This window comes from Desmodus rotundus, chromosome 1, assembly GCF_022682495.2.
Source record: "Desmodus rotundus isolate HL8 chromosome 1, HLdesRot8A.1, whole genome shotgun sequence".
NCBI lineage: Eukaryota > Metazoa > Chordata > Mammalia > Chiroptera > Phyllostomidae > Desmodus > Desmodus rotundus.
The window spans coordinates 53568760-53702312 of NC_071387.1; the positions used below are offsets into that span (position 1 = coordinate 53568760).

Here is a 133553-nt window from a genome sequence, read left to right on the forward strand (position 1 = left end):
GTATCATGTTGTCTGCAAATAACAAGAGTTCTACTTCTTCCTTTCCAATTTGGATGCTTTTCATTTATTCTTCTTGTCTGATTGCTGTGGCTGGAACTTCCAGTACTTTGTTGAATTAAGAGTGGTGAAAGTGGACCTCCCTGTTTTCTTCCTGATCTTAAGGGAAACACTTTTAGTTTCTCCCCATTGAGTATAATGTTAACTGTGGTTTGTTATACATGCCACGGCCATTCTTGGCATCCCCTATGAGTGATAGCATCTCATCATTGCAGACCATAAAGATAATGAGCTTCAAGACTATCATAATACAAGATGCTGGAGCTCAAGATCAACAACTGTCTTCAACAGTTAAGGGAACAATCAGTATGGAAAGTCTGAAAATGATCTGAAGGCCTGCCTCACAATCACCAAATCTGGGCATATTGTGGGTGAAGTACTTAAGAATTAATGGAAGATAAATTTATTGTTAAAGCTACAATTGGACCTATCTTATCAGTTTCCTATCTTATCTTGTCAGTTTCAAAAAAGTAAGCTGAATCCAGGAACAAGAGTTGTTTTGGATATGATTACAATGATATTTGCTAAGATCCACTAGCTTACAGCATATCTAATGAAGACATCAGATCTGATGAAGGGAATAATTTTTTCTAAGATTGGGGTTATCAGAACAGATCAGAGAATTAAGAGAGGAACTAGAACTACCTCTTACAAACCTAGAATTACTCCAGGTTAGTAATAAAACCTCTAAAAGGTTGTTTATTGTATGGACCACCTGTTATAGGAAAACCACTAATAACAAGAGCTATTGTTAGTCAGCTGGACTGATATCTCTTAAACATTTTATCAAGTTCTATTGTAGACAAGTGCATTGGTAAAAACACTTACTTGATTAGAGAAATGTTTAATTATAAAGGGATCATTTGCCATGCATCTTTTTTATGAATAAATAGATGCCATTGATTTGTACTTTTCTGAAAGTACTTCAGCTGATAGATTCAGAGGACTTTTTTGAAACTTTATTTTATTGTTTATGCCATAGTTGTCCCACTCCTCCCCCACCCCCGCCTTCTCCCACCTACCCAGTCCCCGCCATCCTTCAGGCAATCCCCACACCATTGTCCATATCCATGGGTCATGCATATATGTTCTTTGGCTACTCTATTCCCTATGTTGTACTTTACATCTCCATGACTGTTCTGTAACTACCAATTTGTACTTCTTAATCCCTTCACCCTTTTAGTCCATCCCCCAATGCCCCTCCCATCTAGCAACCATCAAAACATTCTCTACATCTATGATGCTGTTTCTATTCTGCTTTATTTTGTTTTTTAGAATAAATTGTTGATAGATATATATTTACTGCCATTTTATTGTTCATATTTTTGTATTTCTCCTCCTTCTTCTTAAACAAGACCCTTTAACATCTCGTATAATACTGGTTTGGTGGTGATGAACTCCTGTAGCTTTTTCTTGTCTGGGAAGCTCTTTATTTGTCCTTTGATTCTAAGTTATAGGCTTGCTGAGTAGAGCAATCTTGATTGTAGATCCCTGCTTTTCATTACTTTGAATATTTCTTGTCAATCTCTTCTAGCATGCAAAGTTCTTTTGAGAAATCAGCCGACAGTCTTACAGGAGCTCCCTGTAGGTAACTAACAGCTTTCTCTTGCTGCTTTTAAGATTCTGTTTTTGTCTTTAACCTTTGACTTTTAATTATGATGTGTCTTGGAGTGGGCATCTTTGGATGCATCTTGTTTGGGACTCTCTGAGGTTCCTGGACTTGTATGTCTATTTCCTTCATCAAGTTAGGGAAGTTTACTTTCATTATTTTTTCAACTAGGTTTCCAATTTCTTGCTTGCTCTCTTCTTCTTCCAGCACCCACATGATGCAAATGTTGGTACTCTTGAAGTTGTCTCAGAGGGTCCTTACACTATCCTCATCTTTTTTTGTATTCTTTTTTATTCTTGCTGTTCTGATTTGTTGTTTTTTGCTTCCTTATATTCCAAATCACTGATTTGATTCTCAGCTTCATCCACTCTACTATTATTCCCTGTAAATTGTTCTTTATTTCAGTTAGTGTATCCTTCACTTCTGATTGGATTTTTTTAATGCTGTTGAGGTCCTCACTAAGTTCCTTGAGCATGTTTTGATCTCTGCATCTATTTGATTGCTTATTTCCATTTTGTTTAGTTCTTTTTTCTGAAGTTTTGTTCAGTTCTTTTATTTGATCCATATTTCTTTGTCTCCTCACTTTGGCAGCCTCCCTGTGTTTGTTTCTATAGTTTAGGTAGTGCTGCAATGTGTCCCAGGCTTAGTAGAGTATCCCAATGTAATAAGTGTCTTGAAAAGTCCAGTGGCACAGCCTCCCCTATTACCCAAGCTGAGTACTCAAGGTATGCCTACCATGGAGGGTATGTATACCCACCTGTCATAGTTGAGCCTTGATTACTGTTGGTATGTCCAAGGTCAGCCACTGACTGAGTTCTGTCTGGGGTCACACAGCGTAAGCCAGAGAGTGATCTGTAGATGGCTACTACTTGTGCTGGGCTTGGAGGTGCCCAGGCAAAGCCAAGCTGTGAATAAAGACAAGCTGCTACTAGTGCTGGGCCTGTGCAACTTAGCAAGAGGTATGGTGCTCAGTGAAGCCAGATGCTTGTTTTTTAAGAGAACTTGGGAAAATCTGAAGCATGGGCCAAGACAAGCCATTTGTATGGAAAAGCCACTGGAAACAGCTTGGGTCAGCCCAAAAGTTGTGTGGGCAGGGCCTCAAGGAGTCATCAGGGTAGGGCAAACAGTGTGAGCCAGGTGTATGAATTCTCAGATATGGCACTTGCCTGCTGACTCTGTGGCTCTGTGGATAATGGACTCAGTAAAGGAATAGTGGCCTCTGCTAGCATCTCTGTCTGGGAGAAAGCTGCTCACTCAGCTCTCTCCCTGTCGCCATGGACATCAGTTCCTCCCCATATGTCTCTGATGCCTTTCATCTGCCGCCCTAGTGGTGGAGCTCAGAGGGAGTGAGTCCAAGTATGTCTGAATGTGGGCACTTTAAGAGGAACTTCCTGAGACTCCAGCAGTTTCTGTCTTCCACAGCCTTAACCCCAGATAGTTTTTACAGCCAGAAGTTATGGGGACTTATCTTCCTGGCACTGGAACTCTAGGCTGTGGAGCCTAGTGTGGGCTCCTAGTGTTAGCACCCCCTGCTCCTGAGATATCCCTCCTGATTGTCATCTGCCACACATGGGTGTGTGCCATTCTGCGTCTCTGTCCCTCCTACCAGTCTCGATGTGGTTTCTTCTTTAATTCCATGGTTGATTTCTTCTTTCATTCCATGGTTGTAGGACTTCCATTCACCTCAGTTTCTGATGGTTCTGAATGATGGTTGTGCTATAGTTTACTTGTAACTTTGATGTGGTTGTGTGAGGAGGCAACCTATGTTTACCTATGCTGCCATCTTGACTAGAAGTCCAGAGGACTTTAATGGAGTTACTAAATCAAATGGATGATATAATATTATGCAGAGTTAAACTTATAGCTACAAATGAGTACAGCAAATTCTGTTTTACTATCTCCAGGTAAAATATAAAAATATATGTAGATTTATTTATGTGCAAGATTAGATATATAGAAAATCCATGGAGATACCACTATATAGTATGATAAAATAGATTATTAGAAGCAATTATGATGTTTCCAGATAGCTTTAATGGAGCAGAACTGAGAAATGTTTGCACTGTAGAAGGCATACAAGTATTTACAATTCATGCAGGTTTGAGTTTGTAGTGTAGAAAGACTTCATGAGCAATCAGAACTGATTGATTTTAAGAAGCTAGGGTCTAAATTGGACTACACATTTTTGATGGCTATAGAACATAGACAATGTAAAAATCAGTTAAAGAAATTGTACAGAATGGCAATAATCTGATTAAAAGCATATGAATAAAAAGATTATTATTTAAAACAAAATAATAAAAATGTATTGTGATTTATACTAGATGTGGAATAGAATATATAACATAAATAGCAAAAAAGACAAGAGGGAGAATTGAAGTATACTGTTGAAGAGGTTTTAAAATGCATGTGAAGAGATATGGGGTTGGCCAAAAAGTTCATCCATTTCCCCCCCATAAGATGGTTCTAGTAGCATTTAGTTGTCTTTCACTTCATCTGAAACAATTTTGTTAGATCGTATTGTGGCAGCTGTCATATCAACATGCATTTAAAAAAGAACTTAAGAAAACTGGTGAATTTTTGTGTAGCCATTTAAATATTAAAGATGGAAGAAAATAAGCAACATTTTTGGCATATTATGCTTTATTATTTCAAGAAAGGTAAAAACGCAACTGCATTGCAAAAACAAAACAAAACAAAAAACGCTTTGTGCAGTGTATGGAGAAGGTGTTGTTACTGATGGAATGTGTCAAAAGTGATTCACGAAGTTTCATGCTGGAGATTTCTCACTGAACGTTGCTCCATGGCCAGGTAGACCATTTGAAGTTGATAGCGATAAAATTGAGACAATAATTGAGAACAATCAACATTCTACTGTGCAAGAGATAGCCAACATACTCAAAATACCAAATCACGCATTGAAAATCATTTGCACCAGCTTGGTTATGTTAATGGTTTTGATATTTGGGTCCCACATAAGTGAAAAAAACCTTCTTGACTGTATTTCCACATGTGATATTCTACTTAAATGTAAGAAAACCTTCTGTTTTTAAAACAAATTGTGACGGGCAATGAAAAGTGGATACTTTACAATGATGTGGTACAGTAAGGATCATGGGGCAAGTGAAATGAACCACCACCAACCACACCAATCGCTGGTCTTCATCCAAAGAAGGTGATGTTGTGTATATGGTAGGATTGAAAGGGAGTCCTCTATTATGAGCTCCTTCTGGAAAATCAAATGATTAATTCCAACAAGTACTTCTCCCAAGGAGATCAACTGAAAGCAACACTCGATGAAAAGCATCTGGAATTAGTTGACAGAAAACACATAATCTTCTATCAGGACAACACAAGACCACATGTTTCTTTGATGACCAGACAAAAGCTGTTACAGCTTGGCTGGGACATTCTGATTCATCCACAGTAATCACCAGACATTCATTACACCTTTGGATTTCCATTTATTTTGGTCTTTACAAAATTCTCCTAATGGAAAATAATTTCAATTCCCTGGAAGACTACAAAAGGCACCTGGAACTATTTGCTCAAAAAGATAAAAAGTTTTGGGAAGAATGAATTATGAAGTTGCCTGAAAGATGCCAGAAGGTAGTGGGACAAAACAGTGACTTCGTTGTTCAATAAAGTTATTGGTGAAAATGAAAATTTGTCTTTTATTTTTTACTCAAAAACCGAATGAACTGCAAACAAGCAATCATTTGGTGTTTCCATTTAAGATGAAACCTCATTTACCATCCTTGCCCTACATCAATTCAAAACTACTTTCTGAATCATTGTCTGGGGCTTTATCATTCAAGCCCACCCAAGAAAACAGAAACCAAGACAGAATACAGTGTCACATTAATTATATCAGCACATTCCAAGCAAACACAGAATATATTGGAGAAAGATTTCATAATCAAAAGAGTTGAATTAAACTCATTTTAAGTCCTCAATGGAAACTGAAAAAAGGTCTGACCAGTTACTGAGTTTTATAATAAAACTCAAGGAATTAAAAGTATACCTACCATTACAAGAGTGGTAGTTGGTTAGTTATTTTTAAGTTGGTGGTACAGATGTATTGGCATACTGGAGTGAGCCTAATAGTCATGAGCATCAATCTGGATATTATACATATGGAATGCAGAAGACTCCATAATCCATTTAAATATAGCTTAAGAGAATTTCAACCAAAATGACAGGATGAACAGGTAATTCTTAGATGTCTATGTGGATCTTGCCATCTCTAGTAACATCTTCAAATATAAAAATTATGAAAAATAGGGGTCAACAAAGAAAATACTGAGATTCCTTTTATCAGCATAAAGTATTGTCAAGTGCTTGCAAATACATTCAGGTGTTCACAGCAGAGAACCTACAAAGACAATTACCAAAACTGAATAAATAAATAGTAAAATAAACATATTACGCTTTTATTAACTTAGTATAATTCCTATGATGGTTAGTATATTTCAGTCACAATTGATGCTCCTTCTTTCTTTAAGTTTTTATAATCGACATATGGAAGGCATGCAATAATGAGTTCTTCTTTTGTACATCCTTTAAGACAACACTTTTCTGAGTATCCTCTGCGTATTCTTTGGAGATGATTCCCCCTAATCAATTTCCTTAAAGTTTTAATTTTGTTTGTGTTTTTCTTCTGATATTCTATAATCTCATGAACATATGAATCAATATCTTGTGATGAGGCAAATTTTCTTGTCTTGTTAGGTAGCAAGTAGGCCTTTTTATTTTGATACTCAGAAGGCGACTGCATCTCCACATTGTTTATTGATTCTTCCTGAGAGGCAGAAGTAGAGACTGTTGAGAGATGAGAAAAAATTCTACTTTATTAAAATCTCCCTTTAGCTGAAAATTTAATCATAATACTGGAATACTAAAGTCAGTTAATTATTCAAAAGCAACATATATTTTTAACTAAAATGCTTGTAGGCAGTGTTTTCCTATAAAAAGACTTAGAAACCTTTGCACATTTTTATGCAAAAAGCATTTTTGAGATATTATTCACATTCCATAAAGTTCAGCATTTCAAAGTATACAATTCAGTGATTTTTAAAGTATATTCACAAGATTATGCGACGAACACTACTATGCAATTCCAGAACATTCCTATCACCCCCAAAAGAAACTCCATACCTATCAGTGGTCTCTCCCTTTTCCCTCATCCTTCAGCTCCTGAAAACCACTAATCTACTTTGTATTTCTATGGATTTTCCTATTATGAAAATGAAATCATACTATATATGGCCTTTTGTGTCAGATTTCTTTCACTGAGCATAATATTTTCAAACTTTGTCTACATTGTAGCATGTATACATACTGCATAATTTACTTATGTTTATTATCTATCCTGCAGGCTTCATGAGGACAGGAGCCTTTACCGCCTCCTGAGTGAGCCATTCACTTTTATATCCCTAATGCCAAGAAAAATACCTAGTACATAATAGGCACTCAAATTTTGTTAAATTAATATATAGAGACGGGTCTTACTAGGCCCAGTTGTAAAAATGTTATCTAAACAAACAAAAACCAAGAATAGATGAATGAAAACCAAAAACAGGGGAATATGGCCAATCTAACTGGAACAGGTGTTATAAATTAAGAAAAGCTGGTGAGGAAACATTGATGGTTTCACCTGGCACTGAGAGGTGGGAAGCACTATATTCAGCCAGAATTTAGAAATAGGGTGTCAGCTTCATGAAGCCACATTTTGGGGTAGGTCTTGGAGACATGGACCATACCTTCAGGGTACACAATTTCAGATTTAATATATGTATGAGTAGCTCTGAAAAAAAAAAGCATTTTTGAATATCAGTGTGCCAAACTATATTTTCCTGTGTCTGATGTAAATAGATTATCAGGAAACTAAAACGCTAGATGATTTCACTTACATGTGGAATCTAGAAAACAAAATAAAGAAGCAGAAGAGAAGCAGACTCATGGAACATTTGGACAGTTGCCAGATGGGAGAAGGGTGGGGGGCTGGGTGAAAAAGGTGACGGGATTAAGAAGTATCAATTGGTTGCTACAAAACAGTCATAGGGATATAAAGTACAGCATAGGGAATATAATCAATAATACTGTAATAATTATATGTTACAGATGGGTACTAGATTTATTGAGGTGATCACTTCATAAGTTATATAATGTATGATCATGGGGTTGTACTGCGGAAACTAATATTGTGTACCAACTGTAATTTTAAAATAAAGAAATTGTTAATAACTGACTTGATCTAACACAGAAATGTATCCTGCTGGTACAAGCTAAATAAAAGTTAACCAACTTTGCCTCTACATTTGTATGTAAAAGAAATGTCACAATTATATATTCTATATTGAAATCTTTATTGGAAACACATACCTATCTCTCTCTACAACTTCTAATTCTTCCCTGGAAACTAACAAATCAGATTAAATGTTATCTTCCCTTATAGATTAAACATTAAAAAAATTTTAATGCAAATTCATATTGCCAACCTACATCTATTATTTCCTTCTTCCATATAGTTTAAAACTATGGCTTTATTGCCACATGATATTTCCACTTCAGCAAAATGTCCTAATCATAGTCCCCACAGTAACATGTTGATGGGTAAGACATTTCTGAAATATTGTCAGATATATTTTTATTTCCCATAAATCTTGTTTGATTGCAGCTCTCTCCTCATCGAATTAATTACACAGTCCCCCAGGGAAGTATGAATGACATCTGAAACAAAGGGGTCATTAATCAGCTCTGAGTTTTAAAGTGTTAACTTTTTTTTAATTAAGGAAATAGTCTCCATAGCAGGCTTTGACAAGAAAAGGACCTAAGCATGTCCTAGGGTGATGATTAAAAACAACAACAACAATATTCTTCCTAAAGACTGCTTAAATTCAATATATATTAGGCGCATACGATATGCTAGGCCCCCTGCTAGGTATTTCAGATAAAAACACGCATAAGGTAGTCGCTATACTACGGTATGGTATATAGGAGGCTGTAGTTATGTGAATGAAGCTTCTGTAGTTAGTTGCACAGACCTAGTGCCTAGAAGAACCCTGAATTTTGTCTAATGCTCTATTGTTGCAGTTTTGAAATTCTCAATAATTTTATCTTTGAACTTCTAAGTGAAATCTGAAAGCACAATGGACTGTGTATGAGCAGAAGAGATTCGCACAAGAAAGAGGGGAAACAAGCTTTATAGTTCAATAACCTTAACGGCTCTTTTCTGCTTTTCGAACAAGGGGCCCTGCATTTTCACCTGGCACGCGCCTGGGCCAGTTGTGTAGCCCGTCCCGACGACAGTGGAATCGAACCGCCGTCCTGAAGGAACGAGCTACGGAAGGTCAACGCCGACCTCGCGGGGAAAAAGATACTGACGTTGGCCTTTGAAGGACGAGATGAAGTTGCCAAGTTCGAGGGTACTGAAGGGAGGGAAAGCTAGGGAAGGGGCAGGACGCTCACATAAATGTGTAGACTTACATATGTACGTTTATTTCCTCTAAGTTAAAAAAAAAGTTTCTGAGAGGTTTCGTATACCCATAATATACTAGCTCATAATTTTTAAAAAAATGTCCTGTGTACTACGCACAAATTCCATTTCTTGGGGAGGCTCACCATCTGGCAGAGCAGATTCCGGGGTGGGAAATGTAGAGATAAACACGCCTTTGGTTTAGATTTTTACCTGCGTTTGTGCCTCTCCCCCAGACCGGGGAAGTGGTTTGGGAGCTTTTCCACCGGCCGGGGACGAGGCTTTCAGCCTTCTTCGAAGCCTGGGGAATCAGCTGTGTTTTTAAAGGGGCATTCTCCTCCAAGTGGCCCCAGTCGGCATCCCCACAGAGTTTTACGATCCTTTCCAGCAGGTGCCTGCCGCACAGCTTCTTGGCTCTGCTCCGGTAGCTTTGCTCTTGGGAGAAGCGAAGCGGAAGGAGCCAGAGCCACAGCAGACCCAAGCAGAGGAGCCGCGGCATCCCGGAGCCCCCAAGCCCGGCCTGCCGCGCCCGCCAACGGCCTGCCGCGCCCGCGCCCGCGCCCGCGCCCGCGCCCGCGCCCGCGCCCGCGCCCGCGCCCGCGCCCGCGCCCGCGCCCGCGCCCGCGCCCGCGCCCGCGCCCGCGCCCGCGCCCGCGCCCGCGCCCGCGCCCGCGCCCGCGCCCGCAGAGGTCTTCTGAGCGCGTGCGGACCTCGTGAGACCTCCAAGACCCGTTGATGCGAGGTGGTGGCCGGGCCTGGGCTCCCGCGCTCGCCCGGGCCCTCAGGCGGTCGTAAGTAGCTTGATTGCTTTCATTTTTCTTGCCGTCCTCACTCGGGAGATTGATCAAATGAAACATGGGGCCCTAGTTAACCGAAAAAACCGTAAAAAATATTGCTCGAAGAGGACCCTTTTTTGCTTTGTTATCAGTGGGCGTCACTGCCTCAGAGAAACCTCTCATTTTCTTCTTGGTGTTTATCTCAGTAGGTAGGTTTGTTCACATTTGTGTGGTTGCTCGATAACTTCGTCCCCTAAATCCTCAAGCTTCACGAAGGCGGTGCCTGTGCCTGCTCTCGCTTCCCCGCGTCCCTCAGGGCCTGACGCGGAGTTGGCAATGAAATATGTTGAAACACAGGTGTGCTAGAGTGTGTGCGTGTGTATTTAAAGTCAGATTCACAGTTCAGAAACTTTCTACCAGTTCCGCAGGGAGAAAGGGGCCTATGGTACCTGGGGGTGACAGTCTGGTTCTTTCCATTACAGATTATAAAGGATTGCCTATTGCCAAATTGTAGCTAGCTTGTGACAGGGACCCATAGAGGATTTGCCCTCTAAGAATAACAAAATTTTGCTAAATTAGGAGGGAAGGGACAGGGAAGTGCAGCGCAATCCCTGAAGACCGCGGTGTCACTTTAAATAATCTTACTAGTGTGTTGGCTACGAAGGGGATACTACCAGCCGCAAGGGGGCAGCCAGGGGCTGTCTCAAGGGAATAGACTTCAGGATTCCATATGATAATCTCCATTTCTTCTTTTTTTTTTTTCTGCCCCCTGGCTCTGTGTCTTTTCCTCCACTTGCTGTCCCCCCAGCTTTGCCCTGCTTCCCAGTGGCCTCCACGACCGCTGTTAAATTAACTGGCTGTCAGATTTTTTTTCAAGGTTGATGTGATTTTATTAGCACAATTTCATTGCTTTCCTTGAAAAACAACTAATGTCCAAACTACAGTAGGCCACGAGTGCTAGTCAGAACTTTATCAGTGAAACCCTGTGAGAAAGGAAAATGTTTGTTATACTGAGTTTAAAAAAAAAACCCTCAAGCAATATGTGTTAATAACTAGCAAATTTGATTTATACTCTCATCCTCTTTGCATTTTCTATACCCTTGCCCTTTGTATTTCTTCATACCATTCATTACAAACTGACATACTATGTATTTTACTTCTCTATGTGTTTACTATTTGCCTACTGCTACCAGAACGTGAGCTCCATGTGGGCAGTGACTTTATTATGTTTATTTCGGTATTGCCGGTCTTGAGCAGAGCCTGGCACGTAGTTGGTTCTCAGTAATAATTTAATGTTAATAATTATAATTAACAATATTAATAACAAACAATAAGTAAAATATTAATATAAACAATCATATAATACTTGGTGAATGAATGAAAGAATAAATTAAGAAGCTTCCTAAGAATTGACTATGTAACTCTTTATACCTTATTTTATACTTGTCATAATTATAGTTCTTTGTTGTACTATGGTGAATTTTGAAAATATTGTGTAATCATCTCTTCTGTATTTGTGTAAGCGCATTAAAGAGTGGAACAATTTTTAAATTATTTATTTATTTATTTTAAAATATATTTTATTGATTGTATTATTACAGTTGTCCCATGTTCCCCCCATTATTTCCCTCCTCCATGCACAACCCCTCCCACCCACATTCCCCCCCTTTAGTTCATGTGTTTGGCTCCTACATTTCCTATCCTATTCTTAACTCCCCTTTTCTACCTGTCATTTATGCTTCTTATTCTCTGTACTTTTTCCCCCTCTCTCCCCCTCCCAATCTCCCACTGATAACCCTCCATATGATCTCCATTTCTGTGATTCTGGTCCTGTTCTAGTTGTTTGCTTGTTTGTTGTAGTTTTTGTTTTAGGTTTGATTGTTGATAGTTGTGAGTTTGTTGTCATTTTACTATTCGTATTTTTGATCATCTTTTTCTTAGATAAGTCCCTTTAACATTTCTTATGATAAGGGCTTGGTGATGATGAACTCCTTTAACTTGACCTTATCTGGGGAGCACTTTATCTGTCCTTCCATTCTAAATGAGAGCTTTGCTGGGCAGAGTAATCTTGGAGGTAGGTCCTTGCCTTTCATGACTTTGAATACTTCTTTCCAGCCCCCTCTTGCCTGCAAGGTTTCTTTTGAGAAGTCAGCTGACAGTTTTATGGGAACCCCTTTGTAGGTAACTGTGTCCTTTTCTCTTGTTGCTTTTAAGATTCTCTCCTTATTTTTAATTTTGGGTAACTTAATTATGATGTGTCTTGAGGTGTTCCTCCTTGGGTCCAACTTCTTTGGGACTCTCTGAGCTTCCTGGACTTGCATGTCTATTTACTTTGCCAGACTGGGGAAGTTTTCCTTCATTATTTTTTTCAAATAAGTTTTCACTTTCTTGCGCTTCCTCTTCTCTTTCTGGTACCACTATGATGTGGATGTTGGAACATTTAAAGTTGTCCCAGAGGTTCCTAAGCCTCTCCTCATTTTTTGAATTCTTGTTTCTTCATTCCGTTCCAGTTGGATGTTTATTTCTTCTTCCTTCTGGTCCAAATAGTTGATTTGAGTCCCAGCTTCATTCCCTTCACTGTTGGTTCCCTGTATATTTTTCTTTATTTCAATTTGTATAGCCTTCCGTTCTTCCTTTATTTTGTGGCCATACTCAGTCATTTCTGTGAGCACCCTGATTACCAGTGTTTTGAACTCTGCATCTGATAAGTTGGCCATCTCCTTGTCGCTTAGTTCTTTTTCTAAAGTTTTCATCTGTTCTTTCATTTGGACCATATATCTTTGTCTCGTCACACCTGTTACATTGTAAGGGGTGGAGCCTTAGGTATTTGCCAGGGCAGGGCAACCTATGTCACTGTGTTATGGTGCTATATGTGGGAGAGGGATCTGAGAGGGAACAATGCCACTTGCTTGGCTCTTGTCCAGCTTTCAGTCACTTCCCCCACTACCCACAAGTGAATTGTGCCCGTTCCGGTGCTAATTCTTGGGTGAGTGGGCTTGTGTACATTCTAGGTCCCTGTGGGTCTCTCCAATGAATTCTCCTGTGAGACTGGGAGTTTCTCCCACCGCTGCTACCCCCACAGATTTTTACAGCCAGAGGTTTTGAGGCTTTCTTTTCCTGTGCTGGAACCCATGGTGTTTCTCGCTTCCCAGTTGTTCCTCCCAGTTTATCTGCACGCAAATGTGGGACTGCCTGGTCTGCCAGCTGCTGCCTTGCTCTGCGTCCTTTCTGCCCTGGCAGCCCATCTCTGTCCTTCCTATCAGTCTGGTTGAATGTTTCTTCTTTAATTTCTTGGTTGTCAGACTTCCATACAGTTCAATTTTTTTGAAATTCTGGTTGCTTTTTGTTTTTAAATTGGTTGTTATCCTTCTTTTGGTTGTGCGAGGAAGTGAAGCATATCTACCTGTGCCTCCATCTTGGCTGGAAGCCTCTACTATCCCATGGTTTAATCCTTAAAATTTTTAGCTTAGCAGTGTTAATTGTGTGTAGAATTAATTATAATAACTAATAATTGCTTGGTTATAATACAGGTAATGTTTCCTTTAATTACTTTTTTGCTTTCTGTTCAATTATTTGTCTGTCTTCCCCTCTATAATGGCGTTTTTGTAACACTTTATTCTTGGTGTTTACAACAAGTATGTATTCTTGAATACATACAAATAATATGTATTCAAAGACATATTTTTTATTTTCTTTAAAAAATTGTTTTATTTACTGCTTACACTCAATATTTGTTTATATTATTTCAGGTATACAACATAGTGGTTAGACAATCATATACTTTACAAAGTGAGTCCCCAAATGTTTCAAGTACCTGCCTGGCAACATACTTATTACAATATTTATTACAATATTATTGACTGTATTCCCTATAATGAACTTTTATATCCTGATGACTATTTTGTGACTACCAATTTGTATTCCTTTTTTTAAAGATTTTATTTATTTATTTTTAGAGAGAGGAGAAGGGAAGGAGAAACAGAGGGAGAGAAACATCAATGTGTGGTTGCCTCTCATATGCCCACTACTGGGGACCTGGCCTGCAACCCAGGCATGTGCCCTAGACTGGGAATCAAACCGGCCGCGCTTTGGTTCACAGGCCTGCGCTCAATCCACTGAGCTACGCCAGCCAGGGCCCAATTTGTATTTCTTAATTCCTTCACCTTTTTCACCCAGCCTCCCAACTCCCTGCCCCTGTGGCAACTGTCAGTCTGATCTCTGTATCTATGAGTCTGTTTCTGTTTTGTTTGTTCATTTTTTTTCTCCTTATATTCCACATAGAAATAAAATCATACAGTATTTATCTGTCTCTGTCTGATTTATCTCAGCACCATACTCTCCAGGTCAATCCATGCTTTTGCAAATGGTAAGATCTCATTCTTTTTATGGCCAAGTAATATTCCATTGTTTGTATGTACCACTGCTTTTTTATATACTCATCTATCTACTGGCACTTGGTTGCTTCCATATCTTGGCAATTGTAAATAACACTGTAGTGACCATAGAGGTGTACATATTCTTTCAAATTTGTATTTTGCGTTTCTTCAGATCATATGAGGTTTGTTGAGAAAAAGTCCAGCCATTGTTAATATAATGAGAACAGTTTATGTGACATCATAACCTGGCATCCAAGGAGAGTGGACTGGGATGTACATATGTGAACAATGATGGCTTCACTGTACTAGTCAGTGGGGGCAGTAGACACTGTTGAGTGAGCATAAGTACTGTGTGGTCATGGCATTCAAAATGTCTGAGTGAGGAGAGCAGCAAATCTGCATGAAATTTTACATTAAGCTTGAACATTCCTTTTGCAGAAACTGTTCGAATGATTCAGAAGGCCACAGCTATGGACAACTGGTGATTGGCAGCTTTATCACAACAGTGCTCTGGCTCATGCATCATGTCTCATGCAGAGTTTTCTGGCAAAACATCAAGTCACCCAAGTGATTCAGTCCCCTTGCAGCCCAGATTTGGCACCTTGCAACTTATGCCTTTTCCCAAAACTAAAATCCCTTTTGAAAGGGAAGAGATTTCAGACTGTTGATGAGACTCAGGAAAATATGACTGGGCAGCTGATGATGAGAACTGTGTGAGGTATCAAGGTGCCTACTTTGAAGGGGACTGAGGTATCATTGTCCTATGTTCAGTATTTCTTGTCTTCTTCAATAAATGTCTATTTTCCATAGTACATGGACGGACCTCATATATACCCAGAAGTGGAATCACTGGGTCAGAGGCAGTTCCATTTTTAATTTTGAGGAACCACCATACTGTTTTCCATAGCAGCTGCACCAAATTGCATTTCCACCAACAATGCACTAGGGTTCCCTTTTCTCCACATCCTCATCAACACTTGTTGAACACTTATTGATGATAACCATTCTGAGAAGTGTAAAGTGGTATCTCATTGTGGTTTAGATTTGCATTTCTCTGATATAAAAGGTTCAGCACCTTTTTATATGTCTATTGGCCATCTGTAGATCCTCTTTGGAGAAATGTCTATTGCTTCTCTGCCCATTTTTAAATTGGATTATTTGTTTTCTTGGTGTTAAATTGTTTGAGTTCTTTATAAATTTTGGATATTAATCCCTTAATGGATGTGTCATTGGCAAACATGTTCTCCCATTCAGTAGGTTGTCTTTTTATTTTGTTGATGGTTTCTTTTGCTGTGCAAAAAGATTTTAGTTTGATGTAGTCCTGTGTGTTTATTTATTTTGTTTCCCTTGCCTGAGGAGCTAATATCAAAAAAATATTCCTAAGATAAATGTTAGAGATTTTACTGGTTATGCTTTCTTCTAGGAGTTTTATGGTTTCAGGTCTTACATTTAAGTCTTTAATCCATTTTGAGTTTACTCTTGTGTGTGGTATAAGAAGGTGGTCTATTTTTACCTTTTGTACATATCTGTCCAATTTTTCCAGCACCATTTATTGAATAGATTGTCTTTACCCTATTGTATGTTCTTGCTTCCTTTGTCAGATATAAAGATGGTTAGTTACCTACAGGAAGCTCCCTGAAGACTGTCAGCTTATTTCTCAAAAGAAACTTTGCAGGCCAGAAGGGACTGGCAAGAAATATTCAAAGTGATGAAAAGCAAGGCCCTATAGCCAAGATTACTCTACCCAGCAAAACTATTATTTTAGAATCAAAGGACATATTGTATAAAGAGATTCCCAGAGAAGAAAAAGCTAAAGGAGTTTGTCACCATCAAACCAGTATTACATGAAATGTTAAAGGGTCTTCTTTAAAAAGAAAAGGAAAACAAGATAAAAATATGAAATGACAATAAACACATACATATCAGCAACTGAATGTAAAAAACAAATTAAACAAGGAGAACAGAAACAGACTCATTGATTCAAAGAACATTTGTATGGTTGCCAGATGGAAAGAGGGTTGGGGAGATGGGTGAACAGGTGAAGGGATTAGGAAGTACAAATTTGTAGTTACAGAATAGTCATGGGTATGTAAAGTACAGCATAGGGTATATACCTAGTAATATTCTAATAATTATGTGTGGTGTCAGATGGGTCCTAGAGTTAGTGGGATGATCACTTAGTAAGTTACATAATGTCAAATCACTGAGCTGTACACATGAAAGTAAGTTAATATTGCATGCCAACTGTAATTGAAAAATAAAAAAGAATTTAAAGTATAAAAAGTAGCTACATGTAATATTTGTTTAAAAAAATGCAACAAGGGGCTCTGGGTCAAGATGGTGACATGGCTCGCCTCCTCACACAACCACATTGCTATTACAGCTAAAATATAGAATATAACCATCATCCAGGAGTGTCAGAAATCAAGTCAAATGGAAGTCTGACAATTACAGAACTGAAGAAACCACATCCATCCAGACTGGTAGGAGAGGCACAGATGTGGAATTGGCTAACCCCACTAACCCCACACCCATGTGGATAAAAATTTGTGAGGGATATCTCAGGAGCAAGGAGTCCCAGACCCACACCAGGCCCCCCAGCCCAGCATTCCATTCCCAGGAAGGTAAACCCCAACAATTTCTGGCTGTGAAAACCAGCAGGGGTTGGGTTGGTGGAGGAGGATTGTGGAGCTATAAGCAGTTCCTCTTGAGAAACCCACACACGGACTCACCTACTCAGACTCACTCCCTCTGAGCTCCACCACCATGGTGGCAACTTGAAGGGTACCAGTAGTATACAGGGAGAGACTGAAGGGTCTGGCATTGGAGTGAGCAGAGGCTGTTGTCCCTTTGCTGAGCCCTCCCCCCCAGAGAACTAGTAGGCTGGTGCCATATTTGAGACTCCATCAACCTGGCTATCCCACCCAACTTATGGGCCCACCAGAGCTGCTTTTCCATAAGAATGGCTGGTCTTTGTTCCTAAATCTTATTAGACAAGCAACAGCTGGCTTCAATGAACCCTAGCAGCAGCCAGATTAGAGTCACAGCTTGGCTTCACCTGGGAATCTGCAAGACTAGCACAAGCAGTAGCCATCTCATATTGCTTTACAGCTCAAGCAGAGTGCTCTGGGCAAAACACAGGTAGGAGCTGACCTTGGTCTGCACCACCTGGGAAACACCAGGGTCAACACACCCAGTGGACAGCTACAGACCACATCAGAGCACCACTACCCTGCCCCCACACAGCTGATCCTCCACAGAGAGTGGTCACAGCTAGTCCTTGCAGCTGACTGGCTTGCATAATCCCTCCCTTGATTTTCCAACAGCAACCAAGTCTCAACTACAAGAGGAGGGTGTACTCAGCCCACACAAAGGGCACAACTCGAGTACCCAGTTTGGTTCATAGGGGAGGCTGTGCCACTGGACCCTACAGGACACCTACTACATTAGGTCATACTACCAAGACAGGGAGTCATAGCAGGCTCTACCTAATACAGAGAAACAAACACATGGAGGCTGCCAAAAGGAGGAGACAAAGAAACATGGCCCTAATGAAAGAACAGATCAACACTCCAGAAAAAGAGTTAGAGAAAATGGAGATAAACAATCTATTAGGTGCAGAGTTCAAAACACTGTTTATAAGGATGCTCAAGGAACTTAGTGAGGACCTCAGCAGCATAAAAAAGACCCAGTCAGAAACGAAGGATACACTAATTGAAATAGAGAACAATTTACAGGGAAACAACAGTAGAATGGATGAAGCCGAGAATCAAATAGATGATTTGGAACATAAGGAAGCAAAAAACAACCAATCAGAATAACAAGAGGAAAAAAGAATTCCACCCCCCCCCCCAAAAAAAATGAGGGTAGTATAAACAGCCTCTGAGATAACTTTAAGAGGTCCAATATTTGCCTCATAGGGGTACCAGAAGGAGAAGAGAAAGAGCAAGAAATTGAAAATCTATTTGAAAAAATAGTGAAAGAAAACTTCCCTAATTTGGTGAAGGAAATAGACAGGCAAGTCCAGGAAGCACAGAGTCCCAATTATGATGAATGCAAAGAGGCCCACTCCAAGGCACATCATTATTAAAAGACCAAATGTTAAAGATAAAATGAGACTCTTAAAAGCAAGAGAAAAGAAGTTAGTTACTGGAAGGTTGCCACATGGGAGGGGGGCAGGGAGAATGGATGAAGAGGTGAAGGGATTAAGAAATACAAATAGGTAGTTAAAGCATAGCCATTGGGATGTAGAGTGCAGTATAGGAAATGGAATAGCCAAAGAATTTATATGCATGACCCATGGACATGACCAATGGTGAGGGGATTGCCTGAGGGAGTGGGGGGTGCTGGGTGGAGAGGGGCAAAGGGGAAAAATCAGGACAACTGTAATAGCATAATCAATAAAATTAATTTGAAAAGAAAAAAATGAAAAAAATAAGTGAAAATATTAATATTAAAAAAGAAAACTATGGGACCTGGGGACTTTGAAATAATTAGTTTGTGTCTGGAGCTTAAACTCTTAACCTATTTGGTATAACCATAATTTGTCAAAAAAGATTAAAATGGTACATGATATCATAAGATCAAAGTAAATCTTTTGAGACTAAAACCCTAAATTACAGGAAATAATAATTTAGAAGAAAAATAAAGCGCACAAAAACAAATAAACAAAAAACAGTTAAGGTAACTGCCTCAGAATGTTTCTGTTGGTAGTAAAGACCTGTAGAGACCCAGTTAAATAAGACTAGCTAGCTATACAAACTTGCAGAAATCATATGCCGCAGTTTGCTTATGTGTGTCATGAATGTAAGAACATGTGGCCTAAGTTAAAGGTAGATAATAATAGTATCTTCTGATAAAGCTATTGAAGGATTAAATGATATAATACATTAAATGAGATGATACATGAGATAATAAATGTGAAAATACAGTACCTGACGTGCAATACTCAAAAACTTTAGCAGTTATAATTATTGCCACCTATATTTTGTTGGAATGTGAGAATCAAATGAGATAATAGGTAGAATGTTATTGAAAATAAGTGTTGTATTCTTTTATATATCAGATACCAGACTTAATTTGGCAAGAGTTTAGAATGTGCATTTAAAATTATTTTTTATCTTTTTATTTTTATTACATAAAGGATAGTTTGCAGTCAATATAGTCATGGTCTGGTCCTAAAATAAGAGGTTTTTCATTAATTCATTGGAGAAAAAGTCTTTCGCATTTAGCAGATATAAATGAAGTAAGTGAAATATCTTTAAGCACAAGAAGCATACACATTCTAATTGTGTTGAAAACATAATGGAGTAAAAACACTACTGGGAATCAAACTGGCAACCTTTCACTTTGTGGGATGATGTCCAACCAACTGAACCACACTGGTCAGGGCACTACTTGTTAAATGTTGAAATGAGCTATGGAGAATTTAAGTAAAATTATTCATAGAAGGGGGTCTGGTGTGGGTTGCAGTAGTTTTAGAAGGCTTTGTCTAGTACAATGATTTTCAACTGGTGTGCCACAAGAATTTTAAAAACAATGCAATACCTGACTATTTAGCCAGGGGCATGGAACTCTTTTCCCTTCGACTGTCAAATAAAAATGACAGCAATTGCTGCCCACTGTGAATGAATCAAAATTATACTTATTTTTGTGAGATCTGCAACAGATATATTTTTTGGTGTGATGCAGAATTTTGTAATTAGTTTATGTGGGCAATGAGATGAAAAAGGTTGAAAATCACTGGTTTGGGAGACGGAACTTAATTGGGCTTTGATGGACAGGGAGGTAGAAGAGAGGGCTGACATTCCAGGAAGAAGAAAAGATAGAAGATGACAGGCACAAAGGTATGCAAGGAAGTGACCAAGGCATATTCTAGGTAAAAGAACCCAGATAATAGTTGTGTTAGGAATTAGTGTAAAATGAAGTATGACTAGAGAATAAAGGGGGCTTTAAAATTTAGACTGACTTTGAGTTTTATCCTTTTTATCTTATGAAAAGTAGGAGATTATAAAATAATTTGTGCATAAGATACAGACAAGATGAAATTAAAGCTTAAGGTAAACAATTTGACTATAATGTTTACTAAAGAGGAAGGAGAAGAATTGAAAGTGGAGAAACTAAGTAGAAGTCCACATTATTGATAGGATGGAAGAAATGGGAATAAACAAAAAGGACTGGTAAAAAGTGATTTTTAAAGGAAGCATCATAGGATTTGGTGACTGACTGCAAATAAACTGGAGGTGGGAGAGCTAGAGGAATTTAAAAGACCAGAGCCTTAAATTGTAGACACTGAAAATGCTGATGACATTGAGGGAAGTCACGAGGATAATTTAATCCCACAGTAAAGCTTTAGACGTGATGAATTTCAGATTACTGTAAAACAATCAAGAGGAATTGTCTAATAAAGCAAATGGACATATGGGTCTGAAAGCATGCTGAGATAACCCACTGGGAGATCCAGATTTGGAAGTCAACAGTGAAGAGTTGTGAGATAAAGCAATAAAATTAAACTCTTTGACTGATGGATAGCGTACCCTGTTTTAAGACAGAAACAAGAGGGAATTTCATGTGTGAAGAAGTGAGAAAAGAGTTAAGGAAAGAGAAAAGGAAATGAGTTAGAAAAGAATGTAAATAGAATGATGTCATTTCAGATATGCAAAAAGGGAAGAGAATTTTAAAAAGAGGGTCATCAACAGAGTCAAATATCAAAAAGTAGTAAAAGAGAAGTAAGTTACGATCAAATTTTGGGATTGGAATACAGTGTAGAATTTAACAGGTAGGGAACAGTTCGTAGTAGGTTCCAAAATGAATGTGAGGTAAAGAACTAGGAGCAGTTCTATTGATTTGACAGAGAAGGAGTTGATATAAAGACAGTTTTCATTGTTTACTAAAAATATTAGAAATAGAGAAAGATTCCCATACAGAAGGAGAGGTTGATAATGTGCAAGGTCAGAGTATGTAGCAAGATAATTAAGATAGTTTTATTCCCTGTGTGTTTCCATTTGTCCTCCCCTCCTACCTTCCCAAAAATTCAAATTAAATATCCAGAGTCATAGTATTTCCCTACCGGATGTACTTTTGTAGGGCAGAAAGCAGAAGCTTCTTAAAGTTTCTCCTCCCATAACCTGTAAATATGTGTCAGCCACAAATTATGCACGTGTTCCCAGTGGACAAGAGAAGCATATATATATAAATAAAGCATATATATATATAAAAATATATAAATATATATATTTTATATATATATAAAATATATAAATATTTTCTTTATGCTAGACAGAGGTTGAAGGCCTTGAGTACTAAAATAACAGGTTACTGATGTGTAGTGCTAAGTGGCAGTGCTCTGGAGAGGCAGACGTCAGAAGGGATGACTGTGTGGTACACTTAGGGAAATAAGAGCCTGAGCAGAAAAACAAGCATACTTTTCAAAGTTCTCCTGACCACAGCAAGACAGGCAAGCACCTAAACTAAGGGGACGATGCAGGCTGGGGTAGCAGGTGTCATGGTGGGAGTCAATGAAAACTATGGGTCAGGGGGACCTAATGCTTTGGTGAATTGGGGTATCAAACATAGGTTAAGGTAGCCCCGTTAGAATAATATCTGATGCTAAATTCCCAAATAGGTGACAGAACTTGAATTTATATCAATTTGTTAAAAATGAAGAAGTTGGGGCAACTTCTGGCCAATATGGAGGCACATGTAGATACACTTTGCATCCTCACACAACCAAAAGGACAACAACCAATTTAAAAACAAAAACAACCAAAACTACCAGAAAAGTGAACTGTATGGAAGTCCAACAACCAAGGAGTTAAAGAAGAAACATTCATTCAGACTGGTAGGAGGGGAAGAGACAGGCACAGTGGATGGAGAGGACATGTGGCAAGACAGTGGCTGGCAGACCAGGCAGTGCCACATTCACATGCAGATAAACCGGGAGAAACAACTGGGGAGTGAGACAGACCACACAACCCAGGGCTCCAGTGTGGGAAAAGAAAGCCTCAAAACTTCTGGCTGTAAAAATCTGTAGGGGTTGCAGTGCTGGGAGAAACTCCCAGTCTCACAGGAGAGTCCGTCAGAGGGACCCACAGGGTTCTAGAACGTACACAAACCCACCCACCTGGGAATCAGCCCCAGAAGAGTGCAGTTCACCTTTGGGTAGCAGGGAAAGTGACTGAAAGCTGGACAAGAGCCAAGCAAGTGGCATTGTTCCCTCTCAAACCCCTCTCCCACATACAGCACCACAACACAGTGACATAGGTTGCCCTGCCCTGGCAAATACCTAAGGCTCCACCCCTTACAATGTAACAGGTGTGACGAGACAAAGATATATGGTCCAAATGAAAGAACAGATGAAAACTTTAGAAAAAGAACTAAGCGACAAGGAGATGGCCAACTTATCAGATGCAGAGTTCAAAACACTGGTAATCAGGGTGCCCACAGAAATGACTGAGTATGGCCACAAAATAAAGGAAGAACGGAAGGCTATACAAATTGAAATAAAGAAAAATATACAGGGAACCAACAATGAAGGGAACGAAGCTGGGACTCAACTATTTGGACGAAATAACATCTAACTGGAACAGAATGAAGAAACAAGAATTCAAAAAATGAGGAGAGGCTTAGGAACCTCTGGGACAACTTTAAATGTTCCAACATCCACATCATGGGAGTGCTGGAAGAAAAGAGGAAGCGCAAGAAAGTGAAAACTTATTTGAAAAAAATAATGAAGGAAAACTTGCCCAATCTGGCAAAGTAAATAGACATGCAAGTCCAGGAAGCTCAGAGAGTCCCAAAGAAGTTGGACTCAAGGAGGAACATACTAAGGCACATTATCATTAAGTTATCCAAAATTAAAGATAGGAGAGAATCTTAAAAGCAGCAAGAGAAAAGGAGAGAGTTACCTACAAAGGAGTTCCTATTGGGCTGTCAGATGATTTCTTAAAAGAAACCTGACAGGCAAGAAGGGGCTGGAAAGAAGTTTCAAGTCATGAAAGGCAAGGACCTACCTCCAAGATTACTCTACCCAGCAAAGCTCTCATTTAGAATGGAAGGACAGAAAAAGTGCTCCCCAGATAAGGTCAAGTTAAAGGAGTTCATCATCACCAAGCCCTTATCATAAGAAATGTTAAAGGGACTTATCTGAGAAAAAGAAGAAGATCAAAACTATGAGCAGTAAAATGACAATAAACTCACGTATCAACAACTGAACCAAAAAAACCAAAAACAAACAAGCAAACAACTAGAACAGGACCAGAATCACAGAAATGGAGGTCACATGTAGGGTTATCAGCAGGGAGGAGGTAGGCGGAGAATGGAGGAAAAGTTACAGGGAATAAGAAGCATAATTGGTAGCTACAAAATTGACAAGAATCGTATATAGGAAATGGATAAGCCAAAGAACTTATATGTACAATCCATGGACATGAACCAAGGTGGGGGAATGCTGGTGGGAGGGAGGTACAGGGCGGAGGGGAATAAAGGGGAGAACTAAATGGGACAACTATAATAGCATAATCAATAAAATATATGTATAAAAAAGAAAAAAGTTATTTAGCAAGTCCCATGAGAGGGCTTCATCAGAGATTTTTCTATTAATTCATTTTGTTCATTTCAATGGGCTATATTTTACTGTTTCTTTTATGCTTCCTGTCTTCTTGTTAAAAATGAGGCATTGGAAAAAAGAGCAATCTATCCTATTTTTTAAATTATATTTTATTCACTATGCTGTGAAAGTTGTCCTGACTTTTCCCCCTTTGCCCCACACCCACCCAGCACCTCCCACTCCCTCAGGCAATCCTCCCACAATTGTAAATGTCCATGGGTTATACATATAAATTGTTTGGCTAATCTGTTTCCTACAGTGGACTCAACATCCCGATGGTTACTCTGTAACTACCCATTTGTATTTCTTAAGCCCCTCACCTCTTCACCCATTCCCCCACATTCCCCGTCCTATCTGAAAACCATCAAAATGCTCTTTGTATCCATGATTCTGTCTCCGTTTTTCTTATTTGCTTAGTTTGTTTTTTGAGATTCAATTGTTGATAGACTGGTATTTTTTTTGCCATTTTATCGTTCATGGTTTTGATATTTTTCTTCAGTCTTAACATTTCATATAGTAATAGTTTGGTGATGATGAACTCCTTTAGCTTTTTCTTCTCTGGGAAGCTCTTTATCTGCCTTTCCATTCTAAATGATAGCTTTGCTGGGTAGAGCAATCTTGGATGTAGGTCCCTGCTTTTCATGACTTTGAATATTTCTTGCCAGTCTCTTCTAGCCTGCAAAGTTTCTTTTGAGAAATCAGCTGACAGTATTATAGGAACTCCCCTGTAGGTAACTAACATTTCTCTTGATGCTTTTAAGGTTCTCTCTTTACCTTTAACCTTTGGCATTTTAATTATGATGTATCTTGGGGTGGGCCTCTTTGCATCCATCTTGCTTGGGATTCTCTGTGCTTCCTGGACTTGCATGTCTATTTCCTTCACCAAATTAGGGAAGTTTTCCTTCGTTATTTTTTCAGATCGATTTCCAATTTCTTGCTCTTCTCCCCTGGCACCCCTATAATGTGAATGTTGGTCCTCTTGAAGTTGTCACAGAGGCTCCTTATACTCTCCTCATTTTTTTGGATTCCTTTTTCTTCTTCTTGTTCTGATTGGTTGTTTTTTACTTCCATATGTTACGAATCATTGATTTGATTCTTGGCTTCAACCACCCTACTGTTGTTTCACTGTAAATTGTTCTTTATTTCAATCAGTGAATTCTTTGTTTCTGGCTGGATCTTTTTTATGCTGCTGAGGTCCTCACTAAGTTCCTTGTGCATCCTTATAAGCAGTGTTTTGTACTTTGCCTCTGATAGATGGCTTATCTCCATTTCATTTAGCTTTTTCTGGAGTTTTGTTCTGTTCTTTCATTAGGGCCATATTTCTTTGTCCCCTCCTTTTGGCAGCTTCCCTGTGTTTGTTTCTATGTATTAGGTAAGCTGCTTTGACTCTGTGTCTTGGTAGTGTTGCCTAATGTAGTAAGTGTCCTGGAGGGTCCAGTGGCACAGCTTCCCTTATACCCTAGCTGGGTACTTGAGGTGCACCCTTCATGTGGGCTGAGTACACCCTCCTCTTGCAGTTGAGACTTGGTTGCTGTTGGAAGATCAATGGGAGGGGTTACGCAGGCCAGTCATCTGCAAGAATTGGCTGCTCCCCCTTACCACCAACTTCTGCTCTCCATGGAGGATCAGCTGTGCAGGGGCAGGGTGGTGGTGCTCTGGGTGGTCTGAAGCTGTGCACTGGGTGTAGTGGCCATCGTGTTTCTCAGGTGGTGCAGGCCAAGGTCATTCTCCACCTGTGTTTTGCCTGGGGCCACCCTGCTTGAGCTATAAAGCAATCTGAGATGCTCTACTTGGGCTGGTCATGGAGATTCCCAGGTGAAGTCAAGCTGTGAATCTAGGCTGTTACGGCTAGTGCTGGGCCTGGGGCTCACTAAGGCCAGCTGTTGCTTATTTGATAGGATTTAGGAAGTTGTAAATCATGAGCCAAGACCAGCCATTCATATGGAAATACAGCTTGGGTGGGCTTCTAGGTTGGGTGGGACAGAGTCTTTGGGAATCTCCAAGGTGGATCAAATAGTGTTAACCAGGTTGATGGAGTCTCAGATATGGCACCAGCTTGCTGGCTTTGTTGGGGGATGGTTTAGAAAAGGGAATATGGTATCTGATGTCAAACACTTCAGTTTTCCTTGTATATCACTGATGCCTTTCAATCTGCTATTCTAGCTGGAGCTCAGAGGGACTGAGCCTGAGTAGGTGAGTCTGTGTGTGGGTTCTTTATGAGGAACTGCTTGGAGTTCCAGAAGTTTCTTCCACAGACTCAATTCCCACTGGTTTTTGCAGCCAGAAGTTATGGGGACTTATCTTCCTGGTACTGGAACCCTGGACTGGGGATCCTGGTGTGGGTCTGGGATTCCTCTCTCCTGAGATATCCTCCCAAATTTTTAGCCACCACACGTGGGTGAGGGACCAGCCTGTTCTGAGTCTGCATCCCTCCTACTAGTCTGGATGGATGTGGTTTCTTTAGTTCCATAGTTCTCAGACTTCCGTTCAACTTGATTTCTAATGTGGTGAGTGATAGCTATTCTATATTTTAATTGTAATATTGATGTGGTTGTGGAAGAGGTAAACCATGTCTACTTATGCTACCATCTTGACTGGAAGTCTCCCTATCCTATTTTTTGAAGATTGTTTCTCTATTATTGAAGTGTTTTTTATAAAGCTAGTATTGCTCTGAGCCTAGTGATCAGCCCAATGTGAAAGGTTAAAGCCTTCTGAGGTCTTATCTTTGTATATGTGTGTCTTTTTTAGTTCCCCGTATATATATAGTTCTTTGGGCCTTAATTTCCCACAGAAATTTGCCCCAGCAATAGATGGTCTATTATACGAGTATGTCTATATCTACAATATCTGCCCAAGCATCTGTAGGTATGTAATTTTGTCATCTTCCTGCAGATTTCATGAATAGTGCTCACCTCTTTTCCCATCTGAAATCCGTACTAGGGGAAATAGAAGCTAGTCCTTCAGGTAGCCTTTAGCTTTACGAAATAATTTGAAAATAAATTTTGCTCCCCGTGCTCCATTTGAAAGAGGGAACTGGTGACAGGGATGTTGGCACTTCCAGACCAAGAGCATTGTTGCACCTCCAAGGTTGTGTGGAAAGGGCAGTAAAAACACGGCAAAACTGTTTTACCCTCTTGAAATGGCTTCTTGACTATGTATTCACTTAGTTGCTGTAAGCCTTTGGCTGTTTTGATATTTCTCTAAAAGTTTAGCAGTTTCTGTTTTTGTAACACTAAAGCAGATTTATTGAAAAAATTTTAAAAACTTGTCTAGCTCTATACCATACTCTCAATTAATTGACACAAGTCTCTGGAGTGCCATTTTAGTTCCAGAATACTAAAACTTCAGCAGATAGGTATGTATGAAACGTATAGTTTTAATGAAGGTAAACCTCAAAAAAAGGAGTTCTAATGGAAATAGCAAGACAGGGGATAATCCGCTCCTCCCCCCAGACAGGTGAGTGTTTGAAGGTATACAATATCTTTGAGTAAAGGGAGCTGGAAATGCCTTGGGACAATACTCCCATTTGAGTACCTTGCTGACATAAATCCTGTTATTCCATTTACTCAATTCAGACTTGACCTCCCCTTAACGTGAGCAAAAGTGTTATAAAAATCATATAGTTAGGAAATAGGAAATTAAAAAATCTTTGGGTTTATAATACCTACTCCTGATACAGAATGACAAGATTAAGGAAAGTGTCATATCAAAACAGGGTTACTCTGTGAGCTGAAACCTTATATTTAGACAGCTTTAATCTGGCTTGATTCTTTTTTTTCTTTTTATTGAATTTATTGGGGTGACATTAATTAATAAAATTACAGGTTTCAGGTGGACAATTCTATAATCCCTCATCTGTATATTGTACTGTGTGTTCACCACCTCAAGTCTCTTCCTGTCATCAATTATTCCCCGAAACACTTTTCTACTTGCTCTCAACACCCCCTTTCCCTCTGGTAACCACCATACTATTGTCTGTGTCTAAGAGCTTTTTTATTTAGTCCCTTTGCCTTTTTCACCCAGCCCCTCAAGTCCCCTCCCTGCTGACAGTTGTCAGTCTGTTCTCTATCTGTAAGTCTGTTTCTATTTTGTTAGGGTTTTTTGTTGTTGTTGTTCATTAGATCCCACATATAATTGAAATCATATGTTACTTGTCTTTCTCTGACTGGCTAATTTCACTTACTATGATAATTTCCAGGTCCATCCATGATGTCACAAAGGGTAAGATTTCCTTCTGTTTTTTATGTCTGAGGAGTATTCCACTGTGTATATGTACCACAGCATTTTTATCTACTCATCTAGTGATAGACACTTGGGCTGCTTCAAAATCTTGGCTACTGTAAATGATATTGCAATGAACATAGGGGTGCATATATTCTTCTGAAGTAGTATTTAGGATTTCTTCAGATATATTCCCAGGAATTGAATCACTGGGTCATAAGGCAGTTCTATTTTTAATTTTTTGAGGAAACTCGATACTGCTTTCCACAGTGGCGGCAGCAATCTGCATTCTCACCAACAGTTCAAAAGTGTTCCCTTTTCTCCACATCCTCACCAACACTTGTTTGTTGATTTCTGACAGGTGTGAGTTGATATCTCATTGTGGCTTTAATTTGCATTTCTCTGACAATTAATGACATTGAACACTTTTTCGAATCTATTAGCTATCTGTATATCCTTTGGAGACATACAGATAGTGTCTATTCAGATCATTTACCCCCTTTTTAATTGGATTGTTTGGTGTTTTTGGTGTTGAGTTATATGTTTTGGACATTAACCCTTTATTGGATGTATCATAGGAAAATATGTTCTTCCATTCAGTGGGTTTTCTTTTCATTTTTTTTGATGGTTTCCTTTCTTGTGCAAAAACTTTTTAGTCTAATGTAGTCCCATTTGTTTATTTATTTATTTTTTTGTTTTCCTTGCCTGAGAAGATATATCAGAAATAATGTTAGTAAAATTTCAGACATTTATCTTACAATGTTTTCTTGTATCACTTTTATTCTTTCAGGTATTACATTTAAATCTTTAATCCATTTTGAATTTATCCTTGTGTATGGTGAAAGGAGGTGGTGTAGTTCATTTTTTTGCACATATCTGTCCAATTTTTCCAACATCATTTATTGAATAGACTATCTTTATTTCATTGTATGTTTTTGCCTCCTTTTTCAAATATTAATTGACTATAAAGGTGTGGGCTTATTTCTGGGCTTTCAATTCTGTTCATTGATCTATATGTCTGTTTTTATACCAGTACCATGCTGTTTTGATTACTATGACCTTGTAGTATAGTTTGATATCAGGGAGCTAGATTGATATCTCCAACTTTGTTCTTCTTCCTCCAGATTGCTGAGGCTATTCAGGATATTTTGTGGTTTCATATGAATTTTTGGGAGATTTGTTCTAGTTCTAAGAAATACACCATTGGAATCTTGATAAGAATTGCACTGCATCTGTAGTTTGCTTTGGGTCGTATGGACATTTTAACGATGTTAATTCTTCCTATCCATGAACATAGTATATGCTTCCACTTATTTGTATGTGCTTCAATTTCTTTATTCAGTGTCTTACAGGTTTTTGAGTATAGGCCTTTTAACTTCCTTGGTTAAATTTATTCCTAAGTAGTTTATTTTATTTATTTTTTTAATGTAATTGTAAATGGGGTTGTTTTCTTAGTTTTTCTGACAGTACATTATTGGTGTATAAAAATGCAACTGATTTCTGGATATTTATTTTGTATACTGCTACTTTACTGAATTTATTTATCAGTTCTAGTAGTCTTTTGGTAGAATCTTTAGGGTTCTCTCTATATAGTATCATGTCATCACAAATGTCAGTTTTACTTCTTCCTTTTCAGTTTGGATGCCTTTTATTTTTTTCTGCTTGTCTGATTTCTATGGGTAAGACTCCCAGTACTGTATTGAATAAGAGTGGTAAAAGCTGATATTCCTGTTTGTTTCCAATCTTAAGGAAAACATTTGTTGTTTTTGCCCATTGAGTATGATCTTCACGTGGGTGTCTCATATATGATCTTTATTACATTGAGGTGTGCTCCATGTATTCCCACTCTGCTGAGAGTTTTTATCATAAATGGGTGCTGGATCTTATCAAATGCTTTTTGTGCGTTTATTGATATGATCATGTGGTTTTTATCCTTCATTTTGTTTATGTGGCTTATCACATTTATTGATTTGCAGATACTGCATCAACCATTCATTCCTAGAATAAATCCCACTTTATAATGGTGTATGATCTTTTTGATTTATTGCTGGATCCAGTTTGCTAATATTTTGTTGAGGATGTTTACATTTATAGTTTTCATGAATATTGACCTATCATTTTCTTTCTTTGTAGTGTCCTTATCTGGTTTTAGAATTTGAATAATTTGGCCTTGTAAAAAGAGCTTGGAAGTTTTCCCTTTTCTTGAATATTTTGATATAGTGTGAGAAGGATGTGTTAGTTCTTCTTTGAATGTTAGGCATTATGTACACTGAATTATTTTTAATTTTAATTTTTCATATAAAGTAATTTGTTTAATATCAAGTAGTGAAAGAACATTTGGATATTAGATCTAGAGAAAAATGTGGGTGACATCATAACTTATCAAATACAGATTTCAAAAGTAGGTATCCCTTCTTACTAATGCAAGACATAGAGTTTTACTGTTTAGTTAAAAAAACATTTTAAGTTGAGTTATTGTGTGTGTTTGAAATTATAAAGATTTTTATTGCCATTTTAAGTTATCAGCATTAAAAATAAATTAATATAATTATCTTATTAATAAAAAAGACAGAAATGCTTTTTAGCATTAAAGTATTTAGCAGAAACTACAATAATGCTAGGAATACCTTCTTACAAAATTAAAAAGCCAAACACTAATAATGATTTCTCATATTCTAATAATCAGTGGGGTGACAGAGGCATCTGTGAATGTGCCATTGAAAATATATGTGAACATTAGATGAAATACACAATTAGCTTCATCTCAGCAGAATCGGGCCACCTCTTTCTTGGTACAGCCTACAGAACAACACTTGGTAGATAATAGGTAAGGGGCATGTCTCTTTTTTAGGAAATGTTTAACTAAGGGTACATTTTTTAATTCTGAAAGACTTTTGTCTCCTGCTCCAATATTATGGAATCTATTTTCCTTGAGTTCTTCAAAGATAAGATTTGTATCCTCTGATGCATCTTGTTGTAGTATCTCCTTCAATGGATGTCTCTCATCCAGTGTTCTCTTCAGTTTCTGTGGCAAAGTAGGAATGAATTCCATTATCATGTTTAAGTTTTCTGCATTTTTGGTAGTGGAAGATGTCATGATTTCTAAGTTAAAAAGAGAGGGGGAGAGGAAAATATTAATGTCAATGAACATCAGGAAAACTATAAAATTTTGCACAGACATGAAAGCATTGCCTCAATAAAATTAAATATCAAAATAAGCAGCAAGTATCCTTATATCTAAACAATTTAGTTTATTATATTTGGGCAGCTTAAAGTTCTACAACATGACTAATGTTGTAGTGCTTCATTCCACTTGGACCGTTTGTTTCCTCACCTTATGTCCCCTTTAATGCTTTCATCAAAGCCCTTTGACTCTACCTGACATACTTGAAGTCATCTTGTTTGTCAAAAACACTCAGTTTGACCACATGTTAATTCTTATCTGAGTAATTTTCTTCCATTGCTAAGTAAGCTCTGAGTCATGATAAAACCCCTGAAGAGTATATTCATTATTTTAAACTATCAAATGTTCCATGGTGGAAAATTACTGCTTCAAGATACAGTTAAAAAGGCAGAATTTTCAACTGCTCTAAATCTTAGGTAGGCGATACCACTCTTTGACTTCCTCATACGTCTACTATTTAACAATTTCCTTTCCACAGACTAGTTAGTCCAAATTGTAGCTGGGCCCCTTGTGATTTTAATGCCCCTAGTATTTTTGGCAGCTGAAATTAAATAATTTAATTCTTAATCGGGACTTTGTTCACACGTTAACCACTTTTCCTGCTCAATTCCTTTTGCTTTCATGAATAGACTCATAAGTTGCTGATGTACTATCTCTTTGTCAAGCATGAGACAGCTGCAGGGTCACTAGGAGAATTTACAAGTTTGTTTTGCCAGAGGAAAATGTCTTCAAGGTAGCTGTGACCAGCTGCTGATGCCCAGGAGTCTGATATGGAAAAGCATCATCTGTGACTAAAGAAACACAAACTTCTCTCTCAGTTCCCTGGAATTCTTCCTCCCCTACTCCCTAGCTACATAAAAACTCCCTACTTTTGCTTTTAGAGAGAGATGGATTTGAGAGATCTTGATGAGATCTCTCCCATCCTCTCATGTCAGCCAATCAAATAAACCTTTCTGTCTCCAAAAACCAGTGCCTCAATCTCTTGGCCTACTAGCACATTAATACACAAACCTGAATTTTGGGAGGTGATTCTGCAACTAAATCAGTAGTTTAGCTGTGTTTCTCTGAAGGGCAAACTTCCTTTGACCAAGAGTCCTTTTCATTTTCTCCTGAAGGGAACTAGGCCCTTTTCTTTCTCTCTAATCCCTGCTCTTACAAATGCACTTCAAGACACAGTTCAAAGCTGTGGGAAGCTAGGCTCTCCCCTTTGATGAAGTTTACCAAAAAAAATTAAATTAAAACAAAAGAGGAGGTTTTCGATGGCATGGGCCATGGCCCAGCTTTTTATTTTCACAAAGGAAGAGAGTCGTTAAATCCAAAACCCTCCATGTCTACCACTCTGGGACCCTATGGGAGGTCTCCTGAGTTCTGCCCCAGACACACTTGATAATCAGCTCTTACCTCACTTCCCCCTGTCCTCTCAAGATGCCCTGGCCACTTGCTCCAGCCACCAGCTCTCCCACTGTCCAGCCCACAAACCTTGACTCTGGGGTCTGGTCCCAGTTCTCCCCGCCCCTTATGGGTCTTTGGGCAGCATTATCTCTTCTGTGGCTTCTTCTTTCTCCCCACCGAGTAACCCTGGCAGCCAGGAGGTGAAGGGTACCAAATGAGGTCTCAGATGAGACTGTTCCCACAGCTTTCCCTTGCTCTGGTGAGATCCCCAGTGAGACCCTTACAAGAAAAACAAGTTATATGGGAATATCCAAACTTTTAGGCACCAGCAGCTCTCACCTGCAGATGGTTCAGATCTTGTCTTACGCTGCTTCCTCATATCCTCTGCCCAGACGTGAGTGCCGCAGACATGGATGAAGAAACGGACTAATTCGCGGTTGCACTTAATAAAAATTTCCACTTCCTGGCCTTGGATCTCTCTGGGAAGTTGACTCAGTAGAAGCCAAGTTCCTAGCAGGTGGAACAAGAACAGACGCAGCAACCTGGTCCCACTCTCTCCTGCTCTAGGCATTTTAGTCTTTGTTTAGAGATTGCAGCTGCTGCTGTCTATCGGCCTCTGCCTGTGTGCCAGTCCTAGACTTCAGGCTGCTTTCCCTTGGTTGCACTAGGCTTTTATATAGCCCTTGGGCTACCACTTAGACCTTGAGTCAATGGTCCAAGCTCCACCCTTTCCCCACCCACCTCCTTTCAATCCCCCTCCCCCCCCCACCACACCTCTCTCCCTCAGCTCTAATTTATTCTTCCAGCCTTTCCTCCATTTTCCCATCTTTCTGTCCTTGGCTCTCTTATAGCTGTATTTTTTCTCTTATTCTCAAGCCATCTTGTATACTTACGGAAAGTTAGTCAATATTTGAAGTCTTCCCTTTATTATAAAGCTAGGCTGGCCATTACACTAAAATTTCTCAACAAAAATAAAATAGAAATCATTCATATTCTCACAACCTAGAATTTTCCAGCATGAACATGTGATGCTAAATCTAAATAAGATTATAGTTAGATTAATTAGTATAGTATGTGGTATATCAATCCATAAAAATGTAATGAATGTAATGATAAATTGTTGACAAGAGAGGGAAAACTGATGAATTTTTATCTAAATTATAGTAGAAACATTAAAATTCTCAATGCATCACTTTAGGTTTTTATAATATCTTAAGTTTGCCATGTACTTTCTCCACTGATTTTCCTTTGGTTCCTCTGGGAAGTAGTTTGATTGTAACCAGTTTCTTAAGTAGTTTTAATTTGAGATTGTATTCTTTATCTAGAGAATGGAGAACACACGTACACACACACAAACAAACCAGAAAAGGAAAAAAAGCGATGGAATAGCACAATTCCAGGAAGAATATTTTGGTAGAACATTACAGCACAAAAATCATGGTGATTTTTCTTTTTTTACTGTGTTCTATGTTTGCTGTATTTAGTGAGGTGATTTTTTTTCAATGGTACAAGCCTTTTTATTTTATTTGGTTAGAAACATTCTCTGGATAACATATTAGATAAAATAGGGTTTGGTAGGAAAAACCAAGAGTTGGATATAGAATAGTCAGTAAACATATGGCCTGGAAATCATGTGTAGCTCTTAAACCAGCTTCAAAATACATGTTTCTTTCCAGGAATAGCAAAAATGTAACCAAAGATTTTCTTTTTAAATATACACATTGCTATGTAAAATAATTATATATATGCAATTGGAATCTTTCTTTTGTCCACAAAATGTTTTGTCAACATTGAATTGTGTAATCTCCCTTGGTACACTCTGGAAAGTACAGAATTACAAAGATTACATAGGTCTTCTAAAGAATGTGGAATCAGTATAATATGGGAATATTAAATTATATATTGCTTCAAAAAAGTACAGTAAGAAAGATATCAGTAATTTTCACACAACCTTATCTTTAGAGATTTTAAAAAGTAAGGATCTTTTCAAGATTTCAGGAAGGACTTCTAGAGTAATAAAAAAAGCAGTGGGCTTGGTAGGCAAAAAAAAAAAATCAAAAATAGAGTAAGTTAACAAGAAGCAAGGAATTATGTATCTTATGGTGATAGTATGCGAAAATATTACATGCACTGGCATATTTCTCTTGTGCTATGCCCAGTATGTGTGATCGTAGTGGTGAAGGCAGCAGGAAAGCTAGACCAGACAAACCTTACACCATCTGCTCCATAGTCACCCCACCCCCAGTCTGTATGATTTAGGAACCTGCTAGTAGAGATATGTGTGATAGAAAGTTATAGCCAGTTGAGAAATATGTTTGATATGACTTCCCTATCCATTCAGCTTATTCCCAGTGATCTCTTTCCCCAACTTAATTCCAATGAATTGAGCTCTAGAGATATTTATGCTGGAAATCCAGGAGCACAAAGTACTCTGCCATTCTCTGATTATCAGGATAGGTCAGAGAGGATGAGGAGCAAGAATTTGGTGAAAGACTTTGGGAATAATTTCTTTGAATTTGTTACTTATACAATCCTGAAAAATTGTTAAAATTAAAATTCCTAACTATACCAGTCTTTAGCATAAATGGGTTATGTAATACCCTAAATGTTTTATAAAGAATTGATGTTGGTAATATAAGGATATGTTATTAATATGGCAAAAATAAATTTGTATTATGAAAGGGAAATATATTTTGTAACTTGTCTAAGGTTTTAGCCAATGAAAAAAAATTAAATTTATTTATCTGAATACCATATTTTCCTGCTTTCAGATTTTCTTGTCTACAGGCCCAGATACCTCACATTCTTGGTTTTCCAGGATAGCCCCAATTTCAGTTTTACTCTTTTCAGTAAATATCATTTGTTTCATGCATAACTAAATGTTAGTTGAATTTCTACCTTTTTGTATGTGTGAAGTGTCACCCTAATGAACAAATCAAGTACGGCCCCTTATCACGTCACTTACTCCAGTTTTAGTTCTCAAGAATGTTCATTGTGTTCATGGAAAAAATGCAATAAAGATTATTTAAAAGAGAAAATTAATAGTCATTTTTTGAGAAATAAGGTATACAGTCAACTGCTTAACAGAGAAGGGTTGGCCATCAGCTATCAGTTTCTCCTTTGTAAAATAGAACTCATTAATTTATAGGGTAGAGTGAAAATAGCAGTAGATAAGGAATATGCTTTGGAGGATGTCAATGAATATAGAACAATAATATTTGGAAATATCTAGTGCATATTATCTGCTGAATACTTTATCTGCATTATCTCATTTTCATCCCTCTCAGCAGTGCTCTGAACTGAGTAATGTTAGTGTCACCAAGCTACAAGTGAGGTGATGGAGGAGTGAAGATTCAGTCACGTGTTCGGGTCTGGTAAGTGGTGAAGTGAGGGTTCAAATTGAGATTGTTTCTGCAGAGCCTGGGCCCTTAGCACTTGGGTATCAAACATAGTTTGCTGAGAAATTTTACAAACACGATTTCATTCTGCCCACACAATAATCAGGTTACACAGGTATTTACCCCATTTTACAGGTAATACTCAGAAGTACTTGGTCCAAAGTCACACAATTAATAAGAGTCGGTGGTGGACTCAAGCAAAGACTTCAGATATCAAGTTAAGTGCCTTTTTTAGCACATAGCAGTTTCCTGTCCCCTTAGTGTCTACTTAGCAATCAACACAGGCATGACATTACTGACCTGATTTTGAAAATTAATCATAATTCGGATTTTTATAATTAACGTACACGCATATATAACACACACCTTTATTCTTTGAGGATGAATGGCACATTTTGTGACCCTTTAATGCACTTAAAGCAAATCAACAAGAGGTGGGGGAAGGAGGTGAGACTGGCTGGGGTGGGGTGGAGGGATGGGGAGAAAATGCAGATAATTGTAACTGAATAAAAATAAAAATAAATAAAAAATAAAATTTAAAAAATCAACAAGTTTAAAATACCAGTTCTAAAAACCTGCCCTAATTAAGATCCCTGTGGAGAGACATAGGCTTTTCCTGCCTGCCTTTTGAAAACTTACGGCTTGAGAAATAAGTTAATAAAAAGAATAAAACATAAAGAAAAATACTATATTGTTATGTTTAAACCATAAGAGGAATAATATTTTAATTTAGTATGACAAAAAGCCTATCAAATTTTGGTACTTGAGCATACAAGACATGAACATTGGCAAAACAATTGAAAAGTGGAATTTTGAGGTTAATATTTTTCATACAACTCCAAACTAATTAAGTAAATGAGAAACTGGAGCCCTAATAAAATAGTTTTAAAACAAAAGGATTTATTTTAGAAAGTATTGACAGTTTTTAGTTTGACAGATAAACTTTCTGCAATGTATTTTAAAACTCCAATACCTTTTTATTGTTCAGTGTTTCCTGCCAGTCACCTTTTAATATGGTTACTTAAAAGCAGGTGAAATAGAAAGTCTTAAAGAGTCTTAATATAACTTAGAGAGTAAATAATAGTGGAAATATTGCCATGTAAACTGAGTACCTATTTTTTAAATTTTTAAATGTCTTTATTTTTGACTTTCCAAATATTTTGGTTAAATAAATATTTCTTGCAAATGTGTGTTCAGAATCCTTGCCTAGATACATAACTTTCTTTGCAATTGATTAGGCAAATTAAGCTGAGTACTTTTTAAATCAGCATTTTATGTTGCCAGCATCACAAACAATCTTTCAAAAATCATGTGTTAATTTTGTGTAGCTGGGAAGCTAAAAAGTAGTGGTGATTCATCACTCTTAGGGAAAAAAATACATTTCCAAAAAAGATAGAACAAAGTCTAAATTATTCAACTATACACTCAAAACAGTGGTGTCCAACTAGGGATGGTTTGGAGATATCTTTGGTTGTCCAGCCTGTATAGAAGGGGTTCTAACTATTGGCATCTAGTGGGTGGAGCACAGGAATGCTAGTAAACATTGTACTGTGTAATGCACAGGACAGCCCCCACCACAAAGGATTATCTGGTCCCAAATGTGCCAACGTTGAGAAACCCTGGATTAAAGCAATAGAATAGTTTTATTTACACTATTAAAATTATGCACTATTAGAATTATTCAAGTGGTTACACATACCTAAATGATAATGCATTTAATGAATAAATTTTTGAGGCTAATGGTCTGGCATATTGAGTATAACAGTGCATTTAGGTAGGTTCCAAAATATATTACTTTAAGGCTGGTATCTAGACTCAAGCTCTTAATTAATTGGCAGAGTATAAGATATTTAAATATTTCAAAAGTCAATACACTTCTTAAAAGTGCCTGCATCCCATACAGAAACTAGGCAATGGCTCAGGACTCAATCCTCTTCTGCTGAGGAGGTGGTCCCTTGGTTACCAGGGTCTTTTCTTTTTATAAAAACTATATTTTAAAAAATTTTTCAATTACAGTTGACATCTAATATATTAGTTTCAGGTGTACAACATAGTGACTAGACATTTATTTAACTTACGATTCTCCCTGGCAAGTCGGGTACCCACTTGACACCATACATAGTTGTTAGAATATATTTTTTACCAGAAAATAAACATCTCCTTTATTAATATAATAGCAACAGAAAGGGTTTCCATTTTCTCAGAAGAACAATAACATGAACCAGCACTACCCGGTGTTATCAAGATTAAATGCCCACATTTATTATTCTGCGAGCTCCCTACCACACTGCTGTTTCATCAGAGACAACTGCCATCAGAGCTGCTGTGTGAACACAGGCACCTTCATAGTCAACTCCTCAAGAACACTGAAATGATACTATTTCTGTTTTAGAAGCTCTTGGTGTAGAGAGAACTTATCAGTGTGGAAAACAGAGTCTTGCTTCTTGAATCCAAGAAAAACCATGAACTAATCTATCATTTTTTTCTGATACGGTCTGCCACAATACTCTCTGAAGAATCCTTTTCCATTCCAACCACCTTATCAGGGTGAGAGGAGAGGAAAGGCTGGGAAGGTGCCAGCGTACTGAGAGGCGATTCAGGTGATGTTCTGCGCTTCATTCCCTTTCTGTTGGCAGTAGTAGGAGTCTTTTCTGGCAGGGCAGCAGCTGGATGAGGGGAGGAAGAGGCCACCCACCAATCGCCTCTTCTTAAAGCCATATTTTTTGCATTCGTAGAAGAGATCTGTCTTAGAGCTCCCGAATTGTCAATCTTTGGGCAACCATCTCTATCCTTCTCCTGGATGGTGCACTTCTTACAATAATAAGTACCGGAGACTCCAGGACCTCCACAGATCACACAGTGTCCGATAGGAGCCATAGTTACACTCATCATGTAGGCGCACCAGGGTGCAGGGAAGCACTTAGGAGTCACAGGTCACACACTTACCATCACATTTTTCACACAGTTTTCTGATGGCAACACCAGCCTGTTTGTGGCAAAAGATCAAGTCCAAGTGATGTTTAGCCATAGCTTGCACTCAAGGAGGTCACCCTATTAGAATATTATTGACTATATTCCCTATGATGTACTTTACATCCTCGTGACTGTTTTTATAACTGGAAATTTGTATATCCTAATCCTTTCCCCTTTTCACCCATGCTTCACCTTCCCTCCTGTCTGGCAATCATCAAAATGCTCATGGTATCTATGATTTGTTTCTGTTCTGTTTATTCATTTTTTTTTATTCCACATATACATGAAATCATATGGTACTTGTCTTTCTCTGTCTGACTTACTTCACTTAGCATAATATTCTCTAGGTCCATCTACATTGTCACAAATGGCAAGATTTCATTCTTTTCAATTGTTGATTAATATTTCATTGTATAAATATACCACATCTCTATCCATTCGTCTTTTGATTGGAACATTTAATCCATTTACATTTAAAGTAATTGTTGATAGGTATGTAGTAACTGCCATCTTATTACTTATATTTTTTTTATCTTTTTTCTTCTTCTTAAAGAAGTCCCTTTAATATTTCTTGTAATATTGGCTTAGTGGTCATGAACTCCTTTAGCTTTTTCTGGTCTGGAAATTTCTTTATCTCTCCTTTGATTCTAAATGATAGCCTTGCTGGGTAATCTCAGTTGTAGGTCCTTGCTTTTCATCACTTTGAATATTTCTTGCCAATCCCTTCTGCCCTGCAAAGTTTTGTTGAGAAATCAGCTGACAGTCTATGGGACCTCCCTTGTACATAACTTACTGCTTTTTTCTTGCTTCTTTAAGATTGTCTTTGTCTTTAATCTTTGGCATTTTAACTATGATGTGTCTTTAATTATGATGTGGGCCTCTTTGGGTTCACCATGTTTAGCACTTTCTGTGTTTCCTGGAATTATATGTCTATTTACTTTGCCAGGTTAGGGAAGTTTTCCATCACTATTTCTTCAAATAGGTTTTCAATTCCTTACTTTCTCTCTTCTCCTTCTGGTATCCCTATGACGCAGGTATTGTGCTTGATGTTGTCTGGAAGTCCTGTAAACTATCCTCTTAAAAATGTTTTGCCTTTTTCGTTGTTCTGATTGTGTTTTCTGATACCTTGTCTTCTAAATCACTGTTTTGACTGTTGGCTTCATCAGTCAAGAGAGTGTAGACCTACCATTAATTCCCTTTGATGTATTCTTCATTAAAGTTACTGTATACTTCATTTCAGACTGGTTCTTTTTTATGGTTTCTATCTCTTTGTTAAAGTTTTAACTGAGTTCATCTGCTCTTCCCCTAAGTTTAATGAGCATCCTTGTAACCAGTGTTTTGAACTCTGCATCTGGTAGATTGCTTGTCTCCATTTTGTTCAGTTCTTTTTCTTGAGTTTTGTTCTGTTTTTTCATTTGGGACATGGTTCTTTGTCTCCTCATTTTCGCTGCCTCTCTGTGTTTGTTTCTATGTATTAGGTGCATCTGCTACATCTCCTGGTCTTGTCAGAGTGCCCTTGTGTAGTAGGTATCATGTGGGGCCCAGTGCTGCAGACTTCATGATCGCATTTGCTGGGTGCCCAGGGCTTGTATGGGTTGTGTGTGCCCTCCTATTGTAGTTGAGCCCTTCATGAAGACGACTCTTCTTTGGCTCTCTTACTGTATAGGCTTTTCTCACCACTTCCCCACCCACCCTCCTCTGCCTCCAGCCAGTCCAGGCTTCCTGGTGTACCTGCAGCCCAGGTACTGCTCAAATCGTCATGAACTCCAAGACTGACCCAAAGTTACTAGTAGAAAAATCAGTAGATATGCTAAATAGTGAGCCCTGAATATTAGAAACTACTTTCTGCAAATTGGACAGTTGGTAGTATGCAGGGTATAATCTGAAATCTCCTGTGGGCATCCATAAGGCCAAACCTAACAGAGCATTTCCAACCCTCTTGCAGAACAGACACACTCCAAGGCCAAGCGTCACCGCAACACCTGAGTGTCAGGGATTATTTAATAATATTTTCCTAGCAAGAGTTTGTTCCTTTCCCAGAAATGTGGAGCAGACAAACTATCTAGGTTCTGGCTAGTGTCTCAAAAATATCACATTTGAACATGCATATATTAAAATTGTTGAAGTCTATAAAATATAGTATTAAGTTCAGATTGCTCATATTCTGATTACATTGATTATAGATTATTTTTGCAATTTGAGTCTGCTCCCTCCCTATTCTCTTCAAATCCCACCTTTTGAGCATTTTCTAAGGCTCTGAAATTGAGCATATAGTTTTTAAAAATTATCTTTGATTTTCACTTTGTCACTTTCCTTTCAGAGTCAGGAATTATGTTACATTGGAAAGAATCCTTCCAGGGGTACCAAACACCAAGGTTTTAGTATACAAACTACCATTGCCAGATGTGGAACTTTAGGTAAATTACTATGAGTCACCATTTTCTCAACTGTAAAATGGGGCTTAGACTAGATTACTTCTAAGGGTCTTCCTTCCTTCTTTAACATCTTAACAATATAGTTTTCAGTATTTGTCATTAAAACTGTTTTGAGTAGATTTGGAGCAATGTTATAATCTTTTATAAAGTGGTTTAAGTACTGTACTATCATGGACCCTTCAAAGTTACTCCCAAACAAACTGAGTTAGGTGGTTTGTAGTTTTAGTCCCTGTAGAATAGAGTGCAGCCTGCTTGGTGCTACACCCAAGGAGCTGAGCTGTGCCTCCATGCTTATTTCTTAACAAGTCCCCCGGGTAAGGAACTCCTTGCCCCAGCCAAACCTAATAACCAGTAGCAAATCCCTGGACTTGGCATGCATGGTCCTGCCTTTAATCATTCTCCTTCTGCCAAGAAGCACTTCACCTCCTTGTCTTGATGGAGAATTTCAACACATCCTTCAAGACCTGGCCCAAGGTTCTCTTCAACTATAATTTTATCAAAGCCATATGTTAACATGTCATCAGTTGCTTGAGGGTACCAGCCATGTATTCGTGCTGTTTCTTCCCTTAAGTTTTCATTTCCTACTATTCTCCATGGCCTTCTTTCTATTTTTTGGCATATCTCAGAGCTCCTTTCCTCTGGCTCTTCCTTTTGCCTAGAGATCACTTCCCTGTCCCCATACCTTCTCTTCACAGCAATGGCTCAATTATCATTCAGTTCAAATGTCACCTCTTCAGAGAAGCAGTTCTTGCTGTGCCAGATCTAAAGTAGTCACCCTTACCAACATCCTTCCAATCATTCTTTCATCATTCTGTTTCTTCTCTACTGAAGCATTTGTCACCATCAGAAATGATCTTGTTTATTTCCATGTTTGTTCCTCTCCCCAGTTAGTCCCTCACTAGAACACATTCCTCTGACTGGGATGTAGTGACCTTGTCTATGTATTCACTCATGTAGCCAGCCCTAGTGCCTACAATACTGCCAGACTATAGTAAGTATCAATAAATATCTTCGGAATTAATGTATTATATGTAGTGTTTACAACTATAGTAATGGGTATAAATAGAATTACTTTATGAGCATAGGTTTCCTGGTGAGTGGAAATAAAATGATGGGCACCATAATCAACTCCCCCTTGCTTCCCTCCTATCTAGCTACTGTGCCCTGAGTCATTATTTGAATGTTTTTGCCTTTTGTCTTTCACATCTGGCTTTCCATGTCAAGAATGCATTAAGGCCTAACTTTTTTAAGGCTTTTCAGAGCATAGACACTGGAGCCAAACTCTACAGGGTCAGGTCCCAGTTCTGTTTACCTTGGGCAAGTAATTTAACCAACTTCTCTGTGCCTCAGATTCCAGATCCATAAAATGATTCCTACCTGATGGGATGGATTGTTGGCATGGTTAAAAGGACATGTGCGAAACACTCAGAACAATATAGTTAGCACAATATATATGTTAGTCACTAATGTTGTTTCTATCATGTGGAGATAGGACACAATTGACAAATCCAAATAAAAGACAAATGTGATGGGAAAAGTATGTGAGATATAAAAATGAGAGCATCATCTGCTTTTGGGAGTTGAGAACAATATATAATTTATTAGTTTTACATTTAGATACTTATACGTATATATGAAATCTGAAAATTATTTAGAGTACCTCCTTTTTTGTTGAATGTTACAAAATTTTAAAATAGCTTCACAAAATTGATCTTGCATTTTAATGTTTTAGAATAAAATCCATTGTATAAAAATCTTGAGCATTTAAAAAATTTTGAAAACCATGATTCAAGTCAACAATTTTGTGTTTTGAGATTAGGTGGGTAAACATGGTATTATTTATCTATGAAGAATTTACTTTGTTCCCTTCTGGCTTTTTCAAGGCTTTCAAAAGTAATCATTCCTTTTGGCAGCTGCAATGTATTCTTTTCTGTTTCCAGTATGTTCTCGGCTTCACCTTAAATAAAATACAGATATATGCAAGGTGACAAAGGGGTATCAGCATTTTGTGAGAAGACCCTACTTGCTATGTTCCAGTGACAAGCTCTAACACTGTATGGAGGGATGCCCTCAAGTCTTACAGTTAAGTATCTCACCCATTGTCCTCAGAAGTGGCCTCCCAAAGGAAATACAGTGATGAATTCCAAAGACTCACAGAGAGATAAATCATATGCCAGGGATGTTTTTGATATGAGACAACATTTTTTAAATATAGAAGAGAAAGCATACTAAGTAATTTTTTCCCTGGAAGGAAAGTCAGGGTGCTAAGTGTTAGGTGTTTTGGAAGGGGTTTGAGGTAGTCCCCTTCCTATTGCCTCTTAATATATTATTGTAAGTGGCTTGAGAGAAAATAAAATTTACTAAAAATTCTAAATTTTTAGGAAGGCTAATCTTTAGCCAGAAACCACTTGTAAATACCCAAAATAATATTAAATGTTCTTTAGTCTGTATACATACATTCACACACATCCTCACATTTTTATAAACAATTCCTCTTTCAGATAACAGTAATTTATTGGGCCTATTGACATTTGCTAGCTTATAATGTTGAAGACTAATTAGCAAAGTCAATAAAAAATTATAATACACATTGTCATTCTATAAACTTTGGAATGAAGGCAATTTTTTTTTTAAGTTCTCTTCTTTTAGCACACAATTAATTTATACTCCAAATCCAACAGGGCAGACTACAGTTTTCAAATTATAACAGCATTTCAACTATCTGCAAACATTTTTTTCCTCAGGCTTAAATAGTAAGTAAAGATCTTTGTAACTTGTATATAATTGGGCAGGCCATTGATGACTGACTAGATGTTTCCATGTGAGAATCTCTTGCATATGGCAAATCTCAGTATGTGTTTATAGGATGGCTGATGTTAAATTCGGTCAAACAGGGACTGTATATCTTCAAGTCATCACTAGTTAATGGGGCTAAATGTGATAACCTGAAGTTCCTAATATGGTAAGTTTCCTGGTGGATTCTGAAGATGATTTCTTTTTATAAAAAATTCCCACAACATTCCTTGCAAGTTTAAAATTTTATATTCTGTAGAATCTGATGGACCTGTAATAAAATTACTTCCAAAATATATAATCAAAAATTCCCATAAAATAAACTTGCTTTCTGTTAGTGGTATGTTCAAAGGAATACTGTGTAGTAGAGTTGACATATCTTAGTATCACATAATTTTTATGAGGCTCTGAGAATTCTAATGTCCATAAAAACAGTAGGACATAGTTGAACTCAGACTGATGAGTCCTGAAGCAGAAGAGTATGTGAAACTGAGCTGGTTATTGAAATGAGTTTTAACATTGGTAAATCAGTTGTGTACGGTTAATTTCCATCCTCAGATGGCATTGTACTCTAAAGTTAATTTGTAGATCAGTGTTTTAGTACTTAGAATACATTTTCCCATAGTATTAATGCTATAAATCAATTTCTGGGCCATCAACAAAAACTACTTTGTCCACAATATAGATGAACTATGATACTAATAACGCCTGATCACAAAGGACACTTTAACATACTATCTATGTGGGAACATATTTCCATTTTCAAATGGGAATTTTTAAGAACATATAATTCCTCCATTTCCCTAGGCCCAGGAATGAGATGTTCTGCTCCCTGCTCCCAGCCCTGTACCTCCTCCTTTTCCATAACAAACCAGTCCCCACAGAGCTTCAAGGGCAGGCCCATAGCCCAGGAGAGGGCAGGATGGCAACAATGAAGGCTTGGGAAAGCACTGTTTCCAACGCGCTCTGGGTTAAAGGCTTGAAAAGTGGGGACACAAGGATCCTCATGTGAGTGTAGCTCCCAGAGAAGTGGTAGGAATTTGAAAGACATGAATATCTTAAATAATGAGAAACTATCTTCCTGGGACAGGAAAGGCTTCTGTGGCAGCAGGGCCATTTGCTAGGGCAGTAAGAGCCAGGGCTCTGTGAGAGCAGCACAGTGCTGGTGAATAACAACCAGCTCTTTTGGGGGGGGGGGAGTAAGTTTATTGTGAATATGAGTTTATTATAAATGTTACTTATATTAACTACATGTAGCATACAATTTATAAATAATAAAATTACAATACATTATATCAGAAATTCCAAATAGCGAATTGACTCTCACAGAATGTTTTGGGTTTTTTATTAGATTTTACTTATTTATTTTTAGAGAGAGGGAAAAGGAGGGAGAAAGAGAGGGAGAGAAACATCGATCAGTTGCCTGTCACACCCCCCCAAATGGGGGCCTGGCCCACAGTCCGGGCATGTGCCCTGACTGGGAATGGAAGCAGTGACCTTTTGGTCTGCAGGCTGGTGCTCAATTGAGAGCCACCCAGCCAGGGCTCACAGAAGGTTTTCATTGATGAACTCTTGTAGTTATAGCTAAGCTATAGTAGCAGTTAATGAATGAGTATAGTACAACAAAAGTGAAACAATGACATGTTGGAACTTTATATTTGAGAATGATGTGAACAATTTTGCTGAATCAGATATCAGTTATTAAGTATTGGGAGAATATTTCCTCATTTTTTATGCTATTCACAATGTAATGGCTATGGACACAACACACTTTTTAAGTATAATTTGCATTATTAACATATCCTTCATCACTCTCTTAAGTCTACACCACATGCTGGCAAACTTTCTTAAAGGACCAGACAGTAAATATCTCAGGCTTGTGAGGCCTTTCGTCTCTGTTGCAATGACTCAACTCTATCATGGTAATGGGAAAGCTGCCAAAAACAATTCAGAAATGAATAGGCATGTCTGTCTTCCAATAAAACTTTATTTTCAAAAACAAATAGCCAGCCCACAGTCCATATTTTGCCAACTCCTGATCTAAACAATCAACAAAAAAATAAGTCAAGGCTTGATTTGGCATTTGCAGATTTCCATAGTGTAAATACTCCCATCATGCTCAACTTCAGGGTACCAATGGGATGTCACTGAAGTTGGAGTTGTACTTGTATTTACTGTATTTGTATATGGTATCTTCATTTCGACCATACAGATACAATAGATATTAATAACTTAAGAGTACAGACATATAACCTAAAAGTGCAAATCATAATATACTAATTAGAAACTGATCAATTCTGAGTACTTTTTACCATGGTTTTTAATATAATTTAGTGTTTATTTTTTGTAATTTATTTCACTGTAAGTTTATATTATTTAATTTTTAACAACTAGGGAGATTTTCTTCAGAATCTTCCAAAGTTAAGGGATCATAAGGAGGGGATCCTTTAAACAAATAATGAATCAGAAATAGAGAGTCTGGTTTATCAAAGACTTACCTTTCATTCTTTGTAGAAGGGTTCCATAGCCCAAGTCATACTGGTAGGTAAAGACAAAGCCTAATGGAATGATAGGAAGAGGAAGGCTGGCTTCTTTCTTTTTATTGCTCTGGTTCAAGAACAAAAAAGAATAAATATCAAAAAGTGACTTGTAAGTACATATCTCTATACTTGAAAAAAAATTTACCTGCTGTTTGAAAGAATGTCCTTCATTTCAAAAGTTACTTAATTCATTTGTGTCTTCTTTGAAAATAGGATTTCCTTACCCACAACCCCTTACCAGCTTCTGCAGTTCTCCAGGGCAAGCAGGGTCTATGACTTGCTGATCTTTATTTGATGTTGTGGCTCAGATCACTCATTTTATTAATGGTTAAGTATTGATAATCTACCCTTTAGGGATTGTGGAGATTAATTTGTAGAAGCCCCCTTCTATCTCAATGTCAAGTTCTCTAACTTATAAAATGGAGAAAAGGAGAAAGGAAACATAATAAACTAAAGGCAAAATTAACTATTGCTGCCCTGTTTTTACAGAATTACCTCTGAGGATAAGCTATACTTTGTTTACATACACACTTTTTGGACTGAAGTCCTGTCTTGGACAACTTAGTATCGTAATGACAAAGACAAAATAAATAATTTAAGAAATTTTTAAAGTAAATAACAAACATACCCAGCTGTTAAAGAGATGGCTGCAATACCAAAAAATGTTCCAAAGTATTTGAGAAATTCCCGAGACCAAGCAATCTGCATGGCCATTTGTCTTTCTCTCATTTCATTCTGCATAATTAGCTGCCTTTCCAGCTGAGGCCAAAACAAAAGAAAAAGTGTGGTTACTCATCTTTTGAATCTGAGCAGAGTCAATAGTCTGTTTTTCCAGTGGATTTTCATTCTTCAATTGCTTTGATTCATTTTTTTTTTAATTCTCAATAGACTTTTACTGAAGTCCCTGTGGACAGCTGTCCCCAGCTGTTAACTTTGGCAGTGAAATCTTCCTGGAATATATACAGAATAGATATGATATTCTTTTTCTGTGTCCAGAGGTATTGCACGCATGTGGTTCTGAAGCTTTCATCCAAACCTAATATATATGTTCAGCTTATTATATCACATGTGAGGAAAAATCTCTGTGCCTTTAAATGCAGACACATCTTACTGGCCTTTATTACAACTTGCACTGAAATAATTTTATCTTCCAAATCCATCCAACTCCAAATTGAAATTCATTTGGATTATCAGGTCCATATCACACCGTGATATAATGGTAGATGGTTATTATTTTGAGACATCAATAGAGATTTTTATTTGCTGCAATTTTCTTGTTGCCTCAGTCCTTCACCACTTAAGTCAGTGCCTTTCACTGCCTTGGAGCAGAAAGCAGATGCAGCTCAGAACACAGGAGACTCAATTTCTGAATGGATTTTTAGAAAACACAAGAGAAGCAACAATCTGAAAACCTAACCCCATTATTTTGAGAGAGTCAGATTCTTGAGAGAGAAAAGTTGCAATTTTCCATTCTAAAATCTTGGTAGAGTGTATTATTAGCAAAGCATAGAGGATAGCAAGCCCAGAATTCATGATGTAAACCACAAGGTGAGGAGAAATAACTAAAAATGTGATTCAGTTTCCCTTCCCTGCCTTCTTTCTACTGTGGGAAAGAACTGGGAGAGGAGAATGAGATTTTCAATATAAAGGTAGGGCTGGGCTCCTTGCCCCTCTTGGGGGTTGAAGCCCCAGGGAAGTAATAGATTTAGGGTTTGGGGACCCCCAGTTTGAGAGCCTCAAATATTTGTTTGTCCCATCAACACACATGTAGATTTATCTTAATCTCCAGGTATCATTTCTTCTTATTCAGGTTCAAGAACCATCTGTTCTTTTTCATTATCATCAAATGTACCATTCCTAGTTAATTTCATCATAGGCAAACATTGCACTAGAAATAAACAGGTTCTTTAGGGATTAAGATTTGATCTTTCTCACCAAAATAAAACTCTAGTGGAATGTGTTGATCTTTCCTAGATTCTTATGGCTGCCAGCAATCCTTGGAACTCCTCGGCTTGTGACGCATCACTTTAATCTCTGCCTTTATTTTCACGCAACCTTCTTCTCTGTCTTCTCATGGTCTTCTCTGTATGAATTCTAACTATTTTAATAGGCATTTGTCTAGAAGCTATGATATAATGCCACCTTCATAATAAGATATAGCAAATCAAAGTTGCTTGATTGGTTATCTATGATTTAATTAAAGAGTGATTATATATAGGGTGGGGCAAAAAATAAGTTTATGGTTGTTCATATGGAAAATAATACAACTAATAAACAATAACATAAAAGTTAACTGTTTCATGTACGCATAACTGTAAAACTACTTCTGCCCAACCTTGTATATACCCTCCTTCTAGGAAAGATTGGTTTGAACATAAGGAAACATCCTTCATGAAGACCCAGAGTCGTCATTAGCTCTCCTGTGCTGTAATGCAGTGGTGCTGGCCGAGTCCACCAGATGGCCCGGGTCTCTGTGTCCTTTTTCTTTCTCCTCCATCAAGGAGCTGTTTCTCACTCTTAGCAATAAATCCTTTTCTCCTGGCTTCCATTTCTCCTCTCTGTCCCTCTCTTTCTCAATCATTTGTTGCTTTTAATTGTCTAGGGGTAGTGAAAGAACAAAACTTTTTAGAACTGTTTATAAAATAAAAGTACCTAAGTTCCTAATGAGCACTTGAAAGCCAAGGGCTTCCTATGAGTATGGTGCATGCATTTTAGAATATGGTCTTATTATAATTATTTGGCTCTTTTGTCTTTAAGTATTTCTTTTTGCTCCCTCAGAATGTTTCAGATAAGAGGTTGTCAGTTATATGACTTTGGTCTAATGAGGTGTCGTGATAGTCAAAATAAAATGGAGAGTAATATTGTTCATACTATTTATAATCATAGCCATAAAATTATAAAGTAGTTATTTTCAAAATACAAGTCAAACAAAAGAGAAGTCAAACAAAATAAAACAAAAAGACAAAACTAAACCCAACTGACTATAACAATGACCATCTAGAATATCCTTCTAGTTTCCCTTCTATCTTCTTAATGAGTTGTGCTTTTCTGATCCTACATTTCTATATCTTCATGCGATCCTGACAACTAAAGGTTTTTATTCAATAAAAAGTACTTCTGTACTTTCGTGTGGTTTTGTTATACTCAGTAATGTTCTAAATATAAAATAATTCCTCAAAAATGCTTCAAAAGATGGAGAAATCCTAAGCAAGAAACAAGTAAGGGGGACTAAAGGTCGTGCTAAGCAAAGGCCTTTCCACCTGGTTGACAGGATTTTTTAAAAATTTGCTTGACAAACTGATTCTAAAATTCCTTTGGAGGAGAAAATATGCTACAACCTGGATGAACCTCAAAAATAATATGGTAAGTAAAAGAAACCAGACACAAAAGACTACATATGGTATGACTCCATTTATGTGAAATGTCCAAAAAAGGCAAATCTATAGACACAGAAAGTAGATTAGTGATTTTCTGGGTCTAGGGTTAGGTTCAGAGATATACTGTAAATCAGCACAAGGGAATTTTGGCAGATGATGGAAATGTTCTAAAACTGGATTATGGTGATGGTTGCAAAACTCTATAAATGTGCTAAGAGTCATTGAATTATACTCCTACAATGGATGGATTTTATACTGTGTAAATTACAACTCAACAAAGGTGTTTAAAAAAAATAGAAGTGGGACATGGTACCCTTCCAGTGTCAGTCGTGATAGGTAAGTAACAGCATGTACTTATTCTAAAGCATTAGTTGCCTGACCATACAATTATTCCAGGTCTTTCATGTTCTACTCTCAATAACTGTTCAAAAACATCTGGACCACTAGGGTAAGAAATAATTTTACACAAATGCAAAGACTTTATAAATAATTTTATAATAAAACATTCTATCTTTATCAAAGAGGGAAGGAAAAAGTTTTTTAGTATTATATATATATTCCTTTCATAAATTAATTCTGTTAAGCTTCACATTCCATATTTTTTCTATTCTCATACTAAAGTTACACTACCAGAATTTTCCTTGCAGTGGCAGGAGGTAGGGAAGATAGTGTTTTTTCTCTGTAAATGTTCCTATTTTCTCTTCAAGCTTTTCTATCTCTAATGTTGATATCACCCTCCATGGGCATTAGAACTTACTTGCTCTAAAGAGGTACAGTTTACAGCACAGCAAATTTTTGGTCAAGAGGGTGGGTTGAACTGATCTGTTTTCCTTTAAAATACTGTTCAAATGTCATTCCATCATCACTTTTGCCAGGTATTTTGGGAGTTCTGCTTGGATGGTTATTAATCTGGAGATTCTTTTATTCCGAAGAAAATACATTTATATAGTATCTAAAATCAGAATCTAGTTAACATCAGAAACTTAATCTAGTGATATAATTGTTAATAGGAAGAATTCCTAGGGCAGGTCATCTCTAATTTAATTAATTTTAGCCAGGCCTTGAAATTAGAAATTTATTATTTAAACCTGATTTCAATATAAAACCAAAAGTAGATGATAGAAAGAATTCATTATTTAGTTATCCATTTCTGGGAAATAATATTGATACTTCCAATTTTCATGTTCACATGTGATTTCAAAAATAAAATATCATCTTTTTAAATGGATTCCAGCACTCCCGTGATTACAAATATAAAGCCTTCCAAACAATTTTCGGCTCCGTTTGCTATTTCTTTGGAGCCCAGAGCTTTGAGACCTTCTTGATTTAAGTAAATTTGATAAGCTTGATAATTAGTGCATCTCTTTTCAGAACCTTTAGGACTTACAAATTTTTTTTTTGCTGGAGAACTTTTGGTTTTGTTAGGAGTTTTTGTCTCAATTCAATGGCATTTTCTTTTCTTTTTGAGGCCATAGGCTCTGTTTCTTTAGAACTCTCTTCTTTTTTTTTTTTTTAAAGCACTAGCTTGGAACTAGCTTTAGAAGTTTCTCCTATTTTGTGAGCCAATGATGGGATTGTTGCTGAGATTCTTTTCAACTTTTTTACATTTTATTATTTATTTTATTTTATTTTATTTTATTTTATTTATTGTTATTCGGTTACAATTGTCTGCATTTTCTCCCCTTCCCTCCACCCCATCCCAGCCAATCCCACTTCCCTCCCCCACCTCTACCCTCCCCCTTGATTTTGTCCTTGTGTCCTTTATAGTAGCTCCTGTAAACCCCTCTCCCCACTATCCCCTCCCCACTCCCCTCTGGCTATTGTTATATTGTTCTTAATGTCAATGTCTCTGGTTATATTTTGTTTGCTTTTTTTCTTTTGTTGATTATGTTCCAGTTAAAGGTGAGATCATATGGTATTTGTCCCTCACCACCTGGCTTATTTCACTTAGCATAATGCTCTCCAGTTCCATCTATGCTGTCACAAAGGGTATAAGCTCCTTCTTTCTCTCTGCTGTGTAGAATTCCATGAACTTTTTTACATTTAGTTTGCTTCTTAGGACTGCAGTTCTTTCTTTCATCCAGAAATTGTTCTATGTTTACTTTATGAGGATATTTATGTTTTTCTGCTTTACTTAAATTGGCTTGGACAGATGAAAACACTTCTCTCTTTTGGGTCTTTTCAAGCCTATTTGTTCTTAGGTTCTTCATCCAACATGGCTAACTAACTCTGGCAAACTCTTCATCTTCATGCAGTTGTCTCTCCAGCTCTGCATCTTCATCAAGTTGCTATTGCTTGGTGATGGCTTCATCATTTAATCTGGAATCATTTGCATTTTGCAAAAGCTCTTTAGTCATTTTGCCGCCACCTTATCTGATCTTTGGACACTTCCATTTCCAAAATAATCAAGCACTGATGTGGGGTTGAGTTTTATTGGTGATAAAGGCTTAGTCTTAGTGTTTTCTTCATTGTTTTTCATATTTGATGCTCCAAAATGATTATTTGTAGATCCTCCATTGTCTTTTGATTTAGAGGCTGCCTTAATGTATATAAAGTCATCTTTTTCCTCTACTTCTGAAGTGTATATAATTCTAAGGTAGGATCTTACCATAGAATTTTACCAGGTTTAGGAGACAGTGACAATTTTTCTGGTTGCTTTTTGCATTTTTTACTTTCACTGTCTCCTCTGATTCTGAATCTGAATCATAGATGATCCTCTTTTTCTTGTTCAGTTGCTTCTGCATATTTACTCATTTACAAGAACTATTTACCTGACTTCCTTTATTCTTTTCTTTGCTTTTAAAGTTTCTTCAGCAGACTTTGTTTATTCATTCTTCTTTATTGTTTCATCTGCAGGTTTCTTTCCACTTGGTATAACCCCAAAGAATTTCTGAATATCCCTTAGTTAGTATGTCTGGACTCTAGCGTTTCTTGAGGGCCCAGGAGAGTCGATGTCAAAGACTGTGCCCTGCACTGCTCGCTGGAGACAACTCCAGTGGCTCAAGTGACTTTCAGGCTACCCACTTCCAAGCTGCTTCCTGTGAGGCCTCCTGGGAATGATCATGATTCTTATTCTGAAAGTTGTAAATTTTGAAGTGATTCATGCTTCATAGTAAGCATAAAGGCATAAATAAGAATATTCTTCTACTAAAGCAAAATTGAAAAAAAAATAGTTTTAAGCAAAAGTTTAAAATTTAATTCCACTCTTATTTTCTCTGTTGAGTAAACTTCTACCACAGAAGCAAATATTTTAGTGCTAAGTATGTAGGCAAGGGCTTCAAAACAAAACTTCAGGTTCCTATTAGTGGCAACAGGTGAACCAACCTATTAGGAAATGAGCTCATGTACTTTCTTCCAGAAGAGATGAAGTAACCCATCTTGCAATTTGCTCCATCTTGCACATGGCTTTCTCCTCACTTTATTCAGGCCTCTGCTTATATATGTCTTCTTCAGAGACAGTATCCAGCCTCAGTGTTCATCATACTGCTGATCTCAACCTAACATACTTCCTGTGTTGTGTGTCATCTCCATTAAAATATCCACTCTATACGAGCAGTGACTTAGTTCAATTTCATATCTGTATCACCTAGATGTTCAGTAAATATTTGTTAAATAATGAATAAATGAATAAAAAAGGGAAAGAATGATGTAATTCTTTTTTAGGGAGGCTTTCAGGGATTTGTTTAAACAAGTGCACAGTGTCTGAGAGAGGAGGAAATGCAGTAGCTGAAGGCAATTGTCCAAGATGCTGCCCTGGGGTTCACTGAATTAAGGGTGCAAAAAGACACAGGGAGTATTGGCTGGCTCTGGTGTCAGCTGTACTCAGCATAACCCTTTAGGTTTGTGAACTTCTTCCCCATCTCTAAGCCTAGTTGTGAGGAGCCCCGATAACTTCTTTCTCATCTAATTTCTTTATATTTAAATGGCAGAACTCTGAGCATAGAATTTGAAAGGTGGTACAGTTGAGATCTGGGCAAATAAGAACTTTATAGCAAAGTTGCCAAAATTTGAATGGATGAATTAAAACAGAGCTTAGAACACATTTTCTAAAGGCAAGGGAGCTTAGGATATCCAGTGAATGGGGGGCGACAGTAAATAAGGTACCATCCAGTGTGAGGTTGTCTTTGTGACTGTGGATGAGGTGACAGGGCAGCAGTTGCATTCTCATCTCCTCCCCAAAAGGGGCAGCAGCAGGGGAAGGCTATCCTGCAGAAATGTTCTGCTGCTCAGATTTAGGAAGAATGAGAAGACTACTGCCCTGTCAAAGAACTTCAGCTTGTGAGGGAATCGCCCTCCTCCAGAAGTAACAGGCTCTCAATCACAGAAGAGATGGACATAGCAAACTGTCTAAAAGGACTATGTCAATGATCCAAGGGGAAAATAATTCTGTTAAGTCATGGAAGTGGTACAAAGCATGCACTGGAAGAAGGAAAACTGAGAGAAGTGAGCAATGATCTTCCTTCTTTATAATATTAATTCCCCTGTGATGAAGTCCACAAGACAACAATTTGATTTTGAAGCGATTACTACTTAGATGCTTTAACTTTTCAATTTGGTAAAGCTATGAACATGTTGGCATTTTTTCCCACTGCTCTCCACCCCACAATAGAAAGTGAAGGTCATAAAGCAAGTAGATGTGTCCTTGGGATCCTCTCACTGGAAAGGTCCACATCTGAAGTTCCTCACTTTACATCACATATATTAGGCAGAATTATGTCACACTTAAACATACATAGTTATTTAAACATATGAGAGAGAGAGATCACATATGAGCACACCAAATCATGTTATGGTGTTCAATGGCAGTAGTTTTTTGTTAAAAGAAATACATAACGTGGAAGACCCACTGCCGTTCACATTTTACCATACTGAATGTTACTCATTCTTCCCTTTCTTTATTGTAACAGACAGATTTTTCTTCATAGTTGTGTGCTTTGGGTTTCTAGTTCTTAAAAATCACAGTTCTTGAAATTCTAACTGAGGTATTTATTAAAGGGGCATAACAACAAAGTATTACTTAGAAGAGAATTAATTTTAACAGTATTTTAAAAAATATTCTAACCAGCCCTGGCTGGTGTGGCTCAGTGGACTGAGCACCAGCCTGTGAACCAAATGGTCATCAGTTCGATTCCCAGTCAGGGCACATGCCTGGGTTGCGGGCCAGGCCCCCAGTAAGGGGTGCGTGAGAGGCAACCACACATTGATGTTTCTCTCTCTTTCTCCCTCCCTTCCCCTCTCTAAAAATAAATTAAATTTAAAAAAAATTCTAACTTAATAGAATTTCCTTTGCTTCAACTTCCCAAAGTCTTTATGCAAATATTTAATTACTAAAAATATGAAGAAAATATTCAATTAAAAGTTAAATTCCTTATCACCTCTTATAGTATTGATTTTTATGATAATATGTGCAAAAAATAAAAAGCTAACCTTTTCCCAAAAGCCTGTGGGTAGATTAGCACTTGCTAATGTTAAGGTACTGTGTCTACAGCTATAGCTTTCACTGTGCTTTTGCTTGTTTGTACATATTATAAAGATATGTATATAATTGCAGGAAAATTTCTCAAGAGAGGAAAATCACCTCTCTTATAATCACCCATTCCAATATAATATCTTAAACTCTGAAGTCTTCGTGTTCAAACTTTCCTCAAAACAAATATTGCCTCAAATTAATATTTATCTTTTTGGGTACACAATAGAAAACAAATGTTTTATACTGTGTAATGTGGCATCCAAGCCATGTATGAGAATTTAAAAATCAAGTAAATGTAACAAAACATCATCAAAAACATATATAACTTCAAAGCCTAAGTTATGTAATTATGTTATTACCATAATGAATCCAAAATTTAATGGCTCACTTATTTCTTCTAATTTATCATTGCTAAATGTATTGTACTTGAACCAAACCTAGCTATGAATTTAAAATTAACATCAATAATTTAGCAAATTCAAAGAGAACACAAATTTTTTTTTTACTGAAAATGATCCAACCATTTCTTCTTCCAGAAAAAGCTCTATGTGAAAAATGTGAATCATTTCAGAACATATAAATATTATAAAACTACTCAACTGTATCTTTTGATCTTTAGGCTCTGGGGCTGACAGGCTAATTGGACCACTGGTTCCATTACCAGGATGGATTAAGTACTAAACATCCTGCAAGGAAGAGGGAAAGGGAACCTGAAAAGCGAATGCCTGGCCACAGAATTGAAGATATAGTCATGGGGAAAGATAAAAAATTATAAAAAATGAAAAATGGAGAATGAAATTAGAGATGAAAGAAAGAATGAAGTAGTAACTATAAGTAAGTAAAAGGGAGGAAAGTAGATAAATGGGAAAGGGAACACTTATTGAGCATTTCTTCTGCCATACAAGCTAGTACTTGAGTATCCTCCTCACCTTAGCAATGAAGTTGAGGCTCAGAGAGCCTATGTCATTTATGCAAGGTCACACAACCAGTAAGTTATGGAGCCAGGGTTGGCCCCAGGTGTCTGTGACTCCAGTGCCTGTGACCTTCTCACTGCACACAGGGAGAGTGAAACCATAGTCCTTAGCAGACATGTCCTGGCTGTAAATCCAGCAGGCATCAGTCTGGGGCCCAGTTTTCCCTTCTAAATTTCCCACTGTGCTGCCTCAACCTGCCTGAAAGTTCTTTTTTTTTTTTTAAAAAATAGTTTATTTATTTTTAGAGAGAGGGGAAGGAAGGGAGAAAAAGAGAAACATCAATTGGTTGCCTCTTGCATGCACCCCAACCGGGGACCAATCCACAACCCAGGCATGTGCCCTGCCCAGGAATCAAACTGGTGACCTTTCACTTTGCAGAACAATGCCCCACCAACTAAGCCACACCATTCAGGGCTCAACCGTCCTGGAAGTTCTGCTATTCTTTTTCTTTCTACTCTTTAGTCTCTCAAGTTTCAGTGTAAGAATGCCTCTCTATCACATGCACTGCTAATATACTCCATTGCCAGATAGGCGAGGAATTCAACTGCAAGAATATTTTCATAATCATTTATAGGAAAATTTAACTTAAAAATTTCCTTTTTCCATGCACAAAAAAGCCTTTGGTTTGTCTGTAACTCATTTATTAACTCCTGGAAGACGTTAATAAATGTCTTATTAACATTTAATAGGAAGAAAAGAGACTTAAACAAATGGAAAAACATCCCCAGTTCTTTGACAGGATGACTCAACAGTTCTTCCTAAATAAGTTTATAAATGCATGCAATTCCAATTAAAAAATCAACAAACTATGTTATAGAATTGGATGAATTGAACTCAAGTTTCTGTGAAAAAGCAAACATGTAATAAACACTGAAAAGATAAACTGCAATTGTATATACTAGCTTAACTATGCATCAAAACATACTAAAAAGCATCTATGGTTATAATAGTGTGGTACTGGTATATGAAGAGACAAATTGGCCAGTTGAATAGCATGTTCAGACCCAACTACATATGTATAACCTTAATAAAGGTGACACCTCAAATCAGTGGAAGAAAAGGTGGACTTTTTAATAAATGTAGGCACTATGAGGTAGCCATTTGGGAAAAGATAAAATTAGATCCATATATCTCACACCATATATGAGAACAAACTCCAAATGGGTTAGAGATCTAAATGTAAATAAATAAAGCTATAAGAGTATCATAGGGAGACATGGTGATTACCTCTTTAACTTTGGTATAGGAAAAAACTTTCTAAATAAACACTCAAAATGCAGAGTCAACAAAATAAACGATTGTTAATTTGAACACATAAAAATTTTTTTTGCATGCTAAAAACCCCACCATAAACAAAGTCAAACACACATGACAATCTGGGAGAAATGATGGCCATATATTCCACAGACAAGGTCAATATCTCTAATATATGAAGAACTCTTAAAAATTGAGGGACGGGGGACAAAAAAAAACAATGAACAGACAATTCACAAAAACAAGAGATATAAAAGGCCCTCAAACATGAGAAAATGTTCAAGTTTACTCATAATTAAGTAAATGCATATTAAAACAAGACTAAGAGCATTTTCCTGCCTGTCACATTGGCAAAAATTAGAGAGCAAGACCACAGACTGATGGTGAGACTTTTGGAAGACAGCACTCTCATATCAGTACAACTTGGAAGGAAATGTGGCATCTGCCTTTTACCCAACAATCCCATTTCTAGAAGTCTACCTGGAAGATATACCTCCAATTGTACAAAAATGTGAAAGCACAAGGCTATTTATCATGGCACTTTTTTAATAGTAAACATTGAAATAATAAGTACCTGTGGTAGGCAGAATAATGCCCCCCCACCGAGTACGTCTGTGTCATGCACCTGTGGATATATTACCTTGCACAGCAAAAGGGACTTAGCAGATGTGATTGACTAAAGGACTTTGAAATAGGGAGATTATCTAGGATTATCCAGATAGACCCAATGTAATCACAAGGTTCCTTACAAGTGAAAGATGGAGGCAGAAGAATCTGAGTTAGAGAGACAAGAAGATGTTACACTGCTGGCTTAGAGAAGGAGGAAGGGAACATGAGCCAAGGAATTCAGGGGGCCTCTAAAAAAGGCTTCTCACTATCTGAGAAAGAAGTTGCAAATGAAGAAAGGGGAAGGGCTGGAAGGAAATATTATACTAGACTGGAATCAGAGCTATCAGTATGAACTCATGGGTTAGCCTACAGGTTGGGTCAAAAGTAGGTTTACAGTTGTGAGTATGCAAGCCACAGAGTTTATTCTTGTGTTATTTATTAATTATTATATTGTTTTTGATTAGCAACTGTAAACCTACTTTTGACCCCACCTTGTATATACAGGTAAACACAGAAACAGGTATGAATACGTGAATAGCATGGTTGGTGTATACACATGTCCTTGCTGAGGGGATCTAGGAACAATGAACAGAGAAATGAGCAAATCTAGAGCCCAGATACTGATTTCTAAATGCCATTTTCTAGTAGAAGGAATCAGAACCCCTTGAGTAAGTGGTTAATTCCAGGCCTGGGACAGGGCAAATATATGTGAATATCTTAGGAAACAGAAAACAAGCAAGTATTCAATAAAAGATGGGGTTTGTCAAAAGGACATAGGAGCCAACTGGAAGGAGGTCCCAATCGTCAAAATAATTTAAGCCATAAAATAAATGATGGTGGTACTACACTATAACCATAGACTATAATGTCCCTGACACCATATTTATATAACTAATCAAATAAATATATGGAGAAAATGCAGCTTTCCAATGAACAAATATAAATTAAATGAAGGAGATTAAAAAATCACAATTAGGCAAACACCACAGTAATAATTGTTGCATGTAAGACCCCACCAATGGATGCCAAAATGAGTGGGCAAAAGATTGAGGAGAAGCAAGATATTACCAGTCTCAAAGTACCCAAAGATATTTACCAGTTAGAAAAGAAAAAAGAAAAAAGCAGTAACTTCACAGCAGAGGAAACTGGTGGACACCACCTTAACCAAAAGAACAAGATTAACATTCCCAGAAATACCTCATGCGACATAACATGAGGTGTCCTTTGATATGATGCAATGACAAAGACACAATAGCATTCTGTGGCTTAAGAACGATATGCTTAAAAAAAATAAAAGCCCAAATCAAAAACCACAGTCTCAATCTAATGAGAAAACATTGGAAAAACCCAAAATGAGAGAACTTCTAAGTAACTGACCAGTACTTATCAAAAGTACTTATGGTGAAAGCCAAGGAAAGAATGAGGAACATCAGAGACTGGAGGAAGCTAATGAGACACAACAATTAGGTGCGATATAAGATCTTGGACTGGGTCCTGGAACATAAAAGGGACAGTATGAGAACAACTCGTGAAGTTCCAGAAAGCTCAGGGATTTAGTCAGTAGTAGTACACCGACGCTAAGTTCCTGGTTTTGATCACTGTAAATTGTTCGCATCCTTTACACAAGGCTGTTACACATAAACATTCTGTACTAGTTTGCAACTTTTCTGCAAATCTAAAATTATTTCAACTAAACATTTCTTAAAATGTGGATTCATTATTACTGTGCATTTAGTAAACTTATTCAAGAATGAAGACACTTGGGATTTCCCCCCTCATGTTAAATATCGGGGATGTTTGTAGAGGCTACTCTTTCTCTCCCTGCTGCCCTACATTCTTCATGGTTAGGGAGGAAAATAAAATAGAAACAAGACCCACATGAGAAATCTAAAGACTTTAACAGCAACCTTCTGAAATCCTTCTAGGAAAAATGTGGGGTATGTGATTATATGTACATGTTAGGAAGACTTCCAGAGAAAAAAGAAAAAATTGTTAAAGCTATAGGACAATTTCTTAATTAATAGTGTTGTGCCCCAACTCTATATACACTAGACACTCAGTAAATGCTTTACTGAGTTAAAAAATAAGGTACCCCTCTTGCTCAGGCAACGATGAACTGAATATGAACTAAAAGTCACTCTGTTCAGATTTCTGAAAATACAGTTACAGTCGAGGGAAGAAAAGAAAAAGAAAATCGTTCTGCCAGTCTATACCTGGATTCATTGGTCTCATTAGAGTTTGTGGACAAGCCTGACACCAGTGTGTGCTCCTTGGAGAACAGAGTGTAGACAGGGCCCTGGACCCACGGTGGGCAAGGAGGGTTGGGAGGGGAGGATCGACTTGGGGGCTTGACCTTTCTTTGTCATTTGCTTACCTTTGTAGAAGTAAGTGCCTGTGGTACCACCAACCTTTCTTAATTATTTCACTTACATTTCCTACTGTGCCTGAACCTAGAGCGTACATAGAGAATTAAGTCTGAAGAGTTTTGTTATTAACTCCTCAAAGTGTTTCCAGACATGTTAATACTTTGCCCCCCCTTTAAAGAAACTTGCTGAACATTTTTAGCAGCCTCGGTAAAAACCAAGTGACTCATTACATTCTATGCAAGTAGACCCAGTCCTTCATGGTGCAGTTAAATTAACTTATTTCCAACTGTTCCAGCTCTGGTACAGAGAAAGATACCAGCAGGCTGGTACCATTTTGAACATTTCCGTGGTTCCTCAATAAGTTAACATAAAATTATTATATGATCGTGCAATGCCACTCCTCGGTATATACTCAAAAGAACTGAAAAGCAAGTGTTCAAACAAAAATCAGTACGAAATTTTCCATGGCAGCACTATTCTGAATATCCAAAAGGTACAAAGAACCTTAATTTCTGCAAACCAATGAATGGGTAAATAAAAGGTGTTATATCCACACAATGTAATGTTATTTAGCCATAAATAGGAATAAAATACTGAGACGTGCTACAATATAGATGGATCTGGGAAAGATTATGCCATGTGAAGGAAGTCAGACACAAAAGACCTCATGTTGTATGAATCCATGTGTGTGAAATGTCCAGAACAGGCAAATCCACAGAAGCAGAAAGCAGATTAGTGACTGCCAGTTCCTGGGGGAAGAGGGAGGATGGGAGGTGACTGTTTAATGGGTACGGAGTTTCCTCTTGGGCTGATGATATTGTTAATGGAATTTAATAGTGGAGATGGTTGCACAACAGTGTAAATATAATAAATGTCACTGAATTGTACACTTTAAAATGGTGAATTTTACATTATATGGATTTTACCAAAACAAAAAACAATTGAACCTCAGGAGAATGATTACAGGTGCGGGACAGGCGGAGGCTACCAGCAGGCAGGGGGACGGGGAAGACGACTGTGAATGCAAGCACAAGAGCTAGGTCATTGTAGCCTGCCTTGTTGCCCCCACTGTGGGTGAACTTGGGTTGGTCACTCTACCTCCTTTATTCAAGGCACTTCCTGGGTAGGTCCCCTGACACTTCTGGTTCTTGAACCAGCTCTGGGTTGCTTGTCCTGCTTCCTGCAGATACAGACTTGCCTGCTCTCCTCTCCTCTTCACTGCCTACTCGGATTTTTGGGTTCCCTTTCACCACCAGACTGTCTATAAAGCCAACGCTGTACTTTCTTGCTTTATTTCTTCTATTTACCCTTTTTATTCAGGTGTAAATATTGAGGAAAAGAGCCCAAGGTCACAGTAGGCTAAAGATTAGTACACATGGTGTTCAGTTGGGATTTTTAAAAATCTCCCCTTTGAAGAACTTGAAAGACGTGTTGTCTGTCTTCCATGGGCTCTGGGACATGAGGTCAATTCCAGCCCCGCTTTAGCTGTTTGGGTTCATTCAACACGTGGGAGGGACCCGCAGATAGCTACAGGGGTATTGTGAGGATATAATTCTTCAGTGTAGTGATGGGTTCACTGTTGTCCATTTTATTATGCTTCAAAAGTTATAACTGTAGTCTCTTATATGTGTCAAATAATTCATGATACTTTCTTTCAAAAGGAAGAGTAGCTTAAACCCTAAGAATGAGGCTAGAAGTTTACTTCCCTTAGATGGGGAACATTCAAGGACAAACCCGATCTTCCCTAATGGCTGCAGATGAGTAAGCGTCTCTCTAGGCTTTCCCAGTGAGGTTCACAACTCAAGTAGCTTTAGGGTTGGAAAGCTGCTCCAACCATGTTGATCTGTATTCTCTTTGTCTCCTTCCTTGAAATCAGAGAATTCATCTTAGCCAGCACACATGTTGAGAGAATCAGTCGGCATGGACGCTGAGCATTCCTGTACTTCCTGCTGGATGGGCCAAGGAGCAGGCCCCGACTGCTCTTCACCTGGGCCGTTTCTCAGCGTTGTGTTTGCAGTGAGCCACCCCGGGGGTGAAGTAACCTCTCTTACCAAAGGGCAGCCTTGCTGACCACTCAGCTCGCTGTTCCTCAGTTAAGTCACAAACCTGCTGCATCCGCCTCAGCGCCCAACCAGGCCTACCCGTGTGCCCTCCGCGGACTTCGGGCACATAGAAAACATCTCATGCTCATCACAGCCTGCTTGTGCTGCTTGTTGCCGAGAGCAACACATCTTCTGCCTGCATCCCAGAAACAGTAATGGGCTCATTTGTTAACTTGCCAGTAGGGTGAAATCCCAGACCCTTCCCAGCGCCTGCCTGTTGTGGTGACAAAGCTCAGATGCTGATAGGAACATGGCACCGACAGAGAAAGGACAAGAGCCCTCACTGGAGGGTTACTGGACTTAAGAAGACTCCCTGTGAGCAGGCAGAAAAGGCTCTCACCTAGGTGGGGGTGAGGGTGAGAGCATGCTCTCTCCTGTGGGTGGGGGAGAGAGGAATGTGACCAGGACAATGCAGCATCAACTCCACCCCTCAGCCCAAAGGTATGCAGAGTGGCTGTGGCTGATGGGTCGAGGGGTCTCTGAAGCTGAAATAGTGGTGTCAGCATCGAGGTCACAGAACTTCGGGCAGACTGAAGACATTACAAATTTGTTTGTTGAGCCTGGTGGTGGGAGGCCCATGAAACAGAGAGTAAATTCAAAGGCTAGCTGACTGGCACCAAGCTGTCTCTCCCAACTTCAGCTGCTTTAGTGAAGAACACTGAATGTTCTGGGGGACTTCAGGGAGGGGAGAAGAGGACTCAATGTTTAAGTCTCTTGGATGTAGGTACCCAAGTCTATTTATTCCCATGCAGGTGGAGGGTGAGCTAAGCCCTAGGTTGGCCCAGATTGCTGAGGATATAGGTCTGGATGAGAAAGGGGCCGCTGACTAGACCTTACAAGCTCCGGGGAGGCCTGCATAGCGGCCTCACCAACCCAGGGACTGGAAATAACCACACAGGTCGGACTGAACATACAAATTCCTAACTAAAAGCAGGCCATGGTGGTAGTCACGTCCTAGGCCAGTATCTTCCTTGACAAAGGTCAGTCTTTGCTTTAATTGAGCCTGTCTGTTGTCTTTTTGCATCTAAGATAACATACCTTTGAATATTCAGAGTAATAGTCTTTTCCAGATCCCTCAGGGTAGTGCCCTGCAGCACAGCAGGAGACCAGAGAACCCTTCATTGTCACGTGTTCCCTGCCTCCCATCTCTATGTGTTGTAAATGTCAATTATTAACTACCCTATACCCACCAGTGTAAAAGAAGTATGTGTGGCTGCATTTTTCTTTTTATCCAGTGCCCCAGAGTTTCTCACTTTGCTTTCTCCTGCTGTCCTAATCAATTAACAGTGGATTTCATGTAACACTCCTATGCCTCCTCCTTTTATTCTAATGTAGAAAATAAGCTGCAAAACTGCCATTCTCCATAGCCTTTTCTCAATCCTTTGAGATTTTCCTTCCTGGCAATTGTCCTCATTTTGGCTCAAATAAACTAAAAAAAAAATCTGTACAGGTTTGGACAGGTTTATGACAACAGGGCAGATCGATGGCACTAGTAGAGGCTACAAGAATAATTTCCCTGAACCGCAGTGTTTTCAGAGGCCAGGGGTACACACAGGAGGTAGGAGACCCAATGCTGGAATCCGAAGTCAAAGGGCAAAGGCTTCCTAGCCACTTTGCACACCCAGTTTCCCCAGCTTGGTAGGACATACAGCATAATTACCTCAAACTGCTAAGATAACCCCTGAATTATCTTTGTTAAGCTCTTTGGTGTGTGTTCCCAGAGGGGGAAAAAAGCACTAGAATTCAACTGATAGGCTTTGAACAAAGTTTGCAGTGAGGAAGGGAAATTAAGTGACTTTGAGTTGCTTCAGAATCCTGCAGTTGTTTCCTCCATTATGTAAATGTATAATGAAATTGAGGTGTTAATTGTTTATGTTACAAATATTCATACTGATGAGACAACACCCATTCAATGATTCCCTGCCCCTTCCAGTTTGTCTAACAGAAACAATACAGAATTCCAGAGAGAAAAACAGAAATCACAGCTGATCTCCAGAGAGGTCCCAGTACTGCAGTGTCACCTGCTGGACACAGGCACCAAGTACATCCTGTATTAGTTTCTAGGGCCATCATAACTGAGTGGCTTAAGCAACAGATGTTTTTGTCTTAGTTCTGGAGTTTTGGAAGTCTAAATTAAGGTGTCAGCGGGGTTGGTTCCTTGCGAGGGCTGTGAGGGTATGATCTGATTAGACCTCTCCTTGGTTTGTAAATGGCCAGCTTCATATTTACATAGTATTGTCCCTGTATCCCTGTCCCAGTGTCCAAATTTCCCCTTTTTATAAGGATGCCAGTCATATTGGATTAGGGCCCACCCTAATGACCTCATTTTAATATGGTTACCTCCGTGAAGACTCCATCTCGAAATAAGGTCACATTCTGAAGCAGTAGGAGTTAGGACTTTAACATATGATAATTTGAGGGAGGGTCACAATTCAACCTGTAATATACTCTTTTCACTAATAAGGCAGCTGTTGGCCTACTACAGAGCTCTTGTTAAAAATGAATACCTGACCCATGGAGGTCTTGTGACTCTGAGGCCTGACATCTTCATTTTGGGGTAGGCTAACTAGGACAGGACAACTACAAGAAAAGGGCCCATTTGCTGGCAAGTTAAAATGTATTTGTGCGCATGGCTGACCTGGCTTACTGTCATCTCGATTTTGCATAAAGTAGTAGCTACCCGTTTGGGAAACACTTTATCCCTTTCTGCCATCTGAAGCAAAGCTACTGGCTCAATAGGGTTGTTGGATTCACAGAGATTCTCCTAAATGCCTGGGCCTGTTTTACCTTTGATTCAGCTAAGGTGAAAACTGATGTTGCTGATAGTGCTTCTGCCAGGTTGACCTCAGTACCAGCTATGATGGTCACTGGGATCAGTGGACAGCAGCCAAGGTTGTTCTCAAAGCTCTGGTTAGTCGGGCCAAAGGGCAGGTTATCTGGAGGGGTATCTGCCATGGGCCCTTAATGTCCCAGCTCTTGCTCGCAGGCCAAGAATGCAAGGCCCAGACTGTTCTTTGTTGAGGCCATTTCTGTAGGCTGTGTTTGTGTAGTAAGCAACCTTAAGAAATAAGGTAACCCCCCACCCCCAACTCCACCAGCTCAACACTCACTATAAAAGTAGTAGATTCCTTAAGCCCAGTATTCCTCAAATGTGCCACCAACCCACTGAATGCACAGCACCCATTAAAGCCTACCTTTGTCACCTCTGTAAAACTTAGGGGGGATGGGGAATTGATGCCAACCCCATGCTCATGCTGCTTGCTGTGTTATGAGTAATAAAGTTCTCTGTTTCTGACGTAGGTGTCTCCTGTATCCCACCAGTATCCATGAAATAGTGACAGTCTAATTCGTTAGCTTGCAAGCAGGGTAAAATCCCAGATCCTTCACAGAACCCGACTTCATGGAGACTAATAAATGTAAGAGTAAAAGCCCTATAGTTTCCAAACGTCTTGCACAAGGAGTCTCCGAGTGTGTGACATTCATGGCTGGTTCGTATGCCTAACATTTGGTCTTCCTTAGGTCACTCTGCTCTGTTACATTAATTCAGCTGCCCATTCTTTCAATTACTCCATCTCCCCCAAAGATGACATTATCCTGCACAAGACAATCGTATCACTCATTACTAGCAATAATCACAAGAGCAACAACAAATAAAGACTGAGAGACATTGTTCTCAAGACTTGAGGCATTGTTCTATATGCTTTCTATACACTGCCATTTTACTCCTCCAAAAACCCTAATAAAGGGGATAATGTCACCTCCAGCTTACATAGTACGAGACTGAGGCACAAGTCATAAATCAGACTCTTAGCCACCCAAGCAGAGTGCAGGCCGGACTCCCCACGGGAGAACCTGTCCGTGAGTGTGGATCCCACCCGCCCCGGCAAGCTCCGCCTGGAGTGGAACACTGCCTGGGCCCCCCTTCTCAGCCCTGGAAACGTAGTTCTTCCCTGGTCACTCTGCCTTTGCGGGGGTGGGAGACCTGCCAGGGAGTGTGGTCCACCAGAAAACCCGCAGTCCTGCTGGGGGCAGGGAGAGGGTCCACTTCCACAGACACCACCCCAGGGACCCTGTGAACCTGGGCTGACATCTCAAAAGTGAGGCACATTGCCCAGAGGGAGGCTTGTGGTGGGGGGGCCTGGGTGCCCATTCTGGGCCGCGCGTCTTGGCCCGAAAGCAGCCCGCCACGGCTCGGAGAAAAGCCATCTCCTTGGGGCCTCCCCATGTTCTTCGAAGCGGAAATGGGAACCCCTTTACGGATGGAAGAAAAGCGGGATCTTCACAGTGGTGGGGACGGACTGAGGGGTCTGCGGGTTTGCCTCCACGTAGGCCAGTGGCTCGCACACTGGGCCCAGGTGTTTAAAGCCCATGGAGGCAGAGGGCCGCTTCTCGCATGATGCAAGTGTCCTGCGGGGTTGAAGGGACGGCGTGGGCACTCCCCGAGCAACCCAGGGCACCTGGCCTTTAAAGAGTTCCCTGCAAAATCCCACGCCCAGGCCCCCATACCCAAGTCTGTCCTTCGCACAGTGTCTGTGCTAGGCTGGGAGTGCTGATGGGCAGTGTTGCCTAGGGGAAATCGCGCGGTCATCTGAGTGGCAGGGAGGTCTTCTGTTTCCACGGCCAGGTGCCCTGGGAACCTGTGAAACTGCTGTGACCCCTCAAGGGTGGGTCAGGAGACACCTCTAGTGTGGGTCCCGTGACCCGAGGGAGACTTGTGGTAGGGAGCCTGAGTGCGCATGCACGGCCCACATATAGGCCAGAAAGGAGCCAGCCGCGGCTCGGAGAAAAGCCATCTCCTGGGGGCCTCCCCGTGTTCTTCCACTCCTGAAGCGTGACCCCTTTACGGATGGAAGAAAAGGGGGATCTTCGCAGTGGTGGGGTCGGGCCGGAGGGGTCTGTTGGTTTGCCTCCACGTAGCCCAGTTGCTGGCACACCGGGCCCAGGTGTCCCAGCCCCATGGGGCTAGAGGGCCGCTTATGGCAGGAATCAGGTCTCCTGCGGGGGTCAAGGGACGGCTTGGACACTCACTGGGCGAGAGAGGACGCCTGACCCTCAGACAGCACCCTGGAAAAACCACGCCCAGGCCCCCGGTCCCCAAGTCTATCCTGCGCACACTGTCTCTGAGGAGCTGAGCTGCTGGGAAGTGTGGCCCATGTGAAGTCGCGCTGTCCTCTGGGTGGCAGGGTGGGCTTCCCTTTCCCAGACAGGTGCCTAGGGACCCTGTGCAAATGGTCTGACAGCTCCAGGGTGGTTCACGAGACCCGAGGGAGGCTTGTGGTGGGGTAGCCTGAGTGCGGAAGCATGGCCCAGGACTAGGCCCGAAACCAGCCAGCTGCGGCTCGGAGAAAAGCCATCTCCTGGGGGCCTCCCCATGGTCCTCCACTCTCCAAGGAGGACCCCTTTACGGATGGAAGAAAAGGGGGATCTTCGCAGTGGTGGGTTCGGGCCAGAGGGGTCTGCGGGTTTGCCTACACGTACGCCAGGTGCTCGCACAACGGGCCCAGGTGTTTGAGCCCCGTGGAGGCAGAGGGCTGCTTATTGCTGGATGATAGTGTCCTGCAGGGTTAAGGGACGGCGTGGGCACTCCCAGGGCGACAGAGGGCACCTGGCCTTTAGAGAGATCCCTGGAAAATTCCCCGCCCAGGCCCCTGGTCCACAAGTCTATCCTGCGTACAGTGTCTGTGCGAGGCTGGGAGTGCTTCTGGGCAGTGTTCCCGGGCGGAAATCGCGTGGTCCTCTAGGTGGCAGGGAGGGCTCCTGTGTCCACGGACAGGTGCCCAGGGACCCTGTGGAATTGCTGTGACCTCTAAAGGGTGGGTCAGGTGAGACGAGGGAGGCGTGTGCTAGAGAGCCTTAGTGCGCATGCGCGGCCCACGTACAGGCCCGAAACAAGGCAGCTGCGGCTCGGAGAAAAGCCATGTCCAGGGGGCCTCCCCATGTTCCTCCACTCTCCAAGGAGGACCCCTTTATGGATGGAAGAAAAGGGGGATCTTCGCAGTGGTGGGTTCGGGCCACAGGGGTCTGCGGGTTTGCCTCCACGTGCGCCAGTTGCCAGCACACCGGGTCCAGGTGTTTGAGCCCCGTGGAGGCAGAGGGCTGCTTATTGCTGGATGCAAGTGTCCTGCGGGGTCAAGTAACGGCATGGACACTCCCCGGGCCACACAGGGCACCGGGCCCTTAGAGAGTTCCATGGGAAATCCCCCGCCCATGCCCCCGGTACCCAAGTCTGTCCTTAGCACACTGTCTGTGCGGGGCTGAAGGTGCTGCTAGGCAGTGTGGCCTAGGGGAAATGGCGCGGTCCTCTGAGTGGCAGGGAGGGCTTCTGGTTCCACGGACAGGTGTGCAGGGACCCTCTGAAACTGCAGTGACCTCTAAAGGGTGGGTCTGGTGAGCCGAGGGAGGCATGTGCTTGGGAGCCTGAGTGCGCATGCGCGGCCCAGGTGTTGGCCCGAAACCAGGCAGACTCGGCTTGGAGAAAAGCCATCTCCTGGGGGCCTCCCCGTGTTCTTCCACTCCTGAAGCGTGACCCCTTTACGGATGGAAGAAAAGGGGGATCTTCGCAGTGGTGGGGTCGGGCCTGAGGTGTCTGTTTGTTTGCCTCCATGTAGGCCAGTTGCTGGCACACCGGGCCCAGGTGTCCCTGCCCCATGTGGCTAGAGGGCCGCTTATGGCAGGAATCAGGTCTCCTGCGGGGGTCAAGGGACGGCTTGGACACTCACCGGGCCAGAGAGGACGCCTGGTCATCAGACAGCCCCCTGGAAAATCCCCCGCCCAGGCCCCCGTTCCCCAAGTCTTTCCTGCGCACACTGTGTCTGAGGAGCTGGGAGAGCTGCTGGGAAGTGTGGCCCATGGGAAATCGCGCGGTCCTCTGGGTGGCGGGGTGGGCTTCCGTTTCCAGACAGGTGCCTAGGGACCCTGTGCAAATGGTCTGACAGCTCAAGGGTGGGTCAGGTGAGCCGAGGGAGGCGTGTGCTTGGGAGCCTGAGTGCGCATGCGCGGCTCACGAATAGGCCCGAAAGGAGCCAGCCGCGGCTCGGAGAAAAGCCATCTCCTGGGGGCCTCCCCATGTTCCTCCACTCCCCAAGGAGGACCCCTTTACGGATGGAAGAAAAGGGGGATCTTCGCAGTGGTGGGTTCGGGCCAGAGGGGTCGGCGGGTTTGCCTCCACGTACGCCAGGTGCCCGCACACCGGGCCCAGGTGTTTGAGCCCCGTGGAGGCAGAGGGCTGCTTATTGCTGGATGCAAGTGTCCTGCGGGGTCAAGGAAGGGCATGGGCACTCCCGGGCGACACAGGGCACCGGGCCCTTAGAGAGTTCCATGGAAAATCCCCCGCCCAGGCCCCCGGTATCCAAGTCTGTCCTTAGCACACTGTCTGTGCGGGGCTGAGAGTGCTGCTGGGCAGTGTGGCCTAGGGGAAATGGCGCGGTGCTCTGAGTGGCAGGGAGGGCTTCTGTTTCCACGGACAGGTGCGCAGGGACCCTCTGAAACTGCTGTGACCTCTCAAGGGCGGGTCACCTGACCCCTCCAGAATGGGACAGGTGACCTCCCAAGGGTGGGTCTCGAGACCCCTCAAGGGTGGGGCACGTGACCCCGCAAGGGTGGGTCTCAAGACCCCTCAAGGGTGGGGCACGTGACCCCGCAAGGGTGGGTCTCGAGACCCATCAAGGGTGGGGCACGTGACCCTCAAGGGTGGGTCACGAGACACCTCAGGGGTGGGTCACGTGACCCCTCAGGGGTGGGTCACGAGGCCCCTCAGGGGTGGGTCACGTGACCACTCAGGGGTGGGTCACGAGACCCCTCAGGGGTGGGTCACGTGACCCCTCAGGGGTGGGTCACGAGACCCCTCAGGGGTGGGTCACGTGACCCCTCAGGTGTGGGTCACGAGACCACTCAGGGGTGGGTCGAGGGACACCTCAGGGGTGGGTCACGTGACCCCTAAAGGGTGGGTCAGGACACACCTCTAGTGTGGGTCCCGTTACCCGAGGGAGGCTTGTGGTGGGGAGCCTGAGTGCGCATGCGCGGCCCACATATAGGCCCGAAAGGAGCTAGCCGCGGCTCGGAGAAAAGCCATCTCCTGGGGGTCTCCCCATGTTCCTCCAGTCCCCAAGGAGCACCCCTTTACGGATGGAAGAAATGGGGGATCTTCGCAGTGGTGGGTTCGGGCCAGAGGGGTCGGCGGGTTTGCCTGCACGTACGCCAGGTGCTTGCACAACGGGCCCAGGTGTTTGAGCCCCGTGGAGGCACAGGGCTGCTTATTGCTGGATGATAGTGTCCTGCAGGGTTAAGGGACGGCGTGGGCACTCCCAGGGCGACAGAGGGCACCTGGCCTTTAGAGAATTCCCTGGAAAATTCCCCGCCCAGGCCCCTGGTCCACAAGTCTATCCTGCGCACAGTGTCTGTGCCAGGCTGGGAGTGCTTCTGGGCAGTGTTCCCCAGCGGAAATCGCGTGGTCCTCTAGGTGGCAGGGAGGGCTCCTGTGTCCACGGACAGGTGCCCAGGGACCGTGTGGAACTGCTGTGACCTCTAAAGGGTGGGTCTGGTGAGCCGAGGGAGGCGTGTGCTTGGGAGCCTGAGTGCGCATGCGCGGCCCAGGTGTTGGCCCGAAACCAGGCAGACTCGGCTCGGAGAAAAGCCATCTCCTGGGGGCCTCCCCATGTTCCTCCACTCCCCAAGAAGGACCCCTTTACGGATGGAAGAAAAGGGGGATCTTCGCAGTGGTGGGTTCGGGCCAGAGGGGTCCGCGGGTTTGCCTCCACGTACGCCAGGTGCCCGCACACCGGGCCCAGGTGTTTGAGCCCCGTGGAGGCAGAGGGCTGCTTATTGCTGGATGCAAGTGTCCTGCGGGGTCAAGGAAGGGCATGGGCACTCCCGGGCGACACAGGGCACCGGGCCCTGAGAGAGTTCCATGGAAAATCCCCCGCCCAGGCCCCCGGTATCCAAGTCTGTCCTTAGCACACCGTCTGTGCGGGGCTGAGAGTGCTGCTGGGCAGTGTGGCCTAGGGGAAATGGCGCGGTGCTCTGAGTGGCAGGGAGGGCTTCTGTTTCCACGGACAGGTGCGCAGGGACCCTCTGAAACTGCTGTGACCTCTCAAGGGCGGGTCACCTGACCCCTCCAGGGTGGGACAGGTGACCTCCCAAGGGTGGGTCTCGAGACCCCTCAAGGGTGGGGCACGTGACCCCGCAAGGGTGGGTGTCGAGACCCCTCAAGGGTGGGGCACGTGACCCTCAAGGGTGGGTCACGAGACCCCTCAGGGGTGGGTCACGTGACCCCTCAGGGTTGGGTCACGTGACCCGTCAGGGGTGGGTCACGAGACCCCTCAGGGGTGGGTCACGTGACCCCTCAGGGGTGGGTCACGAGACCCCTCAGGGGTGGGTCACGTGACCCCTCAGGGGTGCGTCACGTGACCCCTCAGGGGTGGGTCACGTGACCCCTCAGGTGTGGGTCACGAGACTCCTCAGGGGTGGGTCACGTGACCCCTCAGGTGTGGGTCACGAGACCACTCAGGGGTGGGTCGCGTGACCCCTCAAGGGTGGGTCAGGAGACACCTCTAGTGTGGGTCCCGTGACCCGAGGGAGACTTGTGGTAGGGAGCCTGAGTGCGCATGCACGGCCCACATATAGGCCAGAAAGGAGCCAGCCGCGGCTCGGAGAAAAGCCATCTCCTGGGGGCCTCCCCGTGTTCTTCAACTCCTGAAGCGTGACCCCTTTACGGATGGAAGAAAAGGGGGATCTTCGCAGTGGTGGGGTCGGGCCTGAGGTGTCTGTTTGTTTGCCTCCATGTAGGCCAGTTGCTGGCACACCGGGCCCAGGTGTCCCTGCCCCATGTGGCTAGAGGGCCGCTTATGGCAGGAATCAGGTCTCCTGCGGGGGTCAAGGGACGGCTTGGACACTCACCGGGCGAGAGAGGACGCCTGGTCATCAGACAGCCCCCTGGAAAATCCCCCGCCCAGGCCCCCGTTCCCCAAGTCTTTCCTGCGCACACTGTGTCTGAGGAGCTGGGAGAGCTGCTGGGAAGTGTGGCCCATGGGAAATCGCGCGGTCCTCTGGGTGGCGGGGTGGGCTTCCGTTTCCAGACAGGTGCCTAGGGACCCTGTGCAAATGGTCTGACAGCTCAAGGGTGGGTCAGGTGAGCCGAGGGAGGCGTGTGCTTGGGAGCCTGAGTGCGCATGCGCGGCCCACGAATAGGCCCGAAAGGAGCCAGCCGCGGCTCGGAGAAAAGCCATCTCCTGGGGGTCTCCCCATGTTCCTCCAGTCCCCAAGGAGCACCCCTTTACGGATGGAAGAAATGGGGGATCTTCGCAGTGGTGGGTTCGGGCCAGAGGGGTCGGCGGGTTTGCCTGCACGTACGCCAGGTGCTCGCACAACGGGCCCAGGTGTTTGAGCCCCGTGGAGGCAGAGGGCTGCTTATTGCTGGATGCAAGTGTCCTGCGGGGTCAAGGAAGGGCATGGGCACTCCCGGGCGACACAGGGCACCGGGCCCTGAGAGAGTTCCATGGAAAATCCCCCGCCCAGGCCCCCGGTATCCAAGTCTGTCCTTAGCACACTGTCTGTGCGGGGCTGAGAGTGCTGCTGGGCAGTGTGGCCTAGGGGAAATGGCGCGGTGCTCTGAGTGGCAGGGAGGGGTTCTGTTTCCACGGACAGGTGCGCAGGGACCCTCTGAAACTGCTGTGACCTCTCAAGGGCGGGTCACCTGACCCCTCCAGGGTGGGACAGGTGACCTCCCAAGGGTGGGTCTCGAGACCCCTCAAGGGTGGGTCTCGAGACCCCTCAAGGGTGGGGCACGTGACCCTCCAGGGTGGGCCACGAGACCCCTCAGGGGTGGGTCACGTGACCCCTCAGGGTTGGGTCACGTGACCCGTCAGGGGTGGGTCACGAGACCCCTCAGGGGTGGGTCACGTGACCCCTCAGGGGTGGGTCACGTGACCCCTCAGGGGTGCGTCACGTGACCCCCCAGGGGTGCGTCACGTGACCCCTCAGGGGTGGGTCACATGACCCCTCAGGGGTGGGTCACGAGACCCCTCAGGGGTGGGTCACGTGACCCCTCAGGGGTGCGTCACGTGACCCCTCAGGGGTGCGTCACGTGACCCCTCAGGGGTGGGTCACGTGACCCCTCAGGGGTGGGTCACGAGACTCCTCAGGGGTGGGTCGCGTGACCCCTCAGGTGTGGGTCACGAGACCACTCAGGGGTGGGTCGCGTGACCCCTCAAGGGTGGGTCAGGAGACACCTCTAGTGTGGGTCCCGTGACCCGAGGGAGGCTTGTGGTAGGGAGCCTGAGTGCGCATGCACGGCCCACATATAGGCCAGAAAGGAGCCAGCCGCGGCTCGGAGAAAAGCCATCTCCTGGGGGCCTCCCCGTGTTCTTCCACTCCTGAAGCGTGACCCCTTTACGGATGGAAGAAAAGGGGGATCTTCGCAGTGGTGGGGTCGGGCCTGAGGTGTCTGTTTGTTTGCCTCCATGTAGGCCAGTTGCTGGCACACCGGGCCCAGGTGTCCCTGCCCCATGTGGCTAGAGGGCCGCTTATGGCAGGAATCAGGTCTCCTGCGGGGGTCAAGGGACGGCTTGGACACTCACCGGGCGAGAGAGGACGCCTGGTCATCAGACAGCCCCCTGGAAAATCCCCCGCCCAGGCCCCCGTTCCCCAAGTCTTTCCTGCGCACACTGTGTCTGAGGAGCTGGGAGAGCTGCTGGGAAGTGTGGCCCATGGGAAATCGCGCGGTCCTCTGGGTGGCGGGGTGGGCTTCCGTTTCCAGACAGGTGCCTAGGGACCCTGTGCAAATGGTCTGACAGCTCAAGGGTGGGTCAGGTGAGCCGAGGGAGGCGTGTGCTTGGGAGCCTGAGTGCGCATGCGCGGCCCACGAATAGGCCCGAAAGGAGCCAGCCGCGGCTCGGAGAAAAGCCATCTCCTGGGGGTCTCCCCATGTTCCTCCAGTCCCCAAGGAGCACCCCTTTACGGATGGAAGAAATGGGGGATCTTCGCAGTGGTGGGTTCGGGCCAGAGGGGTCGGCGGGTTTGCCTGCACGTACGCCAGGTGCTCGCACAACGGGCCCAGGTGTTTGAGCCCCGTGGAGGCAGAGGGCTGCTTATTGCTGGATGATAGTGTCCTGCAGGGTTAAGGGACGGCGTGGGCACTCCCAGGGCGACAGAGGGCACCTGGCCTTTAGAGAATTCCCTGGAAAATTCCCCGCCCAGGCCCCTGGTCCACAAGTCTATCCTGCGCACAGTGTCTGTGCCAGGCTGGGAGTGCTTCTGGGCAGTGTTCCCCAGCGGAAATCGCGTGGTCCTCTAGGTGGCAGGGAGGGCTCCTGTGTCCACGGACAGGTGCCCAGGGACCGTGTGGAACTGCTGTGACCTCTAAAGGGTGGGTCTGGTGAGCCGAGGGAGGCGTGTGCTTGGGAGCCTGAGTGCGCATGCGCGGCCCAGGTGTTGGCCCGAAACCAGGCAGACTCGGCTCGGAGAAAAGCCATCTCCTGGGGGCCTCCCCATGTTCCTCCACTCCCCAAGGAGGACCCCTTTACGGATGGAAGAAAAGGGGGATCTTCGCAGTGGTGGGTTCGGGCCAGAGGGGTCGGCGGGTTTGCCTCCACGTACGCCAGGTGCCCGCACACCGGGCCCAGGTGTTTGAGCCCCGTGGAGGCAGAGGGCTGCTTATTGCTGGATGCAAGTGTCCTGCGGGGTCAAGGAAGGGCATGAGCACTCCCGGGCGACACAGGGCACCGGGCCCTGAGAGAGTTCCATGGAAAATCCCCCGCCCAGGCCCCCGGTATCCAAGTCTGTCCTTAGCACACCGTCTGTGCGGGGCTGAGAGTGCTGCTGGGCAGTGTGGCCTAGGGGAAATGGCGCGGTGCTCTGAGTGGCAGGGAGGGCTTCTGTTTCCACGGACAGGTGCGCAGGGAACCTCTGAAACTGCTGTGACCTCTCAAGGGCGGGTCACCTGACCCCTCCAGGGTGGGACAGGTGACCTCCCAAGGGTGGGTCTCGAGACCCCTCAAGGGAGGGGCACGTGACCCCGCAAGGGTGGGTCTCGAGACCCCTCAGGGGTGGGGCACGTGACCCTCAAGGGTGGGTCACGAGACCCCTCAGGGGTGGGTCACGAGACCCCTCCGGGGTGGGTCACGTGACCCCTCAGGGGTGCGTCACGTGACCCCTCTGCGGTGGGTCACAAGACCCCTCAGTGGTGGGTCACATGACCCCTCAGGGGTGGGTTACGTGACCCCTCAGGGGTGAATCACGTGACCCCTCAGGTGTGGGTCACGGGACCCCTCCGGGGTGGGTCACGTGACCCCTCAGGGGTGCGTCACGTTACCCCTCTGCCGTGGGTCACAAGACCCCTCAGGGGTGGGTCACATGACCCCTCAGGGGTGGGTCACGTGACCCCTTAGGGGTGGGTTACGTGACCCCTCAGGGGTGAGTCACGTGACCCCTCAGGGGTGCGTCACGTTACCCCTCTGCGGTGGGTCACAAGACCCCTCAGGGGTGGGTCACATGACCCCTCAGGGGTGGGTCACATGACCCCTCAGGGGTGGGTTACGTGACCCCTCAGGGGTGAGTCACGTGACCCCTCAGGTGTGGGTCACGGGACCCCTCCGGGGTGAGTCACGTGACCCCTCAGGGGTGGGTCACGTGACCCCTCAGGGGTGGGTCACGTGACCCCTCAGGGGTGCGTCACGTGACCCCTCAGTGGTGGGTCACGTGACCCCTCAGGGGTGGGTCACGAGACTCCTCAGGGGTGGGTCACGTGACCCCTCAGGTGTGGGTCACGAGACCACTCAGGGGTGGGTCGCGTGACCCCTCAAGGGTGGGTCAGGAGACACCTCTAGTGTGGGTCCCGTGACCCGAGGGAGGCTTGTGGTAGGGAGCCTGAGTGCGCATGCACGGCCCACATATAGGCCAGAAAGGAGCCAGCCGCGGCTCGGAGAAAAGCCATCTCCTGGGGGCCTCCCCGTGTTCTTCCACTCCTGAAGCGTGACCCCTTTACGGATGGAAGAAAAGGGGGATCTTCGCAGTGGTGGGGTCGGGCCTGAGGTGTCTGTTTGTTTGCCTCCATGTAGGCCAGTTGCTGGCACACCGGGCCCAGGTGTCCCTGCCCCATGTGGCTAGAGGGCCGCTTATGGCAGGAATCAGGTCTCCTGCGGGGGTCAAGGGACGGCTTGGACACTCACCGGGCGAGAGAGGACGCCTGGTCATCAGACAGCCCCCTGGAAAATCCCCCGCCCAGGCCCCCGTTCCCCAAGTCTTTCCTGCGCACACTGTGTCTGAGGAGCTGGGAGAGCTGCTGGGAAGTGTGGCCCATGGGAAATCGCGCGGTCCTCTGGGTGGCGGGGTGGGCTTCCGTTTCCATACAGGTGCCTAGGGACCCTGTGCAAATGGTCTGACAGCTCAAGGGTGGGTCAGGTGAGCCGAGGGAGGCGTGTGCTTGGGAGCCTGAGTGCGCATGCGCGGCCCACGTACAGGCCCGAAACAAGGCAGCTGCGGCTCGGAGAAAAGCCATGTCCAGGGGGCCTCCCCATGTTCCTCCACTCTCCAAGGAGGACCCCTTTATGGATGGAAGAAAAGGGGGATCTTCGCAGTGGTGGGTTCGGGCCACAGGGGTCTGCGGGTTTGCCTCCACGTGCGCCAGTTGCCAGCACACCGGGTCCAGGTGTTTGAGCCCCGTGGAGGCAGAGGGCTGCTTATTGCTGGATGCAAGTGTCCTGCGGGGTCAAGTAACGGCATGGACACTCCCCGGGCCACACAGGGCACCGGGCCCTTAGAGAGTTCCATGGGAAATCCCCCGCCCATGCCCCCGGTACCCAAGTCTGTCCTTAGCACACTGTCTGTGCGGGGCTGAAGGTGCTGCTAGGCAGTGTGGCCTAGGGGAAATGGCGCGGTCCTCTGAGTGGCAGGGAGGGCTTCTGGTTCCACGGACAGGTGTGCAGGGACCCTCTGAAACTGCAGTGACCTCTAAAGGGTGGGTCTGGTGAGCCGAGGGAGGCATGTGCTTGGGAGCCTGAGTGCGCATGCGCGGCCCAGGTGTTGGCCCGAAACCAGGCAGACTCGGCTTGGAGAAAAGCCATCTCCTGGGGGCCTCCCCGTGTTCTTCCACTCCTGAAGCGTGACCCCTTTACGGATGGAAGAAAAGGGGGATCTTCGCAGTGGTGGGGTCGGGCCTGAGGTGTCTGTTTGTTTGCCTCCATGTAGGCCAGTTGCTGGCACACCGGGCCCAGGTGTCCCTGCCCCATGTGGCTAGAGGGCCGCTTATGGCAGGAATCAGGTCTCCTGCGGGGGTCAAGGGACGGCTTGGACACTCACCGGGCCAGAGAGGACGCCTGGTCATCAGACAGCCCCCTGGAAAATCCCCCGCCCAGGCCCCCGTTCCCCAAGTCTTTCCTGCGCACACTGTGTCTGAGGAGCTGGGAGAGCTGCTGGGAAGTGTGGCCCATGGGAAATCGCGCGGTCCTCTGGGTGGCGGGGTGGGCTTCCGTTTCCAGACAGGTGCCTAGGGACCCTGTGCAAATGGTCTGACAGCTCAAGGGTGGGTCAGGTGAGCCGAGGGAGGCGTGTGCTTGGGAGCCTGAGTGCGCATGCGCGGCTCACGAATAGGCCCGAAAGGAGCCAGCCGCGGCTCGGAGAAAAGCCATCTCCTGGGGGCCTCCCCATGTTCCTCCACTCCCCAAGGAGGACCCCTTTACGGATGGAAGAAAAGGGGGATCTTCGCAGTGGTGGGTTCGGGCCAGAGGGGTCGGCGGGTTTGCCTCCACGTACGCCAGGTGCCCGCACACCGGGCCCAGGTGTTTGAGCCCCGTGGAGGCAGAGGGCTGCTTATTGCTGGATGCAAGTGTCCTGCGGGGTCAAGGAAGGGCATGGGCACTCCCGGGCGACACAGGGCACCGGGCCCTTAGAGAGTTCCATGGAAAATCCCCCGCCCAGGCCCCCGGTATCCAAGTCTGTCCTTAGCACACTGTCTGTGCGGGGCTGAGAGTGCTGCTGGGCAGTGTGGCCTAGGGGAAATGGCGCGGTGCTCTGAGTGGCAGGGAGGGCTTCTGTTTCCACGGACAGGTGCGCAGGGACCCTCTGAAACTGCTGTGACCTCTCAAGGGCGGGTCACCTGACCCCTCCAGAATGGGACAGGTGACCTCCCAAGGGTGGGTCTCGAGACCCCTCAAGGGTGGGGCACGTGACCCCGCAAGGGTGGGTCTCAAGACCCCTCAAGGGTGGGGCACGTGACCCCGCAAGGGTGGGTCTCGAGACCCATCAAGGGTGGGGCACGTGACCCTCAAGGGTGGGTCACGAGACACCTCAGGGGTGGGTCACGTGACCCCTCAGGGGTGGGTCACGAGGCCCCTCAGGGGTGGGTCACGTGACCACTCAGGGGTGGGTCACGAGACCCCTCAGGGGTGGGTCACGTGACCCCTCAGGGGTGGGTCACGTGACCCCTCAGGTGTGGGTCACGAGACCACTCAGGGGTGGGTCGAGGGACACCTCAGGGGTGGGTCACGTGACCCCTAAAGGGTGGGTCAGGACACACCTCTAGTGTGGGTCCCGTTACCCGAGGGAGGCTTGTGGTGGGGAGCCTGAGTGCGCATGCGCGGCCCACATATAGGCCCGAAAGGAGCTAGCCGCGGCTCGGAGAAAAGCCATCTCCTGGGGGTCTCCCCATGTTCCTCCAGTCCCCAAGGAGCACCCCTTTACGGATGGAAGAAATGGGGGATCTTCGCAGTGGTGGGTTCGGGCCAGAGGGGTCGGCGGGTTTGCCTGCACGTACGCCAGGTGCTTGCACAACGGGCCCAGGTGTTTGAGCCCCGTGGAGGCACAGGGCTGCTTATTGCTGGATGATAGTGTCCTGCAGGGTTAAGGGACGGCGTGGGCACTCCCAGGGCGACAGAGGGCACCTGGCCTTTAGAGAATTCCCTGGAAAATTCCCCGCCCAGGCCCCTGGTCCACAAGTCTATCCTGCGCACAGTGTCTGTGCCAGGCTGGGAGTGCTTCTGGGCAGTGTTCCCCAGCGGAAATCGCGTGGTCCTCTAGGTGGCAGGGAGGGCTCCTGTGTCCACGGACAGGTGCCCAGGGACCGTGTGGAACTGCTGTGACCTCTAAAGGGTGGGTCTGGTGAGCCGAGGGAGGCGTGTGCTTGGGAGCCTGAGTGCGCATGCGCGGCCCAGGTGTTGGCCCGAAACCAGGCAGACTCGGCTCGGAGAAAAGCCATCTCCTGGGGGCCTCCCCATGTTCCTCCACTCCCCAAGAAGGACCCCTTTACGGATGGAAGAAAAGGGGGATCTTCGCAGTGGTGGGTTCGGGCCAGAGGGGTCCGCGGGTTTGCCTCCACGTACGCCAGGTGCCCGCACACCGGGCCCAGGTGTTTGAGCCCCGTGGAGGCAGAGGGCTGCTTATTGCTGGATGCAAGTGTCCTGCGGGGTCAAGGAAGGGCATGGGCACTCCCGGGCGACACAGGGCACCGGGCCCTGAGAGAGTTCCATGGAAAATCCCCCGCCCAGGCCCCCGGTATCCAAGTCTGTCCTTAGCACACCGTCTGTGCGGGGCTGAGAGTGCTGCTGGGCAGTGTGGCCTAGGGGAAATGGCGCGGTGCTCTGAGTGGCAGGGAGGGCTTCTGTTTCCACGGACAGGTGCGCAGGGACCCTCTGAAACTGCTGTGACCTCTCAAGGGCGGGTCACCTGACCCCTCCAGGGTGGGACAGGTGACCTCCCAAGGGTGGGTCTCGAGACCCCTCAAGGGTGGGGCACGTGACCCCGCAAGGGTGGGTGTCGAGACCCCTCAAGGGTGGGGCACGTGACCCTCAAGGGTGGGTCACGAGACCCCTCAGGGGTGGGTCACGTGACCCCTCAGGGTTGGGTCACGTGACCCGTCAGGGGTGGGTCACGAGACCCCTCAGGGGTGGGTCACGTGACCCCTCAGGGGTGGGTCACGAGACCCCTCAGGGGTGGGTCACGTGACCCCTCAGGGGTGCGTCACGTGACCCCTCAGGGGTGGGTCACGTGACCCCTCAGGTGTGGGTCACGAGACTCCTCAGGGGTGGGTCACGTGACCCCTCAGGTGTGGGTCACGAGACCACTCAGGGGTGGGTCGCGTGACCCCTCAAGGGTGGGTCAGGAGACACCTCTAGTGTGGGTCCCGTGACCCGAGGGAGACTTGTGGTAGGGAGCCTGAGTGCGCATGCACGGCCCACATATAGGCCAGAAAGGAGCCAGCCGCGGCTCGGAGAAAAGCCATCTCCTGGGGGCCTCCCCGTGTTCTTCCACTCCTGAAGCGTGACCCCTTTACGGATGGAAGAAAAGGGGGATCTTCGCAGTGGTGGGGTCGGGCCTGAGGTGTCTGTTTGTTTGCCTCCATGTAGGCCAGTTGCTGGCACACCGGGCCCAGGTGTCCCTGCCCCATGTGGCTAGAGGGCCGCTTATGGCAGGAATCAGGTCTCCTGCGGGGGTCAAGGGACGGCTTGGACACTCACCGGGCGAGAGAGGACGCCTGGTCATCAGACAGCCCCCTGGAAAATCCCCCGCCCAGGCCCCCGTTCCCCAAGTCTTTCCTGCGCACACTGTGTCTGAGGAGCTGGGAGAGCTGCTGGGAAGTGTGGCCCATGGGAAATCGCGCGGTCCTCTGGGTGGCGGGGTGGGCTTCCGTTTCCAGACAGGTGCCTAGGGACCCTGTGCAAATGGTCTGACAGCTCAAGGGTGGGTCAGGTGAGCCGAGGGAGGCGTGTGCTTGGGAGCCTGAGTGCGCATGCGCGGCCCACGAATAGGCCCGAAAGGAGCCAGCCGCGGCTCGGAGAAAAGCCATCTCCTGGGGGCCTCCCCATGTTCCTCCACTCCCCAAGGAGGACCCCTTTACGGATGGAAGAAAAGGGGGATCTTCGCAGTGGTGGGTTCGGGCCAGAGGGGTCGGCGGGTTTGCCTCCACGTACGCCAGGTGCCCGCACACCGGGCCCAGGTGTTTGAGCCCCGTGGAGGCAGAGGGCTGCTTATTGCTGGATGCAAGTGTCCTGCGGGGTCAAGGAAGGGCATGAGCACTCCCGGGCGACACAGGGCACCGGGCCCTGAGAGAGTTCCATGGAAAATCCCCCGCCCAGGCCCCCGGTATCCAAGTCTGTCCTTAGCACACCGTCTGTGCGGGGCTGAGAGTGCTGCTGGGCAGTGTGGCCTAGGGGAAATGGCGCGGTGCTCTGAGTGGCAGGGAGGGCTTCTGTTTCCACGGACAGGTGCGCAGGGAACCTCTGAAACTGCTGTGACCTCTCAAGGGCGGGTCACCTGACCCCTCCAGGGTGGGACAGGTGACCTCCCAAGGGTGGGTCTCGAGACCCCTCAAGGGAGGGGCACGTGACCCCGCAAGGGTGGGTCTCGAGACCCCTCAGGGGTGGGGCACGTGACCCTCAAGGGTGGGTCACGAGACCCCTCAGGGGTGGGTCACGAGACCCCTCCGGGGTGGGTCACGTGACCCCTCAGGGGTGCGTCACGTGACCCCTCTGCGGTGGGTCACAAGACCCCTCAGTGGTGGGTCACATGACCCCTCAGGGGTGGGTTACGTGACCCCTCAGGGGTGAATCACGTGACCCCTCAGGTGTGGGTCACGGGACCCCTCCGGGGTGGGTCACGTGACCCCTCAGGGGTGCGTCACGTTACCCCTCTGCCGTGGGTCACAAGACCCCTCAGGGGTGGGTCACATGACCCCTCAGGGGTGGGTCACATGACCCCTCAGGGGTGGGTTACGTGACCCCTCAGGGGTGAGTCACGTGACCCCTCAGGTGTGGGTCACGGGACCCCTCCGGGGTGAGTCACGTGACCCCTCAGGGGTGGGTCACGTGACCCCTCAGGGGTGGGTCACGTGACCCCTCAGGGGTGGGTCACGAGACTCCTCAGGGGTGGGTCACGTGACCCCTCAGGTGTGGGTCACGAGACCACTCAGGGGTGGGTCGCGTGACCCCTCAAGGGTGGGTCAGGAGACACCTCTAGTGTGGGTCCCGTGACCCGAGGGAGGCTTGTGGTAGGGAGCCTGAGTGCGCATGCACGGCCCACATATAGGCCAGAAAGGAGCCAGCCGCGGCTCGGAGAAAAGCCATCTCCTGGGGGCCTCCCCGTGTTCTTCCACTCCTGAAGCGTGACCCCTTTACGGATGGAAGAAAAGGGGGATCTTCGCAGTGGTGGGGTCGGGCCTGAGGTGTCTGTTTGTTTGCCTCCATGTAGGCCAGTTGCTGGCACACCGGGCCCAGGTGTCCCTGCCCCATGTGGCTAGAGGGCCGCTTATGGCAGGAATCAGGTCTCCTGCGGGGGTCAAGGGACGGCTTGGACACTCACCGGGCGAGAGAGGACGCCTGGTCATCAGACAGCCCCCTGGAAAATCCCCCGCCCAGGCCCCCGTTCCCCAAGTCTTTCCTGCGCACACTGTGTCTGAGGAGCTGGGAGAGCTGCTGGGAAGTGTGGCCCATGGGAAATCGCGCGGTCCTCTGGGTGGCGGGGTGGGCTTCCGTTTCCATACAGGTGCCTAGGGACCCTGTGCAAATGGTCTGACAGCTCAAGGGTGGGTCAGGTGAGCCGAGGGAGGCGTGTGCTTGGGAGCCTGAGTGCGCATGCGCGGCCCACGAATAGGCCCGAAAGGAGCCAGCCGCGGCTCGGAGAAAAGCCATCTCCTGGGGGTCTCCCCATGTTCCTCCAGTCCCCAAGGAGCACCCCTTTACGGATGGAAGAAATGGGGGATCTTCGCAGTGGTGGGTTCGGGCCAGAGGGGTCGGCGGGTTTGCCTGCACGTACGCCAGGTGCTCGCACAACGGGCCCAGGTGTTTGAGCCCCGTGGAGGCAGAGGGCTGCTTATTGCTGGATGATAGTGTCCTGCAGGGTTAAGGGACGGCGTGGGCACTCCCAGGGCGACAGAGGGCACCTGGCCTTTAGAGAATTCCCTGGAAAATTCCCCGCCCAGGCCCCTGGTCCACAAGTCTATCCTGCGCACAGTGTCTGTGCCAGGCTGGGAGTGCTTCTGGGCAGTGTTCCCCAGCGGAAATCGCGTGGTCCTCTAGGTGGCAGGGAGGGCTCCTGTGTCCACGGACAGGTGCCCAGGGACCGTGTGGAACTGCTGTGACCTCTAAAGGGTGGGTCTGGTGAGCCGAGGGAGGCGTGTGCTTGGGAGCCTGAGTGCGCATGCGCGGCCCAGGTGTTGGCCCGAAACCAGGCAGACTCGGCTCGGAGAAAAGCCATCTCCTGGGGGCCTCCCCATGTTCCTCCACTCCCCAAGGAGGACCCCTTTACGGATGGAAGAAAAGGGGGATCTTCGCAGTGGTGGGTTCGGGCCAGAGGGGTCGGCGGGTTTGCCTCCACGTACGCCAGGTGCCCGCACACCGGGCCCAGGTGTTTGAGCCCCGTGGAGGCAGAGGGCTGCTTATTGCTGGATGCAAGTGTCCTGCGGGGTCAAGGAAGGGCATGAGCACTCCCGGGCGACACAGGGCACCGGGCCCTGAGAGAGTTCCATGGAAAATCCCCCGCCCAGGCCCCCGGTATCCAAGTCTGTCCTTAGCACACCGTCTGTGCGGGGCTGAGAGTGCTGCTGGGCAGTGTGGCCTAGGGGAAATGGCGCGGTGCTCTGAGTGGCAGGGAGGGCTTCTGTTTCCACGGACAGGTGCGCAGGGAACCTCTGAAACTGCTGTGACCTCTCAAGGGCGGGTCACCTGACCCCTCCAGGGTGGGACAGGTGACCTCCCAAGGGTGGGTCTCGAGACCCCTCAAGGGAGGGGCACGTGACCCCGCAAGGGTGGGTCTCGAGACCCCTCAGGGGTGGGGCACGTGACCCTCAAGGGTGGGTCACGAGACCCCTCAGGGGTGGGTCACGAGACCCCTCCGGGGTGGGTCACGTGACCCCTCAGGGGTGCGTCACGTGACCCCTCTGCGGTGGGTCACAAGACCCCTCAGTGGTGGGTCACATGACCCCTCAGGGGTGGGTTACGTGACCCCTCAGGGGTGAATCACGTGACCCCTCAGGTGTGGGTCACGGGACCCCTCCGGGGTGGGTCACGTGACCCCTCAGGGGTGCGTCACGTTACCCCTCTGCCGTGGGTCACAAGACCCCTCAGGGGTGGGTCACATGACCCCTCAGGGGTGGGTCACATGACCCCTCAGGGGTGGGTTACGTGACCCCTCAGGGGTGAGTCACGTGACCCCTCAGGTGTGGGTCACGGGACCCCTCCGGGGTGAGTCACGTGACCCCTCAGGGGTGGGTCACGTGACCCCTCAGGGGTGGGTCACGTGACCCCTCAGGGGTGGGTCACGAGACTCCTCAGGGGTGGGTCACGTGACCCCTCAGGTGTGGGTCACGAGACCACTCAGGGGTGGGTCGCGTGACCCCTCAAGGGTGGGTCAGGAGACACCTCTAGTGTGGGTCCCGTGACCCGAGGGAGGCTTGTGGTAGGGAGCCTGAGTGCGCATGCACGGCCCACATATAGGCCAGAAAGGAGCCAGCCGCGGCTCGGAGAAAAGCCATCTCCTGGGGGCCTCCCCGTGTTCTTCCACTCCTGAAGCGTGACCCCTTTACGGATGGAAGAAAAGGGGGATCTTCGCAGTGGTGGGGTCGGGCCTGAGGTGTCTGTTTGTTTGCCTCCATGTAGGCCAGTTGCTGGCACACCGGGCCCAGGTGTCCCTGCCCCATGTGGCTAGAGGGCCGCTTATGGCAGGAATCAGGTCTCCTGCGGGGGTCAAGGGACGGCTTGGACACTCACCGGGCGAGAGAGGACGCCTGGTCATCAGACAGCCCCCTGGAAAATCCCCCGCCCAGGCCCCCGTTCCCCAAGTCTTTCCTGCGCACACTGTGTCTGAGGAGCTGGGAGAGCTGCTGGGAAGTGTGGCCCATGGGAAATCGCGCGGTCCTCTGGGTGGCGGGGTGGGCTTCCGTTTCCATACAGGTGCCTAGGGACCCTGTGCAAATGGTCTGACAGCTCAAGGGTGGGTCAGGTGAGCCGAGGGAGGCGTGTGCTTGGGAGCCTGAGTGCGCATGCGCGGCCCACGAATAGGCCCGAAAGGAGCCAGCCGCGGCTCGGAGAAAAGCCATCTCCTGGGGGTCTCCCCATGTTCCTCCAGTCCCCAAGGAGCACCCCTTTACGGATGGAAGAAATGGGGGATCTTCGCAGTGGTGGGTTCGGGCCAGAGGGGTCGGCGGGTTTGCCTGCACGTACGCCAGGTGCTCGCACAACGGGCCCAGGTGTTTGAGCCCCGTGGAGGCAGAGGGCTGCTTATTGCTGGATGATAGTGTCCTGCAGGGTTAAGGGACGGCGTGGGCACTCCCAGGGCGACAGAGGGCACCTGGCCTTTAGAGAATTCCCTGGAAAATTCCCCGCCCAGGCCCCTGGTCCACAAGTCTATCCTGCGCACAGTGTCTGTGCCAGGCTGGGAGTGCTTCTGGGCAGTGTTCCCCAGCGGAAATCGCGTGGTCCTCTAGGTGGCAGGGAGGGCTCCTGTGTCCACGGACAGGTGCCCAGGGACCGTGTGGAACTGCTGTGACCTCTAAAGGGTGGGTCTGGTGAGCCGAGGGAGGCGTGTGCTTGGGAGCCTGAGTGCGCATGCGCGGCCCAGGTGTTGGCCCGAAACCAGGCAGACTCGGCTCGGAGAAAAGCCATCTCCTGGGGGCCTCCCCATGTTCCTCCACTCCCCAAGGAGGACCCCTTTACGGATGGAAGAAAAGGGGGATCTTCGCAGTGGTGGGTTCGGGCCAGAGGGGTCGGCGGGTTTGCCTCCACGTACGCCAGGTGCCCGCACACCGGGCCCAGGTGTTTGAGCCCCGTGGAGGCAGAGGGCTGCTTATTGCTGGATGCAAGTGTCCTGCGGGGTCAAGGAAGGGCATGAGCACTCCCGGGCGACACAGGGCACCGGGCCCTGAGAGAGTTCCATGGAAAATCCCCCGCCCAGGCCCCCGGTATCCAAGTCTGTCCTTAGCACACCGTCTGTGCGGGGCTGAGAGTGCTGCTGGGCAGTGTGGCCTAGGGGAAATGGCGCGGTGCTCTGAGTGGCAGGGAGGGCTTCTGTTTCCACGGACAGGTGCGCAGGGAACCTCTGAAACTGCTGTGACCTCTCAAGGGCGGGTCACCTGACCCCTCCAGGGTGGGACAGGTGACCTCCCAAGGGTGGGTCTCGAGACCCCTCAAGGGAGGGGCACGTGACCCCGCAAGGGTGGGTCTCGAGACCCCTCAGGGGTGGGGCACGTGACCCTCAAGGGTGGGTCACGAGACCCCTCAGGGGTGGGTCACGAGACCCCTCCGGGGTGGGTCACGTGACCCCTCAGGGGTGCGTCACGTGGCCCCTCTGCGGTGGGTCACAAGACCCCTCAGTGGTGGGTCACATGACCCCTCAGGGGTGGGTTACGTGACCCCTCAGGGGTGAATCACGTGACCCCTCAGGTGTGGGTCACGGGACCCCTCCGGGGTGGGTCACGTGACCCCTCAGGGGTGCGTCACGTTACCCCTCTGCCGTGGGTCACAAGACCCCTCAGGGGTGGGTCACATGACCCCTCAGGGGTGGGTCACATGACCCCTCAGGGGTGGGTTACGTGACCCCTCAGGGGTGAGTCACGTGACCCCTCAGGTGTGGGTCACGGGACCCCTCCGGGGTGAGTCACGTGACCCCTCAGGGGTGGGTCACGTGACCCCTCAGGGGTGGGTCACGTGACCCCTCAGGGGTGCGTCACGTGACCCCTCAGTGGTGGGTCACGTGACCCCTCAGGGGTGGGTCACGAGACTCCTCAGGGGTGGGTCACGTGACCCCTCAGGGGTGGGTCACGTGACCCCTCAGGGGTGGGTCACGTGACCCCTCAGGGGTGGGTCACGTGACCCCTCAGGGGTGGGTCACGAGACTCCTCAGGGGTGGGTCACGTGACCCCTCAGGTGTGGGTCACGAGACCACTCAGGGGTGGGTCGCGTGACCCCTCAAGGGTGGGTCAGGAGACACCTCTAGTGTGGGTCCCGTGACCCGAGGGAGGCTTGTGGTAGGGAGCCTGAGTGCGCATGCACGGCCCACATATAGGCCAGAAAGGAGCCAGCCGCGGCTCGGAGAAAAGCCATCTCCTGGGGGCCTCCCCGTGTTCTTCCACTCCTGAAGCGTGACCCCTTTACGGATGGAAGAAAAGGGGGATCTTCGCAGTGGTGGGGTCGGGCCTGAGGTGTCTGTTTGTTTGCCTCCATGTAGGCCAGTTGCTGGCACACCGGGCCCAGGTGTCCCTGCCCCATGTGGCTAGAGGGCCGCTTATGGCAGGAATCAGGTCTCCTGCGGGGGTCAAGGGACGGCTTGGACACTCACCGGGCGAGAGAGGACGCCTGGTCATCAGACAGCCCCCTGGAAAATCCCCCGCCCAGGCCCCCGTTCCCCAAGTCTTTCCTGCGCACACTGTGTCTGAGGAGCTGGGAGAGCTGCTGGGAAGTGTGGCCCATGGGAAATCGCGCGGTCCTCTGGGTGGCGGGGTGGGCTTCCGTTTCCATACAGGTGCCTAGGGACCCTGTGCAAATGGTCTGACAGCTCAAGGGTGGGTCAGGTGAGCCGAGGGAGGCGTGTGCTTGGGAGCCTGAGTGCGCATGCGCGGCCCACGTACAGGCCCGAAACAAGGCAGCTGCGGCTCGGAGAAAAGCCATGTCCAGGGGGCCTCCCCATGTTCCTCCACTCTCCAAGGAGGACCCCTTTATGGATGGAAGAAAAGGGGGATCTTCGCAGTGGTGGGTTCGGGCCACAGGGGTCTGCGGGTTTGACTCCACGTGCGCCAGTTGCCAGCACACCGGGTCCAGGTGTTTGAGCCCCGTGGAGGCAGAGGGCTGCTTATTGCTGGATGCAAGTGTCCTGCGGGGTCAAGTAACGGCATGGACACTCCCCGGGCCACACAGGGCACCGGGCCCTTAGAGAGTTCCATGGGAAATCCCCCGCCCATGCCCCCGGTACCCAAGTCTGTCCTTAGCACACTGTCTGTGCGGGGCTGAAGGTGCTGCTAGGCAGTGTGGCCTAGGGGAAATGGCGCGGTCCTCTGAGTGGCAGGGAGGGCTTCTGGTTCCACGGACAGGTGTGCAGGGACCCTCTGAAACTGCAGTGACCTCTAAAGGGTGGGTCTGGTGAGCCGAGGGAGGCATGTGCTTGGGAGCCTGAGTGCGCATGCGCGGCCCAGGTGTTGGCCCGAAACCAGGCAGACTCGGCTTGGAGAAAAGCCATCTCCTGGGGGCCTCCCCGTGTTCTTCCACTCCTGAAGCGTGACCCCTTTACGGATGGAAGAAAAGGGGGATCTTCGCAGTGGTGGGGTCGGGCCTGAGGTGTCTGTTTGTTTGCCTCCATGTAGGCCAGTTGCTGGCACACCGGGCCCAGGTGTCCCTGCCCCATGTGGCTAGAGGGCCGCTTATGGCAGGAATCAGGTCTCCTGCGGGGGTCAAGGGACGGCTTGGACACTCACCGGGCCAGAGAGGACGCCTGGTCATCAGACAGCCCCCTGGAAAATCCCCCGCCCAGGCCCCCGTTCCCCAAGTCTTTCCTGCGCACACTGTGTCTGAGGAGCTGGGAGAGCTGCTGGGAAGTGTGGCCCATGGGAAATCGCGCGGTCCTCTGGGTGGCGGGGTGGGCTTCCGTTTCCAGACAGGTGCCTAGGGACCCTGTGCAAATGGTCTGACAGCTCAAGGGTGGGTCAGGTGAGCCGAGGGAGGCGTGTGCTTGGGAGCCTGAGTGCGCATGCGCGGCTCACGAATAGGCCCGAAAGGAGCCAGCCGCGGCTCGGAGAAAAGCCATCTCCTGGGGGCCTCCCCATGTTCCTCCACTCCCCAAGGAGGACCCCTTTACGGATGGAAGAAAAGGGGGATCTTCGCAGTGGTGGGTTCGGGCCAGAGGGGTCGGCGGGTTTGCCTCCACGTACGCCAGGTGCCCGCACACCGGGCCCAGGTGTTTGAGCCCCGTGGAGGCAGAGGGCTGCTTATTGCTGGATGCAAGTGTCCTGCGGGGTCAAGGAAGGGCATGGGCACTCCCGGGCGACACAGGGCACCGGGCCCTTAGAGAGTTCCATGGAAAATCCCCCGCCCAGGCCCCCGGTATCCAAGTCTGTCCTTAGCACACTGTCTGTGCGGGGCTGAGAGTGCTGCTGGGCAGTGTGGCCTAGGGGAAATGGCGCGGTGCTCTGAGTGGCAGGGAGGGCTTCTGTTTCCACGGACAGGTGCGCAGGGACCCTCTGAAACTGCTGTGACCTCTCAAGGGCGGGTCACCTGACCCCTCCAGAATGGGACAGGTGACCTCCCAAGGGTGGGTCTCGAGACCCCTCAAGGGTGGGGCACGTGACCCCGCAAGGGTGGGTCTCAAGACCCCTCAAGGGTGGGGCACGTGACCCCGCAAGGGTGGGTCTCGAGACCCATCAAGGGTGGGGCACGTGACCCTCAAGGGTGGGTCACGAGACACCTCAGGGGTGGGTCACGTGACCCCTCAGGGGTGGGTCACGAGGCCCCTCAGGGGTGGGTCACGTGACCACTCAGGGGTGGGTCACGAGACCCCTCAGGGGTGGGTCACGTGACCCCTCAGGGGTGGGTCACGTGACCCCTCAGGTGTGGGTCACGAGACCACTCAGGGGTGGGTCGAGGGACACCTCAGGGGTGGGTCACGTGACCCCTAAAGGGTGGGTCAGGACACACCTCTAGTGTGGGTCCCGTTACCCGAGGGAGGCTTGTGGTGGGGAGCCTGAGTGCGCATGCGCGGCCCACATATAGGCCCGAAAGAAGCTAGCCGCGGCTCGGAGAAAAGCCATCTCCTGGGGGTCTCCCCATGTTCCTCCAGTCCCCAAGGAGCACCCCTTTACGGATGGAAGAAATGGGGGATCTTCGCAGTGGTGGGTTCGGGCCAGAGGGGTCGGCGGGTTTGCCTGCACGTACGCCAGGTGCTTGCACAACGGGCCCAGGTGTTTGAGCCCCGTGGAGGCAGAGGGCTGCTTATTGCTGGATGCAAGTGTCCTGCGGGGTCAAGGAAGGGCATGGGCACTCCCGGGCGACACAGGGCACCGGGCCCTGAGAGAGTTCCATGGAAAATCCCCCGCCCAGGCCCCCGGTATCCAAGTCTGTCCTTAGCACACTGTCTGTGCGGGGCTGAGAGTGCTGCTGGGCAGTGTGGCCTAGGGGAAATGGCGCGGTGCTCTGAGTGGCAGGGAGGGGTTCTGTTTCCACGGACAGGTGCGCAGGGACCCTCTGAAACTGCTGTGACCTCTCAAGGGCGGGTCACCTGACCCCTCCAGGGTGGGACAGGTGACCTCCCAAGGGTGGGTCTCGAGACCCCTCAAGGGTGGGTCTCGAGACCCCTCAAGGGTGGGGCACGTGACCCTCCAGGGTGGGCCACGAGACCCCTCAGGGGTGGGTCACGTGACCCCTCAGGGTTGGGTCACGTGACCCGTCAGGGGTGGGTCACGAGACCCCTCAGGGGTGGGTCACGTGACCCCTCAGGGGTGGGTCACGTGACCCCTCAGGGGTGCGTCACGTGACCCCCCAGGGGTGCGTCACGTGACCCCTCAGGGGTGGGTCACATGACCCCTCAGGGGTGGGTCACGAGACCCCTCAGGGGTGGGTCACGTGACCCCTCAGGGGTGCGTCACGTGACCCCTCAGGGGTGCGTCACGTGACCCCTCAGGGGTGGGTCACGTGACCCCTCAGGGGTGGGTCACGAGACTCCTCAGGGGTGGGTCGCGTGACCCCTCAGGTGTGGGTCACGAGACCACTCAGGGGTGGGTCGCGTGACCCCTCAAGGGTGGGTCAGGAGACACCTCTAGTGTGGGTCCCGTGACCCGAGGGAGGCTTGTGGTAGGGAGCCTGAGTGCGCATGCACGGCCCACATATAGGCCAGAAAGGAGCCAGCCGCGGCTCGGAGAAAAGCCATCTCCTGGGGGCCTCCCCGTGTTCTTCCACTCCTGAAGCGTGACCCCTTTACGGATGGAAGAAAAGGGGGATCTTCGCAGTGGTGGGGTCGGGCCTGAGGTGTCTGTTTGTTTGCCTCCATGTAGGCCAGTTGCTGGCACACCGGGCCCAGGTGTCCCTGCCCCATGTGGCTAGAGGGCCGCTTATGGCAGGAATCAGGTCTCCTGCGGGGGTCAAGGGACGGCTTGGACACTCACCGGGCGAGAGAGGACGCCTGGTCATCAGACAGCCCCCTGGAAAATCCCCCGCCCAGGCCCCCGTTCCCCAAGTCTTTCCTGCGCACACTGTGTCTGAGGAGCTGGGAGAGCTGCTGGGAAGTGTGGCCCATGGGAAATCGCGCGGTCCTCTGGGTGGCGGGGTGGGCTTCCGTTTCCAGACAGGTGCCTAGGGACCCTGTGCAAATGGTCTGACAGCTCAAGGGTGGGTCAGGTGAGCCGAGGGAGGCGTGTGCTTGGGAGCCTGAGTGCGCATGCGCGGCCCACGAATAGGCCCGAAAGGAGCCAGCCGCGGCTCGGAGAAAAGCCATCTCCTGGGGGTCTCCCCATGTTCCTCCAGTCCCCAAGGAGCACCCCTTTACGGATGGAAGAAATGGGGGATCTTCGCAGTGGTGGGTTCGGGCCAGAGGGGTCGGCGGGTTTGCCTGCACGTACGCCAGGTGCTCGCACAACGGGCCCAGGTGTTTGAGCCCCGTGGAGGCAGAGGGCTGCTTATTGCTGGATGATAGTGTCCTGCAGGGTTAAGGGACGGCGTGGGCACTCCCAGGGCGACAGAGGGCACCTGGCCTTTAGAGAATTCCCTGGAAAATTCCCCGCCCAGGCCCCTGGTCCACAAGTCTATCCTGCGCACAGTGTCTGTGCCAGGCTGGGAGTGCTTCTGGGCAGTGTTCCCCAGCGGAAATCGCGTGGTCCTCTAGGTGGCAGGGAGGGCTCCTGTGTCCACGGACAGGTGCCCAGGGACCGTGTGGAACTGCTGTGACCTCTAAAGGGTGGGTCTGGTGAGCCGAGGGAGGCGTGTGCTTGGGAGCCTGAGTGCGCATGCGCGGCCCAGGTGTTGGCCCGAAACCAGGCAGACTCGGCTCGGAGAAAAGCCATCTCCTGGGGGCCTCCCCATGTTCCTCCACTCCCCAAGGAGGACCCCTTTACGGATGGAAGAAAAGGGGGATCTTCGCAGTGGTGGGTTCGGGCCAGAGGGGTCGGCGGGTTTGCCTCCACGTACGCCAGGTGCCCGCACACCGGGCCCAGGTGTTTGAGCCCCGTGGAGGCAGAGGGCTGCTTATTGCTGGATGCAAGTGTCCTGCGGGGTCAAGGAAGGGCATGAGCACTCCCGGGCGACACAGGGCACCGGGCCCTGAGAGAGTTCCATGGAAAATCCCCCGCCCAGGCCCCCGGTATCCAAGTCTGTCCTTAGCACACCGTCTGTGCGGGGCTGAGAGTGCTGCTGGGCAGTGTGGCCTAGGGGAAATGGCGCGGTGCTCTGAGTGGCAGGGAGGGCTTCTGTTTCCACGGACAGGTGCGCAGGGAACCTCTGAAACTGCTGTGACCTCTCAAGGGCGGGTCACCTGACCCCTCCAGGGTGGGACAGGTGACCTCCCAAGGGTGGGTCTCGAGACCCCTCAAGGGAGGGGCACGTGACCCCGCAAGGGTGGGTCTCGAGACCCCTCAGGGGTGGGGCACGTGACCCTCAAGGGTGGGTCACGAGACCCCTCAGGGGTGGGTCACGAGACCCCTCCGGGGTGGGTCACGTGACCCCTCAGGGGTGCGTCACGTGACCCCTCTGCGGTGGGTCACAAGACCCCTCAGTGGTGGGTCACATGACCCCTCAGGGGTGGGTTACGTGACCCCTCAGGGGTGAATCACGTGACCCCTCAGGTGTGGGTCACGGGACCCCTCCGGGGTGGGTCACGTGACCCCTCAGGGGTGCGTCACGTTACCCCTCTGCCGTGGGTCACAAGACCCCTCAGGGGTGGGTCACATGACCCCTCAGGGGTGGGTCACGTGACCCCTTAGGGGTGGGTTACGTGACCCCTCAGGGGTGAGTCACGTGACCCCTCAGGGGTGCGTCACGTTACCCCTCTGCGGTGGGTCACAAGACCCCTCAGGGGTGGGTCACATGACCCCTCAGGGGTGGGTCACATGACCCCTCAGGGGTGGGTTACGTGACCCCTCAGGGGTGAGTCACGTGACCCCTCAGGTGTGGGTCACGGGACCCCTCCGGGGTGAGTCACGTGACCCCTCAGGGGTGGGTCACGTGACCCCTCAGGGGTGGGTCACGTGACCCCTCAGGGGTGCGTCACGTGACCCCTCAGTGGTGGGTCACGTGACCCCTCAGGGGTGGGTCACGAGACTCCTCAGGGGTGGGTCACGTGACCCCTCAGGTGTGGGTCACGAGACCACTCAGGGGTGGGTCGCGTGACCCCTCAAGGGTGGGTCAGGAGACACCTCTAGTGTGGGTCCCGTGACCCGAGGGAGGCTTGTGGTAGGGAGCCTGAGTGCGCATGCACGGCCCACATATAGGCCAGAAAGGAGCCAGCCGCGGCTCGGAGAAAAGCCATCTCCTGGGGGCCTCCCCGTGTTCTTCCACTCCTGAAGCGTGACCCCTTTACGGATGGAAGAAAAGGGGGATCTTCGCAGTGGTGGGGTCGGGCCTGAGGTGTCTGTTTGTTTGCCTCCATGTAGGCCAGTTGCTGGCACACCGGGCCCAGGTGTCCCTGCCCCATGTGGCTAGAGGGCCGCTTATGGCAGGAATCAGGTCTCCTGCGGGGGTCAAGGGACGGCTTGGACACTCACCGGGCGAGAGAGGACGCCTGGTCATCAGACAGCCCCCTGGAAAATCCCCCGCCCAGGCCCCCGTTCCCCAAGTCTTTCCTGCGCACACTGTGTCTGAGGAGCTGGGAGAGCTGCTGGGAAGTGTGGCCCATGGGAAATCGCGCGGTCCTCTGGGTGGCGGGGTGGGCTTCCGTTTCCATACAGGTGCCTAGGGACCCTGTGCAAATGGTCTGACAGCTCAAGGGTGGGTCAGGTGAGCCGAGGGAGGCGTGTGCTTGGGAGCCTGAGTGCGCATGCGCGGCCCACGTACAGGCCCGAAACAAGGCAGCTGCGGCTCGGAGAAAAGCCATGTCCAGGGGGCCTCCCCATGTTCCTCCACTCTCCAAGGAGGACCCCTTTATGGATGGAAGAAAAGGGGGATCTTCGCAGTGGTGGGTTCGGGCCACAGGGGTCTGCGGGTTTGCCTCCACGTGCGCCAGTTGCCAGCACACCGGGTCCAGGTGTTTGAGCCCCGTGGAGGCAGAGGGCTGCTTATTGCTGGATGCAAGTGTCCTGCGGGGTCAAGTAACGGCATGGACACTCCCCGGGCCACACAGGGCACCGGGCCCTTAGAGAGTTCCATGGGAAATCCCCCGCCCATGCCCCCGGTACCCAAGTCTGTCCTTAGCACACTGTCTGTGCGGGGCTGAAGGTGCTGCTAGGCAGTGTGGCCTAGGGGAAATGGCGCGGTCCTCTGAGTGGCAGGGAGGGCTTCTGGTTCCACGGACAGGTGTGCAGGGACCCTCTGAAACTGCAGTGACCTCTAAAGGGTGGGTCTGGTGAGCCGAGGGAGGCATGTGCTTGGGAGCCTGAGTGCGCATGCGCGGCCCAGGTGTTGGCCCGAAACCAGGCAGACTCGGCTTGGAGAAAAGCCATCTCCTGGGGGCCTCCCCGTGTTCTTCCACTCCTGAAGCGTGACCCCTTTACGGATGGAAGAAAAGGGGGATCTTCGCAGTGGTGGGGTCGGGCCTGAGGTGTCTGTTTGTTTGCCTCCATGTAGGCCAGTTGCTGGCACACCGGGCCCAGGTGTCCCTGCCCCATGTGGCTAGAGGGCCGCTTATGGCAGGAATCAGGTCTCCTGCGGGGGTCAAGGGACGGCTTGGACACTCACCGGGCCAGAGAGGACGCCTGGTCATCAGACAGCCCCCTGGAAAATCCCCCGCCCAGGCCCCCGTTCCCCAAGTCTTTCCTGCGCACACTGTGTCTGAGGAGCTGGGAGAGCTGCTGGGAAGTGTGGCCCATGGGAAATCGCGCGGTCCTCTGGGTGGCGGGGTGGGCTTCCGTTTCCAGACAGGTGCCTAGGGACCCTGTGCAAATGGTCTGACAGCTCAAGGGTGGGTCAGGTGAGCCGAGGGAGGCGTGTGCTTGGGAGCCTGAGTGCGCATGCGCGGCTCACGAATAGGCCCGAAAGGAGCCAGCCGCGGCTCGGAGAAAAGCCATCTCCTGGGGGCCTCCCCATGTTCCTCCACTCCCCAAGGAGGACCCCTTTACGGATGGAAGAAAAGGGGGATCTTCGCAGTGGTGGGTTCGGGCCAGAGGGGTCGGCGGGTTTGCCTCCACGTACGCCAGGTGCCCGCACACCGGGCCCAGGTGTTTGAGCCCCGTGGAGGCAGAGGGCTGCTTATTGCTGGATGCAAGTGTCCTGCGGGGTCAAGGAAGGGCATGGGCACTCCCGGGCGACACAGGGCACCGGGCCCTTAGAGAGTTCCATGGAAAATCCCCCGCCCAGGCCCCCGGTATCCAAGTCTGTCCTTAGCACACTGTCTGTGCGGGGCTGAGAGTGCTGCTGGGCAGTGTGGCCTAGGGGAAATGGCGCGGTGCTCTGAGTGGCAGGGAGGGCTTCTGTTTCCACGGACAGGTGCGCAGGGACCCTCTGAAACTGCTGTGACCTCTCAAGGGCGGGTCACCTGACCCCTCCAGAATGGGACAGGTGACCTCCCAAGGGTGGGTCTCGAGACCCCTCAAGGGTGGGGCACGTGACCCCGCAAGGGTGGGTCTCAAGACCCCTCAAGGGTGGGGCACGTGACCCCGCAAGGGTGGGTCTCGAGACCCATCAAGGGTGGGGCACGTGACCCTCAAGGGTGGGTCACGAGACACCTCAGGGGTGGGTCACGTGACCCCTCAGGGGTGGGTCACGAGGCCCCTCAGGGGTGGGTCACGTGACCACTCAGGGGTGGGTCACGAGACCCCTCAGGGGTGGGTCACGTGACCCCTCAGGGGTGGGTCACGTGACCCCTCAGGTGTGGGTCACGAGACCACTCAGGGGTGGGTCGAGGGACACCTCAGGGGTGGGTCACGTGACCCCTAAAGGGTGGGTCAGGACACACCTCTAGTGTGGGTCCCGTTACCCGAGGGAGGCTTGTGGTGGGGAGCCTGAGTGCGCATGCGCGGCCCACATATAGGCCCGAAAGGAGCTAGCCGCGGCTCGGAGAAAAGCCATCTCCTGGGGGTCTCCCCATGTTCCTCCAGTCCCCAAGGAGCACCCCTTTACGGATGGAAGAAATGGGGGATCTTCGCAGTGGTGGGTTCGGGCCAGAGGGGTCGGCGGGTTTGCCTGCACGTACGCCAGGTGCTTGCACAACGGGCCCAGGTGTTTGAGCCCCGTGGAGGCACAGGGCTGCTTATTGCTGGATGATAGTGTCCTGCAGGGTTAAGGGACGGCGTGGGCACTCCCAGGGCGACAGAGGGCACCTGGCCTTTAGAGAATTCCCTGGAAAATTCCCCGCCCAGGCCCCTGGTCCACAAGTCTATCCTGCGCACAGTGTCTGTGCCAGGCTGGGAGTGCTTCTGGGCAGTGTTCCCCAGCGGAAATCGCGTGGTCCTCTAGGTGGCAGGGAGGGCTCCTGTGTCCACGGACAGGTGCCCAGGGACCGTGTGGAACTGCTGTGACCTCTAAAGGGTGGGTCTGGTGAGCCGAGGGAGGCGTGTGCTTGGGAGCCTGAGTGCGCATGCGCGGCCCAGGTGTTGGCCCGAAACCAGGCAGACTCGGCTCGGAGAAAAGCCATCTCCTGGGGGCCTCCCCATGTTCCTCCACTCCCCAAGAAGGACCCCTTTACGGATGGAAGAAAAGGGGGATCTTCGCAGTGGTGGGTTCGGGCCAGAGGGGTCCGCGGGTTTGCCTCCACGTACGCCAGGTGCCCGCACACCGGGCCCAGGTGTTTGAGCCCCGTGGAGGCAGAGGGCTGCTTATTGCTGGATGCAAGTGTCCTGCGGGGTCAAGGAAGGGCATGGGCACTCCCGGGCGACACAGGGCACCGGGCCCTGAGAGAGTTCCATGGAAAATCCCCCGCCCAGGCCCCCGGTATCCAAGTCTGTCCTTAGCACACCGTCTGTGCGGGGCTGAGAGTGCTGCTGGGCAGTGTGGCCTAGGGGAAATGGCGCGGTGCTCTGAGTGGCAGGGAGGGCTTCTGTTTCCACGGACAGGTGCGCAGGGACCCTCTGAAACTGCTGTGACCTCTCAAGGGCGGGTCACCTGACCCCTCCAGGGTGGGACAGGTGACCTCCCAAGGGTGGGTCTCGAGACCCCTCAAGGGTGGGGCACGTGACCCCGCAAGGGTGGGTGTCGAGACCCCTCAAGGGTGGGGCACGTGACCCTCAAGGGTGGGTCACGAGACCCCTCAGGGGTGGGTCACGTGACCCCTCAGGGTTGGGTCACGTGACCCGTCAGGGGTGGGTCACGAGACCCCTCAGGGGTGGGTCACGTGACCCCTCAGGGGTGGGTCACGAGACCCCTCAGGGGTGGGTCACGTGACCCCTCAGGGGTGCGTCACGTGACCCCTCAGGGGTGGGTCACGTGACCCCTCAGGTGTGGGTCACGAGACTCCTCAGGGGTGGGTCACGTGACCCCTCAGGTGTGGGTCACGAGACCACTCAGGGGTGGGTCGCGTGACCCCTCAAGGGTGGGTCAGGAGACACCTCTAGTGTGGGTCCCGTGACCCGAGGGAGACTTGTGGTAGGGAGCCTGAGTGCGCATGCACGGCCCACATATAGGCCAGAAAGGAGCCAGCCGCGGCTCGGAGAAAAGCCATCTCCTGGGGGCCTCCCCGTGTTCTTCCACTCCTGAAGCGTGACCCCTTTACGGATGGAAGAAAAGGGGGATCTTCGCAGTGGTGGGGTCGGGCCTGAGGTGTCTGTTTGTTTGCCTCCATGTAGGCCAGTTGCTGGCACACCGGGCCCAGGTGTCCCTGCCCCATGTGGCTAGAGGGCCGCTTATGGCAGGAATCAGGTCTCCTGCGGGGGTCAAGGGACGGCTTGGACACTCACCGGGCGAGAGAGGACGCCTGGTCATCAGACAGCCCCCTGGAAAATCCCCCGCCCAGGCCCCCGTTCCCCAAGTCTTTCCTGCGCACACTGTGTCTGAGGAGCTGGGAGAGCTGCTGGGAAGTGTGGCCCATGGGAAATCGCGCGGTCCTCTGGGTGGCGGGGTGGGCTTCCGTTTCCAGACAGGTGCCTAGGGACCCTGTGCAAATGGTCTGACAGCTCAAGGGTGGGTCAGGTGAGCCGAGGGAGGCGTGTGCTTGGGAGCCTGAGTGCGCATGCGCGGCCCACGAATAGGCCCGAAAGGAGCCAGCCGCGGCTCGGAGAAAAGCCATCTCCTGGGGGCCTCCCCATGTTCCTCCACTCCCCAAGGAGGACCCCTTTACGGATGGAAGAAAAGGGGGATCTTCGCAGTGGTGGGTTCGGGCCAGAGGGGTCGGCGGGTTTGCCTCCACGTACGCCAGGTGCCCGCACACCGGGCCCAGGTGTTTGAGCCCCGTGGAGGCAGAGGGCTGCTTATTGCTGGATGCAAGTGTCCTGCGGGGTCAAGGAAGGGCATGAGCACTCCCGGGCGACACAGGGCACCGGGCCCTGAGAGAGTTCCATGGAAAATCCCCCGCCCAGGCCCCCGGTATCCAAGTCTGTCCTTAGCACACCGTCTGTGCGGGGCTGAGAGTGCTGCTGGGCAGTGTGGCCTAGGGGAAATGGCGCGGTGCTCTGAGTGGCAGGGAGGGCTTCTGTTTCCACGGACAGGTGCGCAGGGAACCTCTGAAACTGCTGTGACCTCTCAAGGGCGGGTCACCTGACCCCTCCAGGGTGGGACAGGTGACCTCCCAAGGGTGGGTCTCGAGACCCCTCAAGGGAGGGGCACGTGACCCCGCAAGGGTGGGTCTCGAGACCCCTCAGGGGTGGGGCACGTGACCCTCAAGGGTGGGTCACGAGACCCCTCAGGGGTGGGTCACGAGACCCCTCCGGGGTGGGTCACGTGACCCCTCAGGGGTGCGTCACGTGACCCCTCTGCGGTGGGTCACAAGACCCCTCAGTGGTGGGTCACATGACCCCTCAGGGGTGGGTTACGTGACCCCTCAGGGGTGAATCACGTGACCCCTCAGGTGTGGGTCACGGGACCCCTCCGGGGTGGGTCACGTGACCCCTCAGGGGTGCGTCACGTTACCCCTCTGCCGTGGGTCACAAGACCCCTCAGGGGTGGGTCACATGACCCCTCAGGGGTGGGTCACATGACCCCTCAGGGGTGGGTTACGTGACCCCTCAGGGGTGAGTCACGTGACCCCTCAGGTGTGGGTCACGGGACCCCTCCGGGGTGAGTCACGTGACCCCTCAGGGGTGGGTCACGTGACCCCTCAGGGGTGGGTCACGTGACCCCTCAGGGGTGGGTCACGAGACTCCTCAGGGGTGGGTCACGTGACCCCTCAGGTGTGGGTCACGAGACCACTCAGGGGTGGGTCGCGTGACCCCTCAAGGGTGGGTCAGGAGACACCTCTAGTGTGGGTCCCGTGACCCGAGGGAGGCTTGTGGTAGGGAGCCTGAGTGCGCATGCACGGCCCACATATAGGCCAGAAAGGAGCCAGCCGCGGCTCGGAGAAAAGCCATCTCCTGGGGGCCTCCCCGTGTTCTTCCACTCCTGAAGCGTGACCCCTTTACGGATGGAAGAAAAGGGGGATCTTCGCAGTGGTGGGGTCGGGCCTGAGGTGTCTGTTTGTTTGCCTCCATGTAGGCCAGTTGCTGGCACACCGGGCCCAGGTGTCCCTGCCCCATGTGGCTAGAGGGCCGCTTATGGCAGGAATCAGGTCTCCTGCGGGGGTCAAGGGACGGCTTGGACACTCACCGGGCGAGAGAGGACGCCTGGTCATCAGACAGCCCCCTGGAAAATCCCCCGCCCAGGCCCCCGTTCCCCAAGTCTTTCCTGCGCACACTGTGTCTGAGGAGCTGGGAGAGCTGCTGGGAAGTGTGGCCCATGGGAAATCGCGCGGTCCTCTGGGTGGCGGGGTGGGCTTCCGTTTCCATACAGGTGCCTAGGGACCCTGTGCAAATGGTCTGACAGCTCAAGGGTGGGTCAGGTGAGCCGAGGGAGGCGTGTGCTTGGGAGCCTGAGTGCGCATGCGCGGCCCACGAATAGGCCCGAAAGGAGCCAGCCGCGGCTCGGAGAAAAGCCATCTCCTGGGGGTCTCCCCATGTTCCTCCAGTCCCCAAGGAGCACCCCTTTACGGATGGAAGAAATGGGGGATCTTCGCAGTGGTGGGTTCGGGCCAGAGGGGTCGGCGGGTTTGCCTGCACGTACGCCAGGTGCTCGCACAACGGGCCCAGGTGTTTGAGCCCCGTGGAGGCAGAGGGCTGCTTATTGCTGGATGATAGTGTCCTGCAGGGTTAAGGGACGGCGTGGGCACTCCCAGGGCGACAGAGGGCACCTGGCCTTTAGAGAATTCCCTGGAAAATTCCCCGCCCAGGCCCCTGGTCCACAAGTCTATCCTGCGCACAGTGTCTGTGCCAGGCTGGGAGTGCTTCTGGGCAGTGTTCCCCAGCGGAAATCGCGTGGTCCTCTAGGTGGCAGGGAGGGCTCCTGTGTCCACGGACAGGTGCCCAGGGACCGTGTGGAACTGCTGTGACCTCTAAAGGGTGGGTCTGGTGAGCCGAGGGAGGCGTGTGCTTGGGAGCCTGAGTGCGCATGCGCGGCCCAGGTGTTGGCCCGAAACCAGGCAGACTCGGCTCGGAGAAAAGCCATCTCCTGGGGGCCTCCCCATGTTCCTCCACTCCCCAAGGAGGACCCCTTTACGGATGGAAGAAAAGGGGGATCTTCGCAGTGGTGGGTTCGGGCCAGAGGGGTCGGCGGGTTTGCCTCCACGTACGCCAGGTGCCCGCACACCGGGCCCAGGTGTTTGAGCCCCGTGGAGGCAGAGGGCTGCTTATTGCTGGATGCAAGTGTCCTGCGGGGTCAAGGAAGGGCATGAGCACTCCCGGGCGACACAGGGCACCGGGCCCTGAGAGAGTTCCATGGAAAATCCCCCGCCCAGGCCCCCGGTATCCAAGTCTGTCCTTAGCACACCGTCTGTGCGGGGCTGAGAGTGCTGCTGGGCAGTGTGGCCTAGGGGAAATGGCGCGGTGCTCTGAGTGGCAGGGAGGGCTTCTGTTTCCACGGACAGGTGCGCAGGGAACCTCTGAAACTGCTGTGACCTCTCAAGGGCGGGTCACCTGACCCCTCCAGGGTGGGACAGGTGACCTCCCAAGGGTGGGTCTCGAGACCCCTCAAGGGAGGGGCACGTGACCCCGCAAGGGTGGGTCTCGAGACCCCTCAGGGGTGGGGCACGTGACCCTCAAGGGTGGGTCACGAGACCCCTCAGGGGTGGGTCACGAGACCCCTCCGGGGTGGGTCACGTGACCCCTCAGGGGTGCGTCACGTGACCCCTCTGCGGTGGGTCACAAGACCCCTCAGTGGTGGGTCACATGACCCCTCAGGGGTGGGTTACGTGACCCCTCAGGGGTGAATCACGTGACCCCTCAGGTGTGGGTCACGGGACCCCTCCGGGGTGGGTCACGTGACCCCTCAGGGGTGCGTCACGTTACCCCTCTGCCGTGGGTCACAAGACCCCTCAGGGGTGGGTCACATGACCCCTCAGGGGTGGGTCACATGACCCCTCAGGGGTGGGTTACGTGACCCCTCAGGGGTGAGTCACGTGACCCCTCAGGTGTGGGTCACGGGACCCCTCCGGGGTGAGTCACGTGACCCCTCAGGGGTGGGTCACGTGACCCCTCAGGGGTGGGTCACGTGACCCCTCAGGGGTGGGTCACGAGACTCCTCAGGGGTGGGTCACGTGACCCCTCAGGTGTGGGTCACGAGACCACTCAGGGGTGGGTCGCGTGACCCCTCAAGGGTGGGTCAGGAGACACCTCTAGTGTGGGTCCCGTGACCCGAGGGAGGCTTGTGGTAGGGAGCCTGAGTGCGCATGCACGGCCCACATATAGGCCAGAAAGGAGCCAGCCGCGGCTCGGAGAAAAGCCATCTCCTGGGGGCCTCCCCGTGTTCTTCCACTCCTGAAGCGTGACCCCTTTACGGATGGAAGAAAAGGGGGATCTTCGCAGTGGTGGGGTCGGGCCTGAGGTGTCTGTTTGTTTGCCTCCATGTAGGCCAGTTGCTGGCACACCGGGCCCAGGTGTCCCTGCCCCATGTGGCTAGAGGGCCGCTTATGGCAGGAATCAGGTCTCCTGCGGGGGTCAAGGGACGGCTTGGACACTCACCGGGCGAGAGAGGACGCCTGGTCATCAGACAGCCCCCTGGAAAATCCCCCGCCCAGGCCCCCGTTCCCCAAGTCTTTCCTGCGCACACTGTGTCTGAGGAGCTGGGAGAGCTGCTGGGAAGTGTGGCCCATGGGAAATCGCGCGGTCCTCTGGGTGGCGGGGTGGGCTTCCGTTTCCATACAGGTGCCTAGGGACCCTGTGCAAATGGTCTGACAGCTCAAGGGTGGGTCAGGTGAGCCGAGGGAGGCGTGTGCTTGGGAGCCTGAGTGCGCATGCGCGGCCCACGAATAGGCCCGAAAGGAGCCAGCCGCGGCTCGGAGAAAAGCCATCTCCTGGGGGTCTCCCCATGTTCCTCCAGTCCCCAAGGAGCACCCCTTTACGGATGGAAGAAATGGGGGATCTTCGCAGTGGTGGGTTCGGGCCAGAGGGGTCGGCGGGTTTGCCTGCACGTACGCCAGGTGCTCGCACAACGGGCCCAGGTGTTTGAGCCCCGTGGAGGCAGAGGGCTGCTTATTGCTGGATGATAGTGTCCTGCAGGGTTAAGGGACGGCGTGGGCACTCCCAGGGCGACAGAGGGCACCTGGCCTTTAGAGAATTCCCTGGAAAATTCCCCGCCCAGGCCCCTGGTCCACAAGTCTATCCTGCGCACAGTGTCTGTGCCAGGCTGGGAGTGCTTCTGGGCAGTGTTCCCCAGCGGAAATCGCGTGGTCCTCTAGGTGGCAGGGAGGGCTCCTGTGTCCACGGACAGGTGCCCAGGGACCGTGTGGAACTGCTGTGACCTCTAAAGGGTGGGTCTGGTGAGCCGAGGGAGGCGTGTGCTTGGGAGCCTGAGTGCGCATGCGCGGCCCAGGTGTTGGCCCGAAACCAGGCAGACTCGGCTCGGAGAAAAGCCATCTCCTGGGGGCCTCCCCATGTTCCTCCACTCCCCAAGGAGGACCCCTTTACGGATGGAAGAAAAGGGGGATCTTCGCAGTGGTGGGTTCGGGCCAGAGGGGTCGGCGGGTTTGCCTCCACGTACGCCAGGTGCCCGCACACCGGGCCCAGGTGTTTGAGCCCCGTGGAGGCAGAGGGCTGCTTATTGCTGGATGCAAGTGTCCTGCGGGGTCAAGGAAGGGCATGAGCACTCCCGGGCGACACAGGGCACCGGGCCCTGAGAGAGTTCCATGGAAAATCCCCCGCCCAGGCCCCCGGTATCCAAGTCTGTCCTTAGCACACCGTCTGTGCGGGGCTGAGAGTGCTGCTGGGCAGTGTGGCCTAGGGGAAATGGCGCGGTGCTCTGAGTGGCAGGGAGGGCTTCTGTTTCCACGGACAGGTGCGCAGGGAACCTCTGAAACTGCTGTGACCTCTCAAGGGCGGGTCACCTGACCCCTCCAGGGTGGGACAGGTGACCTCCCAAGGGTGGGTCTCGAGACCCCTCAAGGGAGGGGCACGTGACCCCGCAAGGGTGGGTCTCGAGACCCCTCAGGGGTGGGGCACGTGACCCTCAAGGGTGGGTCACGAGACCCCTCAGGGGTGGGTCACGAGACCCCTCCGGGGTGGGTCACGTGACCCCTCAGGGGTGCGTCACGTGGCCCCTCTGCGGTGGGTCACAAGACCCCTCAGTGGTGGGTCACATGACCCCTCAGGGGTGGGTTACGTGACCCCTCAGGGGTGAATCACGTGACCCCTCAGGTGTGGGTCACGGGACCCCTCCGGGGTGGGTCACGTGACCCCTCAGGGGTGCGTCACGTTACCCCTCTGCCGTGGGTCACAAGACCCCTCAGGGGTGGGTCACATGACCCCTCAGGGGTGGGTCACATGACCCCTCAGGGGTGGGTTACGTGACCCCTCAGGGGTGAGTCACGTGACCCCTCAGGTGTGGGTCACGGGACCCCTCCGGGGTGAGTCACGTGACCCCTCAGGGGTGGGTCACGTGACCCCTCAGGGGTGGGTCACGTGACCCCTCAGGGGTGCGTCACGTGACCCCTCAGTGGTGGGTCACGTGACCCCTCAGGGGTGGGTCACGAGACTCCTCAGGGGTGGGTCACGTGACCCCTCAGGGGTGGGTCACGTGACCCCTCAGGGGTGGGTCACGTGACCCCTCAGGGGTGGGTCACGTGACCCCTCAGGGGTGGGTCACGAGACTCCTCAGGGGTGGGTCACGTGACCCCTCAGGTGTGGGTCACGAGACCACTCAGGGGTGGGTCGCGTGACCCCTCAAGGGTGGGTCAGGAGACACCTCTAGTGTGGGTCCCGTGACCCGAGGGAGGCTTGTGGTAGGGAGCCTGAGTGCGCATGCACGGCCCACATATAGGCCAGAAAGGAGCCAGCCGCGGCTCGGAGAAAAGCCATCTCCTGGGGGCCTCCCCGTGTTCTTCCACTCCTGAAGCGTGACCCCTTTACGGATGGAAGAAAAGGGGGATCTTCGCAGTGGTGGGGTCGGGCCTGAGGTGTCTGTTTGTTTGCCTCCATGTAGGCCAGTTGCTGGCACACCGGGCCCAGGTGTCCCTGCCCCATGTGGCTAGAGGGCCGCTTATGGCAGGAATCAGGTCTCCTGCGGGGGTCAAGGGACGGCTTGGACACTCACCGGGCGAGAGAGGACGCCTGGTCATCAGACAGCCCCCTGGAAAATCCCCCGCCCAGGCCCCCGTTCCCCAAGTCTTTCCTGCGCACACTGTGTCTGAGGAGCTGGGAGAGCTGCTGGGAAGTGTGGCCCATGGGAAATCGCGCGGTCCTCTGGGTGGCGGGGTGGGCTTCCGTTTCCATACAGGTGCCTAGGGACCCTGTGCAAATGGTCTGACAGCTCAAGGGTGGGTCAGGTGAGCCGAGGGAGGCGTGTGCTTGGGAGCCTGAGTGCGCATGCGCGGCCCACGTACAGGCCCGAAACAAGGCAGCTGCGGCTCGGAGAAAAGCCATGTCCAGGGGGCCTCCCCATGTTCCTCCACTCTCCAAGGAGGACCCCTTTATGGATGGAAGAAAAGGGGGATCTTCGCAGTGGTGGGTTCGGGCCACAGGGGTCTGCGGGTTTGACTCCACGTGCGCCAGTTGCCAGCACACCGGGTCCAGGTGTTTGAGCCCCGTGGAGGCAGAGGGCTGCTTATTGCTGGATGCAAGTGTCCTGCGGGGTCAAGTAACGGCATGGACACTCCCCGGGCCACACAGGGCACCGGGCCCTTAGAGAGTTCCATGGGAAATCCCCCGCCCATGCCCCCGGTACCCAAGTCTGTCCTTAGCACACTGTCTGTGCGGGGCTGAAGGTGCTGCTAGGCAGTGTGGCCTAGGGGAAATGGCGCGGTCCTCTGAGTGGCAGGGAGGGCTTCTGGTTCCACGGACAGGTGTGCAGGGACCCTCTGAAACTGCAGTGACCTCTAAAGGGTGGGTCTGGTGAGCCGAGGGAGGCATGTGCTTGGGAGCCTGAGTGCGCATGCGCGGCCCAGGTGTTGGCCCGAAACCAGGCAGACTCGGCTTGGAGAAAAGCCATCTCCTGGGGGCCTCCCCGTGTTCTTCCACTCCTGAAGCGTGACCCCTTTACGGATGGAAGAAAAGGGGGATCTTCGCAGTGGTGGGGTCGGGCCTGAGGTGTCTGTTTGTTTGCCTCCATGTAGGCCAGTTGCTGGCACACCGGGCCCAGGTGTCCCTGCCCCATGTGGCTAGAGGGCCGCTTATGGCAGGAATCAGGTCTCCTGCGGGGGTCAAGGGACGGCTTGGACACTCACCGGGCCAGAGAGGACGCCTGGTCATCAGACAGCCCCCTGGAAAATCCCCCGCCCAGGCCCCCGTTCCCCAAGTCTTTCCTGCGCACACTGTGTCTGAGGAGCTGGGAGAGCTGCTGGGAAGTGTGGCCCATGGGAAATCGCGCGGTCCTCTGGGTGGCGGGGTGGGCTTCCGTTTCCAGACAGGTGCCTAGGGACCCTGTGCAAATGGTCTGACAGCTCAAGGGTGGGTCAGGTGAGCCGAGGGAGGCGTGTGCTTGGGAGCCTGAGTGCGCATGCGCGGCTCACGAATAGGCCCGAAAGGAGCCAGCCGCGGCTCGGAGAAAAGCCATCTCCTGGGGGCCTCCCCATGTTCCTCCACTCCCCAAGGAGGACCCCTTTACGGATGGAAGAAAAGGGGGATCTTCGCAGTGGTGGGTTCGGGCCAGAGGGGTCGGCGGGTTTGCCTCCACGTACGCCAGGTGCCCGCACACCGGGCCCAGGTGTTTGAGCCCCGTGGAGGCAGAGGGCTGCTTATTGCTGGATGCAAGTGTCCTGCGGGGTCAAGGAAGGGCATGGGCACTCCCGGGCGACACAGGGCACCGGGCCCTTAGAGAGTTCCATGGAAAATCCCCCGCCCAGGCCCCCGGTATCCAAGTCTGTCCTTAGCACACTGTCTGTGCGGGGCTGAGAGTGCTGCTGGGCAGTGTGGCCTAGGGGAAATGGCGCGGTGCTCTGAGTGGCAGGGAGGGCTTCTGTTTCCACGGACAGGTGCGCAGGGACCCTCTGAAACTGCTGTGACCTCTCAAGGGCGGGTCACCTGACCCCTCCAGAATGGGACAGGTGACCTCCCAAGGGTGGGTCTCGAGACCCCTCAAGGGTGGGGCACGTGACCCCGCAAGGGTGGGTCTCAAGACCCCTCAAGGGTGGGGCACGTGACCCCGCAAGGGTGGGTCTCGAGACCCATCAAGGGTGGGGCACGTGACCCTCAAGGGTGGGTCACGAGACACCTCAGGGGTGGGTCACGTGACCCCTCAGGGGTGGGTCACGAGGCCCCTCAGGGGTGGGTCACGTGACCACTCAGGGGTGGGTCACGAGACCCCTCAGGGGTGGGTCACGTGACCCCTCAGGGGTGGGTCACGTGACCCCTCAGGTGTGGGTCACGAGACCACTCAGGGGTGGGTCGAGGGACACCTCAGGGGTGGGTCACGTGACCCCTAAAGGGTGGGTCAGGACACACCTCTAGTGTGGGTCCCGTTACCCGAGGGAGGCTTGTGGTGGGGAGCCTGAGTGCGCATGCGCGGCCCACATATAGGCCCGAAAGAAGCTAGCCGCGGCTCGGAGAAAAGCCATCTCCTGGGGGTCTCCCCATGTTCCTCCAGTCCCCAAGGAGCACCCCTTTACGGATGGAAGAAATGGGGGATCTTCGCAGTGGTGGGTTCGGGCCAGAGGGGTCGGCGGGTTTGCCTGCACGTACGCCAGGTGCTTGCACAACGGGCCCAGGTGTTTGAGCCCCGTGGAGGCACAGGGCTGCTTATTGCTGGATGATAGTGTCCTGCAGGGTTAAGGGACGGCGTGGGCACTCCCAGGGCGACAGAGGGCACCTGGCCTTTAGAGAATTCCCTGGAAAATTCCCCGCCCAGGCCCCTGGTCCACAAGTCTATCCTGCGCACAGTGTCTGTGCCAGGCTGGGAGTGCTTCTGGGCAGTGTTCCCCAGCGGAAATCGCGTGGTCCTCTAGGTGGCAGGGAGGGCTCCTGTGTCCACGGACAGGTGCCCAGGGACCGTGTGGAACTGCTGTGACCTCTAAAGGGTGGGTCTGGTGAGCCGAGGGAGGCGTGTGCTTGGGAGCCTGAGTGCGCATAGCGCGGCCCAGGTGTTGGCCCGAAACCAGGCAGACTCGGCTCGGAGAAAAGCCATCTCCTGGGGGCCTCCCCATGTTCCTCCACTCCCCAAGGAGGACCCCTTTACGGATGGAAGAAAAGGGGGATCTTCGCAGTGGTGGGTTCGGGCCAGAGGGGTCCGCGGGTTTGCCTCCACGTACGCCAGGTGCCCGCACACCTGGCCCAGGTGTTTGAGCCCCGTGGAGGCAGAGGGCTGCTTATTGCTGGATGCAAGTGTCCTGCGGGGTCAAGGAAGGGCATGGGCACTCCCGGGCGACACAGGGCACCGGGCCCTGAGAGAGTTCCATGGAAAATCCCCCGCCCAGGCCCCCGGTATCCAAGTCTGTCCTTAGCACACCGTCTGTGCGGGGCTGAGAGTGCTGCTGGGCAGTGTGGCCTAGGGGAAATGGCGCGGTGCTCTGAGTGGCAGGGAGGGCTTCTGTTTCCACGGACAGGTGCGCAGGGACCCTCTGAAACTGCTGTGACCTCTCAAGGGCGGGTCACCTGACCCCTCCAGGGTGGGAGAGGTGACCTCCCAAGGGTGGGTCTCGAGACCCCTCAAGGGTGGGGCACGTGACCCCGCAAGGGTGGGTCTCGAGACCCCTCAAGGGTGGGGCACGTGACCCTCAAGGGTGGGTCACGAGACCCCTCAGGGGTGGGTCACGTGACCCCTCAGGGTTGGGTCACGTGACCCGTCAGGGGTGGGTCACGAGACCCCTCAGGGGTGGGTCACGTGACCCCTCAGGGGTGGGTCACGAGACCCCTCAGGGGTGGGTCACGTGACCCCTCAGGGGTGCGTCACGTGACCCCTCAGGGGTGGGTCACGTGACCCCTCAGGTGTGGGTCACGAGACTCCTCAGGGGTGGGTCACGTGACCCCTCAGGTGTGGGTCACGAGACCACTCAGGGGTGGGTCGCGTGACCCCTCAAGGGTGGGTCAGGAGACACCTCTAGTGTGGGTCCCGTGACCCGAGGGAGACTTGTGGTAGGGAGCCTGAGTGCGCATGCACGGCCCACATATAGGCCAGAAAGGAGCCAGCCGCGGCTCGGAGAAAAGCCATCTCCTGGGGGCCTCCCCGTGTTCTTCCACTCCTGAAGCGTGACCCCTTTACGGATGGAAGAAAAGGGGGATCTTCGCAGTGGTGGGGTCGGGCCTGAGGTGTCTGTTTGTTTGCCTCCATGTAGGCCAGTTGCTGGCACACCGGGCCCAGGTGTCCCTGCCCCATGTGGCTAGAGGGCCGCTTATGGCAGGAATCAGGTCTCCTGCGGGGGTCAAGGGACGGCTTGGACACTCACCGGGCGAGAGAGGACGCCTGGTCATCAGACAGCCCCCTGGAAAATCCCCCGCCCAGGCCCCCGTTCCCCAAGTCTTTCCTGCGCACACTGTGTCTGAGGAGCTGGGAGAGCTGCTGGGAAGTGTGGCCCATGGGAAATCGCGCGGTCCTCTGGGTGGCGGGGTGGGCTTCCGTTTCCAGACAGGTGCCTAGGGACCCTGTGCAAATGGTCTGACAGCTCAAGGGTGGGTCAGGTGAGCCGAGGGAGGCGTGTGCTTGGGAGCCTGAGTGCGCATGCGCGGCCCACGAATAGGCCCGAAAGGAGCCAGCCGCGGCTCGGAGAAAAGCCATCTCCTGGGGGTCTCCCCATGTTCCTCCAGTCCCCAAGGAGCACCCCTTTACGGATGGAAGAAATGGGGGATCTTCGCAGTGGTGGGTTCGGGCCAGAGGGGTCGGCGGGTTTGCCTGCACGTACGCCAGGTGCTCGCACAACGGGCCCAGGTGTTTGAGCCCCGTGGAGGCAGAGGGCTGCTTATTGCTGGATGCAAGTGTCCTGCGGGGTCAAGGAAGGGCATGGGCACTCCCGGGCGACACAGGGCACCGGGCCCTGAGAGAGTTCCATGGAAAATCCCCCGCCCAGGCCCCCGGTATCCAAGTCTGTCCTTAGCACACTGTCTGTGCGGGGCTGAGAGTGCTGCTGGGCAGTGTGGCCTAGGGGAAATGGCGCGGTGCTCTGAGTGGCAGGGAGGGGTTCTGTTTCCACGGACAGGTGCGCAGGGACCCTCTGAAACTGCTGTGACCTCTCAAGGGCGGGTCACCTGACCCCTCCAGGGTGGGACAGGTGACCTCCCAAGGGTGGGTCTCGAGACCCCTCAAGGGTGGGTCTCGAGACCCCTCAAGGGTGGGGCACGTGACCCTCCAGGGTGGGCCACGAGACCCCTCAGGGGTGGGTCACGTGACCCCTCAGGGTTGGGTCACGTGACCCGTCAGGGGTGGGTCACGAGACCCCTCAGGGGTGGGTCACGTGACCCCTCAGGGGTGGGTCACGTGACCCCTCAGGGGTGCGTCACGTGACCCCCCAGGGGTGCGTCACGTGACCCCTCAGGGGTGGGTCACATGACCCCTCAGGGGTGGGTCACGAGACCCCTCAGGGGTGGGTCACGTGACCCCTCAGGGGTGCGTCACGTGACCCCTCAGGGGTGCGTCACGTACCCCTCAGGGGTGGGTCACGTGACCCCTCAGGGGTGGGTCACGAGACTCCTCAGGGGTGGGTCACGTGACCCCTCAGGTGTGGGTCACGAGACCACTCAGGGGTGGGTCGCGTGACCCCTCAAGGGTGGGTCAGGAGACACCTCTAGTGTGGGTCCCGTGACCCGAGGGAGGCTTGTGGTAGGGAGCCTGAGTGCGCATGCACGGCCCACATATAGGCCAGAAAGGAGCCAGCCGCGGCTCGGAGAAAAGCCATCTCCTGGGGGCCTCCCCGTGTTCTTCCACTCCTGAAGCGTGACCCCTTTACGGATGGAAGAAAAGGGGGATCTTCGCAGTGGTGGGGTCGGGCCTGAGGTGTCTGTTTGTTTGCCTCCATGTAGGCCAGTTGCTGGCACACCGGGCCCAGGTGTCCCTGCCCCATGTGGCTAGAGGGCCGCTTATGGCAGGAATCAGGTCTCCTGCGGGGGTCAAGGGACGGCTTGGACACTCACCGGGCGAGAGAGGACGCCTGGTCATCAGACTGCCCCCTGGAAAATCCCCCGCCCAGGCCCCCGTTCCCCAAGTCTTTCCTGCGCACACTGTGTCTGAGGAGCTGGGAGAGCTGCTGGGAAGTGTGGCCCATGGGAAATCGCGCGGTCCTCTGGGTGGCGGGGTGGGCTTCCGTTTCCATACAGGTGCCTAGGGACCCTGTGCAAATGGTCTGACAGCTCAAGGGTGGGTCAGGTGAGCCGAGGGAGGCGTGTGCTTGGGAGCCTGAGTGCGCATGCGCGGCCCACGAATAGGCCCGAAAGGAGCCAGCCGCGGCTCGGAGAAAAGCCATCTCCTGGGGGTCTCCCCATGTTCCTCCAGTCCCCAAGGAGCACCCCTTTACGGATGGAAGAAATGGGGGATCTTCGCAGTGGTGGGTTCGGGCCAGAGGGGTCGGCGGGTTTGCCTGCACGTACGCCAGGTGCTCGCACAACGGGCCCAGGTGTTTGAGCCCCGTGGAGGCAGAGGGCTGCTTATTGCTGGATGATAGTGTCCTGCAGGGTTAAGGGACGGCGTGGGCACTCCCAGGGCGACAGAGGGCACCTGGCCTTTAGAGAATTCCCTGGAAAATTCCCCGCCCAGGCCCCTGGTCCACAAGTCTATCCTGCGCACAGTGTCTGTGCCAGGCTGGGAGTGCTTCTGGGCAGTGTTCCCCAGCGGAAATCGCGTGGTCCTCTAGGTGGCAGGGAGGGCTCCTGTGTCCACGGACAGGTGCCCAGGGACCGTGTGGAACTGCTGTGACCTCTAAAGGGTGGGTCTGGTGAGCCGAGGGAGGCGTGTGCTTGGGAGCCTGAGTGCGCATGCGCGGCCCAGGTGTTGGCCCGAAACCAGGCAGACTCGGCTCGGAGAAAAGCCATCTCCTGGGGGCCTCCCCATGTTCCTCCACTCCCCAAGGAGGACCCCTTTACGGATGGAAGAAAAGGGGGATCTTCGCAGTGGTGGGTTCGGGCCAGAGGGGTCGGCGGGTTTGCCTCCACGTACGCCAGGTGCCCGCACACCGGGCCCAGGTGTTTGAGCCCCGTGGAGGCAGAGGGCTGCTTATTGCTGGATGCAAGTGTCCTGCGGGGTCAAGGAAGGGCATGAGCACTCCCGGGCGACACAGGGCACCGGGCCCTGAGAGAGTTCCATGGAAAATCCCCCGCCCAGGCCCCCGGTATCCAAGTCTGTCCTTAGCACACCGTCTGTGCGGGGCTGAGAGTGCTGCTGGGCAGTGTGGCCTAGGGGAAATGGCGCGGTGCTCTGAGTGGCAGGGAGGGCTTCTGTTTCCACGGACAGGTGCGCAGGGAACCTCTGAAACTGCTGTGACCTCTCAAGGGCGGGTCACCTGACCCCTCCAGGGTGGGACAGGTGACCTCCCAAGGGTGGGTCTCGAGACCCCTCAAGGGAGGGGCACGTGACCCCGCAAGGGTGGGTCTCGAGACCCCTCAGGGGTGGGGCACGTGACCCTCAAGGGTGGGTCACGAGACCCCTCAGGGGTGGGTCACGAGACCCCTCCGGGGTGGGTCACGTGACCCCTCAGGGGTGCGTCACGTGACCCCTCTGCGGTGGGTCACAAGACCCCTCAGTGGTGGGTCACATGACCCCTCAGGGGTGGGTTACGTGACCCCTCAGGGGTGAATCACGTGACCCCTCAGGTGTGGGTCACGGGACCCCTCCGGGGTGGGTCACGTGACCCCTCAGGGGTGCGTCACGTTACCCCTCTGCCGTGGGTCACAAGACCCCTCAGGGGTGGGTCACATGACCCCTCAGGGGTGGGTCACATGACCCCTCAGGGGTGGGTTACGTGACCCCTCAGGGGTGAGTCACGTGACCCCTCAGGTGTGGGTCACGGGACCCCTCCGGGGTGAGTCACGTGACCCCTCAGGGGTGGGTCACGTGACCCCTCAGGGGTGGGTCACGTGACCCCTCAGGGGTGGGTCACGTGACCCCTCAGGGGTGGGTCACGAGACTCCTCAGGGGTGGGTCACGTGACCCCTCAGGTGTGGGTCACGAGACCACTCAGGGGTGGGTCGCGTGACCCCTCAAGGGTGGGTCAGGAGACACCTCTAGTGTGGGTTCCGTGACCCGAGGGAGGCTTGTGGTAGGGAGCCTGAGTGCACATGCACGGCCCACATATAGGCCAGAAAGGAGCCAGCCGCGGCTCGGAGAAAAGCCATCTCCTGGGGGCCTCCCCGTGTTCTTCCACTCCTGAAGCGTGACCCCTTTACGGATGGAAGAAAAGGGGGATCTTCGCAGTGGTGGGGTCGGGCCTGAGGTGTCTGTTTGTTTGCCTCCATGTAGGCCAGTTGCTGGCACACCGGGCCCAGGTGTCCCTGCCCCATGTGGCTAGAGGGCCGCTTATGGCAGGAATCAGGTCTCCTGCGGGGGTCAAGGGACGGCTTGGACACTCACCGGGCGAGAGAGGACGCCTGGTCATCAGACAGCCCCCTGGAAAATCCCCCGCCCAGGCCCCCGTTCCCCAAGTCTTTCCTGCGCACACTGTGTCTGAGGAGCTGGGAGAGCTGCTGGGAAGTGTGGCCCATGGGAAATCGCGCGGTCCTCTGGGTGGCGGGGTGGGCTTCCGTTTCCATACAGGTGCCTAGGGACCCTGTGCAAATGGTCTGACAGCTCAAGGGTGGGTCAGGTGAGCCGAGGGAGGCGTGTGCTTGGGAGCCTGAGTGCGCATGCGCGGCCCACGAATAGGCCCGAAAGGAGCCAGCCGCGGCTCGGAGAAAAGCCATCTCCTGGGGGTCTCCCCATGTTCCTCCAGTCCCCAAGGAGCACCCCTTTACGGATGGAAGAAATGGGGGATCTTCGCAGTGGTGGGTTCGGGCCAGAGGGGTCGGCGGGTTTGCCTGCACGTACGCCAGGTGCTCGCACAACGGGCCCAGGTGTTTGAGCCCCGTGGAGGCAGAGGGCTGCTTATTGCTGGATGATAGTGTCCTGCAGGGTTAAGGGACGGCGTGGGCACTCCCAGGGCGACAGAGGGCACCTGGCCTTTAGAGAATTCCCTGGAAAATTCCCCGCCCAGGCCCCTGGTCCACAAGTCTATCCTGCGCACAGTGTCTGTGCCAGGCTGGGAGTGCTTCTGGGCAGTGTTCCCCAGCGGAAATCGCGTGGTCCTCTAGGTGGCAGGGAGGGCTCCTGTGTCCACGGACAGGTGCCCAGGGACCGTGTGGAACTGCTGTGACCTCTAAAGGGTGGGTCTGGTGAGCCGAGGGAGGCGTGTGCTTGGGAGCCTGAGTGCGCATGCGCGGCCCAGGTGTTGGCCCGAAACCAGGCAGACTCGGCTCGGAGAAAAGCCATCTCCTGGGGGCCTCCCCATGTTCCTCCACTCCCCAAGGAGGACCCCTTTACGGATGGAAGAAAAGGGGGATCTTCGCAGTGGTGGGTTCGGGCCAGAGGGGTCGGCGGGTTTGCCTCCACGTACGCCAGGTGCCCGCACACCGGGCCCAGGTGTTTGAGCCCCGTGGAGGCAGAGGGCTGCTTATTGCTGGATGCAAGTGTCCTGCGGGGTCAAGGAAGGGCATGAGCACTCCCGGGCGACACAGGGCACCGGGCCCTGAGAGAGTTCCATGGAAAATCCCCCGCCCAGGCCCCCGGTATCCAAGTCTGTCCTTAGCACACCGTCTGTGCGGGGCTGAGAGTGCTGCTGGGCAGTGTGGCCTAGGGGAAATGGCGCGGTGCTCTGAGTGGCAGGGAGGGCTTCTGTTTCCACGGACAGGTGCGCAGGGAACCTCTGAAACTGCTGTGACCTCTCAAGGGCGGGTCACCTGACCCCTCCAGGGTGGGACAGGTGACCTCCCAAGGGTGGGTCTCGAGACCCCTCAAGGGAGGGGCACGTGACCCCGCAAGGGTGGGTCTCGAGACCCCTCAGGGGTGGGGCACGTGACCCTCAAGGGTGGGTCACGAGACCCCTCAGGGGTGGGTCACGAGACCCCTCCGGGGTGGGTCACGTGACCCCTCAGGGGTGCGTCACGTGACCCCTCTGCGGTGGGTCACAAGACCCCTCAGTGGTGGGTCACATGACCCCTCAGGGGTGGGTTACGTGACCCCTCAGGGGTGAATCACGTGACCCCTCAGGTGTGGGTCACGGGACCCCTCCGGGGTGGGTCACGTGACCCCTCAGGGGTGCGTCACGTTACCCCTCTGCCGTGGGTCACAAGACCCCTCAGGGGTGGGTCACATGACCCCTCAGGGGTGGGTCACATGACCCCTCAGGGGTGGGTTACGTGACCCCTCAGGGGTGAGTCACGTGACCCCTCAGGTGTGGGTCACGGGACCCCTCCGGGGTGAGTCACGTGACCCCTCAGGGGTGGGTCACGTGACCCCTCAGGGGTGGGTCACGTGACCCCTCAGGGGTGGGTCACGTGACCCCTCAGGGGTGGGTCACGAGACTCCTCAGGGGTGGGTCACGTGACCCCTCAGGTGTGGGTCACGAGACCACTCAGGGGTGGGTCGCGTGACCCCTCAAGGGTGGGTCAGGAGACACCTCTAGTGTGGGTCCCGTGACCCGAGGGAGGCTTGTGGTAGGGAGCCTGAGTGCGCATGCACGGCCCACATATAGGCCAGAAAGGAGCCAGCCGCGGCTCGGAGAAAAGCCATCTCCTGGGGGCCTCCCCGTGTTCTTCCACTCCTGAAGCGTGACCCCTTTACGGATGGAAGAAAAGGGGGATCTTCGCAGTGGTGGGGTCGGGCCTGAGGTGTCTGTTTGTTTGCCTCCATGTAGGCCAGTTGCTGGCACACCGGGCCCAGGTGTCCCTGCCCCATGTGGCTAGAGGGCCGCTTATGGCAGGAATCAGTCTCTCTCAACAACAACAACGGAGAGGAGGAAAAGAGAGAGATCTCTCTCTCAACAACAACAACGGAGGAGGAGGAAAAGAGAGAGACGCCCAGGCCCCCGTTCCCCAAGTCTTTCCTGCGCACACTGTGTCTGAGGAGCTGGGAGAGCTGCTGGGAAGTGTGGCCCATGGGAAATCGCGCGGTCCTCTGGGTGGCGGGGTGGGCTTCCGTTTCCATACAGGTGCCTAGGGACCCTGTGCAAATGGTCTGACAGCTCAAGGGTGGGTCAGGTGAGCCGAGGGAGGCGTGTGCTTGGGAGCCTGAGTGCGCATGCGCGGCCCACGAATAGGCCCGAAAGGAGCCAGCCGCGGCTCGGAGAAAAGCCATCTCCTGGGGGTCTCCCCATGTTCCTCCAGTCCCCAAGGAGCACCCCTTTACGGATGGAAGAAATGGGGGATCTTCGCAGTGGTGGGTTCGGGACAGAGGGGTCGGCGGGTTTGCCTGCACGTACGCCAGGTGCTCGCACAACGGGCCCAGGTGTTTGAGCCCCGTGGAGGCAGAGGGCTGCTTATTGCTGGATGATAGTGTCCTGCAGGGTTAAGGGACGGCGTGGGCACTCCCAGGGCGACAGAGGGCACCTGGCCTTTAGAGAATTCCCTGGAAAATTCCCCGCCCAGGCCCCTGGTCCACAAGTCTATCCTGCGCACAGTGTCTGTGCCAGGCTGGGAGTGCTTCTGGGCAGTGTTCCCCAGCGGAAATCGCGTGGTCCTCTAGGTGGCAGGGAGGGCTCCTGTGTCCACGGACAGGTGCCCAGGGACCGTGTGGAACTGCTGTGACCTCTAAAGGGTGGGTCTGGTGAGCCGAGGGAGGCGTGTGCTTGGGAGCCTGAGTGCGCATGCGCGGCCCAGGTGTTGGCCCGAAACCAGGCAGACTCGGCTCGGAGAAAAGCCATCTCCTGGGGGCCTCCCCATGTTCCTCCACTCCCCAAGGAGGACCCCTTTACGGATGGAAGAAAAGGGGGATCTTCGCAGTGGTGGGTTCGGGCCAGAGGGGTCGGCGGGTTTGCCTCCACGTACGCCAGGTGCCCCCACACCGGGCCCAGGTGTTTGAGCCCCGTGGAGGCAGAGGGCTGCTTATTGCTGGATGCAAGTGTCCTGCGGGGTCAAGGAAGGGCATGGGCACTCCCGGGCGACACAGGGCACCGGGCCCTGAGAGAGTTCCATGGAAAATCCCCCGCCCAGGCCCCCGGTATCCAAGTCTGTCCTTAGCACACCGTCTGTGCGGGGCTGAGAGTGCTGCTGGGCAGTGTGGCCTAGGGGAAATGGCGCGGTGCTCTGAGTGGCAGGGAGGGCTTCTGTTTCCACGGACAGGTGCGCAGGGAACCTCTGAAACTGCTGTGACCTCTCAAGGGCGGGTCACCTGACACCTCCAGGGTGGGACAGGTGACCTCCCAAGGGTGGGTCTCGAGACCCCTCAAGGGAGGGGCACGTGACCCCGCAAGGGTGGGTCTCGAGACCCCTCAGGGGTGGGGCACGTGACCCTCAAGGGTGGGTCACGAGACCCATCAGGGGTGGGTCACGAGACCCCTCCGGGGTGGGTCACGTGACCCCTCAGGGGTGCGTCACGTGACCCCTCTGCGGTGGGTCACAAGACCCCTCAGTGGTGGGTCACATGACCCCTCAGGGGTGGGTTACGTGACCCCTCAGGGGTGAGTCACGTGACCCCTCAGGTGTGGGTCACGGGACCCCTCCGGGGTGGGTCACGTGACCCCTCAGGGGTGCGTCACGTTACCCCTCTGCGGTGGGTCACAAGACCCCTCAGGGGTGGGTCACATGACCCCTCAGGGGTGGGTCACGTGACCCCTTAGGGGTGGGTTACGTGACCCCTCAGGGGTGAGTCACGTGAACCCTCAGGGGTGCGTCACGTTACCCCTCTGCGGTGGGTCAGAAGACCCCTCAGGGGTGGGTCACATGACCCCTCAGGGGTGGGTCACATGACCCCTCAGGGGTGGGTTACGTGACCCCTCAGGGGTGAGTCACGTGACCCCTCAGGTGTGGGTCACGGGACCCCTCCCGGGTGAGTCACGTGACCCCTCAGGGGTGGGTCACGTGACCCCTCAGGGGTGGGTCACGTGACCCCTCAGGGGTGCGTCACGTGACCCCTCAGGGGTGGGTCACGTGACCCCTCAGGGGTGGGTCACGAGACTCCTCAGGGGTGGGTCACGTGACCCCTCAGGTGTGGGTCACGAGACCACTCAGGGGTGGGTCGCGTGACCCCTCAAGGGTGGGTCAGGAGACACCTCTAGTGTGGGTCCCGTGACCCGAGGGAGGCTTGTGGTAGGGAGCCTGAGTGCGCATGCACGGCCCACATATAGGCCAGAAAGGAGCCAGCCGCGGCTCGGAGAAAAGCCATCTCCTGGGGGCCTCCCCGTGTTCTTCCACTCCTGAAGCGTGACCCCTTTAGGATGGAAGAAAAGGGGGATCTTCGCAGTGGTGGGGTCGGGCCTGAGGTGTCTGTTTGTTTGCCTCCATGTAGGCCAGTTGCTGGCACACCGGGCCCAGGTGTCCCTGCCCCATGTGGCTAGAGGGCCGCTTATGGCAGGAATCAGGTCTCCTGCGGGGGTCAAGGGACGGCTTGGACACTCACCGGGCGAGAGAGGACGCCTGGTCATCAGACAGCCCCCTGGAAAATCCCCCGCCCAGGCCCCCGTTCCCCAAGTCTTTCCTGCGCACACTGTGTCTGAGGAGCTGGGAGAGCTGCTGGGAAGTGTGGCCCATGGGAAATCGCGCGGTCCTCTGGGTGGCGGGGTGGGCTTCCGTTTCCAGACAGGTGCCTAGGGACCCTGTGCAAATGGTCTGACAGCTCAAGGGTGGGTCAGGTGAGCCGAGGGAGGCGTGTGCTTGGGAGCCTGAGTGCGCATGCGCGGCCCACGAATAGGCCCGAAAGGAGCCAGCCGCGGCTCGGAGAAAAGCCATCTCCTGGGGGTCTCCCCATGTTCCTCCAGTCCCCAAGGAGCACCCCTTTACGGATGGAAGAAATGGGGGATCTTCGCAGTGGTGGGTTCGGGCCAGAGGGGTCGGCGGGTTTGCCTGCACGTACGCCAGGTGCTCGCACAACGGGCCCAGGTGTTTGAGCCCCGTGGAGGCAGAGGGCTGCTTATTGCTGGATGATAGTGTCCTGCAGGGTTAAGGGACGGCGTGGGCACTCCCAGGGCGACAGAGGGCACCTGGCCTTTAGAGAATTCCCTGGAAAATTCCCCGCCCAGGCCCCTGGTCCACAAGTCTATCCTGCGCACAGTGTCTGTGCCAGGCTGGGAGTGCTTCTGGGCAGTGTTCCCCAGCGGAAATCGCGTGGTCCTCTAGGTGGCAGGGAGGGCTCCTGTGTCCACGGACAGGTGCCCAGGGACCGTGTGGAACTGCTGTGACCTCTAAAGGGTGGGTCTGGTGAGCCGAGGGAGGCGTGTGCTTGGGAGCCTGAGTGCGCATGCGCGGCCCAGGTGTTGGCCCGAAACCAGGCAGACTCGGCTCGGAGAAAAGCCATCTCCTGGGGGCCTCCCCATGTTCCTCCACTCCCCAAGGAGGACCCCTTTACGGATGGAAGAAAAGGGGGATCTTCGCAGTGGTGGGTTCGGGCCAGAGGGGTCCGCGGGTTTGCCTCCACGTACGCCAGGTGCCCGCACACCGGGCCCAGGTGTTTGAGCCCCGTGGAGGCAGAGGGCTGCTTATTGCTGGATGCAAGTGTCCTGCGGGGTCAAGGAAGGGCATGGGCACTCCCGGGCGACACAGGGCACCGGGCCCTGAGAGAGTTCCATGGAAAATCCCCCGCCCAGGCCCCCGGTATCCAAGTCTGTCCTTAGCACACCGTCTGTGCGGGGCTGAGAGTGCTGCTGGGCAGTGTGGCCTAGGGGAAATGGCGCGGTGCTCTGAGTGGCAGGGAGGGCTTCTGTTTCCACGGACAGGTGCGCAGGGAACCTCTGAAACAGCTGTGACCTCTCAAGGGCCGGTCACCTGACCCCTCAAGGGAGGGGCACGTGACCCCGCAAGGGTGGGTCTCGAGACCCCTCAAGGGTGGGGCACGTGACCCTCAAGGGTGGGTCACGAGACCCCTCAGGAGTGGGTCACGAGACCCCTCCGGGGTGGGTCACGTGACCCCTCAGGGGTGGGTTACGTGACCCCTGAGGGGTGAGTCACGTGACCCCTCAGGGGTGGGTCACGGGACCCCTCCGGGGTGAGTCACGTGACCCCTCAGGGGTGGGTCACGTGACCCCTCAGGGGTGCGTCACGTGACCCCTCTGCGGTGGGTCACAAGACCCCTCAGGTGTGGGTCACATGACCCCTCAGGGGTGAGTCACGTGACCTCTCAAGGGTGGGTCACGTGACCCTCAAGGGTGGGTCACGAGACCCCTCAGGAGTGCGTCACGTGACCCCTCAGGAGTGCGTCACGTGACCCCTCAGGGGTGTGTCAAGGGACCCCTCAGGTGCTCGTCACGTGAACCCTCAGGGGTGGGTCACGTGACCCCTCAGTGGTGGGTCACATGACCCCTCAGGGGTGGGTCACGAGACCCCTGAGGGGTGGGTCACGTGACCCCTCAGGGGTGAGTCACGAGACCCCTCAGGGGTGGGTCACGTGACCCCTCAGGTGTGTGTCCCGAGACCACTCAGGGGTAGGTCGAGGGACCCCTCAGGGGTGGGTCAGGAGACACCTCTAGTGTGGGTCCCGTGACCCGAGGGAGGCTTGTGGTGGGGAGCCTGAGTGCGCATGCACGGCCCACATATAGGCCAGAAAGGAGCCAGCCGCGGCTCGGAGAAAAGCCATCTCCTGGGGGCCTCCCCGTGTTCTTCCACTCCTGAAGCGTGACCCCTTTACGGATGGAAGAAAAGGGGGATCTTCGCAGTGGTGGGGTCGGGCCTGAGGTGTCTGTTTGTTTGCCTCCATGTAGGCCAGTTGCTGGCACACCGGGCCCAGGTGTCCCTGCCCCATGTGGCTAGAGGGCCGCTTATGGCAGGAATCAGGTCTCCTGCGGGGGTCAAGGGACGGCTTGGACACTCACCGGGCGAGAGAGGACGCCTGGTCATCAGACAGCCCCCTGGAAAATCCCCCGCCCAGGCCCCCGTTCCCCAAGTCTTTCCTGCGCACACTGTGTCTGAGGAGCTGGGAGAGCTGCTGGGAAGTGTGGCCCATGGGAAATCGCGCGGTCCTCTGGGTGGCGGGGTGGGCTTCCGTTTCCAGACAGGTGCCTAGGGACCCTGTGCAAAAGGTCTGACAGCTCAAGCGTGGGTCAGGTGAGCCGAGGGAGGCGTGTGCTTGGGAGCCTGAGTGCGCATGCGCGGCCCACGAATAGGCCCGAAAGGAGCCAGCCGCGGCTCGGAGAAAAGCCATCTCCTGGGGGTCTCCCCATGTTCCTCCAGTCCCCAAGGAGCACCCCTTTACGGATGGAAGAAATGGGGGATCTTCGCAGTGGTGGGTTCGGGCCAGAGGGGTCGGCGGGTTTGCCTGCACGTATGCCAGGTGCTCGCACAACGGGCCCAGGTGTTTGAGCCCCGTGGAGGCAGAGGGCTGCTTATTGCCGGATGATAGTGTCCTGCAGGGTTAAGGGACGGCGTGGGCACTCCCAGGGCGACAGAGGGCACCTGGCCTTTAGAGAATTCCCTGGAAAATTCCCCGCCCAGGCCCCTGGTCCACAAGTCTATCCTGCGCACAGTGTCTGTGCCAGGCTGGGAGTGCTTCTGGGCAGTGTTCCCCAGCGGAAATCGCGTGGTCCTCTAGGTGGCAGGGAGGGCTCCTGTGTCCACGGACAGGTGCCCAGGGACCGTGTGGAACTGCTGTGACCTCTAAAGGGTGGGTCTGGTGAGCCGAGGGAGGCGTGTGCTTGGGAGCCTGAGTGCGCATGCGCGGCCCAGGTGTTGGCCCGAAACCAGGCAGACTCGGCTCGGAGAAAAGCCATCTCCTGGGGGCCTCCCCATGTTCCTCCACTCCCCAAGGAGGACCCCTTTACGGATGGAAGAAAAGGGGGATCTTCGCAGTGGTGGGTTCGGGCCAGAGGGGTCCGCGGGTTTGCCTCCACGTACGCCAGGTGCCCGCACACCGGGCCCAGGTGTTTGAGCCCCGTGGAGGCAGAGGGCTGCTTATTGCTGGATGCAAGTGTCCTGCGGGGTCAAGGAAGGGCATGGGCACTCCCGGGCGACACAGGGCACCGGGCCCTGAGAGAGTTCCATGGAAAATCCCCCGCCCAGGCCCCCGGTATCCAAGTCTGTCCTTAGCACACCGTCTGTGCGGGGCTGAGAGTGCTGCTGGGCAGTGTGGCCTAGGGGAAATGGCGCGGTGCTCTGAGTGGCAGGGAGGGCTTCTGTTTCCACGGACAGGTGCGCAGGGACCCTCTGAAACTGCTGTGACCTCTCAAGGGCGGGTCACCTGACCCCTCCAGGGTGGGACAGGTGACCTCCCAAGGGTGGGTCTCGAGACCCCTCAAGGGTGGGGCACGTAACCCCGCAAGAGTGGGTCTCCAGACCCCTCAAGGGTGGGGCACGTGACCTCTCAGGGGTGGGTCACGTGACCGGTCAGGGGTGGGTCACGAGACCCCTCAGGGGTGCGTCACGTGACCCCCCAGGGGTGCGTCACGTGACCCCTCAGGGGTGGGTCACATGACCCCTCAGGGGTGGGTCACGAGACCCCTCAGTGGTGGGTCACGTGACCCCTCAGGTGTGCGTCACGTGACCCCTCAGGGGTGGGTCACGTGACCCCTCAGGGGTGGGTCACGTGACCCCTCAGGGGTGGGTCACGTGACCCCTCAGGGGCGGGTCACGTGACCCCTCAGGGGTGGGTCACGAGACTCCTCAGGGGTGGGTCACGTGACCCCTCAGGTGTGGGTCACGGGACCCCTCCGCGGTGGGTCACATGACCCCTCAGGGGTGGGTTACGTGACCCCTCAGGGGTGAGTCACGTGACCCCTCAGGTGTGGGTCACGGGACCCCTCCGGGGTGGTTCACGTGACCCCTCAGGGGTGCGTCACGTTACCCCCTGCGGTGGGTCACAAGACCCCTCAGGGGTGGGTCACATGACCCCTCAGGGGTGGGTCACGTGACCCCTTAGGGGTGGGTTACGTGACCCCTCAGGGGTGAGTCACGTGAACCCTCAGGGGTGCGTCACGTTACCCCTCTGCGGTGGGTCAGAAGACCCCTCAGGGGTGGGTCACATGACCCCTCAGGGGTGGGTCACATGACCCCTCAGGGGTGGGTTACGTGACCCCTCAGGGGTGAGTCACGTGACCCCTCAGGTGTGGGTCACGGGACACCTCCGGGGTGAGTCACGTGACCCCTCAGGGGTGGGTCACGTGACCCCTCAGGGGTGGGTCACGTGACCCCTCAGGGGTGCGTCACGTGACCCCTCAGGGGTGGGTCACGTGACCCCTCAGGGGTGGGTCACGAGACTCCTCAGGGGTGGGTCACGTGACCCCTCAGGTGTGGGTCACGAGACCACTCAGGGGTGGGTCGCGTGACCCCTCAAGGGTGGGTCAGGAGACACCTCTAGTGTGGGTCCCGTGACCCGAGGGAGGCTTGTGGTAGGGAGCCTGAGTGCGCATGCACGGCCCACATATAGGCCAGAAAGGAGCCAGCCGCGGCTCGGAGAAAAGCCATCTCCTGGGGGCCTCCCCGTGTTCTTCCACTCCTGAAGCGTGACCCCTTTAGGATGGAAGAAAAGGGGGATCTTCGCAGTGGTGGGGTCGGGCCTGAGGTGTCTGTTTGTTTGCCTCCATGTAGGCCAGTTGCTGGCACACCGGGCCCAGGTGTCCCTGCCCCATGTGGCTAGAGGGCCGCTTATGGCAGGAATCAGGTCTCCTGCGGGGGTCAAGGGACGGCTTGGACACTCACCGGGCGAGAGAGGACGCCTGGTCATCAGACAGCCCCCTGGAAAATCCCCCGCCCAGGCCCCCGTTCCCCAAGTCTTTCCTGCGCACACTGTGTCTGAGGAGCTGGGAGAGCTGCTGGGAAGTGTGGCCCATGGGAAATCGCGCGGTCCTCTGGGTGGCGGGGTGGGCTTCCGTTTCCATACAGGTGCCTAGGGACCCTGTGCAAATGGTCTGACAGCTCAAGGGTGGGTCAGGTGAGCCGAGGGAGGCGTGTGCTTGGGAGCCTGAGTGCGCATGCGCGGCCCACGAATAGGCCCGAAAGGAGCCAGCCGCGGCTCGGAGAAAAGCCATCTCCTGGGGGTCTCCCCATGTTCCTCCAGTCCCCAAGGAGCACCCCTTTACGGATGGAAGAAATGGGGGATCTTCGCAGTGGTGGGTTCGGGCCAGAGGGGTCGGCGGGTTTGCCTGCACGTACGCCAGGTGCTCGCACAACGGGCCCAGGTGTTTGAGCCCCGTGGAGGCAGAGGGCTGCTTATTGCTGGATGATAGTGTCCTGCAGGGTTAAGGGACGGCGTGGGCACTCCCAGGGCGACAGAGGGCACCTGGCCTTTAGAGAATTCCCTGGAAAATTCCCCGCCCAGGCCCCTGGTCCACAAGTCTATCCTGCGCACAGTGTCTGTGCCAGGCTGGGAGTGCTTCTGGGCAGTGTTCCCCAGCGGAAATCGCGTGGTCCTCTAGGTGGCAGGGAGGGCTCCTGTGTCCACGGACAGGTGCCCAGGGACCGTGTGGAACTGCTGTGACCTCTAAAGGGTGGGTCTGGTGAGCCGAGGGAGGCGTGTGCTTGGGAGCCTGAGTGCGCATGCGCGGCCCAGGTGTTGGCCCGAAACCAGGCAGACTCGGCTCGGAGAAAAGCCATCTCCTGGGGGCCTCCCCATGTTCCTCCACTCCCCAAGGAGGACCCCTTTACGGATGGAAGAAAAGGGGGATCTTCGCAGTGGTGGGTTCGGGCCAGAGGGGTCCGCGGGTTTGCCTCCACGTACGCCAGGTGCCCGCACACCGGGCCCAGGTGTTTGAGCCCCGTGGAGGCAGAGGGCTGCTTATTGCTGGATGCAAGTGTCCTGCGGGGTCAAGGAAGGGCATGGGCACTCCCGGGCGACACAGGGCACCGGGCCCTGAGAGAGTTCCATGGAAAATCCCCCGCCCAGGCCCCCGGTATCCAAGTCTGTCCTTAGCACACCGTCTGTGCGGGGCTGAGAGTGCTGCTGGGCAGTGTGGCCTAGGGGAAATGGCGCGGTGCTCTGAGTGGCAGGGAGGGCTTCTGTTTCCACGGACAGGTGCGCAGGGAACCTCTGAAACAGCTGTGACCTCTCAAGGGCCGGTCACCTGACCCCTCAAGGGAGGGGCACGTGACCCCGCAAGGGTGGGTCTCGAGACCCCTCAAGGGTGGGGCACGTGACCCTCAAGGGTGGGTCACGAGACCCCTCAGGAGTGGGTCACGAGACCCCTCCGGGGTGGGTCACGTGACCCCTCAGGGGTGGGTTACGTGACCCCTGAGGGGTGAGTCACGTGACCCCTCAGGGGTGGGTCACGGGACCCCTCCGGGGTGAGTCACGTGACCCCTCAGGGGTGGGTCACGTGACCCCTCAGGGGTGCGTCACGTGACCCCTCTGCGGTGGGTCACAAGACCCCTCAGGTGTGGGTCACATGACCCCTCAGGGGTGAGTCACGTGACCTCTCAAGGGTGGGTCACGTGACCCTCAAGGGTGGGTCACGAGACCCCTCAGGAGTGCGTCACGTGACCCCTCAGGAGTGCGTCACGTGACCCCTCAGGGGTGTGTCAAGGGACCCCTCAGGTGCTCGTCACGTGAACCCTCAGGGGTGGGTCACGTGACCCCTCAGTGGTGGGTCACATGACCCCTCAGGGGTGGGTCACGAGACCCCTGAGGGGTGGGTCACGTGACCCCTCAGGGGTGAGTCACGAGACCCCTCAGGGGTGGGTCACGTGACCCCTCAGGTGTGTGTCCCGAGACCACTCAGGGGTAGGTCGAGGGACCCCTCAGGGGTGGGTCAGGAGACACCTCTAGTGTGGGTCCCGTGACCCGAGGGAGGCTTGTGGTGGGGAGCCTGAGTGCGCATGCACGGCCCACATATAGGCCAGAAAGGAGCCAGCCGCGGCTCGGAGAAAAGCCATCTCCTGGGGGCCTCCCCGTGTTCTTCCACTCCTGAAGCGTGACCCCTTTACGGATGGAAGAAAAGGGGGATCTTCGCAGTGGTGGGGTCGGGCCTGAGGTGTCTGTTTGTTTGCCTCCATGTAGGCCAGTTGCTGGCACACCGGGCCCAGGTGTCCCTGCCCCATGTGGCTAGAGGGCCGCTTATGGCAGGAATCAGGTCTCCTGCGGGGGTCAAGGGACGGCTTGGACACTCACCGGGCGAGAGAGGACGCCTGGTCATCAGACAGCCCCCTGGAAAATCCCCCGCCCAGGCCCCCGTTCCCCAAGTCTTTCCTGCGCACACTGTGTCTGAGGAGCTGGGAGAGCTGCTGGGAAGTGTGGCCCATGGGAAATCGCGCGGTCCTCTGGGTGGCGGGGTGGGCTTCCGTTTCCAGACAGGTGCCTAGGGACCCTGTGCAAAAGGTCTGACAGCTCAAGCGTGGGTCAGGTGAGCCGAGGGAGGCGTGTGCTTGGGAGCCTGAGTGCGCATGCGCGGCCCACGAATAGGCCCGAAAGGAGCCAGCCGCGGCTCGGAGAAAAGCCATCTCCTGGGGGTCTCCCCATGTTCCTCCAGTCCCCAAGGAGCACCCCTTTACGGATGGAAGAAATGGGGGATCTTCGCAGTGGTGGGTTCGGGCCAGAGGGGTCGGCGGGTTTGCCTGCACGTACGCCAGGTGCTCGCACAACGGGCCCAGGTGTTTGAGCCCCGTGGAGGCAGAGGGCTGCTTATTGCCGGATGATAGTGTCCTGCAGGGTTAAGGGACGGCGTGGGCACTCCCAGGGCGACAGAGGGCACCTGGCCTTTAGAGAATTCCCTGGAAAATTCCCCGCCCAGGCCCCTGGTCCACAAGTCTATCCTGCGCACAGTGTCTGTGCCAGGCTGGGAGTGCTTCTGGGCAGTGTTCCCCAGCGGAAATCGCGTGGTCCTCTAGGTGGCAGGGAGGGCTCCTGTGTCCACGGACAGGTGCCCAGGGACCGTGTGGAACTGCTGTGACCTCTAAAGGGTGGGTCTGGTGAGCCGAGGGAGGCGTGTGCTTGGGAGCCTGAGTGCGCATGCGCGGCCCAGGTGTTGGCCCGAAACCAGGCAGACTCGGCTCGGAGAAAAGCCATCTCCTGGGGGCCTCCCCATGTTCCTCCACTCCCCAAGGAGGACCCCTTTACGGATGGAAGAAAAGGGGGATCTTCGCAGTGGTGGGTTCGGGCCAGAGGGGTCCGCGGGTTTGCCTCCACGTACGCCAGGTGCCCGCACACCGGGCCCAGGTGTTTGAGCCCCGTGGAGGCAGAGGGCTGCTTATTGCTGGATGCAAGTGTCCTGCGGGGTCAAGGAAGGGCATGGGCACTCCCGGGCGACACAGGGCACCGGGCCCTGAGAGAGTTCCATGGAAAATCCCCCGCCCAGGCCCCCGGTATCCAAGTCTGTCCTTAGCACACCGTCTGTGCGGGGCTGAGAGTGCTGCTGGGCAGTGTGGCCTAGGGGAAATGGCGCGGTGCTCTGAGTGGCAGGGAGGGCTTCTGTTTCCACGGACAGGTGCGCAGGGACCCTCTGAAACTGCTGTGACCTCTCAAGGGCGGGTCACCTGACCCCTCCAGGGTGGGACAGGTGACCTCCCAAGGGTGGGTCTCGAGACCCCTCAAGGGTGGGGCACGTAACCCCGCAAGAGTGGGTCTCCAGACCCCTCAAGGGTGGGGCACGTGACCCCTCAGGGGTGGGTCACGTGACCGGTCAGGGGTGGGTCACGAGACCCCTCAGGGGTGCGTCACGTGACCCCCCAGGGGTGCGTCACGTGACCCCTCAGGGGTGGGTCACATGACCCCTCAGGGGTGGGTCACGAGACCCCTCAGTGGTGGGTCACGTGACCCCTCAGGTGTGCGTCACGTGACCCCTCAGGGGTGGGTCACGTGACCCCTCAGGGGTGGGTCACGTGACCCCTCAGGGGTGGGTCACGTGACCCCTCAGGGGCGGGTCACGTGACCCCTCAGGGGTGGGTCACGAGACTCCTCAGGGGTGGGTCACGTGACCCCTCAGGTGTGGGTCACGAGACCACTCAGGGGTGGGTCGCGTGACCCCTCAAGGGTGGGTCAGGAGACACCTCTAGTGTGGGTCCCGTGACCCGAGGGAGGCTTGTGGTAGGGAGCCTGAGTGCGCATGCACGGCCCACATATAGGCCAGAAAGGAGCCAGCCGCGGCTCGGAGAAAAGCCATCTCCTGGGGGCCTCCCCGTGTTCTTCCACTCCTGAAGCGTGACCCCTTTACGGATGGAAGAAAAGGGGGATCTTCGCAGTGGTGGGGTCGGGCCTGAGGTGTCTGTTTGTTTGCCTCCATGTAGGCCAGTTGCTGGCACACCGGGCCCAGGTGTCCCTGCCCCATGTGGCTAGAGGGCCGCTTATGGCAGGAATCAGGTCTCCTGCGGGGGTCAAGGGACGGCTTGGACACTCACCGGGCGAGAGAGGACGCCTGGTCATCAGACAGCCCCCTGGAAAATCCCCCGCCCAGGCCCCCGTTCCCCAAGTCTTTCCTGCGCACACTGTGTCTGAGGAGCTGGGAGAGCTGCTGGGAAGTGTGGCCCATGGGAAATCGCGCGGTCCTCTGGGTGGCGGGGTGGGCTTCCGTTTCCATACAGGTGCCTAGGGACCCTGTGCAAATGGTCTGACAGCTCAAGGGTGGGTCAGGTGAGCCGAGGGAGGCGTGTGCTTGGGAGCCTGAGTGCGCATGCGCGGCCCACGAATAGGCCCGAAAGGAGCCAGCCGCGGCTCGGAGAAAAGCCATCTCCTGGGGGTCTCCCCATGTTCCTCCAGTCCCCAAGGAGCACCCCTTTACGGATGGAAGAAATGGGGGATCTTCGCAGTGGTGGGTTCGGGCCAGAGGGGTCGGCCGGTTTGCCTGCACATACGCCAGGTGCTCGCACAACGGGCCCAGGTGTTTGAGCCCCGTGGAGGCAGAGGGCTGCTTATTGCTGGATGATAGTGTCCTGCAGGGTTAAGGGACGGCGTGGGCACTCCCAGGGCGACAGAGGGCACCTGGCCTTTAGAGAATTCCCTGGAAAATTCCCCGCCCAGGCCCCTGGTCCACAAGTCTATCCTGCGCACAGTGTCTGTGCCAGGCTGGGAGTTCTTCTGGGCAGTGTTCCCCAGCGGAAATCGCGTGGTCCTCTAGGTGGCAGGGAGGGCTCCTGTGTCCACGGACAGGTGCCCAGGGACCGTGTGGAACTGCTGTGACCTCTAAAGGGTGGGTCTGGTGAGCCAAGGGAGGCGTGTGCTTGGGAGCCTGAGTGCGCATGCGCGGCCCAGGTGTTGGCCCGAAACCAGGCAGACTCAGCTCGGAGAAAAGCCATCTCCTGTGGGCCTCCCCATGTTCCTCCACTCCCCAAGGAGGACCCCTTTACCGATGGAAGAAAAGGGGGATCTTCGCAGTGGTGGGTTCGGGCCAGAGGGGTCGGCGGGTTTGCCTCCACGTACGCCAGGTGCCCGCACACCGGGCCCAGGTGTTTGAGCCCCGTGGAGGCAGAGGGCTGCTTATTGCTGGATGCAAGTGTCCTGCGGGGTCAAGGAAGGGCATGGGCACTCCCGGGCGACACAGGGCACCGGGCCCTGAGAGAGTTCCATGGAAAATCCCCCGCCCAGGCCCCCGGTATCCAAGTCTGTCCTTAGCACACTGTCTGTGCGGGGCTGAGAGTGCTGCTGGGCAGTGTGGCCTAGGGGAAATGGCGCGGTGCTCTGAGTGGCAGGGAGGGCTTCTGTTTCCACGGACAGGTGCGCAGGGACCCTCTGAAACTGCTGTGACCTCTCAAGGGCGGGTCACCTGACCCCTCCAGGGTGGGACAGGTGACCTCCCAAGGGTGGGTCTCGAGACCCCTCAAGGGTGGGGCACGTGACCCCGCAAGAGTGGGTCTCCAGACCCCTCAAGGGTGGGGCACGTGACCCTCCAGGGTGGGCCACGAGACCCCTCAGGGGTGGGTCACGTGACCGGTCAGGGGTGGGTCACGAGACCCCTCAGGGGTGGGTCACGTGACCCCTCAGGGGTGGGTCACGTGACCCCTCAGGGGTGCGTCACGTGACCCCCCAGGGGTGCGTCACGTGACCCCTCAGGGGTGGGTCACGTGACCCCTCAGGTGTGCGTCACGTGACCCCTCAGGGGTGGGTCACGTGACCCCTCAGGGGTGGGTCACGTGACCCCTCAGGGGTGGGTCATGTGACCCCTCAGGGGCGGGTCACGTGACCCCTCAGGGGTGGGTCACGAGACTCCTCAGGGGTGGGTCACGTGACCCCTCAGGTGTGGGTCACCAGACCACTCAGGGGTGGGTCGCGTGACCCCTCAAGGGTGGGTCAGGAGACACCTCTAGTGTGGGTCCCGTGACCCGAGGGAGGCTTGTGGTAGGGAGCCTGAGTGCGCATGCACGGCCCACATATAGGCCAGAAAGGAGCCAGCCGCAGCTCGGAGAAAAGCCATCTCCTGGGGGCCTCCCCGTGTTCTTCCACTCCTGAAGCGTGACCCCTTTACGGATGGAAGAAAAGGGGGATCTTCGCAGTGGTGGGGTCGGGCCTGAGGTGTCTGTTTGTTTGCCTCCATGTAGGCCAGTTGCTGGCACACCGGGCCCAGGTGTCCCTGCCCCATGTGGCTAGAGGGCCGCTTATGGCAGGAATCAGGTCTCCTGCGGGGGTCAAGGGACGGCTTGGACACTCACCGGGCGAGAGAGGACGCCTGGTCATCAGACAGCCCCCTGGAAAATCCCCCGCCCAGGCCCCCGTTCCCCAAGTCTTTCCTGCGCACACTGTGTCTGAGGAGCTGGGAGAGCTGCTGGGAAGTGTGGCCCATGGGAAATCGCGCGGTCCTCTGGGTGGCGGGATGGGCTTCCGTTTCCATACAGGTGCCTAGGGACCCTGTGCAAATGGTCTGACAGCTCAAGGGTGGGTCAGGTGAGCTGAGGGAGGCGTGTGCTTGGGAGACTGAGTGCGCATGCGCGGCCCACGAATAGGCCCGAAAGAGGCCAGCCGCGGCTCGGAGAAAAGCCATCTCCTGGGGGTCTCCCCATGTTCCTCCAGTCCCCAAGGAGCACCCCTTTACGGATGGAAGAAATGGGGGATCTTCGCAGTGGTGGGTTCGGGCCAGAGGGGTCGGCCGGTTTGCCTGCACGTACGCCAGGTGCTCGCACAACGGGCCCAGGTGTTTGAGCCCCGTGGAGGCAGAGGGCTGCTTATTGCTGGATGATAGTGTCCTGCAGGGTTAAGGGACGGCGTGGGCACTCCCAGGGCGACAGAGGGCACCTGGCCTTTAGAGAATTCCCTGGAAAATTCCCCGCCCAGGCCCCTGGTCCACAAGTCTATCCTGCGCACAGTGTCTGTGCCAGGCTGGGAGTTCTTCTGGGCAGTGTTCCCCAGCGGAAATCGCGTGGTCCTCTAGGTGGCAGGGAGGGCTCCTGTGTCCACGGACAGGTGCCCAGGGACCGTGTGGAACTGCTGTGACCTCTAAAGGGTGGGTCTGGTGAGCCGAGGGAGGCGTGTGCTTGGGAGCCTGAGTGCGCATGCGCGGCCCAGGTGTTGGCCCGAAACCAGGCAGACTCAGCTAGGAGAAAAGCCATCTCCTGGGGGCCTCCCCATGTTCCTCCACTCCCCAAGGAGGACCACTTTACGGATGGAAGAAAAGGGGGATCTTCGCAGTGGTGGGGTCGGGCCAGAGGGGTCCGCGGGTTTGCCTCCACGTACGCCAGGTGCCCCCACACCGGGCCCAGGTGTTTGAGCCCCGTGGAGGCAGAGGGCTGCTTATTGCTGGATGCAAGTGTCCTGCGGGGTCAAGGAAGGGCATGGGCACTCCCGGGCAACACAGGGCACTGGGCCCTGAGAGAGTTCCATGGAAAATCCCCCGCCCAGGCCCCCGGTATCCAAGTCTGTCCTTAGCACACTGTCTGTGCGGGGCTGAGAGTGCTGCTGGGCAGTGTGGCCTAGGGGAAATGGCACGGTGCTCTGAGTGGCAGGGAGGGCTTCTGTTTCCACGGACAGGTGCGCAGGGACCCTCTGAAACTGCTGTGACCTCTCAAGGGCGGGTCACCTGACCCCTCCAGGGTGGGACAGGTGACCTCCCAAGGGTGGGTCTCGAGACCCCTCAAGGGTGGGGCACGTGACCCCGCAAGGGTGGGTCTCGAGAACCCTCAGTGGTGCATCACGTGACCCCTCAGGGGTGGGTCACGAGACCCCTCAGGGGTGGGTCACGTGACCCCTCAGTGTTGGGTCACGTGACCCGCAGGGGTGGGTCACGTGACCCCTCAGGTGTGGGTCACCAGACCACTCAGGGGTGGGTCGCGTGACCCCTCAAGGGTGGGTCAGGAGACACCTCTAGTGTGGGTCCCGTGACCCGAGGGAGGCTTGTGGTAGGGAGCCTGAGTGCGCATGCACGGCCCACATATAGGCCAGAAAGGAGCCAGCCGCGGCTCGGAGAAAAGCCATCTCCTGGGGGCCTCCCCGTGTTCTTCCACTCCTGAAGCGTGACCCCTTTAGGATGGAAGAAAAGGGGGATCTTCGCAGTGGTGGGGTCGGGCCTGAGGTGTCTGTTTGTTTGCCTCCATGTAGGCCAGTTGCTGGCACACCGGGCCCAGGTGTCCCTGCCCCATGTGGCTAGAGGGCCGCTTATGGCAGGAATCAGGTCTCCTGCGGGGGTCAAGGGACGGCTTGGACACTCACCGGGCGAGAGAGGACGCCTGGTCATCAGACAGCCCCCTGGAAAATCCCCCGCCCAGGCCCCCGTTCCCCAAGTCTTTCCTGCGCACACTGTGTCTGAGGAGCTGGGAGAGCTGCTGGGAAGTGTGGCCCATGGGAAATCGCGCGGTCCTCTGGGTGGCGGGGTGGGCTTCCGTTTCCATACAGGTGCCTAGGGACCCTGTGCAAATGGTCTGACAGCTCAAGGGTGGGTCAGGTGAGCCGAGGGAGGCGTGTGCTTGGGAGCCTGAGTGCGCATGCGCGGCCCACGAATAGGCCCGAAAGGAGCCAGCCGCGGCTCGGAGAAAAGCCATCTCCT

General features: G+C 51.4%; 1 protein-coding gene, 1 long non-coding RNA gene and 3 pseudogenes across 3 annotated transcripts; 2 read left to right on the plus strand and 3 right to left on the minus strand.

Annotated features, from left to right (window-relative positions):
- Positions 1-217: 217 nt before the first annotated feature.
- On the plus strand, positions 218-3920 carry LOC112299552 (26S proteasome regulatory subunit 10B pseudogene; annotated as a pseudogene).
- Positions 3921-4136: 216 nt separating this feature from the next.
- Positions 4137-9689, minus strand: INSL6 (insulin like 6). Its single transcript, XM_024554571.4, has 2 exons — positions 9357-9689; positions 4137-6487 (listed from the first exon to the last, which is right to left on the minus strand). The coding sequence occupies exons 1-2, from the start codon at positions 9640-9642 to the stop codon at positions 6129-6131; spliced, it is 645 nt and encodes a 214-aa protein (XP_024410339.1). The 5' UTR covers positions 9643-9689; the 3' UTR covers positions 4137-6128.
- Positions 9690-9818: 129 nt separating this feature from the next.
- Positions 9819-64894, plus strand: LOC139440926 (uncharacterized). Of its 2 annotated transcripts, none has more exons than XR_011651242.1 (3): positions 9819-9934; positions 35987-36073; positions 62765-64894. It is a non-coding gene; the product is annotated as an uncharacterized lncRNA (long non-coding RNA). The 2 variants fall into 2 exon arrangements; XR_011651243.1 differs by having other exon boundaries at positions 35990-36073.
- LOC128781535 (PHD finger-like domain-containing protein 5A pseudogene) lies at positions 38694-39125 on the minus strand (annotated as a pseudogene).
- On the minus strand, positions 51348-53592 carry LOC112299523 (replication factor C subunit 1-like; annotated as a pseudogene).
- Positions 64895-133553: the final 68659 nt, after the last annotated feature.

What these genes read in the sequence shown, in the direction of transcription:
- INSL6 (XM_024554571.4), bottom strand. Translation starts at nt 9,642, where the DNA reads ATGCCGCGGCTCCTCTGCTTGGGTCTGCTGTGGCTCTGGCTCCTTCCG. An exon ending in GGGGAGAGGCACAAACGCAG is followed by an intron (nt 6,488 to 9,356) that starts GTAAAAATCTAA and finishes ATCTCTCAACAG; the next exon opens with TCTCTACTTCTGCCTCTCAG.